At 38.2% G+C, this 144,179-nt stretch overlaps 3 protein-coding genes across 34 annotated transcripts; 2 read left to right on the top strand and 1 right to left on the bottom strand.

Annotated features, from left to right (window-relative positions):
* Nucleotides 1–39,149: 39,149 nt before the first annotated feature.
* On the top strand, nucleotides 39,150–99,383 carry LOC114316749 (uncharacterized). Of its 10 annotated transcripts, XR_014357787.1 has the most exons (7): nucleotides 39,197–40,696; nucleotides 61,975–62,076; nucleotides 75,594–75,658; nucleotides 84,106–84,169; nucleotides 97,363–97,428; nucleotides 98,307–98,421; nucleotides 98,876–99,383. XR_014357787.1 is itself a non-coding variant. In XM_082911254.1 (2 exons), exon 2 carries the CDS (start codon nucleotides 45,725–45,727, stop codon nucleotides 48,239–48,241), a length of 2,517 nt encoding a protein of 838 aa, XP_082767380.1. In that variant the 5' UTR covers nucleotides 39,152–40,696; nucleotides 44,581–45,724; the 3' UTR covers nucleotides 48,242–48,407. The 10 variants fall into 10 exon arrangements, 1 of the variants encoding a protein (XP_082767380.1); XR_014357788.1 differs by lacking the exon at nucleotides 75,594–75,658 and having other exon boundaries at nucleotides 39,198–40,696; nucleotides 61,941–62,076; XR_014357789.1 differs by lacking the exon at nucleotides 61,975–62,076 and having other exon boundaries at nucleotides 39,199–40,696.
* A 1,093-nt stretch (nucleotides 99,384–100,476) lies between these two features.
* LOC145814440 (uncharacterized) lies at nucleotides 100,477–103,031 on the top strand. Its single transcript, XM_082911253.1, has 2 exons — nucleotides 100,477–102,036; nucleotides 102,461–103,031. Exons 1-2 carry the CDS (start codon nucleotides 100,487–100,489, stop codon nucleotides 102,906–102,908), a joined length of 1,998 nt encoding a protein of 665 aa, XP_082767379.1. The 5' UTR covers nucleotides 100,477–100,486; the 3' UTR covers nucleotides 102,909–103,031.
* Nucleotides 103,032–113,584: 10,553 nt separating this feature from the next.
* LOC145814438 (uncharacterized) lies at nucleotides 113,585–118,632 on the bottom strand. Of its 23 annotated transcripts, none has more exons than XR_014357764.1 (5): nucleotides 118,390–118,632; nucleotides 117,448–117,492; nucleotides 115,824–116,000; nucleotides 115,407–115,510; nucleotides 113,585–113,787 (listed from the first exon to the last, which is right to left on the bottom strand). XR_014357764.1 is itself a non-coding variant. In XM_082911251.1 (4 exons), the coding sequence occupies exons 1-3, from the start codon at nucleotides 118,627–118,629 to the stop codon at nucleotides 115,839–115,841; spliced, it is 447 nt and encodes a 148-aa protein (XP_082767377.1). In that variant the 5' UTR covers nucleotides 118,630–118,632; the 3' UTR covers nucleotides 114,845–115,510; nucleotides 115,824–115,838. The 23 variants fall into 23 exon arrangements, 1 of the variants encoding a protein (XP_082767377.1); XR_014357765.1 differs by having other exon boundaries at nucleotides 113,585–113,783; XR_014357763.1 differs by lacking the exon at nucleotides 113,585–113,787 and adding an exon at nucleotides 114,845–115,255.
* Between the last annotated feature and the right edge of the window lie 25,547 nt (nucleotides 118,633–144,179).

Here is a 144,179-nt window from a genome sequence, read left to right as displayed (position 1 = left end):
TCCATTGATTCAAATATTAGAACAAAACATCAGAAACATCAAGTAGTTCAGTCAGTTTTGTTCCTCAGTCGAATCGGTTCTGTTCTATTTTATTTTTCTAGTAGTTTATATATATATATATATATATATATAAATTGGTTAAAACACAAAGAATCCAGAGAAAATTTAGAATTTCTCTGGAGAGAAATTCCAAAGTCCAGAGAAATTTGGTTAAAACACAGAGAATCCAGAATTTCTCTAGAGAGAAATTCTGTGGATTGAATTTTCTCTGGATCAATGTTGAAGGACCTTAGACATTATGAAAATATTTAATGTCCTTTATGCTATAAAATCTTAATACTAGGGACCTTAAAAAAAAATTCCCTATTTTTTTACATGTACAAATTATTTATGTTGTTCAAATCTTAACTTCCAAATAAAAACTAATTGTTTGAATTTCAATTTTAAACAAAATTCAATTGTTCAAGTAAAATTTTTATTCAATATGATATTCAAACAAATAATTTTATTTGAAAGTTAATATTATTTTTGGACAATTGATGTCGAAATAATACAAACGATGATAAGTTGGGTGTGCTCATCAAATGTTAGAATATATGAATTAAAACTGAGTTAATTGTTAGAATTATCTTTTAGGTTGTTACTTGAATGTTCATCAAATGATAGAAAATTTAGAGTTTGTGTTTTTTGTCAAATGACATTTTTGCCCTTACCTTGAGATTTTTTTTTATTTTTTATTTTTTTATTTTTTGATATGTATGTAATGATAGACACCAATGAATATGCAAGAAAGGACTTGGACAAGAAAATGCTGATAAGAGAAAGGAGTATTATCTCCAACATCCTTGGTAGGTGATTTTCACACCAAAATATATATATTAATTAAAATTGAATAATAACTATTATTTCGAAATATAGCGGTTGAGAATAAATATGAAACCATAGAAATTATGAAAATTGACTTTAATTTAAAGATTTCTGGCTTAAGGATGGAAAATAATAAAAGGAAAACTTGAGAATTTAGAATCTATCACTAATCTTATAATTAAGGGTTATTCGTATTTAGATTGTAGAAAATCATTGAAATGGATACTATGATGTGTCTTGGTCAGGGACACGTCACTTAAAAAGATTTGTGTTTTAAAATCAGAAAGTCACAAATCATCTTCGTTTAGAACGGATCGTCACCGCTAAACTAAGGTTGATGTACAACCCGTCTTACTAGGAATGACTCGTCTAATAATTTTATTACGCAAGTATGAAAATCATTTGTATAACATGTATTCATGACCAGTGAATACATAATTTGATAAAACAATATTTGTATAAAAATTTAAGTTATACAACAGTATCCAAATCAATTAAAATTCTACATAACTAAATACAAACTACCTCAATCACTTGATTAGAGTTTCATTTTAACCTTAAGATTAGGAAATTAGTTCACATAATTGTGAAACTATCACTCTACAAAACAAACACTATACACTCTCTCACTAACTTTTCTTCCCAGCTCTCTTGTTGTCCTCTCCCCCCCTCCCCTCCCCAGCTTGTGTCCATGCATCACTCGAGCTCCTTAATTTGTAGATCTGTAAAACAAAAGCAAATAATAAAATAAACAATAATTAGATGAAAGTTGGCAGACCAACTTTCTTTCTCCTTTTTCTTTTCTTTTTATTATTGTGTATATAATGATGATGTTCGATGGATATGATGATAACGGTGGGGGGGGGGAGTCACCAATTTTTTTTTTTTATTATTATTATTTATTTTATTTTATAATATAATATTAAAATATATTATTTATAACAATTTATGTACAAACATTCAAAATATGCATAAATACCCAAAATCATACAAAACTATAAAATAATACAAATGAATAGATTAATAAAGTATATATTAGTGGGTTAAATGTGTAACATTTGAGCACCGATCACACCCCTCAACTTATACTTTGCTAGTCCTCGAGCAAAGCAAAACTAAAAAGGAAATAAAATGAAATCTATCTAAGCCATTTTTGTATGGAACATGATTGCTTTTAGCGGATACAACTAGCCTTTGAACCCCTAGGTTACCCCTAATGGACGAGTTATAGTCTCGTGAGAGTTTACAGTGAATATCCCCACAAAATTCAATTTTTTTTAAATTTTTTTTTTAAGCTCAGATAATCTCTTCAATCCAAATGTTAGAAGTCTCGAAAATTGTAACTTCCCTACATTAGAAAAATAATCAGTCAAAGTACAAAACACTAGCAATCATTAGTAATATTACATTTATTTCTAAACTCGGTGTGTGTATGAGTATTTATTTATTTATTTTTTAGTGACACAGATATATCCTTAACTTCAAAGAAAACACAACCTCAATATTTCCACCAGAAGTATGCTTTGACTCAATTCTCTCCAGTTTACTCTCAATAAATGAAGCACTCTAAAATGATTTTGCTTACTAGTGTTTGTATGTGAAGGAAGACTTATCTTTAACAAGACAAAAAAAATTTACATTTAGCAATGAAAACCACTGTATAGAAAGAAAAGTATCATGATATGAACGCCAAAAACAATGAAATTATCCTAATTTGTCATTTGAAAAATCACGCTAATCCCACGATCAAATAGGACTTTATTTTTGGTTGTAGTGTTCGGTCAAAGGGATTTATTTATAGAATTGGGTAAATATAAAAAACAAATGTCCAAGAAATGAATTCAAACATATGTAACATATATGAAGTACTGCTTCACTAACCCACCCTTTTAACTCCTTTCTTTCATGTGATTTGCAACCAATTTTAAACACTTTCCAATTCTTTTTTTTTTTCAAACATGGAAATAAACACATTTTTTTCCTTACAGTTTTCTAGTTCCATTCACAAGATAGCTTCCTTCCAAAATAATAGATCAAATTCCTTCTTGAGACACCAGAAGAAATGACTAATTGAATAAAAAGTTTTTCTATAGGCTCAATGGGCTTAACAAGTGGTAATTGAAACAAGTTTATTTTTTTTATTTTTTATTTTTGTTTTTTTTTCCAATAATAAGGCTCAAACAAAGAAAGATGGCCTAGAATCATTTATCAAAATATAGGATGATTCATATGTTACAAGGACAAAATAGCATAAAAATATCAATGTTTTTGACCGATTGAAAGAATAATAAGACTTAATATAACGACATAATGAGCTATCAAAGAAAATTAAGAGCCAATATGAAATTACCCTCCAAAAAGAATGATAGGCTCAAAATCTCACATGGGTTATATTCTCTGTATTAGATATCAATATTTTCAAAGGTTGTGATCCCAAATCAGTTAAGTAATATCTGTGTAGTAACGTGCACGTGATAAGAATGAGTATGAAATAAATGAGTATTTATAATGAGAAATAATGTGACAGACTAAGACAAAATTATAATTCTAATATAACAAAATTACAACATAGAATGAGGAGGAAACAATACAATCATTGCTCTAAATATCTATATATATATACATATTTTTTTTTAAAAGAAAATAGAAAAATTTTATACAAATAAGAAAAACAACAAAAAGATTCAGGTCACCAACAAAAAAATTTTATAGCGATCCCGGGTTTACCCTTGTTGTATAGTGATCCGGACATGTGTCCGTGGATGTTGGTGGTTGTTTATTATCTTGTTTACATCCTTTCTTACGTTGTATTTGAGTTATAGGATGTGTTGAGCGGGTTTGTTACAGGTTGGTTGAGTTTAGAAACCAAAACTAGTTGCCCAGATTTTTGGCCTGTGCGCTCGAGCGGAGGTGTTGGCGCTCGAGCGTAGATTACATCCATCCAGTATCTTGTTGTGCAGTGTTGTGAGCTCGAGCGTAGGGTTGGGAGCTCGAGCGTAGGTCTGTTTCTGCAAAAGTGCTGAGCGAGTGCATTCTGCGCTCGAGCGGGAGGTTGGCCGCTCGAGCGTAAGTCTGTGAGTGGCCGCTCGAGCGGGGTGTTTTACGCTCGAGCGTAGACCTGGGTTTAAGTCCCGAAATTGTGACTTTTCAAATCACTTTTTGCTTTCTCTTCTCTCTCTTACTTTTCCAAAATCACCATTGTTGAGCCTCTTACTCTAGATACTACCTTCTCTCTAGGTTTTGATCTAGTAGGAGTGATTTACTCACCTTTGGCCTTCACAAAAGTTGTGTTGATCGTCGAGAGCTTCCTTTTGATCTGAAAATTTTGAGGTTTGGAGCATTTTGGTTTTGGTCTTCATCTCCTTTGGGGCTCCGAATTTGAGGTAGGGATAACCTACTCCTCTCTATGGGTTTTGTCTTTAAATTTTGGTATTTTGAGATGTTGGGCTTGGTTTGGTAATCTTGTAAAGGTTTGGGGCTTTTGTGTAATTTTACAAAGGTCGGGGTTTTATTCATAATAAACCTAGTTGCATGTTTGGCATAGAAAAATGGAATGATTGTTGAATCATTGATGAAAATGGGACCTAAGGGTTGAAATGGTAATTATGGAAAATGGTCTAATTACATTGGTTAATTAATTGGGATAATTAATTGGTGAGAAATGAGGAAATGAAATGTTGATTGAATATCCATTTGTGCATTTATTTTCTGTTTTAGAAATAACTGCTTTGGGCTATCGGTGGAGGATAGTCGAGATTGTTGTAGACAATGCATGATGATTAGGTAAACGGAAACTAATCAATGGAATGTGTCATGGAACTTGACGGATGATTGAATACATTAATTGTATGTATTGTGTGATTGTATATAGAACCAAGGTGTTTATATACGTTATGTGTAGAGGAGGAGATAGGGGATGTACTCCGCGGTTTAGGGGAAGATAGGGGATGTACCTCTAAACCGGATAGGTATTTGGAGGAGATAGGGGATGTACTCCGTAGACAGAGCTCATATGCTTGTCTAGAGAAGTGAAGATAGAGCTCATATGCTTATCTTTGTGAAGTGTGGATACAGCTTGTATGCTTATCTGTGGATATTGTTGATATACATATCTGTTGTAGAGTGTGGATACAGCTTGTATGCTTATCTGTGGATATTGTTGATATACATATCTGAGAGAATGTGGATATAGCTTTTATGCTTATCTGAATGAGAGATATAGTCTTTATACATATCTGTGGAAATGATGATAGAGCTAGCATGCTTATCCGTTGAAAAAGGGAAAATGAAAAGTAATTGGGACTTGTAAGTCGTTGACATAAATATGTAATTTATGTGGTGGTATCAGTGTTGACCAACTATCAATTGCTAATGTTTTAGTCATTGTCCATGGTTGGTTTAGTGTATTTCTACTGGGCTGTGGCTCACCCTATATGGGAATATCATTTTCAGGTACAGGAAGCATGCCACCTCCAAGGACATAGCTGGGAGGCTAGTGGCGGGCATAGTTTTGTCGTTTTACTTTTGATGTATTACATGTAATTTCAAGCCAAGGGCTTAATGTGTAAACGAGTTAGAACTCTTTGTTGTAACCAAGTGATAACTTGGAAAGCTGTAAGCCCGTAGGGCATTTTGTTATGAGGTTATCATGTAATACTTATGTCTTGAAACTCAATGAAATAAAGGAATGTGGTTAGTTTATATGTAAATGCTTGTCTTATCTGATGGGTTTAATGTTATTTTTTTGAGGGCGTTACATTGGTGACCAAGATGTTCAGACATCTAATTGGCAAAACAGTGGAGGTATACATAGATGACATGGTTGTGAAGACCAAGGAACCTGAGGATCATCTGGAAGACTTAAAGGCAGTTTTTGACATCCTTAAAACATATCGGCTCCGACTCAATACATCGAAGTGCGCATTTAGAGTTGGGTCTAGTAAGTTCTTGGGATACTTGGTAACCAGAAGGGGCATTGAGGCAAGCCTGGATAAGATCAAAGCCATCTTAGAACTGAAGAGCCCAACATCGGTAAAACAAGTGCAGATGTTAACTGGAAGGGCTGCAGCCCTGAATAGATTCATAAGCAGAAGCTCTGACAAATGCAAGCCTTTCTTCAGCTTAGTGAAGAAAGCCACAGACTTCTTATGGACCGAAGAGTGTGAAGTCGCCTTGGCCGACTTGAAGAAGTATTTGACCACAGCTCCAGTTCTCTCAAATCCAGTACCTGGAGATGAGCTGTTTCTATACTTGGTAGTTTCAGAACATGCAGTGAGTGCAGTAGTAGTCAGAGAAGAAAATGGAGAGCAATGGGCAGTTTACTACGTGAGTAAAACCCTGGCAGATGCAGAGACCAGATACCTACCCTTGGAGAAGTTAACACTAGCTTTAGTAATGGCTTCTAAGAAGCTGAATCATTACTTTCAAGTCCACAAAATTGTGGTGTTAACTGAACATCCTTTGAGGTCCCTGTTGCAGCAGAGAGATCTGATATGCAGAATAGCTAGATGGGTAGAGGCCTTGGGCCAATATGACCTGGAATTCAGACCCAGGACAGCAATCAAAGGCCAAGTCTTAGCCGACTTTGTGGCTGAATTCACACTAGACGCCGTCATACATCGGGCTCCGTTGAGCCGAGGTATACAACGTCCAAGTGAGCAAGGAAAAACCTAGTGGGGGACAGCAGAACAAAGGAAGAAAGAGAAACTTAGGCCCTGCAGTATTTACATCGGCGACTCCTTCCGGCTGTTTGTTGATGGGAGTTCAAACCGACAAAGAGCGGGGGCAGGAGTAGTGCTAGTATCTCCAGATAGGCAGATACTGGAACAATCCATTCGTTTGGCGTTTAAGGCCTCAAACAATGAAGTAGAGTATGAAGCACTAATCGCAAGATTAAAACTAGCAGTAGCAATGGAAGCTGACGAGGTAATAGTCTTCTGTGACTCCCAGCTCATTGTCAACCAGGCAACAGGTGAATACGCAGCCCGAGATGAAAGGATGTCAGCCTATGTAAAGGAGGTGGGCAGACTGGTAGCCTTATTTCAGAATTGCCGACTATAGCAGGTTAGCCGAGATGATAACAGTTATGCTGATGCTCTGGCCAACCTAGCTAGTGCAATGAAGCCTAGAGAGGCAATGACGATAATGGTTGACTACTTGTCAGGTCCAAGCATAGAACCACTGAACACAGAGCATGAAGCAATGTGTGTGGAGATGGGACTAAGCTGGATGGATGCAATAATAGTATTCCTTAGAGATGAGAAACTGCCAGATGATCATAAAGAGGCGCATAAGATCAGACTGAAGTCGGCAAGGTTCAGTTTGACAGCAAAAGGACATCTCTACAGAAAATCTTTTACTGGACCTCTTCTGAGGTGTGTGCATCCTTCACAGGTCAAAGACTTTTTGTACGAGATACATGAAGGAGTATGTAGAAGCCACGCTGGGGGCAAGTCACTTGCTTATAGGGCCATTACTTAGGGGTACTAGTGGCCCTACAGGGGTACTAGTGGCCCTACATGGAGAAAGACGCTGAAACCTATGTCAAGAAGTGTAAGAAGTGCCAAAGGTTCGCACATTTGATACATTAACCAGCAGTAGACTTGAACCCAGTGTCCAGCCCTTGGCCATTTGCCTAATGGGGCATGGATCTTGTTGGACAATTGCCTCAAGTAACTGGACAAAGGAAGTACCTGCTGGTGGTAACAAATTACTTCACCAAGTGGGTAGAAGCTGAACCCCTTGCAAAAATTCGGGACGTGGATGTAAAGAACTTCATATGGAAGAACATCATCACCAAGTTTGGCATCCCAAGAGCAATAATAGCTGACAATGGTACACAGTTTGACAGTAAGCTAATCAAGAGCTTCTGTGCAAAGTACAAAATCAAGAACTGTTACTCTACTCCAAGCTTTCCTTAGAGTAATGGTCAAGTAGAAGCCTCCAATAAAGTTATCTTGGATGGGATCAAGAAAAGACTGGAATCAGCAAAGGGAAAGTGGGTGGAAGAGCTGCCCAATGTACTTTGGGCATATTGGACTACGCCGAGAAGATCGACTGGGGAGTCCCCATTTGCCATGGCTTATGGCACAGAAGCAGTCATTCCACTAGAGGTCAGCATCCCAGGGATCAGAACCCAGGGAGTAGAAAATGGGACCAATGAGGCATTCCTGGCCCGAGATTTGGATCTGCTAGGAGAAAGAAGGGAGAAAGCAGCAATTTAGCTGGGGACATACCAGCAACAGCTTGCCAGGGCTTATAATAAGAAGGTCAACCCATGAGAGTTTTAAGTTGGTGACCTCGTCCTGAGAAAGGTTGTCGGCAACAAGAAAGACCACATAGAGGGCAAGCTTGGCCCGAATTGGGAGGGACCCTATAGAATCATCTCGGTCTTGGGCAATGGGGCATATCGGCTTGAAGACAGTGAAGACAAAGAGTTTCCAAGACCCTAGAATACTTGCAATCTGAAGTTTTTCTATCATTAGATTTTCTTGTTTTTTAAGTTTTTTGTTATTAGCCGACGTAATAATAAAGTTTCAGCTTGATTTTTTAAAAACTTGTGAAGTATGACTGACTAGATACTTGACGATGTTTCTGATTAAAACATGACGAATAACTTAGACTTATTATATGGCAGAGTTGAATTATATTTGCATATAATAGGATTGAACTAAGTTGGCGATGTTTCTAAGCGAAACATGATGAATAACTTAAACTTATTATATGGCAGAGTTGAATTATATTTGCATATAATAGAGTTGAACTAAGTTGGCGATGTTTCTAAGCGAAACATGACGAATAACTTAGACTTATTATATGGCAGAGTTGAATTATACTTGCATATAATAGAGTTGAACTAAGTTGGCGATGTTTCTAAGCGAAACATGACGAATAACTTAGACTTATTATATGGCAGAGTTGAATTATACTTGCATATAATAGAGTTGAACTAAGTTGGCGATGTTTCTAAGCGAAACATGACGAATAACTTAGACTTATTATATGGCAGAGTTGAATTACACTTGCATATAATAAAGTTGAACTAAGTTAGAGATGTTTCTAAGTGAAACATGACGAATAACTTAGACTTATTATATGGCAGAGTAGAATTATACTTGCATATAATAGAGTTGAACTAAGTTGGATTAACCTGGACTTGTCATATCGGTAGAATCAGATACAGATTGGAGCTAAGTGCATGTCAATCAGATTAACAAAGAGACCAAGGTTGGTAACCTCGGTTAGTCTTTGTTTGAATCTGACCTCGGCGACAAGGTTAAAGCCACATGCTTAATGAGAACCCAAGTGGAACTTAAGTTCACATTAGGGGCCAGAGGGCTGGAGAATGATGCTTGGGAGTTGGAATTTACAAGCTAAAATTGGTTTAACACTTGTTAAAATTTTAAAAAAAATTTACAAGTGGAAGTTAAGCCGAGGTTATGTTAAAGGAAGTTGGTTTAACACTTGTTGAAGTTTTAAGAAAAATTTACAAGTTGAAGTTAAGCCGAGGTTATGTTAAAGGAAGTTGGTTTAACACTTGTTGAAATTCTAAGAAAAGTTTACAAGTTGAAATTAACCCAGGGTTATGTTGAAATAATAGAAGACAGAGGTCTTGATAATAAAGAGTGAAGTGGCAAGTTGTAAATAACATTTGTGAAAATATTATGAATATTTTCAAGTGTTAGGTCAAAGCTGAGATAAACTGTTAGTGGGTATAGCCGAAGTATTCCACACCGAGAAGATTACACAGTTAAGGTGTACGTTGAAAACATGTAAATTATTCTAAGTATAGAATCATACAAGACAGTAAAAGGAAGACAAACATGCAAACACATTGAAAGAAGAAAATTAAAGCTGTATTCAGATAAGGAAAGAAGGCACCTTGGCCTGACATTGAAGAGTAATTGTTCAGACTACAAAAGTGGCACGTCGGCCAAATTAAAGCTTACATTGTTTCAAAAGTAAGAAAAAAGTACAAGGTACAGAAAATAGAGAAAAGTGTCAAAATAAACTGCTCGGCGTCGGCGGCGGGTTGTGTCTCGGCCCTAGAAGACAGTTGGGAAGACTTCTCGGCAGCCTTCTCAGTCGCGAGCTCAACATTGATCTCTTGAAGAGTCTGGTCGATGCTCTTCTCGGCAATAGGCGCGTCAGATGTTGTCTTCTCAAAGGTAGCATCTTTAGAGACCTCATCCTCCTCATCCTGAGACAAGTCCACGACTTGCTCATTCAGAGTAAGGGACTTGGCCCTAGCAACTTCTTTTTTCTTCTCAGCCTCAGCTTCCTCCTCGGACTCAGCCTCGTCCTTGGATTGGCTTAAAGTAGGGGGGAATGACAGGATGAGGTTGCTGGCATTCTTGAGGGGAGAGTCCTCAGGGACAGCCAACTTTTTTAGAGCAGTCATCCAACTAAGGGTGAAACCCTTGTTGCATGCCAGCTTCACTTGTCTCTTGTAATCTTCCTTGACGTTGGCTGCCCCCTCGGCATATACCTTCTCATCAGCCGCCTTGATCTCGGCTGCTTTTGTGGCTAGGGCAACCCGGAGCTCGTCCTGGGCTTCGACAATTTTCACTTGGGCCTTTTTCTTTTCGGCCTCAAGGACCTTGGCAATGGCCTCTGTAGCATCTGCCTTTTCCTCAGCCTCGTCCTGAGCTTTCTTGGCTGCCTCGGCCTGGTCTATCAAAGTTTTCATCTTGGTCTCAGCCTTTTTAATGGCCCTCTGCAAGACAGCAGCCTCCTTGGTCTTGTTAGTCAACTCCTTCTTAATGTTGAACGCTTTCATTGTGAAGGAGTGACCATGCTAGATTGCCCAGAAGAAATGGAAAAAACAAATGTTAGTCAAACTCTCTAAGTATGGAAAAACAAAGAGTGGAAAGTACCAAGTGATGGGGGCTTACCTGCACGGAGTGCTGCAACATGAAAGCAAAATTTTCGTACTCGCTCATCTTGGTGTTGCGGTCAAGATCTTTGGGAAGGAGCAAGGCGGTAGAAAGGGCAATGCCAACTTCAATGTCGTCGGCGCTGTAGCCAACCTGACTGGCTTGTCCTCAATCGTAATTGGAGGAGCCCAAGGGGCATCAAAATTTAGAGAACCGGAGGTTGTTGTCGACTCGGACCTCGATTTCTTTGACCTAGTTGATTCAGAGGGTGCAGCCTCGGTGGGCCTCTTCTTGGCAGCAGAGGAGCTCTTCTCGCCCTCGGCCAATTTTGAGATCGGCAAGGTGTCCTCAGAGTTGATCTGAGTCACCGTTGCCTTAGGTTGGGCTTTCTTCAGCCTTTTAGGCTTTGGCTTTGGTTGAGATTGGGATGGTGATGGTCGTGCGGTGATAGTGGTGGGGATGTTGGCTAGAAGGTCATCTGCTACAGCCTTCTTACGACCCATCTCAGCAGCGGCAACGGTTTAATGTCAGCGTTTGTGTTGGAAAGGCGGGATTAGTTGCGGAGCCGAGGTAGATGGTTGTTCTGCTGGATCGGATGTTGATCCTTGGTCAGGCCTTGACGATTCAACTTGTGGAGTTGTAGCTGATGGAGGGGACTTGCTCTTACTCTTTTTGGGAACGTCGGGCAAAGTCGATCTGTAGGTTGGGATGAAATTCAAAAGCAGAGGAGCCTTGCGCTAATTAACCGGCAGGTCCAGCAGCTTCTTGAAATCCTTACTGGGGTAGAAGTTTTTACGGAAGTCCTTAGGGGGCTGAGGAAGAACTGCAAAGTAAAAGCAAACAGAGGTTAGAGCATAAAGAGATATCAAAGTAAGAAAAAACTAGAAAGCAAATAAAGGTAGCACTTGGCTCTTACTATCTCCCTCTCTGAAAACTGTTCGGCTTGGGGGATAGAGGTGAAGGTCATCATTTGGTTGAAACTCCCAGTTGCCCGAGACGATGAAGTAATCTTCCCCAGCACCCTTGTTGGAGTCAGGGAGGTCGGCAACAAGTTTGTATTCCACAGACCTCGGCTTCAGGTAATAGACATAACCCTTTTCCAACTTTAGGCCACACATAGTGTAACAATATTGGATGTTAGCAAGGGTAACCCTAGCATTCTCTCTTTTGGCTATGGCAATTATACCGTTGATAACTTGGTAAGAGTAAATGACTAGCTGCATTGGGTTCAGTTTATAATAGTGAAGGACCTCACGAAAGAGGATGTCAAGGGGCAGCCTAAGACCACACTCAGCGAAGGCTACTACTGGGAAGGGCATAGAGTCGTCCTTGGGCATAATGGAGTCTTCCTCCCCAGCCAACCTGAGATGAACGTCGGCCGGGATGGAAAACTCTTGCCTGAAATATTCTAACTTGGTTGGGGTGTCTACCCTATACCTCCACATACCCGTGATGTCGGCTTGAGGGGAAGGTGTTGAATTTTAGAAGGAAGTGTTTTGTGAAGGTTTGAGGAACCTCGGCTAAAAACTGCAAGTGTGCTAGGGCAAACTTTTTATGAAAGATCTAAAGGGTTTTAGGTTCGGTTTTCCTAAAGATTAAGGTTCTACAACAAATCCCAAAACCTAAGTCTATGGAAACAAATTAAAGACAAGAATCTGGAAAAGGCACCGAAAACAAAAACAAGAACAATGATTCAGAATAAAAAATAGTGATGAACTATCAAGAACACTATGACAGAGTGTGTACAGGGGTGCGAGGCCAAAAACAGTGGTAAAGTAAGCAAAGTGTGTGAAATCGTGTGTATACCCAGAAACAGATGAAACAGAGCATGTTTTAAGCATACGAAGGGTAAAATTTGAAACGCAGATAGGAACAGGAGCATATGAATATATTCAAACATGGAAACTAAGCAGAGACAATAAAGTGTGAAAACTAAAGGGGGGAAAAAAAAAGTAACTCACTGAAAAAAAAGAAGCCGGTGTGAGGTATGCCGGAGTCAGATGATGGCAGCGATCGGAGAAGGGCAACAAAAGTCACACCGGAGGAGGTGAACGGAGTGGTTGCAGAGCTTGAAACAAATAGAGGATTTGGGAGGAGGAGAGAGAGTTTGCATGAAAATGAAGATGCAAAAGTGAAAAGACGGAGAGAGAGGAGTGATTTTGATCAAAACCACGAAATGGCGGCAAAATAGCAGTTGGTGTGCCTAGGGCGACGTGCTTATCAAACGGCGCATGCAAATGCGATACGACTTAAAGGCGCGTGTCAGGAATGGTCCAATAGGGGAAGGACGCGTGGTAAAAATGGTTGAGTTGTTGTGCGTGACAGCTTATACGCGTGTTAAAACTCTTGGAGTTCTTGATTTAATGAAGCAAAGACCTCGGCTTAAGGGACGATCTCGACTAAATAAATTGAACAGACTTGGTTAACTAGTTCTAAAGACAGATTACAGGTCTTGGTCATATGGAGCAAACAAGTTATGACCTCGGTAACAAATGATAAAGCGAGTTTAGTCGTTGTGCTAAATGGAAGAAATGATATAGGTTCCATCACCTCAGGATACCGAGGTAATAGAACCTAGGAGGCAGTTGTGGAGATATAATTTTTGAATGACAACACGTGGCCGAGGTGGCACCGAAGTGTCAGCCAAGGTGCCACGTGTCCTGGTCATAATGTCGAGGTAATTTCGGATAGTCCGATGTTATCTACGAGAATACCGGAATCTGGGATAAGCGGATAAGGGACAAGAGTCCTAGAATTGGAGAGGACTTCAGTTTAGATAAAGATAAGACTCTCAGAGAGTTTATTCCAATCTAACTAGGAGTCTAGGATTAGCATTGAGACAGAATCCATTGGAGCTAGCTTCTATTGGGATTAGGTCAGTGTTGGCTATAAAAAAGTGGCACCCTCATGGGTCTAAGGTATGCTTTTACATCCTGAATAATGAGTTAAGCACTTTTGCTATCTTTGAGAGATAATTGACTTGATCGTCGAAGTGCCCCCGGGTGGATGAACCACTGCCGGAATCTCTTATTTCTGTGACAGGTCGTTCAGGCTTAATCTATTCTGCTGGTGTTCTCCAGCTGAGTACCAGTTTGGTAGTGTGGTCAGAAATCGACTCACACAGCTTCTTTCCAAAAATAATAGATGAAATTCATTCTTGAGACACTAGAATAAATGACTAATTGAATAAAAAAAATTTATGTATAGGCTCAATGGGCTAACAAGTGGTAATTGAAACAATAATTTTTTTATTATTTATTATTTATTTATTTATTTCTAATAATAAGGCTCAAACAAAGAAAGATGGCTTAAAATCATTTATCAAAATATAGCATGATTCATATATTACAAGGACAAAATAGCATAAAAATATCAATGTTTTTGACCGATTGAAAGAATAATAAGACTTAATATAACGACATAATGAGCTATCAAAGAAAATTAAGAGCCAATATGAAATAACCCTCCAAAAAGAATGATCGGCTCAAAATCTATCATGGGTTACAGTCTCCACATTAGATATCAAGATTTTCAAAGGTTGTGATCCCAAATCAGTCAAGTAATATATGTGGTGTAACTTGCACGTGATAAGACTGAGTATGAAATAAATGAGTATTATAATGAGAAATAATGTGACGGACTAAGACAAAATTATAATTCTAATATAACAAAATTACAACTAAATTAATAACCTCTAGCACATAATGAGGAGGAAACAATACAATCATTGCTCCAAATTTATATATATATATTTTAAAGAAAACAGAAAAAATTTATAGACATGAGAAAAACAGCAAAAAGATATTATTTTTTTATATATAAATAAAAACACACGAGACAAAAAAAAAAATAAAAATAAAACATAAATTGCAAAAGAAACGGTCTTTTAGAGCCAGATGCTAAGGCATATTGTGATAAAGTACCTCAATGAAAATTGTCAATTGTATCCATACCGTAAGACGTCTCACACAAAATTACTTTTGCTTCACTCAACTGTTCTCAGAGTAAGGTTTGTGTAGATTTTTCACCGTATAGGTACTTATATCATTTTACCAGCAAAAAGAATAAAAACAAAGCATAAATGTACAATTCAAAAAAAAATTATACATACCATTTTTTTTTAAACAAGCAACCCTTAATAGTGTCTACGGTAAGCAACAATGCAACAAGTGATTTGATAACAATGACACATTCCTTTATCCCTAATCCAATTTCCCATGATCTCCCTAACCTTGTAGCTTAACAGTAGATCAGAAATGGACGTCTCAAAGCCAAATTCATGGGTTTTACTCTACCCCATTTTAATCCATTCATCAATTTCTTTTCAAATTGGATTTGTTTGGTCACTTGGAATTCTACCTTCCAAACAGTAAGATATTCTCTTTGCTCTCATCTTCTTGGACAGAAAACTTTTTCCATGAAGAGGCCTAGCTTTTGACTCTTGGATTTCCAAGGTCCTTACCTCACTAGCCTTCACTAAAATTAGTGTCTGAACGCCATAAGAAAACGAATGAAAAATACACATTCCAAAAACTAGCAATCGACCATCAATGTGAACCATGATTATTGTCTAACTGTCTCTATCAAGTTCTTTAACGTTTACTTGCCACAAAGACCCATTCCAAAAATACCAAAATACATTTTTTTAAATAAAAACACAACAAAAAATAATAAAAAAAGAAACATAAACCAAACTCTTTCCCCCCAACTTAAATGACATTGTCCTCAATGGCACATACCACAAAGGACCGACAATAACGATGAAAGGGAAAGAAAACACAACAAATAAAATAGATCACACCGAGAAGTTGGAGAAGGATACCCCCAACTTGAAGGAAATGGAACTTGCAAAAGGGTGAGAAAATAAACACAAATATACAATTTTTTAAAATTATTTTATTATAGATATATATATTGATTTGGTTTTTTTTTTATTTTTTATGAATGAGTAAAAGTTATATATATATATATATAATTGTTTTGTCTACATGAAATAAAATAAAAAAAAAAGACAATGAAATAAAAAATTAAAAATTAAAAAATTAAAACACAACAAAATAAAAGTAAAATTGGTCTTTTTACGTCAGATTCCAAGACGATGTAGGAGATTAGATTGGTCGTTCCTTAAGTTACCCGTCTCAGACCAAATTTCTTTGGTCCTACTCAGTGGTTTCCTACTAAGGCAAACCAGTTTCATTTGCCCTGATGAAGGTAGCTCCAAACCCTTTCACAATTTCCCATTTTCTCTTCGGATTGAATTACAAGTGAATCTCCCACATCTATAACAACAACCAAGCCTTTTAGTTCTACGTTTAATAACAAAAAGGTTATTACCATTAAACGGCAACGATTATTTATCCTTCATTTTGTAACGCCCCAATATAAATAACAATAATCCGTCTCATAACATTACTTAGAAATGATCAACAACATAACATTTTCTATTCCATTCATAACTTTGATCAATACAAAGATGACATATGCAATATACATTGAAAAATCCTAAATTCTGAATCTATAGCGTATGACATGGATACATGAATTAAGGTAAAGGTAAAACCAAATAATTATATGCCCTAATGGCTACAACTTTTCAAGTCGATGCTTGAGTACAACAAAAATGAGTTACTCAATACAGGTAAAGCCCGAGGCTTAAACAAAAATAATTACATCAATAAACAAACATGAAGCCCTTAGCTCCAAGTCCTCCCAAACTACGTCCTTAATGGAAGCATATCATTAGCACTTGAAAGTTGTTTTTCACATAGGATGAGCCAAAGCCTAGTAAAGATACTCTAACATAGTATATGAATCTTAGTAAAATTATAAGGTGAATGCACATGCATGCCATTTGTCAAACATTCCTCATTTTCCATAATAATAATAATAAAAAAAACAATGCAATGCCAAATCATAAATCAACTCATGAAAATAATCCTTTTATAGCAGAAATAGGGCAATGGATACAAAATATTAGAAATCTTTAGGTACATGCCTGCCTGTAGGCTATATAAGTACTACCAAAGCCATTTTACCGGTACTAATCGGAAGGATTGGCACTTAACCGTGCGGGTTTCTGGACTTTCACCAAGGACACACATACGAACATCATAACCACAACCACATCCCCTAACCAGATTCACCAAGGAATTTACCAATTTTTCTTAAAATCAATACATATACAATGTTTAATATGAAATGATGCTCAATGCACAATGTATAAGAAATTAGTTTCAATTTAACTTAATCCTCATGCAATGTCTATAACAATCAAGACTATCCTCCACCAATAGCCCAAGACAGATATTTCTATACAACAGATAGTTTCCAATCAAAAGATATAATTTCAACATTTTACGATGGGAGTGATATTACATATCTAACTCCACTATCATCATCAACATAAGCCCTGTTTGGTAGAGCTGTGGGAAAGTGCTTATAGCTTATGCCTAAACAGCTTATAGCTTATAACTTTCAGCTTAAACTGATTTCCAGCTTATTCTTAAAGCATCTCCTGCCCCACTCAAAGAATAAGTTGATTTCTGACTTCCACAAAGCTATAAGCTATAAGCTATAAGTTAAACCAAACACATCAAAATAACTTAAATTAAGCTGAAAGTTGAAATAAGCTGTAAATAATTTCTGCCAAACAGGCACATAAGCATTGTTCTAATCTTACAAAACCCATCACTATTTTCCATTTCCTTTTACAAATTCAAATATTCCAAATTTTAAAATAAAACTCCCTTTACTTACAAATCAATTTTAAGAAAGGATATCCACCATTGTAACATATCTCAACCATAAACACATCACCACAACCATTTTCAAGAACCCATTTGGAAAACCTCTCTTTTGATTTCAAAATCAAACCCTAGGTTTTTCTAAAAATTCCCAAATCACTAGCCCATTTGAAACAGTAATAAACTAAGTTAAAAATCATATTAAAGGTAAAAGGAATCCCTACCTCAAAGTAGAAGACAAGGGAGAGCAAAAGGTAGAACTTGGGAGAGCTGAAAATAATAACTTCACCGATTAGGACGAAGCCCTTGACGTGCTCAATCTTTTACTCTAAAGGGCTAGGGTGAGAAAACCAATGGATTGAGAGTGTTTAGAGCTATAAGGCAAGAACTAGAGAGAGAAAGTGAAGATTTTAGGGCTTTGAAATGTTTAGAAAAAGAGCGAGAGATAAAAAAAAAGTAACTTAAAAAGCCTTCTTTTCGGACTGATATACGCGTAGACCGCTCAAGCGACCAAAACATTGCTCGAGCGATAGACAGAATAAGTGACACCGCTCAAGAGACCAAAAACACCACTCGAGCACACAATGACCCCCTCCCAGAAGTTTAGACCTGCAAAAGATCGCTCAAGCGTAAGAAATAACACTCGGGCGAACATGCAAAGATCTGGGCAAAAATTCATTGAAAAACTAACTTCCCAACCTATTTTAAATGAAACCAAAACTCCCAATGGCCAAACTCAAAGAGTAACAAGATGGAAATGAGATGAACAACAGTTAAGTACATGGGTTCACAAATCCAAAAACAAGAAATGGGTCAGGTCTAAACTGGGACCGTTATAATCTCCCCCACTTAAGGAATTCCGTCCCCAAAATTGAAGACCAACTAACATTCATTGAAAATAGATCAAATCATATATCATCCAGACTTGTAACAAGGATAAACAAAGTCTTTCAACACCAACTATTATAGTACAATTCTCCAAAACATATTCAATGTTAATATATTACAACATAAATAAAATTGTCAACACAAGTCTCAAATATCAACAAATAGGTCCGGATACTTCTCATGGACTTTTACCTCATGCTCCTAAGTCGTCTTCTCAACCCCGTGGTGTCGCTACAACACCTTAACCAATGGAGTAGTCTTGCCTCACAAGACTTGGTCCCAAAGTCTAAAACCCGTATCGGTCTCTCCTCATACGAGGCATCTTCATCTACCTCTAACTTGGTCCAATCCAACACATATGAAGGATCAAGCTCATACTTTCGGAGCAAACAGATATGGAACACATTATGAACCTCGGAAAGTTAGGACGACAAGGCCAAACGATAAGTAACTTCCTCGATCCACTTTAGAATCTTAAAAGGCCCAATAAATCTAGGAGACAACTTCCCGCTCTTCCCAATTCTCATTAAACCCCGTCTTGGTGATATTCTCAAGAATACATGATCTCCTACCTCAAAAGACAAAGGTCTTCTCCTACAATCGGCATAACTCTTCTAATGACTCTAAGCCGAAGCCAACCTATTATGAATAAGCATGACCTTCTCTGTCATTTTTCGGACTAATTCATGACCTAACATAGGTGTGTTACCCACTAGAGATCTACATGGTCAGCTATACAAGGCCTCAAAAGGTGCCATACCAATACTCACTTGAAAGCTGTTATTATAGGCAAACTCCACTAAAAGTAAATGCCTCTCCCATGGCCCCTTAAAATCTAGAACATAACCCAGAAGTATGTCCTCTAAGATCTGAATGGTTCACTCGGACTGCCCGCCAATTTGAGGATGATAGGCGGTACTAAACGTCAATCTAGTACCCAAGGCATTTTCTAGGCTCTGTCACAACTGAGCCGTGAAACGTGGTCTCTATCCGAAAGATAGTCACAAGGACCCCATGAAGTAGAACTATGTTCCTAACATAAAGATTGGAAAGATAATCTATCGAGTCACTTGTGCGCATAGGTACAAAGTGCGCTAATTTGGTTAACTGATCGACTATCACACACACGACATCATTATCCCATCGAGTTCTCGAAAGACTCACAACAAAATCCATCATGACATGCTCCCATTTCCACTCGACTATAGGTAAGGATTGCAACAAACCTGTTGGTTCTCGGTGCTCAACCTTCACTTATTGATAAGGCACCTCGAAACAAACAAGGCTACGTCTCTCTTTATCCCCCTCCACCAAAACTAGCGGTTAAGGTCGTGGTACATCTTTGTGCCTCCTGCGTGTACCGCAAGACGTGAATGGTGGAATTCTCGGAGTACCTCCTCCCTACGGGATTTTGGCACAAAAAGACGGTCTAGATACCTCACACTCAAGTCAGAATACACATTCAAGCCCTTCTTTACCTTTCCACTAGCTATCTTTCCTCTGATAACCTCTATTTCGTGATCGCCCCTCTGTGCTTCTGTAACTTGGCTCACTAGTGTAGGTTGTGCAACTACAGTGAACAAAACGGCTGACTCAACGGACTCACTAAGATGCAACGGACTCACTAAGATGCAAGTCAAACTCACCAATGGCACCTAACATCTCCCATTCCTGGATGGCAATACTAGCTACACTGCTTACGAATTTCCTACTCAAGACGTCGGCTACTATATTGGCCTTCCTGGGATCATAGTGCCAATCAAAATCATAATCCTCCATAAACTTCATCTACTTCTTTTGCCTCAAATTCAAATCTTCTTATGAAAACAGATACTTCAAACTCTTGTGATCAGAAAACACCTCGAATCTCTCACTATATAAATAATGCCTCTAGAATTTTAAGGCAAAAATCACCACTGCTAGCTTTAAGTCATGAGTAGGTTAATTTCTCTTATGTGTTTTCAACTATTGCAAATTGTATGCTACTACTTTCCCCTCTTGCATCAACAGAACAATCCAACTCTTCTCGAGAAGCATCACAATAAACTGAATAACCTAAACTCCTCTCCAGAATAATCAATACTAGAACAGTGGTGAGTCTAACCTTAAGCTCTTGAGACAACTTTCACAAGTCTCATTCCACACAAACTTAACCCCCTTCCTCATCAATCTAGTCAACGGTGAAGCCAATCTAGAGAAGTCTTTCACAAAACTTCGGTAATATCCAGCTTAGCCCAAGAAACTCTGGATCTTAAATGCATTCTTAGGTTGTTCCCAATCTTACATTGCCTCTATCTTAGAAGAGTCTACCATCACCCCTTCCCTGGATACCACATGGCTTAAAAACTTAACTTCTTTTAACCAGAACTCGCACTTCCTGAACTTAGCATATAGATTGTGTGTTTTAAGCAACTCAAGTACGACCCGTAAGTGTTCATCGTGTTCCTCTTCAAAGGATGAGTAGATTTTGATGTTGTTAACAAAGACAACCACGAAATGGTCTAAGAACTCATGGAAGATTCGATTCATCAGATCCATGAACAAAGTCGGTGCATTGGTTAGCCCAAAAGGCATCACTAAGAACTTATAGTGGCCATACCACGTATGAAATGCTGTTTTCTAAATATCCTCCTCCTTCACTCTTAACTGGTGATAATCCGATCTCAAGTCAATCTTAGAAAAACAACAAGACCCCTTCAACTTGTCAAACAAATCATCTATACGAGGTAATGGATACTTATTCTTAACAGTTACCCGGTTCAACTTCCGGTAATCGATGCACAATCGTAAAGTGCCATCCTTCTTCTTAGCAAAGAAAGTCGGTGATTCCCAAGGTGATATACTAGGATGAATGAAGCCCTTATCTAACAACTCTTGGAGTTGGATCTTCAACTCATACAACTCAGCAGGTACAAATCTATACGATGCCATGGAAATCGGTGTCATATCTGGCACTAAGTCGATCTCTCAATGGGGTGGCAAACTACTAATATCTTCAGGAAAGACGTCCAAGTATTCATAAACTACTCTCAGCAACTCAACTCGGGCCACATCACTCTTACTACCCAAGAAAGCTGCAAGAAGACAACTAAGCTCGCCCCTACAATGCGAGTCATAAACTAGTGACAAAACTCTATCAGCTTGGTCCTCTAGAAAATAAAAACAGTCACTACTTAAGGTGCACACCGTAACTTTCTGATGGTAACAATCTATAACAGTACAGTACGAAGATATGCCTAAAATGGCGTCAAAACCCCGTCATGTCTAACAATACAAAGCAAAAGAAAGTTGGCGACCGACAACCTCAATCTCACAACCGCGACATTCCCAGTCCAAGTCAACCTTAACCTCAACTGGTGACTCTACCCTGAGTGGAGATGCTAACTGAGCCACCTTTAACTCCAAAACTGATATGAATGTAGATGAAATAAAGGAATGAGATGCACCAATATCAATCAACACATTGGCAATAGAATTGAACAACAAAAGGTTACCTCTCATAATAGAGGGTGCTGGCAACTGATCTGGTGTGGTAATAGCATACATACGCCCCATAGGTCTCTGTTTCACCTTCTCACCCCTCGGAGCATAAGATTGATAAACTGGTTGAACTGAAGAGGCTCCCTGAGTGGCCCTCGAGGCCTGTGTCGACTGGATGGGCTGATGGCTCTGTGTCTATCTCGAACCAGATGCACCAGATGTGCCACCTGCCTGAGGGCAAAACCTCCTCAAGTGCCCCAACTGCCCACACTAATAACAGGTAGACGGCTGCCCTCTTCCCGAACTCTGGTTTTTTGGATGAGCTGTAGACGGTGCAGACTATTGCCCTCATTCTCTTTGTGAGCAAACTTGAAGACTTGTGGCCCAGCTGACCACACTCAAAGAAAGTGATCCCATCTTGACTACCCCTCCCTAAACTAGAACTCAGTATAGGAAAAGTGGATCTGAACTGTGGAGCTTAGGACTATTGTGGGGTAGAACCCCCCTGCTTCTTATTGTCCTGAGTCTCCCCCTGAACCTTCTGACTCCTCTGCCCGGAGCCTCTCATTATTTCCTCCTCTGCTTAAATCACGGTCTCTAAATGAGCCATTGCCTCCATAGGACGACCATAATCCATAATCATAGACCTAACCACCTTGAAATGGAGCCCAGTCCTCGGTTGCTTTTTGAACTCGACACAACGGCGTTCTTCCGTCGTCACAAGTTCCGATGTAAACATAGAGAGGCTAGTAAAAGTGGCCTCAAACTTTGCTAGAGGTGTTTTCAGCTGCTTGAGCTTCAAGAACTGATCCTTTAACTTCTTCCTAGCAGTGGGAGGCAAGACCTTGTCCTAGAAGGCGTTGACAAAGGCCTCCCAAGTCACCCTAATGTGCCCTCATGCATACTTCCACTATTGACCCACATCTCCCTTCAGCAGGAAGGATGCCAATGTCAACCTCAAATCGTCGTCCTCGATGCCAAGCATCTCAAACATTTTCAACATTTGCCCAAGCCACTCATCTGCCTTCAGTGGCTCCTTCAGGTCCCCCAAAAACTTATCCGAAATAGATCAGAAGAACTCCCTCTTCAGAAAGGATGTCCATGTCTCGACAACATAGGCTTGGACTTGATTCTCAGCCCTGAGAATATCCATAGATTCCCATAAAGCACTAGTCATTTCACGAGCCAAAGCACCCATGGCTTGTTGACCTACTGGCTCAACCACGTTGGCCTGACCAACTCTCTTCTCCTGCGCCGGAATATCATTCGGTAACGGCACCTCCTGCTGCTTAGGGCTACCATGCTTACCACTGCAACGTCCATGTCCTGACATCCTAATAACGGTAACACAATAGATTAGCACATTTACAAGTTTGCCGAAGCTAATTCATTCACGTCCTAATACGGTAGACAACAAATAATTCATTTTACATAAGCACCTAATCACATAAACACAAACGAACTTCCTTTCTAGATAGTAACCGTCCCGCGACATTGCCAGAGTTCCAGTTAGAAATAGTAGTGATCAAGTGGTCTTCAAACAAGACTTCTAGAAACTCATAGACCCAATCAATAGCTAAGAAATTAAATCTCATATTTATTTAGTCACATAAGCATGTCATCACATAGCATACCAAGTCTATTTCTAATATCATCTAGTAAGAGAACCCATTGTGGTAAAAATCACATCCCATTATCCCAAAGTATTCAAACCCGGTAGCTCTGATACCAAGTTGTAGCTCTGATACCAAGTTGTAACGCCCCAATATAAATAACAATAATCCGTCTCATAACATTATTTACAAATGATCAACAAGATAACATTTTCTATTTTATTCATAACTTTGATAAATACAAAAGATGACATATGCACCAATATATATTCATAAATTATAGATTTTGAATCTGTAGCATATGGCATGGATACATGAATTAAACTAAAAATAAAACCAAATAATTATATGCCCTAATGGCTACAACTTTCCAAGTCGATACTTTAGTACAACAAAAATGAGTTTAACTCAATACAAGTAAAGCCCGAGGCTTAAACAAAAATAATTACATCAATAAACAAAAATGAAGCCCTTAGATCCAAGTCCTCCCAAGCTACATCCTTGGTGGAGGCATATCATTAGCACCTGAAAGTTGTTTTCAACATAGAGTGAGCCAAAGCCTAGTAGAGATACTTTAACACAGTATATGAATCTCAGCAAAATTATAATGCATGCTGTAGACACCCCATTTTTGACCGCCCTTGAGACTTGGGCACCACTGATGTTTTGCTTGGCGGAGAAAGGTGTGCAGGGCAAATGTTCAGTTTCTTCGACAAGGAGAGAGGCAAATCCTTCAAAGCACTTTGTTTAGGGGTTTGAAGTTGAAGAAAGGAGGGGAAGAGAGAAGAAACCAAGTTGGAGGAGAAGACGGGCATGAATCCGGGTAGAAGGGAGTCGAGCAGTCCTTGCTGAATCGGGCTTATTAATATGCATACTTGGATTTTAGCTATGAGGCCACCACCGTTGGAAAGCTTACTTTCGGGGCTTCATTTTGCACTCAAGAATCTCCTAGAGCTAAGTCCGGGTGGGGGAGATATGATCAGTTGAAGTCGGGCATCATCCCGGTTGGATCGAATCTGCGCGGCTTCACGAAAAAGGGCATAACTTGTTGCACAGAAGGAATTTTAATGCAAGATTTGCGCCATTGGAAAGCTAACTTCCAGGGCTTCAATTTGGACACCCACCGACCATTTTTTGACCTTGGCAGCACCTATCGGCAATCTATTTATCCGGCCGGCAATTTATTGTGCCGACCGGCACTTTATTGTGCTGACCGGCCATTTTTGCTGGCCGACGGCCTTCCGGAGCATTCTGCAGATTTAGTGTATGCCAGCTGTGCCAACTGGAGGGCACAGACTGGATCCTCTATACACGTGTATGGAGGATATACACCCTTGTTTAGCTTCCTCAAGAAGCTTTACACTTTGTTTTGCCTATAAAGGAAGCTCTCCTCTTCCTTATACTAGGTTAGAAGAAAAAAACCAGCTGAGGCACCATTATACATACAACCCTATATCTATACATTCAACCCTCTCTTCCAAGCTCCAAAGTTCATTATCCTTGGCCATTTACACACCAAGCCATAGCACAATACCTCCAATGCCCATTCCAGTAGCTTGAGGCTGTCTTCCAGAGGTTAAAAGCTCCCAAACTCGGTCCAAAGGTTGCTAAAGATTGGTTCTACAAGGGTGAGTCCCACTTTCCCTCTTTTGTGCATTTTTTTGGCCTATATCTTAGCTCCTTTTGATTACATCTTTGGGCTCCGACCCTAACTGAAGTTAAGCTCATGAGCCATTTTTCATGTTTCATTAAGGGCTCAACACTGTTTGAGCCCCCCCTCTTGCACTTGCTTCATTGTCCTTCTTAAATGCCATAATCTTGCATGTATTTTTTGGCCTGTGTATGATCTGTTTTAGAGCCTGATGTAAACTGAAAATAGGCTTAGTTTGAGCCCCTCTTCAACATTGAAGAAGGGCTCAACACTGTTTGGGACCTCCATGTTATACTTGCCTTTATATTCTCTTTTTGGTCCCATTTTTGCATGCCTTGGCAGCCCCTGATGTTGCTGTTTTTGGACCTTGTTCCGAACAAAAAACAGCCATATTTTGACCTCCTTGTCATGTTTCATTAAGGGTCTTTGGCTGTTTGATGAATTTTTTGTATACTTGCTTCTTTGGCCACCTTTTGGCCCATTTCTTGCATAAGAGCTTAGCCATACCTATATTTGTTTTTGGGGTTTTTACAGTTCTGTAAATGTGCATATTTTTGGCCCCTCTTCAATGTTGTTGAAGGGCCCTAACCTGTTTGGAGTCAGCAGCTGTGAGTTGCTTCATAATCCCATATTTAGGGCCATTTTTGCATACTAGTTTTGCCCTATTTATGTTTGCTGTTTGGCCATGCTTTGAACCGGAAAAATGCTTATTTTGGGGCTGCCTTGCTACTGTCTATTCATTACATGTCCATATTATGCATGCTTTGTATAGCTGTAAGCCATTTCATGTACTTAGTTTTGCATTTCGGGAGAAATTCCATGCATCGGGTGTCATTTCGCCTCGTTTCGGGGCTGTTTTGCCCCTCATTTTGCTATTGATTTTTGCATGTTTGCATATCATATTCCATGTCTTTGCCATGTCTCATTAGAGTGGCATTTTGGTGCCTGAGGGTCGGTCCTCGGTTTGCGTGCACGCGTGCACGCATTTCGAGTTGTCTTGTTTTCATCTGATGGCCACTGATGTGGGTGTGGCTGAGGTCCACTCACATTGCTGTAAGTCCATCTTGCATTGTGTATGCCATGTTTCAAGGCGTTGTGCATGTTATGTTGTTAGCATTGTGTGTGCCACGTAGTTGTATTGCATGTTTGTATGTTTACTTGCATGCTTAGGTCGCATGTGCATTGTTGTGCATTGCCTCGCCTCTTGACCAACCATGATTGAGGTTGGGTCCCTTGTATGTTTTGTGTACATTGCATTTGACATTGAAATGCATACTTGACTCTTCGGCCATCATGCATCGAAATGCGTGTTGGTGGCCCGAGGGTCGAGGGCCATGTTCCCTTGAGTCCATTACATGATAGGGAGTGTGTCCATGCATACATGTGCCTGAAATCCTATGCCATATGCTGTCTATTCTCTGTTGCTGTCAAAACTGTCTTCTGCAGGGAGCTTCTGCCGACCGGCAGAATTTAGTGCCGACCGGCACTTTTTGAAATGCCGGTGACCCAATAAACAGCCGATGGAAGTTGTGAACTGCCGGTGGGAATTTCCCCTAGCCGGTGGTGCTCTGCAGCATGCAAGGAACCTGTCCTAGAGTTTTGGCAATTTTCAGAGAGACAGGGCAGTATAAACAGGGGTGCCAGTGTTATGGTACGGGCTTTCCAAGCGAGACGGATCCGAGCATGCATCACTCACGCATCCCAAGGCAGGGCTGCGGCCACCTTCTTGCTGCATTTATTTTGTTAATTAATTAAGGGTTTGTAATAATTAATTAGCTAGGATAGTCGATTTATCATTCGGATTGTATTATTCTTTTGGTCCCTCCGAGTGAGGGTAAACTTGTAATAAGTGTGGGTGTGTGTGTGCATGTCTTCCAACCCCCACTCCTTTCTCCCTTTTATTTACCTGCTTATGATGGTAGACTAGGGCATATTTAAATTAGCATAACGGTATGATAGCATGCGTGCATCCATACATTTGTCTTACATGCACCGGGCTCGGCACATCATGCTAACTGCACTTGTATTTCAATTCCAAGTTGAGAACTTGTTAGTTGCAGCATTTCACATGCCATCTTTAGGATAGCCGAGCCTGTTTAGATTGCATCTTTGCATGTGTTGCATTAGCCATTTTTAACATGAACTAGGATCATGCATATGATTACTAACTAGTTTCTGTTTTGACTCAGAGTACTGGGTAAGCTTTTATGCTTTAGCATATCGCATGCGTGTGAATGTTGCCATGATAGCATGATTACCATGAGGCTAGCTGCTTATGTGATATAACTGCTTGAATGCCTGTGGATGGAGGTTGAATTACCTAAATTGGAATAATGCATTAAAACCGTGAGTTTTAAGCCCACTAGATAGTGGCAAAACCATCTTTTCTAAAAGCCCACTTGAGGGTGACAAAACCTGCATTTTAGCCTACTTGCGAGTAGCAAACCATTTTCAAAACAAACATGCAATGTTTTGTTCCAATTTAGGCGATTTGGTCTATACTTGTTTGCTGTGCGCATAACATAGTAATTCTAGACTAATAACCGGATTAAGAACACATAACATTTTCAAAATTGGATATCACGGTTAGTAGAGGCCGGTCTTCAGACCGGGCGAGAGGGGGTGCTCATAGCTGACCTTCCCCGATCGTACCCAAGTTCCCGAGCCGAGGCAACTTTGGTGATGACGGACACGTGGCCTTCGGCACCGAGTCAGGGTTTCCTAAATTTCCCCATTAAAAAATATTTAGGTGGCGACTCTATATCTGGCAAAGCAGTCCATGTTTGGCACTTCTTTTCAAAAAAATCTGTTTCTCAAAACGATTTGCCAGATTTGGACTCTTTGGTTCAGATTAAGAACCGTGACACAAATCGAGTCCGAACTGTAGCGGTCCCTCGCGGACTTGTTACACATGCTATTTGTCAAACATTTCTTATTTCTCATCTCAAAATAATGCAATGCCAGATTATAAATCAACTCACGAAAATAATCCTTTTATAGCAGAAAATAGGGTAATAGATACAAAACACTGGAATCTCTAGGTACGTGTCTGCCAATAGGCTATACAAGCATTATCAAGCCATTTTACCGATACTAACCGAAAGGATCGACACCTAACCGTGCGGGCTTCTGGACTTTCACTAAGGACACATAGGCCAACATCATAACCACAACCACAACCACACCTCCTAACCAGATTCATCAAGGTATTCACTAATTTTTCTCAAAATCAATACATTTACAATGTTTAATAAGAAATGATGCGCAATGCACAATGTATAAGAAATTAGTTTCAATTTAACCTAATCCTCATGAAATGTCTATAACAATCAAGAATATCCTCTACTGATAGCTCAAGACAGATATTTCTATACAACAGATAGTTTCCAATCAAAAGATATAATTTCATTATTTTACGATGGGAGTGATATTACATGTCCAACTCCACCATCATCATCAACATAAGCATTGTTCCATTCTTACAAAACCCACCATCATTTTCCATTTCCTTTCATAAATCCAAATATTCCAAATTTTAAAACAAAACCCCATTTACTTACAAAATCAATTTTAAGAAAGGATATCCACCATTTTAACATATCTCAACCGTAAACACGTCCCCACACCCATTTTCAAGAACTCATTTAGAAAACCCCTCTTTTGATTTCAAAATCAAACCTTAGGTTTTCTAAAAAATCCCCAAATGATTAGCCCATTTCAAAGAGCAAATAACTAAGCTAAAAATCATATTAAAGGTCGAAGAAATCCCTATCTGAAAGTAGAAGAGAAAAGAGAGCAAAAGGTAGAACTTGGGCGGAGCCGAAAATAATAACTTCATCGATTAGAACGAAGCCCTCGACATGCTCAATCTTTTACTCCAAAGGGCTAGGGTGCGAAAACCAATGAATTGAGAGTATTTAGAGCTAGAAGGCAAGAACTAGAGAAAGAAAGTGAAAATTTTAGGGTTTTGAAATGTTTAGAGAGAGAGAGAGAGATGAAAAAGTGATTTAAAAAGCCTTCTTTTCAGACTAATATACGCACAGACCGCTCAAGTGACCAAAACATCACTTGAGCGATCGACACAATAAGTGACACCGCTCGAGTATAACGATTCTAGTTTAGACCCGATCTCTTTATTGTTTGGATCCGGATTCGTTATCTTAATGGTTGTTCATGTCCTTGTTCATCTTATTCCTTGTTGAGTTGGATTGTGTGGGTATTGCGATTGTGTTTGAAACATGTTGGGAGTTAGTATTTCAAAACTATTGCTGCCTAGATTTTGTCTTGTTTGCTTGAGCAAACTTTCTTGTGCTCGAGCAAACTTTGAGAACTTCCACTACTTTTGTAGGTCTGCAAAACTGCTGGGAGTATGGCATTCTTCGCTTGAGCAGTGTTTCTTGCACTCGAGCGATCTTGGCTCGAGAAGTCCTCCCTGAGCTTGAGCGGTCTTTGGAAACTCTCAGTACTTTTGCATGGTTGCAAAAGTACTAGAAGGGTGGTGTTGTTCGCTCGAGCGGTCTCACTTTTTGTGTCTGGTCGCTCGAGCGGTTTGTGCGTACATCAGTCCGTAGAAGTCAATTTTTGAATCACTTTTTCATACCTCTCTCTCTAAACATTTTAAAACCCTAAATCTAGACTTTCTCTCTCTAAAAATCATCTTCAATCTCCAAATACTATCAATCTATTAGTTTTTACACCCTAGTCCCCTTGATAAAAAGATAGAACTCACCTAGAGCTTCATTTTAATCGAAACAAAGTTGGTTTTCGATTTCGTTGAGGTTTCTCCACTCTCTCTCTCGTCTTCTAGCTTCAAGGTAGGAATTTCTTCACACTTTAGTATGGTTTTTAACTTGGTTATTTGTGTTTTTTAAAGAAATCTTGATATTGGGTATTTTTGAACAAATCTAGGGTTTTAGTTTGAAATCAAAAGAGGGGTTTTCAAATGGATTCTTGAAAATGGAGGTGGAATTGTAAATGTGGTTGAGTTATGATGAAATAATGGATTTTTATCCTTGGAATTGATTTATAAAGAAAAGGGAAATTTTGGCCTAAAATGTGAATATTTTATTTTGTAAAGAAATGGAAATGATGTTGGGTTTTATGGAATTAGAATTATGATGATGATGGTGGTGGAGTTGGATATGCATCATCACTCCCATTTTGAAATTTTGGAAAGTATATCTTTGTTGGAAATTATCTATCTATTTAGAGAAATCTGTTTTGGGCTATCGGTGGAGGATAACTATGATTGTTGTAGAAATTGCATGAGAATTTGGAGAACTGAAACTAATTTCTCATCAATTTGCATTGAGTATTGTTGCTTACTTAACACATTGAAAATGTATATTGTTTAGAGAAAAGAAAAAAAAAAAGGCGAATACCTTAGTGAATCTGGGTAGGCGGTGTGGTTGTGGTATTATTGTTGGCCTATGTGTCCTTGGTAAAAGTCCAAAAATCCGCGCGGTTAGATGCTGAGCCTTCCGGTTAGTACCAGTAAAAATGGCAATTGGTAGTGTTTGTATAGCCTACTTGCAGACACGTACCTAGAGATTCCTAGTGGTGCATCCACTGCCATGTTTTCTATTATAAAGGACATGATTTCATGAATTGTGATATAAATTTGGCATTGCATGGTTTGGAAAGAGATATAAAATATTTTGGCACGAGTATTGCATATACATTCACCTTATATCTTTGTTAAGATTCATACACTATGTTAGAGCATCTCTACTGGGCTTTGGCTCACCCTGTGTGGTAAACCATTTTCAGGTGTTGATGATATGCCTCTTCCAAGGCCGTAGCTTGGGTGGACTTGGAGCAAGAGCTTCTTTTATTATTGTTGTAATTATTATTTTTGTGCAAGCCTAGGGCTTAAGCTGTATTGAGTTGAAACTCACTTTTGTTATAACCAAGCATTGCCTTGGAAATATTGTAGCCATTAGGGCATTCATATATCTGCTTAACTTTTATTTCATATTATTAACTTGTGACACATGCTATAGATTCAGGGTTAGGACTTATGAATGTATAACTGCATGTGTTACCTTTTGTACAATGGAATCATATGAATGAAAGATAATTATTTCAGCGCGTGTTGTTATTTAATTAATATCGTGGGATGAATTATGGTTATGATTTCGGGGCTTTACATCGAGTGCACAATGACCCCCTCCCAGAAGTTCAGACCTGCAAAAGATCGCTCGGGCGAAGATACCACATTTCCATTAGTTTTGCAGACTACAAAAGACTGCTCGAGCGTAAGAAAGATTGCTCGAGCAAACATGCAAAATCCTAGGCAAAAACTCATTGAAAAACTAATTTCCCAACCTGTTTCAAACGCAACCAAAACTCCCAATAGCCAAACTCAACAAGCAACAAGATGGAAATGAGATGAACAACAGTTAAGTACATGGGTTCACAGATCCAAAAGCAAGAAATGGATCAGGTCTAAACTGGAACCGTTATACATTTCCTACTTGAAGGCCTCTTTAATTTTCATTAAAATGATGAACTTGACATCAAGAGGTACGTCAAGATTTTTCACACACCAAATCGCTTGAACACAAGACCGGTCCATTAGTTGCCTCTAATGCAATGCTAAGTTTAACGTCTTCATCCAGACAAAGAGATAGATCAATTGGTTTGGTAAACAGGGTCTATCAATGCAATGGACTTAATTGTCTCCTTATCGTGAATACCCTCTATGTATGGTTTCAAATGATGACCATTTACTTTGAAAGTCTAACCATCACGGGGGTTTTGAATTTCTATCGCACCACTTGGGAATACATCAATGACTACAAAAGGACCATCCCAAGTAACTGGAGCTTACCAGGAAAGAGACGCAATTTAGAATTGAAAAGTAACACCCTTTGGTTAGGCTCAAAGGTTTTGCAATTGATGTGCTTATCATAGAATGCTTTGGTTTTAGTTTTGTAAAGCCTAGCATTTTCATAAGCATCATTGTATATCTCATCTAGCTCATTAAGTTGGAGTTTCTGAGTTGATCCTACAGTGGCCATATCAAAGTTAAACTGTTTTATAGCCCACAAGTCGACCAATCCTTCATATCCAGCCTTACTGGCTTCTCAAGGGTGTGTTTAATCTCACTATTAGACACTTCTACTTGACCACTAGTTTGGGGATGATAGAGGGTACCTACTTTGTGAGTGATAGAATATTTTCGGACCAAGGCTTCAAAAAATTGAGTACAAAAGTGTTTGCCACCATCACTAATGATTGCCTGTGGAAAGCCAATGTCATGAAGGAATTTGACAACAACTTTGTGATCATTTGTCCTAGTGGCTACTGCCTCTACCCACTTGGAGATCGCTACAAGAATGTACTCATGCCCAAATGAAGGTGGAAATGGACCCATAAAATAAATACCCCAAACATAAAAAATTTTCACAACAAGGATCGAGGTCATTGGCATTATGTCTCGATGGGATATGGAACCCATTTTTTGACAATTCAAACAAGTGTGACAAAAAACATGGGTATCTTTGAAAATGGTGGGCCAATAAAACCCACTTTGTAAAACTTTTGCGGCTGCCTTTCACCCACTAAAGTGACCGCCACATACTCCAGAATGACAAAAGGTAAGAATGCTATGGATTTCACTCTCGGGCACACACCGTCGAATCATTTGATCCGGACAATACTTGAACAACTCAGGATCCTCCCAAAAATAGAATTTAATCTGGGCAAAGAAACGATCTCTATCTTGTTTAGACCAATGGGTAGGAAGTTGATTAATTGCCAAGTAATTCACGATGTGAGCAAACCACGGAAGGTTTACTTGTGACACAGCTAAAAGTTGCTCGTCTAGAAATGAATCGTGCAAAGCTTACTAGGATAGTAAATGACATGAGACTTTTTGTTCACTCTTTGACCTAAGATTACACCAACTACATAGTTAGATGCATCACACATGATTTCGAAGGGTAAGGACTAATTAGGTGACTGTATGATCGAGGCTACAAATAGAGCAGCCTGTAATTTTTTGCGCATCATCAAAGACAAAAGGGGTGTCCTTAGCCACAAGACTACACAAAGGGCTTGAAATCTTGCTGAAATCTTTGATGAATTTGCGGTAAAAACCCGCGTGTCCTAGAAAGGAATGTACTTGATGTACAGAATTAGGTGGGGAAAGGCTAGAAATTAGATTGACTTTTGCTTTGTCAACCTCTATTCCTTGCTTTGACACAATATGACCTAACACGATACCCTCTTGAACCATAAAACTCTAATCTCAGGACAAGGTTGGTTTCTATGCAACGCTTAAGAACCTTAGTTAAATTTTGGAGACACTCCTCAAAAGATGGGCCAAAAACCGTGAAGTCATCCATGAAAACCTCAAGAAGTTTTTCTGCCATGTCAAAAAAAATAGCCATCATGCACCTTTGAAAGGTTGCTGGTGCATTACACAACCCAAATGGCATACGCCGGTAGGCAAATGTACCAAAAGGGCAAGTGAAAGTTGATTTCTCTTGGTCATCAGGAATGACTGGCACTTGATTGTATCCAGAATAGCCATCTAGGAAACAATAAACATTTTGACCCGTTAACCGCTCTAGGATTTGATCAATAAAGGGCAATGGAAAGTGATCCTTTTTAGTCATGGAGTTGAGTTTTCTATAGTTAATACAGACGCGCCACCCAGTAGTGGTACATGTAGGAATTAGCTCACCGCTCTCAGTTTCAACCATTGTAATTCCTGATTTCTTGGGTACAACCTGTGTGGGACTTGCCCACTTGCTATTAGAGATGGGGTAAATGATACCAGCATCTAGCATTTTCACCACTTCCTTTTCAGTACTTCTTTCATGTTGGGATTCAATCTTTGTTGCATCTCACGTGAAGGTTTTGCATTCTCTTCAAGATAAATGCAGTGCATGCAAACAGAGGGATCAATTCCCTTTAAATCAGCCACTAACCACCCTATGGAACTTTTATGCTTTTTGAGCACACTTAAAAGGGAACACTCTTGCTTACTGGACAGGTTAGATGCGATAATCACAGGAACCGTGTTATCAGCCCCCAAGAAAGAGTATTTAAGTGAAGCTGGAAGGGGTTTCAACTCAAGTTTTTGTGGTGACTTAATGAAAGGTAATGCTGGCTCACTAGACAAGGCAGGTAGAGGCTCAAATCGAGGTTCCGTTGGTTGAAAGTTCGGGTGAGAGTCAAGCAAAGCATTGACCTCCTCAATGGATTTGTCAATATCGTAGTTTTCAAACCCGAAATGAATGAGACATGCCTCTAAATGATCTATTGAGATGATAGACGGAAGAACATGTGCAATCAACTGATCAACCACATCAATTGCATAACATTCTTCCTCATTGGATGGATGTTGGGATGAATGAAACACATTCATTTTGACTTGTATGTTTCCAAATGATACTTCTATCACCCCTATTTTATAATTGATGCATGCATTGACTGTGGCTAAGAAAGGTCGCCCTAAGATGACTGGGATTTGCTTCTTATCAGGTATGATAGGTTCCATGGCAAGGACAATGAAATCAACAGGACAGTAGAACCTATCGACCTTAACCAGGACATCCTCAAGTATGCCACAAGGAGTTTTAAGGGAACGATCAGGTAATTGAAGAGTCATTGATATGGGTTTCAACTCACCAAGCCCAAATTCCTCATACACCGAATATGGAAAAAGATTGACACTAGCACCTAAGTCAAGAAATGCCTTATCGATCAAGTGATTACCAATGATACAAGAGATGGTAGGTGCACCTGGATCTTTAAACTTGGGGGTAGTGGTGTTGGTCAGAATGGAACTCACTTGTTCAGTGAGTAGAATCTTTTTGGTCACATGGGTCATGGATTTACGCTTTTGCGTGCACAAGTCCTTGAGGAATTTGGCATAGGAAGGTACTTGTTTAATCGCTTCCAACAGGGAGGAGATTGATTTTTATTTGTTTGAACACGTCCATCATTGCTGCAGTAGATGCCTTTTTCTTATTGAAAAGAGAAAAGGCATCTAAACATTGGGGAAATGGTGGTTTTGGCACATAGGGTGCCGTAAGCTCACACAGTGGTCTTGGGAAAAGACTATTGTTTTTGGTCTCATGACTTTGTTTTGGTGGATTTGGAATTTGACTACTCTGCTCACCCATATTTTTCACGGTCCCACTAGTTCTGTTTGGTATTTCTAGACCACTAAGAGTCATGACCGATTGAATTTGCTCTATGTTCTTGCCATTAGATGATTCCACCAAATACTACCCCTTTGGATTTTTGACTGGCTGACTAGGCAATTGTCATTCCTCTCTCTTACTCAAAGTGTTAGCTATTTGGCCAATTTGGGTCTCGAATTTCGCAATGGACTGACCATGAGAATGGACAAGCTGATTTGTAGCCTGCAAAAGTTGTAACACATTTTCCTCAAAAAGTAAATTTTTTCTAGAAGGATATTGGTATGACTGTTGAGACAAAGGATAGTAAAGAAGTGAATTAGCATAATTTTGAAAATCCTGCCTTGTTGGAGGTGGAATATAGGAATTTCCTTATGATTGTGAACGCCAAGAAAAGTTTGGATGGTTTCTTCATTTCGGGTTCTAGGTGTCGAGAATGGATCATTACCTGGTATAGGGAAACCGTCGACCACATTGACATGCTCCGAATTTGACTTGGGACATTGAGGTGTTGATGGACACTCAGTCTCACAATGCATGGGACTTAAACAAATTGAGCAAGACTCTTGGTAAGGAGGTTGTGTGGGTTGAGAAGAAATGTGTCCTATTACTAACAGTTGATCCATTTTTTTAGACAACATTTCGACTTGATGAGCAATATCAACGCTATGACATACCTCATATAAGCCACTTCGCTTTGTACCATTAGGGTTTGGTTGCTTTTCATGCCAAAAGGAAGACGTATGGTGCACAGAGTTTTCACTCAGATTTTCAAATGACTCCCAAGCCTCTAGGTCACTCCTATTCATAAATATCCCACCACAGGCTGAATCGACCATTTGCTTAAATGATTCGGTCAAACTAGAATAAAAGATGTGATCAACAAGTTGCCATTAGGCAATCTCATGATGGGGACACTAATGTAATAAATCCCAAAACCTTTCTCAAGTCTCATGGAAGTGCTCACTATCAAGTTGAGAAAAATTGTGGATGGCACACCTTAATTGATTGATTTTTTCTATGGGAAAATATTTATCCAAGATTTTTTTGCCTCATTTGGCCCCTTGTCCTTAAATGAAAATGGAAAAAGTTCTTAACCTAAGGGTTTCATCAGTGACATTTTTGGAATTTCACTATAGAACAGGTTTCTGAAAACTCACTAACATGCTTGTAGGGATCCTCATTACTAAGCCCATGGAAGGATGAAAGCATTTAAATGATGGTGGGCCTAATCTCATAATGGGTCGCGCTGATAGTAGGCAATTGAATGCAAGATGTTGACACATCGACAGTAGGTGTGAAGTGCACCTTCAGTTGTCTAGGTTGATCTTCTAATGCTTCAGCCATTACTAAAGTCGATTTAGATTTCTGAAGATTTCTAAGGGTTCGCTCTAGATTAGGGTCGTACACTAATTTTGGATGACAATAACGGCGACCATACATACAACACACTTACTCTTTTTTTAAAAAAAAAAAAAATTTAATGTACAAAAATACACATAAGCTAGCCAAGTAGGCGATAGTCTAAAAATAAAATACAATAAATTAAAGTGCGATGAAATAAAAGGGGGTATAAGACCTCCTTGAAAAAGAAAATAAATGTACAGGAAAAAAAATTAAATAAAATAAATGTTAGTAGTCAGTGGTCTTTATTTGTCCTCCAAGTTTTATGTCCAGTAGAGGTAATTAATCCTCAAGTGTCCAACAAAGGTAAATAGTCCACAAATTATATGTTTAGTATGGGTATCTCCTTTCTGTGTCAAGGTATCAAAATTTTGTTCTTATTTTTGTTCATTTATATATATATATATATATATATATATTTGCAAAAGAAACCAAACTCAAATTTTTATTTATGTATTTATTTTTAAATTCACCTACATAAACAATTAAAAACTATACAAAAAGAAAAGTTAGAAATAAGAAAAACTAATTGAAATTTTTAAATTAAACAATTTACTAGTAATCTTTGGCAATGGCACCAAAATTTGGTAGGTCGTTTGCACACCAAAATATATTAATTAAAACTAAGTAATAACCATTGCTACAAAATATAGCGGTTGAGAACGGATGTCCACAGAGATTATGAAAGTTGACTTTAATTTAAAGATTTCTGGCTGGAGGATGGAAAATAATAAAAGGAAAATCGTAGGGCTTAGAATCCACTACTAATCTTATAATTGGAGGTTGTTCGTATTTAGATTGTAGAAAATCATTGAAATGGGTATTAGATGTGTCTTGGTCGGGACATGTCACTTAAAAAGATTTGTGTTTTAAAATCAGAAAGTCATGAATCATCTTTACTTAGCACGGATGGTCACCGCTAAACTAAGGTTGATGTACGACCCGTCTTACTAGGTATGACTCATCTAACAATTTTATTATACAAGCATGAAAATCATGTGTATAACATGTATTCATGACCAGTGAACACATAATTTGATGAAATAATATTTGCATAAAAATCTAAGTTATACAACAGTATCCAAATCAATTAAAATTGTACAAAACTAAATACAAACTATCACAATCACTTGATTAGAGTTTCATCTTAACCTTAAGATTAGGAAATTAGTTCCACATAATTGTGGAACTATCACTCTACAAAAGAAACACTCTACACTATCTCACTAATTTTCTTTCCAACTCTCTTGCTGCCCTCTACCCCTCCGTGTGTCCATGCCTCACCCGAGCTCCTCAATTTGTAAAACTGCAAAACAAAAGCAAATAATAAAATAAACAATAATTACATGAAAGTTGGCCGACCAACTTTCTTTCTCATTTTTCTTTTCTTTTTATCGTTATGTATATAATAATGATGTTGGATGGATATGTTGATAACTTTTTCTTTTCTTTTATCATTATGTATATAATGATGATGTTTGATATATGATAATAACGGTAGGGTGAATTACCAAAACATTATTATTATTATTTTTTTTTTTATTTTATTTTATTTTATAATATAATATTAAAATATATTATTTATAACAATTTATGTACGAACATTTAAAATATGCATAAATATATAAAAGCACACAAAACTATATAATAATACAAATAAATGGACTAATAAAATATATATTAACAGATTAAATATGTAACATTTAAGTACTGATCAATCTTTACACACATGGTTGTGAAGAAAAATGGGACAAAGTTTAGGAGTACAGTAGTATCTCAAAAGAGAGAATTGGGTGAGAAATCAAGGGACAAACAGGAACCCATTTTTTCATTGGGAGTTTCAAACACAATTCGTGCTCCGTCTGCAGTTACAATGCTTGGATTGGGGTTCATCGATGCCGGGTAATCTCCTAGAAATTATATAGAATCACAAGTGTAAGTGGGTATTAGTTGGGAAAATTCTATAATACATGCCTAGTTATGATTTTTATAGTTTTTAGTTATGACTTGACTATACTATTATAGTTTTTAGTTTTTATGTTAATTATAATTTGATTGTAATCACTTGTTGTTTTATTTTGGAATATTTATCAATAAATCTTATTTCAGAGCATCTCCAATGGCAATTGCTATAATAGCATTGTCATTGCTATAATTTGACAATGAATACTAGTAAATAGTCAAATTATAGCAATGTTGTTCCAATGGTCGCATAGTATTTTGGCAAATCTCAACCTCCAATTTTGTAAGTGTTATTTGACTATAGGTTTTTTAGAAATTTTTTTATTATTTATTTTTTGCCTTTTATGACATTTTAATTTTTTTTTTTTTAAATTATATATTTATATTCTAATCCACTAGATAAATATAAAAAATTTAAAAAAAATTAAAAAATTGAAAAAAAAATATAAATATAATTCATCCCACCATTCAAATACCACTATAAAATAAAATAAAAAATAAAAATTTAATTTCCATTCCAGAACTCATTCATTATTTACCTACCATTCATTATCAATAACCAACCATTACTCTAAATTACAACCCAAAATGTTTTTTTAAGGAAAAAAAAAGCCGTTGTGCTCATCCACTATTCCAAGACACTATAAAAACAGTTGATGTTTTCACAATCCAAATGGCTGAGATCTATCCTTTGGAATTTTCAGCTGCTTTCTCAACTCAACTTCTCTTTTTTCTCAATCTCATCTTCATTTTCGTCAAACCCAGTTCTCTGTCTCTCCATCATCGCTCTCTTCTTCGCCACGTCATTCTGAACCGAACCTAACTGTTTTGGTTTTTCTCCATGTTTTCCTGGTAAAGTGATTGCTCTGATTCATGGTATTGATTGACCTCACCATCTCCTTTGTGGCCTCCAATACCCTTTAAATTACATGGAATCACAAGTTACAGTGCTTGGATTGGGGTTCATCCATGCCGGGTAATTTCCTAGAAAGTGTAAGTGGGTATTAGTTGGGAAAATTCTATAATGCATGCCTACTTATGACTTTTATAGTTTTTAGTTATTTTTTATGTTAGTATTAGTTATAACTTGATTATAATGAATTGTAATTTTAATTACAATTTAATTATAATCACTTGTTGTTTTATTTTGGAATATTTAGATATTTATCAATAAATCTCATTTCAAAGTATTTTCAATGGCAAATACTATAATAGCATTGCTATTGTTATAATTTGGCAATAAATGATAGTAAATTGTCAAATAATAGCAATGTTGTTCTAATGGTCACATATTATTTTGACAAATTTCAACTAACTTTTCCTCTAATTTTGTAAGTGTTGCTTGGCTATAGATTTTTTAATAATTCTTTTATTATTTATTTTTTGTCTTTTATAACATTTAAAAAACAAAAATTAAAAAATATATATATTTACATCCTAACCCACTAGAAAAATATAAAAAATCAAAAAAAAAAAAAAAACAATATAAATATAACTCATCTCACAATTCACATACCACTATAATAAAAAAAAAAACAAAAATTTAATTTCCATTCCAGATCATTCCAAACGCCTCATTCATTCGTTACCTGCCATTCATTTATCAATAACCTATCATCCATTATTCCAAGACACTATAGAAACAGATAATGTTTTCACAATCCAATGGCTGAGATCTATTTTTTGGGATTTTCAGCAGCTTTCTGAAGGCAGCTTCTCTTTTTTCTCTTTCTCATCTTCATTTTCATCAAACCCAGCTCTCTCTCTCTCTCTCTCTCTCTCTCTCTCTCCATCATCCCTCTCTTCTTAGCATGTCATTCTGAACCGAACCCAACTGTTTCGGATTTCCTCCATGTTTTCCTGGTAAAGTGATTGCTCTGATTCATGGTGTTGATTGACCTCACCATCTCCTTTGTGGCCTGCAATACCATCTATCTCGGTGCTCCCATAGTCATTATTCCGATTTTGGGTGGTTTTCGAAGGCCCAACGTGATTATGAAATTTCGAAGGCCCAACGTGGTTTTCTGAATGCGGTCGAGATGATGTTGGTTTCGAGGTATTTATCTTCTAAATTCGTTTCAGAAATTTACATAAATTTGTGAAATATGGGTTGATTTGTTCTTGACTGAAATTTGAGTTGATTTGTTCTAAATTCATTATGAAATTTGTAATTTGTTCTTAACTAAAATTTGTGAAATTTATGAAACTAGTTCTTGAATGATCATTCTGAAATTGCCGATGCATTTGTGTTTAGAAAATGCAGAAATTGGTGAAATTTATTTTCAAAAAAAGAAATAAATAAATTGAAGGAACATAAATAAATAAACGAAATCTGTTTTTCTTTTTAAAAATGGTGAACTTTGTAGATAAAAAAAAAACTTCAAACATTTTGGGAGGTTTTTCAGGGAGAGGATCAACTGATTTGGAGTCAAAAATCTATTAATCTTTGATGATGTGGCATGTTTCGCAAATGTCAAATTTGCTGTCAAATTTGACAACAAAAATGACATTTGTTATATTTGACGAGAGGAATAGTAGACTATTGGGGATCCTTTTTTTTTTCACACTTGTCAAATTATAGCTTTGGCATCTCTTTTGGCGTCTCCATTGGAGATGCTCTCACAAACAAGTACTCTAATTAGTCTTAAGTTTTTTCTATTGATATGTTGAGTCCTATTAGTGGAGAGTTTCGTTTCATGTAGTTCTATTTTTTATTTTGGTAGTGTTTTGATAGACAATTATATCCTTTTATTACTGTGACATGTATAATGTGACACTCCAAAATGGCAGGTATGATGTGATATTCCAAAAAAATTAAAAACTCCTTAGTGTACTTTTTCTAAATGTGACATGTGACACTCTAAAAACACTAGAACTCTTTAGTGTATTTTTACCAAATGTAACATTTGACACTCTAACGTGGTGAGTATGATGTGACGTTCTCAAAAAAATTAAAAATTTATTAGTGTACTTTTCCTAAATGTGACGATGTTGGCGGATATGATGTGATAACTAAAAACTTCTTAGTGTACTTTTTTTTCAAATGTGACGATGTAATGGATATGATGTGACACTTCAAAAAAAATTAAAAACTCTTTAGTGTACTTTTCCTAAATGTGACGATGTGGCAGGTTTGATGTGACAATTGAAAACTCCGTAGTGTATTTTTTTTCAAATATGACGATGTGGCGGGTATGGTGTGATATTTCAAAAAAACTAAAAACTCTTTAGTGTACTTTTTCCAAATATAACATGTGGCATTCCAATGTGACAGATATAATGCAACAATCTAAAAAAACGAGTGTGATACTCCAAAAAAATTAAAAATTCCATAGTGTATTTTTTTCAAATGTAACAACGTAGCAGGTATGGTGTAATACTCCAAAAAAAATTCAAAACTCATTAGTGTACTTTTTCCAAATGTGACACTCCATTGTAGCGGACAAATGAGTTATTACACATCCAAAATGACTAACTGGATTATAAGAAAAAATATGGGATTATATGGATCACAAATTCAAAAAATGAGACTTATTTTATCGATCAATATCTCTTTTATTTTAGTTATGCTATATTTGATTATGACCCTTAGTTATGTTGTGAAGTTGGTTATACTGCAACAAATTGGAGTTTTAAAAACCAAATTTTTGTCCCAAAATATAAAAATTTTGTTGCCAAAAAAAAAAAAAATTAGGAACCAATTGTGTTTTCACGAGAATAGTCGCTAAAAGGCCAATTCAAAAAGTTTAAAAAAAAAAATTTTAGCAATAAAATTTTAATATTGTCGCTGATAGATGCATTTATAGGTGCAATAATTTGGACACAAAAAGATTTATTTTTTTAGATACAATTTTGGTCCCCAAAAAGATTATAATTTATCACTAAATGTCCAATTTTGTGTTTAAAAATGCAATAATGCTATTTTTGCCAAAAAAAATTACGTATCTAAAAAGTGATTTTATCTCGAAATTTTTGTTTTTAAAACCTTAAATTGTTATAGTGTTATAACTTATTGTAATTATTATTTTATTTATGACCGAAAAAGGCATAGTTATGTCATAAGTGATATTTGATCGTGATCCATTATATTATTTTTAATTTTGAGTGTAAAAGTGATTTAATTATAATATTTATGATATAGATGACATAACTTACATATGATATATACTCCAAAAAAACAAAAAAACAAAGTGTATTGTAAAACAACCTAATGTTATTATTTTATTTAGACACATCAAATTAATATATTTTTTTTTTTCTTTCTAAAGTCGAGCATCGATGGGGACTGGAGGCAGCAAGTCAAACCTATTAGGCTCCTCATTATTGATCATTTTAATTTTGTTGTAATTTCATGTAAAATTTTATAAATATTTCTTTTTTTACTCATTTTGAATACGGTGTAACAGATGGTATACTTTGCGACTTGAAATAGAACAATTAAAATATTGAGATTTAAAATGTAACGTAATGTATGCTTTGAGGACCATCAGTGTAATTATCCTTTAAAAAAAATTACAATGTATCTCAATACATTGACATAGTAATCAACAATTATAGCATAGAGAACTACAAATAAATTGTCGAAGAAAGAGAGAGATACCCCAAATGATTACAAGGGTAATATGACCCTCGTGCAGATGGAAAGAGTCGAACTCTTAAACTCTTAGCACAGCTTAAGAGCTCGCCAATGGATTAATTCTGTTAAATGTTAGCAGAAGTACAAATGTTGCCAAATTTTAAGGAAGATGGGTAGCTACTGTGCATAAAGCCCAATAGTCATTGTTGTACGGCTAATTGGACTTACTTCGGGCCTTATTTTGATAACATGAATTATTCAATTTTTAGAGTATATTGAGTAGAATATACTTGAAAAAAATTAAATTAATCGGATATTAGTAGTCATTTCATCTAATTACATTTGTATTCAGTTTTATACACAAAATCACATTAACCATTTATTTTTTAAAATACAAATGTAATTAGAGGAAAAAGTTATCAATATCTGATCAATTTGATTTTTTACAAATATATTTTATTTCATATACTCTAAAAAAAGTAAACAATTCAAATATTGAAATAGGGCCCATAATAAACCACATTGATCCTACAACAGTGACACTGTGCATAAAGCACAACAATCACTCCAAATTCAAATTTAAGCACCATGGCATTGTTAGATTCTGTTTTGTTAGATTCGGATATTGTTAGATTCTGTTTTGTTTTCTTTCCAATCTAGTAAATTGTATACTTTTTTTTTAATTTTTTTAATGCACTTTGTTTGTACAAGCAAGGTTGTTAAAATCGGAATTCTATGTTGGATTGTTGAAGGTGTTTACAGGATCTGATCATAGAATCGAATCGAGAATAGTAAGATCCTACCGAAAAAAGACAAATTAAGTAATAATTTAATTTAAATAAACATTTTTTTAAGAAGTATATACAAAATGAGCCTATATTCTATTAAAAAGAAGTGAAGATATTGTGAAAAATATAATACTCCATATAAAATGTACATATAATATTATACAATAGAAACTTGATTGTAAAAGTTTTGTATTTCCTCAAAAAAGAAGATGAAGAATAAGAATTCTATATCAAAATACTTTACAATCTACAATAATGCATATAAGAAGTGAAGAAAAAATATTTAACAAAATTGGATATGAAAATAGATTAAGAACTCAAAAGAGTGGCTTAACTGAATGATAAGATTTGTCGTTACCATCCCTGATGGAGCAGATTCGAGTCACAAAAATAGTCTCTCCAAAAATTGGAGTAAAATTGCAATCATCTTACCCTCCTTAGACTTTGCTAAAGCTAAATTTATTTTTCAGACTAATTAGTTTTCTTAAATTATTACAATATTTAAATGTTTGTTTCTTAATTTATTTTTCTTAGTCTATTTGATTTAATACTACTTGATTTTTGATGAGGTTATAGGTTTCTGCTTCCCGGGTGGATGGGTCGGACCGGTCCAGGCTCTTCGGACTCTGGCTCAGGGTGATGACTCCGTCAAGTGACCTGCATGCAAGCCCAGAGGGAAACGGGGTAGTCCCCCAGTGAACCCTCCAGCGTGAGAATTAGTAGAGTAGGAGAAAAACTGTGTAGAGAGGGATTGAGAGAGAGAGAGATAGCTTAACCTTATTCTCCTCCTCCTATCCTTGCTTATATTCTTTAGTTATCATTTCTCCTGTCTCTTGTGACGTGCTTTCTTTCGCCGAAAGCCTACGCCGTAGCTTACCTTGTTCAGGGTGATGGAGGCTCTGTTCCGGCGGGGGGGTGCTGTCGTAATAAATGCTGTGATGGGATGCATTAATGGTGATGTGTTGTGATAATAACTCTGCAGATCTTTGTCTGCTGATGTGGCCCATGTCCCACCTGCCATGTGCCCAAATGCCATTGGCCCTCCATGTCTAGATGGCCTCCAGCTGTCTTGGGCTTTGCCAACCGGGTTAAGTCATTGGTCCCAAGTGATGGGTTTGGGGTGGTTTACTGTGGGCCGTATGCCTTGTGGGCCTATCCATGTCAGTAGTCCCCCATTTTCGAGTGCAGCTTTAGACCAATGAAGGGAATAGGAATAAGGAAGGGAAGTGTGAACCGAGTGGAGAGGCCGACTGGAAGACGTGCCGACCGCGAGGGTAGCCGAGCGGGAGGGGTCGGCCGTGAGGCGTGCCGACCGCGAGGGTGGCCAAGCGGGAGAGGTCGGCCGTGAGGCGTGCCGACCGCAAGGGTGGCCGACCGCGAGGGTGGCCGAGCGGGAGGGGTCGGCCGTGAGGCGTGCCGACCGCGAGGGTGGCCGAGCGGGAGGGGTCGACCGTGAGGCGTGCCGACCAGGATGGCGCGGGGCTCAAAAAATGTGATGATGTGAAATGGAAAGGACAGGGTAAGGGGAGGGGACAGTGCATCGTGGCCACACACGTGGCAGTATCGTGGGGGAAATGAAGCGTTGGAGCAGAAATGAAACGATAGGTCACAGGGGGGGTTTTGAAAAGGCGGTTTTGGCGGTTGATTTGAAAGGTTTTGAAACGGGCGAAAATTAATGTGGATCCATGGAATACGGGTAAAACCGTAGGTTTTTGGTATAATGCGTTTCACCTACCTTTGTACAGAAACTCAAAATATCCAAGTGTTAACTGCTTCACGGCGTGCGACATATCTGTGTAGAATTCTCTCAACTTCCTTGCGTCTGCGTCAGAAGTGTTTTGGTGAGCAAGGCCTAGAAATGGCACAAGAAGAAGTAGTTAATGTGAGGGTGGACCCGTTGGGGGATGATGATGGGGAGGAGTTAGCAGTGCAGTACAGGACGGAGGCGTCGGCCGTGATATTGGCTCCAAAGCCACTAAACCAGGTGGAGCCGGAGCAGTGGCACACTAAGGCGGACAAATCTACACTTACGGTGACGGATTTGGAGGCGATTAGGGAGCGGTACCAGATTCCGGCGGAGGTAGATTTGCGGCTGCCAACACCAGGGGAAAGGCCGTCTATGGTGAGGCCAGGGGAGTTTTCCTTGTACGAGGAGGCGCTGAAAAGGGGGCTGAGGCTGCCATTGCCTCAAGTGGTGGTTGACGTGCTAAATCGCTTGGAGGTAGCGCCGGGGCAGTTGATGCCCAATGCGTGGAAGATTCTGATGGCCTGTGCGAGTGCGTGGCCTAAGGCGAATGGAGGGGAGGCCATGACGATCGACGAGTTCTTCTCATGTTACAAAGCGTCGGGGCAGCAAGAAACTTGGGTCACCCTACAGGTGGTGATGGGCAGGGGGTTGGTGGCGGGGTTGCCTACGTCGATCAAGGGGTGGCAGCCACGGTGGTTCTTCGTGTCAGTTAATGGGGGGATGGGGGTGCGCACCATCTGGAAGGTGCCAATTCGGTCGATGGAGTCTAGGCTGGGGGCGGTGGCGGAAGAGAGGGTGAAGAGAGTGAGGGAGTGGAAAGAGAGAGAGAAAGCCAAATGGGACGATCTTGTCCAGCCGTCTGCACTGTTTGAGGCGGGGCTGGGACCGCAGCTGAAAGGTGGAGACCTCGGCCGGGCGGAGTTGGAGGAGAGGAGAAGAGCACAGGAGGTAGAGGATCGAGCCGTTATGGCCAAGGCTGCGAAGTTGATAGAGGCGCAGAGGGACCGACCGCCTGAACCGATCTCGCGGGAGAGGATCCGACCGCGCCCCAGGCCGTTGGGGGAAAAAGACTTAAGCAGCTTTGAGCCGCGGCCGCTGCCTGTAGACCTTGTAAAAGAAAAGGCCAGAGAGGCGGTGGCAGCTCTGAAGAAAAAGAAGGAGAAGAAGAAGAGGGGAGCCCTAGAGGAGGCTGCAGAGGAGTCTGGGGCCAAGAGGGCGAAGGTGGCCCCAACGGATGCGGAGGTCCCTGCGGCAAAGGACGCCCCAGAGGTGGTGGAGATCATCTCAACGGTGGAGGTTATGGAGATGGCTCCACCAGTACAAGTGGAGGCTGGGGTGGGTGAGGCGGCGCCGAGCGGGAGGGAACAGGTCCAGAGGAGGCCTGACCCCCAGGAAGGAGGGGTTCGTGTGGCTACGGCGATTTATCATGCGCGCGCGGTAGCTGGAAGGTTGGAGGGAGAAGAAGGCCCAGCTAGGGCGGGAGCCGACCGCCTGGTGAAGATTATGGATGAGGGAGCTCTGCGCGCGGCATCTGGGTATAGTGAGGCCGACCTGCTGAGGGGGTTATACTCCGCCCAAATGGAGGTAACCACCTTGGCAGGGGCTCTTCTTAGGAAAGCTGGGGCCGCCAAGTTGAAGGCTGAGGAGGCCAGGACCCAGTTGGCCAAATTAAGGAAGGACAGTGCTGACTGGGAGACTGCCTATGCCGATCTGTCAGCAGTCAAGTTGGAACTGGAGGACACACGCCGTAAGGTTGTGTCGCTGGAGTTCCAACTGGCTGGTGAACAGAAAAAGTTGGAAGAGTCTAAGATGGCCTGCGCCATGGCAGTCGAGCGGCACGAAGAGGCTATGACCAGCAATGAAGAGCTGGTCAGGCAAAAGGATGAAGCGGACTCCAGAATTGGAGACCTGTTGAAGGAGCTGGGGGAGGAGCGCGCCAGAGCAGAGGAGGACAAGGGGAGGCTTCTGAGGGAATGGGAGATGGAGAAGGCGAAGGTGGCGGCGGAGCTGGAGAGTCTGAGGAAGGGGATGGAAGAGGAGAGGGCGACGGCGGCTGCTGAAAGGGGGGCCCTGCAAAGGGAGCTGGACGAGGAGAGGGCGAAGGCGGCGTCTGAAAAGGCGGCCTACCCTGATCTATGCGTCACGGCAGTGGAGCAATATAAAGGGTCCCCCGAATTCCAGATGGTGGTGGATGCTGCCGTCGCCAGGAGTCTGGCTGGTCAAGAGCCTGGGGGGGTGGGTCCATCAAGGAAGACTGCTGGAGGTAGGACGGAATCAGAGGTGATTGAAAGCTTCCAGCAGTCCGACTTCTATAAGCACGAAATGGCCGAGTTCTGGGACAGCGGTTGGAAAATGTTCAAGCGTAGAGCTGAGGAGCTATTCCCAAACTTGGACCTGAGTAGTGTGACAATAGGCGAGGATGATGTGGCCCAGACCCCCCTGGACGAAGGCGTTGAAGAAGAGGATCTAGCATCCAGCGAGGAAGAGTAGCCAAGGAGAAGAAGATCTGGGCGTGCTCTGTGGTTTTTTGTTTTTTTTTTGTAAACACATTTGTAAAGGAATAAATGAAGGTATGGAGAATTTAACTGTAATGGAGTGGTCTACAAAGATTATTTAATTGTAATGGATGAATGTATAGCCAGTTGGGTTTTGTGTATTTTGCTTATGCTGCCAGTGTGAATGAAATGTTGTGATTAAAACTGGTCATAAAGATTGGGTCAATAAAAATATCGTGCAACGTGAAAGAAGTGGAAAAATTGACTAAGTGTTGAAAATGTAGCTAAATAGTTGGCAAATTGACTAAGCGCGATTGGAGTCGTATTAAAATTGAAAAGATAATGGAAAAGTTGGAGCAAGAGGCAAGTTGTAAATTGTAACTAAATACTTGGCAAATAACCTGATCAGTAAATGAAATACGTGAGAGTATGTGGAGAATTTAACTAGGTAAAGACGTAATCCTGGAACTGTGAAGAAGCTTCAGAATGTGACTAAGTGTTGAAAATGTGGTTCTGCTGGGCGTTGAAATGCTCAGTCAGGCTGAGGCTTTTGAGGTGCTCAGACTGGCAGAGGCCTTCGAAGTGCTCAGTCTGGCTGAGGCTTTTGAAGTGCTCGGTCTGGCCGAGGCTTTTGAAGTGCTCGGTCTGGCCGAGGCTTTTGAGGTGCTCGGTCTGGCCGAGGCTTTTGAGGTGCTCGGTCTGGCCGAGGCTTTTGAGGTGCTCGGTCTGGCCGAGGCTTTTGAAGTGCTCGGTCTGGCCGAGGCTTTTGAAGTGCTCCGTCTGGCCGAGGCTTTTGAAGTGCTCCGTCTAGCTGAGGCTTTTGAAGTGCTCAGTCTGGCTGAGGCTTTTGAAGTGCTCCGTCTGGCCGAGGCTTTTGAGGTGCTCGGTCTGGCCGAGGCTTTTGAAGTGCTGCAAGTGGAAAAGTTATTGGGGCCACATAGAAACAGTTGAATTACGAAAACCGAGGCCATCAGTCGGCATTTACATTATGTATGGAAAGGGGAATACAACAATGTTGACAATACAAAAATATGAACTTATTGGTAGGTAACGCTTCAAATGTTCTGCATTCCAGGGATGGGGCAGGTCTCGGCCTTCCATGTCTTGAAGTCGGTAAGTGCCTGGTCGTGGTCGGGCTTTCACAACGTAGGGCCCCTCCCATTTGGCTGCCAGTTTGCCCTCGATTGGATTCTTTGTGGCAAGAGTCACTTCTCGCAAGACAAGGTCCCCCACGGAGAACTCTCGTGGTCGAACTCGGCGGTTGTAGTGTGTTCTCATTTTCTGCTGGTACGAAGCCAATCTGATAGCAGTGGTCTCTCTGAGCTCTTCGACGAGGTCCAAGTCTGTTCGGCGGAGTTCGTCGGCTGCGGCCAGATCCGGATGTAAAATCCTGGTAGTGGGCAAACCGACTTCTACCGGAATAACCGCCTCAGCGCCATATGTTAAGCGAAAAGGGGTTTCGCCAGTGGGAGTGCGAGCAGTGGTTCGGTAAGCGCAGAGTACATTTGGCAGTTCCTCAGCCCAAAGGCCTTTAGCAGCTTCGAGCTTGGTTCTGATGATTTTCAGAAGGGAACGGTTGGTGACCTCAACTTGGCCGTTTGCTTGGGGGTGACCGGGGGAGGAGAAGCACGGTTGGATCTGGAGATCTGCACAAAATTTTCTGTACTTCGCGTTATCGAATTGTTTGCCATTGTCAGAGATGATGGCTTGAGGGATGCCAAATCGGCAAATGATCGATTGCCAGATAAACCTGGTGGTGTTCCGCTCGGTGATTGTGGCAAGGGGTTCAGCCTCGACCCATTTGGTGAAGTAATCAATGGCAACGATCGCGAACTTGGTCTGACCTCGACCGGTGGGAAGCGGACCGACCAGGTCAATCCCCCACTTGGCAAACGGATAAGGGCTGTAGAGTGTGATCAACTCTGTAGAAGGAGCATGAGGGATGTTGGCGAAGCGTTGACATTTATCGCATTTGGGCACGAAGTCGGTTGCATCCTGATTGAGAGTTGGCCAAAAGTACCCAGTACGGAGTATCTTCTGGGCAAGGGACCTGCCTCCTGAGTGATTACCGCAAATCCCCTCATGGATCTCCTGCATTACGTAAGTTGCTTGCGCTGGATTGAGGCACCGTAGATATGGCCGGGAGAAGCCGCGTTTGTACAATATATCGTCGATAATGACGTAATTGGACGCGCGGGATCGGATTTTGGAAGCCTGCAGCTGGTCATCTGGGAGTGCGCCTGTGGTCAAGAATAGGAGGATGTCGGACGCCCAAGGGATAGGTTCATTTTGAATACACTGTATGGCTTGTAGATTGGGTGAAACGGCCGGGTGGTGTAGATATTCAACGCGGACATCGTGGCTGAGGGTGGGATGGTCAGCAGAAGCCAATTGAGCCATCTCATCTGCTTTAGAGTTTTCTGCCCGAGGAATATGCCTGATGTGGAAGGTATTGAAGAGGCGAACAAGGGGGAGTGCCAGGTCTCTGTAAGCTCGCATCGTATCGTCCTTGGCGTCAAAGTCCCCCGTCATCTGACCGACGACGAGTTGGGAGTCGCTGAAACTCGGAGGTGGCTGACCCCTATGTCCTTGGCGAGGTGGAGTCCTGCTATTAATGCCTCGTACTCGGCTTCATTGTTGCTTGCTTCGAACAGGAAACGGAGGGCACATTTGAAGTGGCCGCCCTCAGGAGAGGTGAGGATGAGGCCGGCACCGCTTCCTTCTCTTCGGGACGACCCGTCAACATTGAGAGTCCAAGAATGAGGATCTTCTGGCTCTGTTGGAGTTGGTAAGGGCGGGGGTGTGGTGGTCGGGGTCGGCTTAGTGAACTCCATGATGAAATCGGCTATAGCTTGCCCTTTGATTGCTGTCTGAGGGCGGTAAGAGATGTCAAACTGGCTGAGTTCTACAGACCACTGCATCAGTCTACCTGAGAGTTCTGGTTGCTGCATGACCTTCTTTAGGGGCTGGTCGGTGAGGACCACTATGGAGTAGGCTTGGAAGTATGGGCGGAGTCGTCTAGAGGCAATGACCAAGGCCAGGGATAGTTTTTCCAACAAGGGGTAGTTCTGCTCCGCGCCCCTGAGAGCTCGGCTAATGTAATAGACCGGTCGTTGGACTGAGCCATCTTCTCAGAGGAGAGCTGCACTGACTGCGGTTCCTGATACTGCTAGGTAGAGAAAGAGGGGTTCGCCCGTGATTGCTTGGGAGAGAAGGGGGGGTTGGCCATGCATTGTTTTAACTGTTGGAAGGCCTCTTCGGATTCAGCTGTCCATTCAAACGTCTGCCGAAGAACTTTGAAGAAGGACAAGCACTTATTTGTCGCACGGGAGATGAAGCGGTTAAGGGCCGCCACTCGGCCGGTGAGCCTCTGAACTTCTTTGACCGTCCGAGGTGACTGCATCTCAACCAAGGCTTTGATCTTCTCAGGGTTAGCTTCGATGCCGCGCTGGCTGACCATAAAGCCCAAAAATTTGCCAGATCCTACGCCGAAGGCGCACTTCTCTGGGTTGAGCTTCATCTGGTACTTGCGCAAGGTGGCGAAGGTTTCTCGTAAATCAGTAAGGTGATCGGAGGAGTATTTGCTTTTGACTAGCATGTCGTCGACGTAGACTTCCATATTCCGGCCTATTTGGTGATGGAAAACGGTGTTAACCAGCCGCTGATAAGTGGCCCCAGCATTCTTCAATCCGAACGGCATTACACGGTAGTGGTAGGTACCTCGGTCAGTAATAAATGATGTGTGCTCCTGGTCAGATGTGTGCATTAGGATTTGATTGTACCCAGAGAAGGCATCCATAAAGCTGAGCATTTGATGACCGGCGGTGGCGTCGACCAGGAGATCTATGCGAGGAAGGGGGTAGCTGTCTTTGGGACAAGCTCGGTTCAAGTCAAAGTAGTCGACACAGAGCCGCCATTTGCCATTGTGTTTTCGGACGAGGACCACATTGGACAACCACCTAGGATAGTCCACATTTTTGATGAATTGGGCTTCGAGGAGTTTGTTAACTTCGGCAGCTATAAGGGTGTTGCGCTCCGGATGGAAAATGCGTTGCTTCTGGTGGTGGGGTCGAAAATGGGGTTCGATGCTGAGGCGATGGGTTATGAAGGAGAGGTCGATGCCTGGCATGTCAGAATGAGTCCAGGCGAATACATCTCTGTGCTCGGTTAAGAGAGCAGTAAGGTCGGCCTTGGCTTGAGCAGGTAATTGACTGCCGATCTTGGCGGTTCTGATTGGGTTGGTGGGATCGATGTTGACTTCAACAAGTTCCTCTACAGGTTCACCTCTGACCAGCTTGTCCTCGTCTCGGACGTCAAGCCCTTCGATGATCATGGCCTCTTTTAGCTTGACTTCTTTGAGCGAGGCGACATAACACTCCCTGGCCACGGTTTGTTCGCCTTTGACGGTTCCGACGCCGAGATCGGTGGAAAATTTCATGGCCAGATGATATGTGGAAGTGATGGCTTGGAAGGCATTTAGGGCTGTGCGGCCAAGGATAATGTTGTAGGCAGAGGGGCAGTCGACCACAAGGAAGGTGAGCAGCTTAGTGGTCTGCCGCGGGTGCTCGCCGATGGTGATAGGCAGATCGATGGAGCCGATGGAGATCACTCGGTCGCCGGTGAAGCCGACCAGAGGGGTTTGGAGAAGGGACAAGCTCTCTTCCCCAATCTTGAGTTGGCGGAAGCAATTGAGGAAGATGATGTCTGAGGAGCTGCCGTTGTCTATGAGGACTCGTCTGACTTTGTAGTTGGAGAGGATGGCAGAAATGACAAGGGGGTCATCATGTGGGTAACGGACTCCTGCACAGTCGGTATCGGTGAAGGTGATGGGTTCGATCCATTGTTTTGACTGTTTGGGAGGTCGGTCCACCGTCGCCACTGCTTTGTCTGAGCCTTGCCTGATTTTTCTGAGTTCTGCCTTCTGAGCCGAGCGGGATGGCCCCCCGCAAGCAAGGCCCCCCGAAATGACTCTGATTTCTCCGACTGGTGGAGGGGGATTGCCCGGAGGCCGAGGCTGTGGTGGGGGGCGATCGTGGCCTTCGTTTGGTGGGGCTTGATTGCGGGGTGGTGTGCGTCGGCGATTGTTCCTGGGATGGTCAGTTCTTTGTCTCTGTGGGGGACGGGGGTCTGTGAATCGGCTGAGGCGGCCCTGGCGGATGAAGGTCTCGATCTGGTCTTTGAGGTTAATGTACTCGTCGGTGGTATGGCCATGATCTTGGTGGAAGCGGCAGTATTTGGACTGATCTTTCCGGGTGGAAGGGTTTCGGGACGGTAGGGGCCATTTGAGGGGGTAGTCCCGCTGGATTTGATTGAGGACGTGCTCCATGGGGGAGTTGAGAGGGGTGTACTGCTCGAACCGACCGGGCGGTCGGGTCGGAGTCGACCGGTCAGTTCGGGGGGGGGCGGTCATTATAGTGGGGTGTTTGGCTATTATACTGGGCGGTTCTGGGCTCGGAGTCTTTCCTCTTTTCTCTGGGAGTCGGATTTTTAGGAGTCGGCTCTTGCCGAGCGGCCAGGGAATCTTCAGCATTCATGTATCTCTGGGCTTTGGACAGTAGAGCTGCCATGGTGGTTGGAGGGTTTTTGGAGAGGGAGAAAAGGAAATCAGACGACCGCAGGCCGGCCATAAAGGCGGTGAGGATGACCTTGTCGTCATTCTCAGCTACTTGAAGGGCTTCGGTGTTGAAGCGGGTGACAAAGCTGCGGAGCGACTCCCCCTCAGTCTGACGAATGTTAAGGAGCTGGGTGGCTGGGCGCCTCTGACGCTGGGCTCCAATAAAATGGCTCAGGAAGGAGTCACTGAGGTGTTGAAAGGTGGAGACGGAGTCCGCCGGTAGCTGGCTAAACCACAGCCGAGCTGATCCCTTTAGTGTCACTGGAAAAGCTCGGCACATGATCTCGTCAGGGAAGGCATAGAGGACCATGAGGGTGCGGTAGGTTTCCAGATGGTCGACTGGGTCCGTCGTGCCATCGAAGGAGTCAATGGTAGGCATCTTGAACTTGGCAGGCAATGGTTTGTCGCGGATGGAGGCAACAAAAGGCGAGTTGGTGGTGGCTGAGGGCTTGTGCTGAATGTTCTGCATGACCCCTTGTAGTTGGAGTTTCATAGCTCGGATTTCAGCGTCCCAGAGGGGAATGTTGTCGCCATGGTCGGCCAATGGAGGTTGGACACTGCTAGCTTTCCCCTCAGGGGTCAGTGCTGCGACTGGCGGGCGGGGTGGAGGTGGTAGGTTTTCATGTTGGGGAGGAAAGAGCTGCGAGCCTTCTGGGTTAGGCGGAGGGGGTTGTGGAGCAGTATGGCCTGGGGTTGTTCCTTGGTTGGGTGGAATGTTTGGAGGTGGAACGGGGGGGTTTCTTTGGAGTAACGCATTGATCAGGGCCTGGTTTTGTTCGGCCATGCGGTTGATGCTGTTGGTGAGTTCGATGATGTATTGTGGTGGGTTGGTTGGGTGGGAAGGATCTGTTTGGTGATCGGCGGCATTGTGGTGAGAAGCCATGGACCTAGTCGTGACCATACACCTGGACGGGCAAGAGGGGAAGGTGATGGTGAGAAGGGAGGGCTCCGGCGGTAGTGAACACAACTAGCGCACGAATAAACCACTAAGTTCCCACAGACGGCGCCAACTGATGAGGTTATAGGTTTCTGCTTCCCGGGTGGATAGGTCGGACCGGTCCAGGCTCTTCGGACTCTGGCTCAGGGTGATGACTCCGTCAAGTGACCTGCATTCAAGCCCAGAGGGGAACGGGGTAGTTCCCCAGTGAACCCTCCGGCGTGAGAATTAGTAGAGTAGGAGAAAAACTGTGTAGAGAGGGATTGAGAGAGAGAGATAGCTTAACCTTATTCTCCTCCTCCTATCCTTGCTTATATTCTTTAGTTATCATTTCTCCTGTCTCTTGTGACGTGCTTTCTTTCGCCGAAAGCCTGCGCCGTAGCTTACCTTGTTCAGGGTGATGGAGGCTTTGTTCCGGCGGGGGGGGTGCTGTCGTAATAAATGCTGTGATGGGATGCATTAATGGTGATGTGTTGTGATAATAACTCTGCAGATCTTTGTCTGCTGATGTGGCCCGTGTCCCACCTGCCATCTGCCCAAATGCCATTGGCCCTCCATGTCTAGATGGCCTCCAGCTGTCTTGGGCTTTGCCAACCGGGTTAAGTCATTGGTCCCAAGTGATGGGTTTGGGGTGGTTTACTGTGGGCCGTATGCCTTGTGAGCCTATCCATGTCAATTTTTATTATTTATTTTGACTACATAAATTGGTATTTAGACAACAAATATAAAATTTATAATAAAATATGTCTTACAATACAAAATAAGACTCGTAAATAGGATCGTATTCGGATCGGAATTCCATGATCCTATAAGATCACATTATCAAGATCGAAAGATCCTACCTATAAGAAGTTTTTAACATGGTCTAGATCAATTGTACCTAAATGAATCGTAAGCTCGTAAAATTGTAAGATGTGGATCAAAATTTTATATCCATGACTGCAAGCAAGTAGTTTGTTCTATCATTTTTTTAAAAAAAACCAAAGCGTAAGCAAGTAATTTATTCTCTTCCTTTTGGTCCTTTGATATTGATATACTTTGGTTCCACATATTGAAACTAATTGGCCTACAACTAGTCAGTCTGGTCATGACGGTCAAACACCCGACCAACTCATGTCGTAGTAGGCCATTCAAACAATGGCTTTAGTCCCCGTATCGCATAATAAGTGAAAAAAAAAAAAAAAATGGTCATTTTTGAAAGATCCAACAAAAAAAATACTTTCCTTACCCAAAAGACTAAAAGGATCCGTTTGCTTTGGTTTGGTTTTAAAATCAATTTTAAAAAATATGTATTTTAAAAGACTTTTTAAAATTTATTTGGTCGTATATTTTAAAAATTAGATGGTGGCACGCATTGCGTGTGCAATTCAAATAAGTAATAATACAAGAAAATAATAATGAAATTAATGTTATTATATGTACTTAGTTTAAGTGGTATAAGTTCTCCCGTCTTAAGCTCATGATGATCATGGGTTCAAATCTTACTCACCTCTTTGTGTAATTTTTTTAAAATAAAAAACACTGTCACATGGCATGAGGAGAGTTGTGCTTCACTACACCAACTCGGACCTTTACTTAATAATAGTATAGATAGAAAGTTTTGTAATTTGGGATGATTTGTAATTTTTTTTGTAGATGAATAGATGAGTATAAGAGAAAAAATGATTAATTGATATATATGATGGGATAGAGGAGAGAGAGAAAAAAAATAATTAATTGATATGTATGATGTGAGAGAAGGAGAGAGAAGATAGAAAAATTAATAATTTTGAAAAATTATAAAACCAAACAATTTTTGATTTTGAGCGCTCAAAAATTGATTTGAATGTGAAACAAGCCCTAAGAAATTCATTTTTTATCAAGTCCCAGCCAAACAATCTCTGTCCAAAAGTCTTCAATTGTAAAAATTGAGAAAAATATTCTTTATCAAGAGGCCAGGAAAAGAATTTTATTCTTTGAGTAATGATACATAAAAAAAATTAAATGAAAAAAACACTCCTTTTCTAAAGGATCAATAAATAAAAACTTTGTATTCAAAGCTCAACTAAAAAAATCATTATCCAAAAGTGATCCCAATATTAACACTTAGAATTTTAATTACAAGGAGGACAAATTGTGACAGTAATTCTTATATTTTGATTTTTGTGTCATTTTAGTTATTATAATTTCAATTGACTCGATTTTGATTATGAACTTATAATTTTGTTTTAATTTAATTCAATTGATTACAACTCTGAATATTTTTTTATGAAAAATATGCATTATAAGTGGTGTGTGTCATATTTTTTAAAGTAAAATTATAATTTACTAACTTCAGTGAGTTACCTCAACCAATTCAGTAATTATTTTAAGCCAAAAACACTAACGACATTATCAATTGGATCAAATTGACACAATTTAAAATTAAGAGTCAAAATTGTGTCAATTGAAAGTATAAGGACCAAAATGACATAAGGGGCAAAATATAAGGACCATCGATATAATTTGTCCTTACAAGAATTAAACATATAATTTTCATAAAATATTTCATAATATAAAAATTAATAAAAATTATTTAAATATTAAAAAACCTAATTTGCCTTAATCTCATGAATGGTTGGGCACATCAAAACAACATCTCGCAAACCTATCAAAAGAAATGGCAGGCAGCCTTTTGAGTTTGGTCGGAAAACATTTTTTAAAAAATATTTTTTTGGTAGTTTTCGGTAGTTGAAACAATAGAAAACGAAAGTTAATGAAAAATATTTTCTATGATCAATAGAAAATAAGTCTATATGGACAGAAAATATTTTTCACTTTTAAAGTGTAAAAAACGTTTTTCGAACTAAAATCTTACCAATGCCTCCACACTACCACTGTTACCTCACATCCACCACCACATCACCATCACCATGGCCACGGCTACTGCCACCATCACCACCATCAATGACTGACCACCATGCCTCCACCTCCACCTTCGTTTCACCACCACCACTAAATATGGGAAAATGTTTTCTCTTGGAATTTTTTTTTTTGTAAAAAATATTTTCCTTTTAAAAATATTTTCCACCTAAACAAACGGAGCATAAGGTCACAACCTAATCAGTTTCATTTCCCTTAATTTTTAAACTGTAATCCATGTTATTCCATTAATTCCACCAAGCCTTCGTTATTTGTTATTTTGACTTTGTTGAGTTTCATAAAAAAAAATTTAAAATGCTTTTTTTGTGTTATTGATTTTGAATGACATTAATGTCAGAGATTAAAGTGTAATAAATCACATAATTTGAGAACAAAAATGAAACAATTAAAAATTGAGACTAAAATATAGTATAACGTATCCTTTGAAGATCATTAGTGTAGTTAACCCTTTTTTAATTACATTTTAGTCTCAAAACATTGAAGTAGCTTAAATTAACAATTATGATGTAAAGAACTACAAATAAACTCCCAAAGAAAGAAAGAGATACCCAAAACAACTGCGAGGCGAATGGGACCCTCACGCAGGTAAGAGGTATCGAACTCTTGACCTCTTAGTACGGTGCAAAAGTTTTGGTCAATGGGCTAAATTCTATAAAATGTCAAGTGCAAGACAAATGTTGCCAAATTTTAAGAGAAATTATCATTTTGCCTGTAAAATTTTTACACGCTTTTTAATTTGACTCCTAGATTTCGATTAATATAAATTTTACACCCAAACTTTCAAAATTTTGATCAATTTAGCCCCTGCCATCACATTTCGTCTACCATTGGACAGATTGTGCTGACGTGGCATTAAAGTTTATTTGAAATTTTATTTTACCCCCCAAATTATACCTTAAAAATCAATTTGCCACCCAAATATAAAAAAAAATTAATTTTTTCATTATTGAGATAAAAAATTATTTATTAAATATTTAAATTAAATTTTTTATTTTATTTTATATTTGGGGTGCAATGTAACACGCCACTTTTTATTTCATGGATGTCATTGCCAAATCCATTATTATAATACAATTTCAGAGCTAACATACAGAAGTTCTAAACATTAACAAGGATAAATAAATGAAGATTTTCTCTTTCGAATGCGTAATGAATGCAACAAGAGATACAATTAAATAAGTTGCCCATAAGCTCACATCATTACATATAAAAGGAAGGGTTCAACACTTTTACAACAACGACATTCTGCCAATAAATAAAAGGCTTGTGGCCACCAGATAAAGAAGATCCTCTATCTTGATACACTTCTCGATATTCACCTGAAAAAGAATTAGCAACATGGAATGAACATAAAGTTCAGTAGAGATTCCAACATGACCTAAACAATAACAACTTACAGATATGATCTTGAATGTTTCAACTCATACTATATAAATAATGTGACGGTTTGTAACCAAAGTATATTTACATAAGTACTTTTCCCAAAATCATTCAATTCTTTCAACAATACAGATGGTTCACATTTTCTTCTCATTTTCCATTTCAAAAATATCACATAACAACCGTTTTGTTTTTGAAACATGTTCACAAAAATTCGATTTCTTCACATTATTCACAAACTCAATACATAACCTACGTTCGTCTCCAATACGTTCATCACATTTCCGGGCCTTAAGCCCAAGTTAAAGGGATACTTTCAACAATTAATTTGATACGCCCATATGTACACATAAAATATCTAGCACAAACATGAAAACAACAACTACCTACTCAACATATAAGGTAACCTGGCCTTCCTGAACCATAACCATCATAATGCAGGACATACACAGATACACTGAGACAATAATGATTAACAATAGTCTGCTCTACTTGTCTTAAGCATGGTAAGCCAATGATACACCTTTCTATAACGAAATGCCAATTTGCTAGACACTAGTTAAAAGGTAATGGTATCTTTGCTAGGTTTTCCAGACGCTAACTGGAAGGTTCTGGTACCTCTCATTCTAAGCGCAGCCAATTCTCCAGGCGCTAGTTGGAAAGTAATGGTACCTCTTATTCTCAACATAGTATACATTGCCAACCATCACAACATGTTAAGAGCACAAATAACATAAGTGTAATATATACGCATAATCTATTCAACACAGTAGTGTCATCCTCCACCGATGACTATGGACAAAATCTGTAAACACATGTGCTTAATACCCGTAATACAATGATCCAATTTTCATGAGACCTTAACTCCAATAACAACATTAGTAAATAAAATGCTCGTAATCTAACCTCAAGTTCATTTCTAAATTTAGAATGTGTAGTGATTTCATTCTCTTTTCAAAATCCATTTTCTCATTTTCCAAATTACCATACTCTAATCTTTATCCAAGATCCATTCTCTTCATTTTATAAACTACAATCTATAGATATCAAAGCCATAACCCAACTCAATCCATATTAATCCAGCTTAACTCAATCCATACTAAAATCTATAACTCAGCTTAACATGATTATTCCAAAACAATTCTAGTATCATGATTAATTTTCACTTTTAGCTATTAACACATTTGCACAATCCATGTTAAACAAAACACAACCATTATTCACATTTACTCCTTTTTAATTCATTAGGTAAATAATATTAAATGAGGACTCTTTCTCCCTCTCAACATAAACATGTTAAACTACTCCCCAATAAATCAAACAACAATCAATTTAACAATTTCAACCCCAAATATCAAACCCTAGATCTCCTTTCTTGATTTTCAAAGAAATCCACAATGGATATGATTTTTAAGCAATAAAATCTACCACATGTCTATCTATAGACGAGGTATTCAAAAGGAACAAAGAAATCCCTACCTCTTGAAGTGATGAGGAGAAAGTCAAAAAAAATCCATGGCAAACGAAAACACGATCCGCTTAGATTAAAATAAAGCTCTTGTGATCCTCTACGTTTTGATCAATAGAACTAGAGGTAGGAAATCACTCAAAAGAGATGAAAATCAGGGTAGAAGAGCTTGGGAGCTTGGTTATGGAGGACATGAGAGAGAAAAAAGAGAAAATATCTCAAAAAGTGACTTTTTAGTGCACTGACAGACTTAAATACACGAACCATCATGGCCTCAATCTAAACCATCGCTGGCGCGGACTTGCCACCTCAGTAGGTCGCAAGCGCGACCCCCAACACTGTGGACGCAATCATCCAGTCACCTTGGTTGCGAGCGTGACCACCTTGACCGAGGGAGCGACCCTCTTACTCGCTACTTGACATCGCGCCGTAGCGCGGGCAACACACTCACTCCCCTATACAAAGACCTAAACCCCAGTTTTGGTCGCAGCCAGTCGCGGCCCATCATGGGCACGACCTTTAAGCCAGATCATGACGGCCGCGAGCCCCATGGTTGCGGGCGTGACCTGCTCAAGATAGAAAGTCTCCCAAGACACTCTAAGGCCCTAGCCCGCATCAACAAGGCCACAACCACCTGGGACAACCCCATGTCCCAACCTGATAACATAAAATGGGTTAGCCCAGACCCAGGCCAGTATAGGCAAATTGATTTTTAAGGTATAATTTGGGGGTAAAATGAAATTCCAAATGAATTTTGGTGTCACGTCAACACATTCCGTCCAATTGTTGACAAAATGTGGCGACAGTGGCCAAATTGATCAAAATTTAGAAAGTTTGGGTGTAAATTTGATATTAATGGAAATCTGAGGGTCAAATTGAAAAATTCGTGAAAGTTTGAGGGGTAAAATGGTATTTCCTCAAATTTTAAACACCATATGACTGGTTAAATTCGCTTTTGTTTTCTAAACTAGATTTCAAGCTAGTAAATTGTTTTCTTTTTATTTTTCTTCTTTGTCCTTTGATACACTGTCTTTGTATATCTAAATGTAAGGAACAAGTAATTTGTTCTCCCTTTTCTCTAAATCAGATTGCAAGCAAGTAATTTGCTCTCTCCTTATTTTTTTTCCTAAACCAAAATGCAATAATGTAATTTACACGCTTCTTTTTTGTCCCTTGACATACTTTGTGGGTGTTTGGGAAGTTGTTATATTAGTAAGTTATTTTAGTTTTTGATTATTTTAGTAGGCTAAAATTTTTGTGTTTGGGAAGATAATTGGATTTTTTTATAATTGAATGTGATGTTTGTGAGAGAAAAAATGAAATGATTATAGGTTGGATGTGACATTTTGTCTTATTGGCTATTTTAACCTATTTTGTCTTTTTATGAATTTTAGCCTAAAATAGGCTCAAATTTTACTTCCCAAACAGGCACTTTGTTTCTGTATAAATATAAGGATTGGGAGGTAATATGGAGTACCATATCATCATTTATCTTCTTGCTTTCAAGTCATCACAGGCTACTATATAGAGGTATGAAAGAGTTTTTCTTTTCTTCCTTTTAAGAATGGGTAAATTATTTATAAGTCCTATTTGGAAGACTTATACAAGATATGGTCCTATGAAAAAACTTATAACCTAATAGGTCCTATGATTTTCTTGTAGACACATCTACCCCCAATCTTAATTAATTAATAACCTGATTAATGATAATACCATATATGGAAAATCTAATGCTACCATAGATTGTGATTCTATCTATATGGTTAGAAATTTGAATTACAAAATAACCTAATTAATGGCAAAACCATATATGAGAAATCCAATATTACCCTAGATTGCAATCATATCTATATAGTCAGAAATTTGAATTTCAAAATAACATAATTAATGGCAATACCATATATGAGAAATCCAATGTTACCATAGATTATGATCATATCTATATGGTTGGAAATTTAAAATTCAAAAATGTAAATGTAATATTAACATCCCAACCCAATGTGACATTCTCATATACTTCGGAAATTCAAAATAACTTGATTAATGGCAATACCATATATGGGGAATCAAATGTTACCATAGATTGTGATCATATCTATATGGTTGGAAATTTGAAATACAAAATATAAATGTAACATATAACATCCTAAACCCAATGTGACATTCCCAAACCCAACGTGACATTCTCACATGCTTCTTATCTCAAACCCAACGTAAATGTAACATGTAACATCCTAAACCCACCGTGACATTCCCATATGCTTTTCATCCCAAACCCAACGTGACATTCCAATACTCCATCGTTGAATTACGAATAATGTAATCTCCTAAATGTAACATGTAACATTCTAACCCAACCCATGTATTGAACCATCATCACCTCCAACTAGTGTAACTTCAACATCAAGCGATGAGATTCAATCCACATTCAATTACAAACCTAAACCCCTAATAATTTATGTAAACACTGATTACAACAAAGACACGATACATATTCAAACATATATACAACCGAACAAATACATAAATGCCATCTATTACATGATGTATGTGGATTAACGTTACACACTAAATGTAACATGCATCGTAACACAATCATCCAAGTCCCAAAGTACAAAACCATATACCCCCAACCCAACCCTTAAACCTATACACACCACCCCACACATCGAACATATCAAAACGTATCAACCATCACAATATTAAATACACACATTCAATCAGAACATTGCCCAAAGTGTGCCTATCAATGAGTGTAATAGATTGTCAATACTCTATTAAAAATGAACAATCCACACTTCGAAAAAACAAATAAATAAATAAATACCTCTTCCTCTCAACCGATTAGAGTTGAAATCTGTCAAAAGAATCAACGCACAACCCTCAAATTTCATCATATCATCGACCATATCCACATCCATTTAAGCAACATTTTGAAAATCCATTAGGAATCTCGTAATCAAGGCAAAAAAAAAAAAAAACTCGAGCGGTCATTGCCTGTAGACTTGTCTTTCCTAAAATTTTTCCCATACGTGATATAATGAACGAGAATATAAGTTACAATATGAAAACAAATTAGGGGTATAAAAGTACAGTAATAGCATTCATTTACTACTCATAGGACCTTATGAAACACATTCCTATTTAAATAGGATTTCAAACTCCAAAAGAATATTCATAAGACTTCACTTTAAATAAGTCTTCCAAATAGGACTTATAAATTAATTTGTCTTTAAGAATATATATATTTTTTCTTTTTAATTAGTTGGCATTTTCTAGCTTCCATTTTTTAGTTTACATGTGTCACGACCCAAACCCGGCCCTATGGGTTTAGCACCATAACCGGCCAGTAATCCGAGATTACCGAAGGCCTGCTTAACAATAATACAGTAAAATAGAGTACAGGGCCTGGCGGAAGCCAAAACAGTAAATAAACAATGTCCAATGAGCTGTGACAGTCTGTACGCAAAAAGACTTTTCATACATATATACATAAACAGTACAGAATAGTATGCACAATATTTACATTCGTTTCGGTCGGGGACTCAATCCCTATTTACAGTAGAGTACAGTGCAGTACAGTGCTATCAGTCTATACAGTTTACAAAACAGGTACAGAGACAGAAGGGGGAATAAAAGACCCCTAAGCCATAGCATGGCAGGCTCGGAACCTCGCAGTGAGGCATAGTAGTTGGCTTGACAAAACTGGAATTTACCCCGACGCTTCTAGCCGCGTTCTGGTGCCTGTACACCTACATATATATATGAGAAGTGAGCTAAAGCCCAGTGAATAACACAATGCGTAAAGGGGTTAAGAATGAATGTCCTTACAGTAATGAAAACAGTTCATTGTTTCAGTATATCAGTCATTCAGTCATATGTGGTACATTCCTTAGCGTAGCAGTACAGTAAACAGTAGGTCTTAAAAAAGACCGAACAGTAAATGATGGCCATCAGTTAGTAAACAGTAGTGTTCCAACGAGGGAACCGACAGAGATCTCTGTAACAGTAACAGTAAACAGTAGGTGCTAAGGATGCCATAATACAGTTCAGAATATAGGACATACATTCAATCAGTTAACAGTAATCAGTTCGGAAAGCAGTACAGTTCAATTGTTCAGAAGATAATCATTTTTGAACATATCTTTACACAGATGTTACTCACAGAGTTCTGGGCTACAGTAAGCTAGAGCGTCTCCTCGGAAAGCCAACCCTACACAGTTTACAGGATGAACACAGACTAAGCTACACAGTTGGGAAAGATAATAACTTAATCCCTAATGCCTCGGTGTGTTCTACATCTATATCCTCAACAAGATGTCTTAAACTAGGCTTAAGAATGCCTAGAATGGGATGAGGATGCAAAGATGTGATCAGAAAACAGTTTTAGAATTTTCAGAAAAACAGAGTCCCGCTCGAGCTCAGGTTTCCCCGCTCGAGCGGACATGCAACAAAGGTACACGCTCGAGCGTCAAATCCCCCGCTCGAGCGTACTGTAAAAGTACTGGATAGGTGAAATCTCCACTCGACGGACGCTCAACACCCGCTCGAGCGTGATACAGTTGCCTCCGCTCGAGCGTCCAATCCCCCGCTCGAGCGGACTGTAAAACAGTGCAAAGATACTGGATGCTCGGATTCCCCGCTCGAGCGCCACTTTCCCCGCTCGAGCAAGAGCGCAAAATCTGGAAAACCCAGATTGCACCTCCAAGCTCAAAACCAAGTTTAAATGCATCAAAACCGATCCTCTTGGGCTGAATTTCCAGAAAACACTTGTAAACATGTAGAATGACATGATTCAAAACTCAATTTGAGAAATCAAAGCCCAAGGGTGTTTAATTCAAACTCACTTTCAAACCAATTTTCATGAACATGGAGAACATGCAAACATGCATGAATTCAAACCAATTTCAAAGCTTTAAAACATGCTCTAGAGAGCTCATTCTTTTCAAAACAAGATGAAAACATGGTCTACTCTCAAAACATGGACATGCATGCAAAAATCCATGAAGAACAACCTCAAAAATGCAAGAGTATGCCATGCATGCAACAATTAAGCTTCAATTCAACATACATGGACCAATTCAAGGCTCAAATCACTAGAGGCTCAAGAACTAATCATGAACAAGTTCAAATACACAATAAAGAAGGTCAATGATCTACATTAGGTCTTGTAGTCCAAGAAGGGAGCTTAAATATGCAATACTCCTTCAATTTCTTCAAGTTTCCAAGCAATTCAAGATGAATTCACTCTAACTCCCTATTCTCCCTCTCTAGTCAGCTAAACACTCAAGAAAAATGGCTGAACAAATGTTGTGTAATGCAAGACTAAGTCTTAGGCAAGGTTTGGTGTAGTGGCCCACTCACAATGGCAAAATCATAATTAAGTCAATAATGCAATTTATCAATGTTTAATCTACCAAATCAATTTTCAGATAAACATGCTATAAAATCACATAAATTACGATGATCATAAAACACTAATCGATTTCCGGTTCGGCCGCCGATAAGGCCTTCAATTAGCAGTTTAAACACTAAAATACGAATAGATCAAATAAACAGTCAACGGATAGAATTACAATTAAACAGATTTACTCCGTCAAGTCAGTCCTAGTTTCAGTCAGTCAGTTCAGTAATTTATTCAGTTCACTTATCAGTCATAATCAGTTCAGTTTAACGGTAATCAGTGGTTATTCGATAAACAATGGCGAGGGTTATTACAGTCTCCCCTCCTTATAAAGAGTTTAGTCCTCTAAACTCGAGTTACATTCATTTTGGAAGAAAACAAGATTTAGTGGAAACAGTTCAGGATATCTTTTAGCCATGTCATCTTTTGTCACGCCCTCAAAATAAACCCAGAATAACCATAACATTAACATGCATTTATAAAAGAAAACGAATCATTTGAGTTATTCATCAGAGTATTCTTATTGAAAGACATCACACGTAACATCCTGCAACATCAAAATAAATGCCCTAAGGGCTTACATCTTTCCAAGCTAACACTTGGACACAAAAAGGATGAGTACTAACTCATTTACAAGTTAAGCCCTAGGCTTGAATGTTTACATGAAATCTCAAAATAACAAAATAAAACATATAACTAAAGACAAGTCTTCAAAATCCCAAACATCAAATCCTTCCAGGCTAAGTCCGTGGAGGTAGCTTATCACCTGAACCTGAAAATGATGTTCCCATAAAGGGTGAGCCACAGCCCAATAGAAAAATACTAAACCAAATATAAGCATTGAATAAAGCTATAGCATTCAATAGATGGTTAACCAAGATAATCAATTTTATCATTAAACAGTCTCATGACACTAATGTCTAAGACACATTTCACTTTCCATTATTATCAACATGGCTCGGAACCTGGCCAAACTTACAACAGTGAATTATATATCATATTCACATTGCTTCCAATATCAACAAAACAAATGAGACTCATGCTCATATCAAAACACTTCATACTTCCTATTTGATACACATTTTAGTGCTGTATCAATAATCATGTAAAGACACTTCAATAGAATAAGCACACATAAAAATGGTGCTAATGGAGTCCATCCCCTATCTCCTCCCAAACAAAATCCGGTTTAGAGGTCCATCCCCTATCTTCCCCTAAACCGTGGAGTACATCCCCTATCTCCTCCCACACAAAACAATATATGCAAATGCAATGCTCAATCAATACACGTATTTTCTGTATTAATGCAATTGTCAAAATTAATGACTTAACCAATGTGATTAGTTTCAGTTATTCCTAATCCACATGCGATGTCTACAACAATCACGACTATCCTCCACCGATAGCCCAAAACAGTTATTTCTAGACTGGAAATAAATATAACAACAATTCAATAGGCGAGTGGTTTAAATTATCCAACTACACCATTTAATCAATGAATTCCTCAATTTCATGCATTTCCCCAATTTCCCCAATTTCCTTAAATTAATTATACAAATTAATCTATTAATACAACTAGGGTTTTTCCCAAAATTACCAAAGTACTCCCAACATATCAAAATACCAAAACTTAGAACAAAACTTATAGAATGGAGTAGGAAATCCCTACCTTGAAGTGAAGAACACGAATGGATAAGATGAAGATGAAGACCCAAATTCCAAAGTGCTCCAAACCACCAAACGTTCAGATTAAATGGAAGCCCTCGACTCACTCTATCTTTTTAACAAAGGACTTAGGGTAGAAATACACTCTAAGTAGATCAAACCTAAGAGAGAAGGTGTGTAGGGAGAGGGAGAAGACGGTTCTAGGGTTTTAAGATAAAAAAGGAGATGAAAAATGATCCAGAAAGTCGGATCTCGGATTTTTATACCAGTCGCCCCGCTCGAGCGTGGAAACCCCCGCTCGAGCGCCACTCACAGACTCCCGCTCGAGCGGCCAAACTTATGCTCGAGCGGCTAATGCACACTCCCAGAAGTTTTTGCAGACAGGTCCACGCTCGAGCGCCCAACTCCCCGCTCGAGCGTCACTCACGACTTCCCGCTCGAGCGTCCAATCCCCCGCTCGAGCGGCCAACACTACACAGGAAAATACTGGATGGGTGTATTCCCCGCTCGAGCGTACAAACCTCCGCTCGAGCGGATAAGCCAAAACCTGGGCAACTAGACTTGGTTCCTAAGCTCAGCCAACCTGCTCTAAATCTTCTCAACACAACCCAAGACTCAAAATAAGAAAATAATGAATGACAACAACAATTATACAATGACGGAATCTACGGAACCTAAGTCCGGATACAATAATCAAATGGGAAAAGACCGGGGTCGCTATATCTTTCCTTTCCCAAGTGGCATACACGCCACCATGGTTTTGCCAGTCGACTTTCACTAGCGGGATCTCTTTGTTTCTCAACTTTTTGATCGGTCTGTTTACGATCTGTATGAGCCGTTCCTCGTAAGTGTAGTCATCACTAAGCACTACACGAGTCGGCTCTATCACATGGAAAGGATCCCGGAGGTAGTCCCTTAACATAGAAATGTGGAAGAAGTTATGCATATGCTCCATTTCAGGAGGAAGCACAACTTGATACGCCACCGGATTGATTTTCTCAATAATCTCATACGGTCCGACATATCTTGGCGCTAACTTGCCTTTGACTCCGAAACGAGTCTGGCCTTTCATTGGTGTCACTTTCACAAACAGGTGATCACCCACTTCATACTCTCTGTCCCGCCTTCGGACATCTGCATAGCTTTTCTGTCTACTCTGTGCGGTTTTCAACCTCTATTGTATTAGTTTCACTTTCTCAGTCGTTTCATATACAATCTCGGGCCCAAGCAAAGGCCCATCTCCAACTTCTGCCCAGCAAATCGGAGATCTACATTTTCTGCCATATAATGCCTCAAAAGGCGCCATACCAATACTTGAATGATAGCTGTTGTTGTAGGCGAATTCAGCCAATGGCAAATGGCTTTCCCAATTTCCCTGAAAATCAAGGACACACATTCTCAGTAAATCCTCCAGAGTCTGGATGGTCCTTTCTGACTGGCCATCTGTCTGAGGATGGTAAGCACTACTCAGTCTCAATTCAGTACCCAATGCAATCTGTAAGCTTTGCCAAAACCTCGATGTAAACTTCGAATCCCTGTCAGAAACAATGGACACAGGCACTCCATGCAGTCTAACAATTTCATCAATATAGAGTATAGCCAATTTGTCCGCATTATAAATTGTCTTAACAGGTAAAAAGTGAGCAGATTTAGTCAGTCTATCAACAATAACCCAAATTGAGTCCATACCTTTACTGGAGCGAGGCAATCCCACAATAAAATCCATGGTGATATGTTCTCATTTCCACTCCGGTATAGGTAAGGGCTGTAATAAGCCTGCGGGTCGTTGATGTTCGGCTTTAACTTGTTGGCAATGAAGACATTTCGATACAAAATCAGCAATTTCTTTCTTCATTCCCGGCCACCAGAAATTCAGTTTTAGATCTTGGTACATTTTCGTATTCCCTGGATGGATAGAAAATTTTGAATTGTGGCCCTCTTGCAGAACTCTTCTTTTCAGTTCAGTATCATTTGGTACACACAGTCTTTCCTGAAATTTCAGTACATTATTTTCAAATTTGAAACCCGGTCTTAGTTTGGTTTCCCTTTCTTCGATGATTTTCTTCAAGAAGTCATCATGTTGCTGTTTCTCTTTAATTTCTTCGATCAGTACCGGTTGAGCAGAAATAGCAGCTAAGGTTCCACCTTGTTCTCGCAAAACAATTTTAATTCCAGATTTTTCAAGGTCACAAAACAACTCTTTCTGTCTGGTAAGCAAACATGCTAAGTTTCCAATCGATTTCTGGCTCAATGCGTCGGCAACGGTATTGGCTTTTCCCGGATGGTACAATATCTGTAAGTCATAATCTTTAATCAGTTCTAGCCATCTCCGCTGTCTCATGTTCAGTTCTTTCTGTGTGAAGAAATATTTCAAACTCTTGTGGTCAGTGTATACTTCACATGTCGCTCCATACAGATAGTGACGCCAGATTTTCAGCGCAAATACTACTGCAGCAAGTTCCAGATCGTGGGTCGGGTAGTTCTTTTCATGCGGTCTCAGTTGTCGGGAAGCATAAGCAATAACTCTCCCATTCTGCACTAAAACACATCCCAAACCCTTATAAAAAGCATCACTAAATACAGTATAACCATCTATACCTGAAGGTAAGGTAAGAATCGGTGCAGTCACAAGTCGAGTTTTCAACTCCTGGAAAGCAGACTCCCTTTGGTCAGTTCAGTCAAATGATATCCCCTTCTGTGTCAGTTGAGTCAATGGTAAGGCAATTTTGGAGAAATCTTTGACAAATCTTCTGTAATATCCAGCCAAACCCAAGAAGCTTTGGACTTCGATCACATTTGTTGGTCTAGGCCAGTTCACTACAGCTTCAATTTTCTGCGGATCAATGGAAATTCCATCTTTGCTAACAACATGCCCCAAAAACATAACACGATCAAGCCAAAATTCACATTTAGACAGTTTAGCATAAAGTTTCTATTCTCTTAGGGTTTGTAGGGCAAGTCTCAGATGATATTCATGTTCTTCTACACTTTTGGAGTAAATCAGTATATCATCGATGAATACAACAATAAAGTCATCAAGGTACGGTTTAAAGATTCTGTTCATGAGGTCCATAAATGCAGCTGGTGCATTGGTAACTCCGAAAGGCATAACTAAAAATTCGTAATGTCCATACCTCGTTCTAAAAGTAGTTTTGTCTATGTCTTCTGGTTTAACTTTCAGTTGATGATATCCGGATCTGAGATCAATCTTAGAAAACACTTGTACACCCTGTAACTGATCAAATAAGTCATCAACATGAGGCAATGAGTATTTATTTTTCACAGTTACCTTGTTCAGTTCACGGTAGTCAATACACAGTCTCAGTGAGCCGTCTTTCTTCTTTACAAACAAAATAGGTGCGCCCCACGGTGAAGTACTAGGTCTGATGAACTTTTTGTCTAACAGTTCTTTCAGTTCTTTCAGTTCAGTTGGAGCCATTCGTTAAGGAGCTTTAGAAACTGGCTGTGTTCCGGGAATCACATCAACAGTAAATTCGATCTCCCTGTCAATCAAATCCCCTGGCAATTGTCTGGAAAAACATATGAGAATTCTCTGACTATAGGAATACTATTCACATTAGCACTATCATCAGTAGATACAGTCAATACAGAACACAGATATCCTTTACATCCCTTTCTAATCAATTTACCAGCTTTCACAGATGAAATCAGATATGGAGGAGGTACTACTCCAACCCCATTAAACACAAATTCAGGCAAACCAGGTGGACGAAAAACTACTTGTTTTGTTACACAGTCTATGGTGGCATGATATTTCGTTAACCAGTCCATCTCCAGTATAACATCAAAATGGTCAATGTTCAGTGGCAGTAAATCAATAAACAGATGTGCATCTCCAACAATAATTTCACAAGCAGGATGCATATATGCACAGGTCATAGATCCCCCAACGGGTGAAGATACAGCTAACAGATAGTTCATAGGTTCTAAGGGTCTATTCAGTTTTCGCGAAAAAGCATGCGACACATATGAATGCGTAGACCCCGAATCAATCAGTACATAAGCATTTTGAGTACAAATAGAGAGGATACCTGACACAACGGTCTCGGTATTCTGCACATCTCCCGATACTAGGGCGAACACTCGGCCCTGCCTCATGGGCTCTTTCCCGATAGTTTTAGGGTTCGGGTTCGGTTTCGGTAGAGCAGTTGATGCTGCGCCGCTGACTGCAGCTTTGCTATTGCCCTGAGGAGTAGAGGGGCAATCTTTAACCATGTGGCCCACCTTGCCACACCTGTAACAGGCTCCAGATATTTTGTAACAAACTCCTTTGTGCTTCTTGCCACACTCAGAACAGGGTGGTATGGAACCACTCCCCTGACTAGGGCTAGTTGTTGACCCCGTATTCTGTTTCTTGTTCAATGGGTTCTGCTTGCCTTTCTTGAATTTGAAACCCTGCCTTTTACCACGCCATTCAGACGCTGGTGTTTCAGTTTTCAGTGCTTCGATGTTCGACTCAGCCATCAAAGCTCGGTCAAGGACATTCACATAATTCGGTAGCTTCAAAACATTAATTCTGTCCAGTATTGCAACATTAAGGCCGCCTTCAAACTTTCTGGCCTTCTTGTAATCAGTGTCAACCATGTGCGGTGCATAACGGGCAAGTTCAGTAAATTTTGTCTCATATTCTGCCACCGACATGGTGCCTTGTTTCAGTTGTTCAAACTCAGTCACCTTTCTATCCCTAACACACTGAGGGAAGTACTTTTCAAAGAAGGCTCCTTTGAATTGAGCCCAAGTCATTACAGTGTTGTCATCATGGACAAGCATCCACCACCTTCTAGCATCTTCTTGCAAGGTAAAGGTGGCCAACAGTACTTTATGTGCCTCAGAGCATGGAAAAACCTCAAACAATTTTTCGGTCTCGAGAACCCACGCTTCAGCTTTTAACGGTTCAAGGCCTCCTTGAAAGGATGGCGGTTTCATTTTGCTGAACTTTTGGGTCAGAGCAATTATATCCCCATCATTTACATTCACATTCTGTTCCGGTACAGCCGGAGGAGGAGGTGGGGGCTGTTGATTCTGTTGCTGGTCTAATCTTTCAGTTATCAGTTCCATCATCCGTTCCAGTCTAGCCATTCTGGCTTCAGAGGATGAGGATTCAGTTTCATTTGCAGTTTTTGCATTATCCATTTCACTATAAGCAGTTATAATAGTTATCAACATAGGCAGTCATTTGTTTAAACAGATTAACATATTAACATATATTCAATCATGTCATAGGCACACACTTATCATGCTCATGAAATGCCCTAATCACTTTTCTAGGACATCTTATAGCTCACTTGGACACGTGTGTGCGGTATAACTCGTGGTTAAGTATCGCTCTGATACCACTCTGTCATGACCCAAACCTGGCCCTATGGGTTTAGCACCGTAACCGGCCAGTAATCCGAGATTACCGAAGGCCTGCTTAACAATAATACAGTAAAACAGAGTACAGGGCCTGGCGGAAGCCAAAACAGTAAATAAACAATGTCTAATGAGCTGTGACAGTCTGTATGCAAAAAGACTTTTCATACATATATACATAAACAGTACAGAACAGTATGCACAATATTTACATTCGTTTCAGTCGGGGACTCAATCCCTATTTACAATACAGTACAGTACAGTGCAGTACAGTGCTATCAGTCTATACAGTTTACAAAACAGGTATAGAGACAGAAGGGGGAATAAAAGACCCCTAAGCCATAGCATGGCAGGCTCGGAACCTAGCAGTGAGGCATAGTAGTTGGCTTGAAAAAACTGGAATTTACCCCGACGCTTTTAGCCGTGTTCTGGTGCCTGTACACCTACATACATTTATGAGCAGTGAGCTAAAGCCCAGTGAATAACACAATGCGTAAAGGGGTTAAGAATGAATGTCCTTACAGTAATGAAAACAGTTCATTGTTTCAGTATATCAGTCATTCAGTCATATGTGGTACATTCCTTAGCATAGCAGTACAGTAAACAGTAGGTCTTAAAAAAGACCGAACAGTAAATGATGGCCATCAGTCAGTAAACAGTAGTGGTTCCAACGAGGGAACCGACAGAGATCTCTGTAACAGTAACAGTAAACAGTAGGTGCTAAGGATGCCACAATACAGTTCAGAATATAGGACATACATTCAATCAGTTAACAGTAATCAGTTCAGAAAGCAGTACAGTTCAATTGTTCAGAAGATAATCATTTTTGAACATATCTTTACACAGATGTTACTCACAGAGTTCTGGGCTACAGTAAGCTAGAGCGTCTCCTCGGAAAGCCAACCCTACACAGTTTACAGGATGAACACACACTAAGCTACACAGTTGGGAAAGATAATAACTTAATCCCTAATGCCTCGGTGTGTTCTACATCTATATCCTCAACAAGATGTCTTAAACTAGGCCTAAGAATGCCTAGAATGAGATGAAGATGCAAAGATGTGATCAGAAAACAGTTTTAGAATTTTCAAAAAAACAGAGTCCCGCTCGAGCGGACATGCAACAAAGGTACACTCTCGAGTGTCAAATCCCCCGCTCGAGCGTACTGTAAAAGTACTGGATGGGTGAAATCTCCGCTCGACGGACGGTCAACGCCCGCTCGAGCATGATACAGTTGCCTCCGCTCGAGCGTCCAATCCCCCGCTCGAGCGGACTGTAAAACAGTGCAAAGATACTGGATGCTCGGATTCCCCGCTCGAGCGCCACTTTCCCCGCTCGAGCAGGAGCGCAAAATCTGGAAAACCCAGATTGCACCTCCAAGCTCAAAACCAAGTTTAAATGCATCAAAACCGATCCTCTTGGTCTGAATTTCCAGAAAACACTTGTAAACATGTAGAATGACATGATTCATTTGAGAAATCAAAGCCCAAGGGTGTTTAATTCAAACTCACTTTCAAACCAATTTTCATGAACATGGAGAACATGCAAACATGCATGAATTCAAACCAATTTCAAAGCTTTAAAACATGCTCTAGAGAGCTCATTCTTTTCAAAACAAGATGAAAACATGGTTTACTTTCAAAACATGGACATGCATGCAAAAATCCATGACGAACAACCTCAAAAATGCAAGAGTATGCCATGCATGCAACAATTAGGCTTCAATTCAACATACATGGACCAATTCAAGGCTCAAATCACTAGAGGCTCAAGAACTAAGCATGAACAAGTTCAAATACACAATAAAGAAGGTCAATGATCTACCTTAGGTCTTGTAGTCCAAGGAGGGAGCTCAAATATGCAATACTCCTTCAATTTCTTCAAGTTTCCAAGCAATTCAAGATGAATTCACTCTAACTCCCTATTCTCCCTCTCTAGTCGGCCAAACACTCAAGAAAAATGGCTGAACAAATGTTGTGTAATGCAAGACTAAGTCTTAGACAAGGTTTGGTGTAGTGGCCCACTCACAATGGCAAAATAGTAATTAAGTCAACAATGCAATTTATCAATGTTTAATCTACCAAATCAATTTTCAGATAAACATGCTATAAAATCACATAAATTGCGATGATCATAAAACACTAATCGATTTCCGGTTCGGCCACCGATAAGGCCTTCAATTAGCAGTTTAAACACTAAAATACGAACAGATCAAATAAACAGTCAACAGATAGAATTATAATTAAACAGATATACCCAGTTTCAGTCAGTCAGTTCAGTAATTTATTCAGTTCACTTATCAGTCATAATCAGTTCAGTTTAACGGTAATCAGTGGTTATTCGGTAAACAGTGGCGAGGGTTATTACAACATGTTAGCTACAATAAGAATTTAATATCATTACAGGAGTCACCAAGTGAGATTTTAACTTCTATAAAGTTAATCTTGATTTGTTCTACATTATTGTTATCCCTATATTTATAATGCCTGAACAATGTTGTTTATGAGAAATGTTTTTTGAGGTTCAAATATTTTGCAAAATAATGTAGAAACAATTTATATGGTAGCATCAAATGAAACTTCTTACTTGAGGGGGTTACTTACAGATCCCTTGTTGCGGTTCCCAACGTTGCTGAACCTATTTAAGATCTCGTATTTGATTTTCCAACAGGTAAATACTCACATAATTAATGCTGAGAGAGGGTTGTCTCGTGCTAGTCGGCCCCTCCTATCTATTTTACTATTGAATAATCTATCGATTTATAACTATGGGAAACTTTAATATACACATCATTAAAAAGAGTATATCACATGTATTTTTAATTATGCCATTTTTTCGTTAATTATGACATTATTTTAGTTATGACTCATGAGTTTTTTAGTTATGCTTCATATTGTGTTTAGTTATCATATAAATTTTTTAAAGTTATGACTCAGAAAATATGAAATTATGCCATTTTATTTTTAAATTATAAGGTGCATATAATACACACATTTTAAGGGTGTGTACCATAATTATACTATATATTAAGTGAAATGAAAGCGGTATTATATCCCACTGGAATAAAAAAAAAATGTTTTTTTTTACACAAATATAGAGGGGTACAAGAGCATTTCACTTGTATCTCATAATAGAATCACTCGCATCCCACATGTTTTTGTAATTTTTTTTGTCCCGTTGTACTATAATTCCCCCTAAAATAAATTTTCACCTGAAAATGTTCTATGAGCTCCAAAGTATTAATCTAAATTTATTAAATTTTTAAATTTTAAAAAATGCACATGCCATAGAAATATTGGCCATCTAACCATATCTATAATTTTGGAATTCAAAAATCTTAATATAGAAAGTCAAAAAAGAAATTTAGCCATCTCTAATTTGAAATTTAAAAATCTTTAAAAAAAAATTCCAAATATGAAATTAGTCTTATATAATTTTAAATTTTAAAAATATTTATTTCAAAATTTTCTATTTTTATTTTTGAAACTAAACAATTCATGTGGCATCTATAGAATTAAAATAACATTTAGGCATAAAATATTTATAGCACATTTGTTACTCAAAGAGAAATTAAAACAAAAAATACATGTGTTTTTTTTTTTTTTTTTTTATCAGCAAAGAAAAATTTTATTAACAGCATAAAATTAAGAGTACAGGAAGATGAGGCGCACCGAGAGAGATTCGGAAGGTACAAACTACCCCTACTATTGCTACTCGCGCCCAAACAACCAGCCCCTCCGCCTCACACTTTTTTGGACATAGAATAAAAATAGTGGTTAAGAAGAACTTAACATAAAAACAGAGGATAACAGCCTCACTAACAACCCCCACAAAATACAAGTAAAACACTGAGCAGAACACTACTTTTACCCACTAAGCAGAACACTGCCCACTTGATAACAGCCTCACGCTTCTTATATTGCACCCACTGAGCAGCACACTACTTATTCCCAAACCCCCCGAGATCAGAAACACTACTTATACCCATTGCAATCTAATACACCCAAGGACAAATACCCAATCTACAAACACCACTGCACACTGCACACTACTTATCAGTAACACTACTTATCAGAAACACCCACTGCACACTGCAATCTAATACACCTCACACTACAAACACCCAACCGATACACCCATGGAACAACTCTTCTACTCTGATCCAAACTCCACACACCCATTGCACACTGCTATTACAGCTAAACATTTCCATCCTTTAAAAATCTCTCTTTGTCCTTACACTCCAGCTCAAGAATCTTCTCAACCACACCCTCTTCTTGCCCACAGAAATTAATACCCAATTCTTTCCCTAATTTGACAGTGGCCTGCGCTTCCTTGAGGAGATAGCTATGCGAGCTTGATTCACCCTCGGACAACTCCGAGTGTGCAAGTGACACTACTGCTGGCCTGAAGATAACGGACTTGGAGGGAAGCCTACCGATAGCTGCAGATTGGTGACCATAGAGTCGAGCAAACCGAGAAAAACCTTCCATCTGAGCCTTCTTTTTCCCAGCTTTCTTGGCCGACCGATTTGGGCTGAGGAAAGGAGCAGGACAATGAACATTGCCTTGATCATGTAAGCTCATATTGCTTGACCCATTTGAACCAATCGATAAGAGAGGCCCAGGTAATAAAGACTTATCGCATGCCCTGTTACCTTGATGTTCAACTGGCATACGAATAGGTCCTTGAACTAAAAGCTCATTATACGGAGGGCCCAAGGCAACTTCCAGATTAATACCAGGCCCAAACCCACCTGGCGATCCGCTGAGACTTTTGAACAAACCAGCTTCAGAAGCGTGCTCGGCACACCTCAGTGAATGGTCATTTCTCTTTGGACAGGGTGCACACTCCTCCATCATTGCTGCTTTCCCACCTATTCCATTAGGTCTGCTGACCTCCACATCACAACATGTCTCCTCAATAACTGTGCCCACCATCTCTCTACTATTGCATTGAGGAAGCTCCTTCCTTCGAGCCACTTCAATGGAGGAAGGCATCGCATCATCAGACAAGGCAAACTGATTTGCCACTATATCAACATCGTCCTTCCGCTTGCATCCCTCATCTGTGAAGTCATTTTTCTCAGTTCTGCTAAATCCACTTTGGAGCTGCTATTACAATCACCCAGCCCGATTTTTCTCACCCCATTACCCTCCACTAGATTAGCAAAATGGTCTTCACATACAAAAACTGGTGTAATTTACCCTTGCATTCCAGATGAATGGTTTTATTAATGAGCTCCATGCATGTTGTAACCACTTTAATTCTGGAATAGGAAAATGACTTTGGTTGGCTAAGATCACCCTCCAATTGAAGGACTGTCCCCCACAAAGCTCCAATGTTGTTTAGATTGCTCCTATTCCAGAGGTTCAGAGGAATACCATGACATTTCAACCAAACACACCTCTCTTGGTCTATTTGGATTCCTGGCCTCCATTCCAAAATAAACTGACTCCAGTCTTTAAACCAGTCCTTGATTTTCTGGATATTTGATTGGAGCTCCTCCTGGGATTTGAAAGTCAAGATTGCATCCCTGCCGCCCCCCTGTCTGACCACCACTTGATCTAACCCATTGTCCTTCAAAGCAAATCTGATACTGTTGTTAATGGAGAAATCCGAGTTGAGCCTGATAATTATGCTTTCATAAAGCCAACTGTGACCATCTTCATTGGCTTTGACGGTCATGCTTTCTTTTACATCCACCGTGGTCGATTCCCCTTGTAATACCTCTGCAAAAGATATGTGGCCAATATATGGGGTTGTACCTTTACCTCTGTTTGGGTTAAAGGCTTCTCTGTTGGCTTGGGGTCTTCTCATGCTAAGCACACTCCTGTCATGAGTTGCATACTTGACCGCAAGTACCTTATCATCCACCAATATTCCATTAGTTTTCTGGACTGCCATGACTGATGCAACATGACAATCGAATCTCACAAAACCGAATCTTATATTCGTCGGTTTTCTTCTTTTAAAAGGGATGAAGACATCTTTGACTACACCAAACTTATTGAAGAGTTTGAACAAAGACTTTGCATCCAAAGAACTTGGGATGTTGTCCACGAACACAGTATACAGACCTCTCCTTTCTTCATAGCCCCGAGGTCCACCTCCTCGCCTTTGATTCACAACCGGGATCCATCCACCATTTCTTCCTTGCTCCATGGATCCAAAGTATGTGAAATTGATACTTGCATGCCAAACAAAAAATACATGTGCTGTGCATATTTTTTTGTCACATAAGAAAATAAATGTGTTGTGCTTAAAAATACTTATGATTTTAACTATACCTTTTCACAATATCCAAGCCTGCAATATTTTATTTTTAAAATTTTTAAATGCGTGTCATAAAATATACATGATATAAAACTATTGGCCTATCTTCTTCTTTTTTTCGTAATTTAAAAATTTGTAAATGGAAAGTCAAAAATAAAATTCTGACCACATCTATGTTACATCTATTTTGAGATTTAAAAGAAAAGTCTAAATAAAATTTTAATTACATATAATTTAAAAATATTTAAATGGAAAATATGAATGAAATTTTTAGCTACAAAGTATAATTACCAAATGACCTAATTTTATTGAGAAAAACATTAAATGAAAATTGATAGAATTTATATTTATAATTATTAATATTTTCTAAATGGAATGATCACTTATTTTTTCGGGTTTTAAGCTAAAAATATAGTTTATAGACTAGCCTGCTTTAGTCTTATATAGTTTTTCAGATGTGAATATACTTTAATATTGATACAATAGATATTAGACTTATTTTAGGAATAAATACATAATTTCTTAATTAAAGTTTTAAAATGTTAATAAATATACCAAAATAATATATATATATATATATATATATATATATATATATTTCCTATTTTTTTATAAAAATATTTCTAAAAATATTTACCGATTAAAAATTAAATTTCGTCTGAAATGTATATGAGCTCCAAAATATTAATCTAAATTTATAAAAATTTTAAAAATATTAAGAAGTACAAATATCGTAGAAATATAGGTTCATCTAACCATATATATGATTTTTGAAATTTAAAAATCTTAATATATTATCGAAAATCAAAAAAGAAATTTATCAATGTTTTACTCATCAAATCTAACCTAGGTCTGAATCAAAATATATCTAATTTTATTTTTCAAAACTAAACAATATATATGGTGTCTAAAGAATTACAAACTTTTTAGCGGTCAGAATAATTACGATGCATTTATTAGTCAAAAACAGAAATTTTGCATGGCAGATATAAAAATAAATTAAAAAAATGTGTAGTGCATATTTTTACGTGACGTTAAAAAATACATGTGTCATGCTTAAAAATATATATTGTTTAAATTATATCTTTTTCTTTTAGTTAATATCTAACCCTTCTATTTGTTTTAATTTTTAAAAATATGTGAAAAGTGTATTTAGATTATAATTTTTTTTATTTTTTATTTTTTTTTGTTGTTGTTGTCGTCGTCGTCGTCGTCGTCATTTTGTGTTTCTTATTGATAGTCCTTAGGGCTATATTATTAGCAACACCAATAAATAAATAGGTGAGGTGATTCACAAGTTAGACATAAACCAAGACAATTATTTCACAGTAATATTAGAAATATTAATTAATTTATTGATTAACACCCTAAATAGATATAATATTAAATGAAACTGTAACGCTCCCAAAATAATACTGTAAAGATAACTCATATGCAGATTAAATATAAGAAATAACATACTTTCATACATCAAAGTTTACTGTTTAACAAACAGTTAAATGCCATGTAGGCTTACATCTTTCGAAGTTATTGTTTGGTTACACAAATTGAGTCTCACTCATTACATCTTAAGCCTTCGGCTTTACAAATAACAAATATACACACATAAGGCATAAATAAGAAGCCCTTGCCTCCTAAAAGTCGACCCATGCTATTGCCTTGGAGGAAATATTTCACCTGCACCTGAAAATGATATTCTCGTATAGGGTGAGCCAACAACCCAGTAGAAATAATCTAATACGATATATGAGGTTTAGCAAAGGTATAAATACCACGTATATAAACAATACTAATACAGAAGTATTCACAAGGCCTGCATATTCATAAGCTACTAAGATCAATCTTATTCCATTTTCCTTCAATTCATTTCCAATTCATATGCACTACTCAATTCATGAGTTAAATTCTTTATCTTTCAACAACCAATATGAGATTATAACTCAATAGTTTTTCCATTTATGCAAAATACACATAAACACTTTAAACTTTATCATTTTACGGATATTTCATCCGAAGGAATCGGCACCAATTTATACTTTCTCAAATATGCCATTTTACGGATATTTCGTCCGAAGGACTCGGTACCCATTTATATATAAAATTTCGGGTCTTTCACCCAGGACTCTCCAGCCAACTTATTTTAAATGGAATCCATCCTCTTTCTCCTCCCAAACAAATATACATATACAATGTATTTATAAACATAATCATATATGGAGTACATCCCCTATCTCTTCCCAATAAACATACATATTCAATGTATTTATAGCACGGTCATATTCAATGACAACCAATCAATAGATTAGCATTAAATCGCCTAATCCTCATACAATTTCTACAACAATCATGATTATCCTCCACCGATAGCCCAATACATTTATCTCTAGACATATATTAAATCTCAAGATAAGTAATTATTTAAAACTTCCAAAGGTGTGAGATAATACATATCCAATTTCACCACCTATATAAATAACCATCCAATTTAACATATTCAATGTTAATTCTAATTATTTATACAAAATAATCATTTTATCAAATTAGGGCAAAAATCTCCCTTTTTCCAATATTGACCCAAACATCCAAAATCAACTATTTTGGTACACCAAGATCTTATATTCAAACCCCATACTCATTTACCTCATATTCATCAAAAATTTCTATTTTCATTTCACACTCAAATCTTAGATTTGTCCAAATCACAACCAAATCTCATCATCTATACACAATAACAAATAACTAAGTTAAAAGTCATATTAGAATATAGAAAATCTCTACCTCAAGTTTGATGAGGAAACACGCAAAATCCAAATTTTTGATTCTATCGGATTTTGATCTCCACCGATCAAAATGTTACTCTCACCAAACTCTTTACTATGGTCTCTTTACTATGGTCTCAAGCACATGGGTCTAAAACCTGAACAAGTGGAATTGCAGCCAAATGTGCAGCAGCATATAAATCCCACCAAGGATCCTCTAGAGTGAAATTTCCCTAAAGTTTCCTAGAGTGCTATATTGTGTGGTTGAGATTTACTGGCAAGTCACATCAATTTTCTGATGTGACTTGCCAGTAAATCTCAACAACACAATATAGCACTCTAGGAAACTTTAGGAAAAAATCACTCTAGAGGATCCTTGTTCTATAAATCCAGCTTCCCAATTACAATTCCAACACCATGCAGTCCAAGATCACCGATACCCAATATTCTGCTTCTATCTGAAGCAATGGCCACAGCTGCACCCTTGAATTGGGTAAGCAAGTCCTTGTTCTCTGAAGGATCTCCATAGTTCTCAGTTCATGACCATAAGATAATGGCCATCCCAATTGCGAGAAAGCACGCAGCAGCATCAAAAGGTGCTACAGGCCCAAGATTCAAGCTATCAACTAGCAGGTTTCCGAACAACCCAGCGACAATAGCAACTAGACCATTGCCAAGAAATATTGCCTTTGAGAATGTTAGTGACAACCATTGTTGATCAAACCCTCTCTTACAGTGTTCTGCCACAAGCCAAGAACCCACAAGCACTTGGTGTCCAGAAGAGTATTTCAGGACACCAAACTCTTGAGCAGCTTTGAGAGTGAAGCTCATGCACCCATCGAAGACGATACACGTCACCGGCGGCACATCCGATGATGACGATGACGATGACGTGTCATTGAGCTTGGAGAGTAAATTGTGGAAAGGAACAACGCAATTTTTGGAGGTAGATTAGGAGAGAGAAGGGATGTCTTGGGTGGAGTCGGCTTCTGAAGGAGGGAGGCCATCGGGGATGGTTTCGAACTAGAAGTCCGGCAACCCGTGGACCGCGTTGGTACCTCTGGACCTGAGTAAACATTCGTCATTGTATTCGGTGTTGACAAAGGTTATGTGAAAGCCTCTGTAGTGGAGTAGCTTTTGCCAGTTTTAGCATTGGGTTCACATGGCCTTGTGCTGGAAATGGTATACACACTGCATGTGGCATTTTATCTCCACCCATATCTCTCTCTCTCTCACTCAAATGATTTGAGTAAGAAAATATTTTAATAGTCACTTTGCTCATGAGATGATGAATCAGGATCAAATTTGGACATATTCAATCAAACCCCTAATTCCCACTCATTCTCTCTCTTAAAATAATATGCACCACTTGAACACAACTCCAATAGGGTCCATTATTATTATTCTCTCATTCTACTATATTATAATATGACATACCACCCATTCAACACTGCAGTCTGCATCTCTTTTTTTTTTTTTTTTTTGATTCCAAAATGCTCCACCCCCTAAGAGAGATAAGTATTATTTTTTTATAGCCCGCACCAGCACTCACTTCTCTCCTTTTTTTTTTTTTTTTAACACTTTCCCACCGAAAGTGAGCCTGACCCTTTCAAATAATTTTCCATTACATTTTTATTTTATCTTATTTTATTTTATTTGAGTCTTTACAGAAACTATGTTAATTAGTTGAATCCACATCAAGTGTTATCTTTTCAAAATTAGTGTTTGGATGAAAATAAAAAAAAAATTATGACATGTTCTCTTTTTAATCATTATTAATTGTCAATGAAAGACGTTGCACATTATTTTTAAATAGGAAAGAAAAATATGTGTTGCTTTAATTGATTTTAGAAAAAAGATTAAGATTCATAATTTAAGTCTCACACTGAGCTGACACTACTAGAAAAGTGACCTTTTGCTACTATATAATTGCGACCATTTGATTACCCGTCGCAAATAACCAATTCATTCCTTTTTATTTTTTTATTTTTTTTACCCTTTTACTCGTTTTCCTTATATTTGCCCTAGTTCTAGAAAAATTCAAACACTGATCGTTCTCTCTCTCTCTCTCTCGCATCACAGACCTGTATAGCTCTGCTCTCTCGCTCGCTCTTTCACTCACCATTGTCGTCTGAGATATCCGGCGGTATGAATCTCTCTCTCTTCCTCTCTCCCAATTTCTATCTCTCTCTTTGCGCCTATACATACATATTTACATGTATCTGTGAAGTATGACTCAGATTGTGTAGTGTGAAGTTTAAATGTTAGTCGGCAAAGATTGGGTTGATGTTGATATAAATGTGTTTCGGTGAATCTAATTGAGATTTTTGTGAATTGGATTTTGAAAATTGAATCTAATTGCTCAAGGTTGTGGAATTGTTTTAGATGGATTTGAGTTTGTCAATTTCTAATTTTTTTTTTTAATGTGAAATTAGTATTGTTCAATTGTTTTTTGTGTTAATCGAATTGTGCTATTCTGAGATCCGTGTTCATGTAGAATCTGAAATTTGAGTTTTATATGTATATACCTATGAAATATTCAGAAGATTCGAGTTATATTTGATTGATGGAGATGTTGATTTTATGACTCCTCTGTTTTGCTTTAGTGTTCTCTATAGAGGATTGATTTTGGTCCTATGTGGCAGACTCTTTTAAAATTCACATCTGAAATTTTTTTCTGTAATATTTTTTATCACAAATATTTCTGTTTCAGCTCCATGTTTATTATTATTATTTTTTTATCACAATGCATTATTCTGATAATGCATTCTTCCATATTAACTAAGAAGGCTAGTGGAAATGTTAAAAATGTTTGTTAAAGTGTATTATATGACAAAAAAGTGGAGTCCAATTTTGTATGTTAAGGGTTTGTTCATGAAATAGTTTATATGGGTGCTCCAATGGAGATGTTAAAATGTGTTGTCGTCTTAGCCTCGGCTACTTCAACTCTGCACAACCTTTTTATTTGTGGAACATTTCCACAAAGCTTAAAAATGACTAACCAAAATAAAACTTTTTAACTTCTTTGTAAATAAATTCATAATATATTGAATTTATCCTTGTTATGGAGTTTTTTACATAATCTTTCATAACCATATCAGTTCTGGCTTGTTTTCCTCTCATCCAAAGTGTCATAATTCATGAATTGAACATTAGGCACATTTGCTTTGCAGATGATTTCTTTGTTTTTTGTTATCCGAATGATCAGTCCTTTTAAATAGCTTTTAATGCTTTTCTTAAATTCAATAAATTTTCTGGCCTTCCGCCAAAAAAGAGCAAAAGCAAGATTTACATTATTGGTATTGATGATCAATCTAAGATAGTTTTTTGCAATTTAATTCGGGTTCAACTTGGTTCCCTTCCGGTCTAATACTTAGGAGTGCCCCTTATTTCTAGTTAGCTCTCAGCTGATAATTGTAAAGGCCTCATTGATAAAATTAGTTTCTTTCCTACACTGGTAGACTTCACATTATCCAGTCTATTCTCTTCAAGAAGTTTTTTGGTCTATGCACTTTATCCTCCTCAAGTCAGTATGCTTGCATATAGAGCAATTGCTCAGGATTTTTGTGGACAAGGACCAACTATTACCTTCATTCTAATAAATTCGCTTGAGGGACTCTTTGCTTGCCCAAAATAGAAGGAGGTCTTGGCATAAGAAAGCTTCTAGATTGGAACCATGCTTATTTCCTCAGGCATATTTGGGTCATTTACTCTAAACATCATTCAACTGTGAATTCAATTAGGGGTGTAAGCGGTTTGGTTCAAGGGAAAGTTTAGTACCAAACCGAACCTTTCGGTTTTGTTGGTTGAGGAACCAAAGCAGACCACATTCTACGGTTCAGTTTTCTCGGTTTGGTGTAGAGAAGGGAACATGAGATTTTAAAAGGGTTTTATAAAAACTTGTACAATCACACATTGAGAATAAATGAAGTAAAATAGTGAAAGTTGCTCTATAAATGTCTTCCTCCCTAATTTTTATTAGAAAATGTGTATTGTTAGTCAATTATCTTCTAATGCTCAAAATTTTTAAATATAATATTTCAGTCGTTTCAGTTTGTATGAGTGTATAAAATTTTAAAACCACAACAGATCGCACGTTATGAAGAATAGATCACAAACCAAAATTTCAATTGATCTTGAGCAGTCAGTCTAGTTTCATTGGTTTTTCTTACACCCATAAATTCAATGGTGCTATAGATATCTTATTAGAGGCAAATGCTTTTGGGCTTTTACAGTCCTTTCTGACTGCTCCTGGACTTGGAGAAAGGTTCTTAATCTTAGATCCATTGCCAGACCTTTTGCTTTGAGTAATGTTAGCAAAAATAGAAAATTAAACATCAAATGATATAAAAAAAAATTAAAAATAGATAAAAACCTGTAAAATAAAAAGGTAAGTTATTGAAAACCACATATATGTGCAAGTTACAATTAAAAGCAGTAAAGGATATGAATTCACATATAGCAAAGGACAAGAAAGCAACAAATGCAGAACATAACACTTGGTTTTTCATCATGAGAGAAAATGATCATAATGAATATTACTTACACTTAAGTACAGTACTCTCTCTCTTCCTCTCTTCCAGTCCATTATTGAATTTTGAAATATGTTTAAATGATTTTATATGAACCTAATGAGTAGTGAAAATGATTTTTTATTTTATTTTATTATTATTATTATTATTTCTAATGGTAGTTTAGATCCCAATTGACGTGGATAAAATCGAGTGAAAAAGAAATATTTATCCATCCGACTCCATTTGATGAGACTTAAGACTTTGGTTGATTTGGTTTGGTAGTTTAGATCCTAATTATAACAATGAATATGAGAGTTTTAAGTGGAATCGTGTTTGATCAAATAAATTGAGCAATGTCACGCCCTTAAAATAAACCCAAAATAACCATAACATTAACATGCATTTATAAAAGAAAACGAATCATTTGAGTTATTCATCAGAGTATTCTTATTGAAAGACATCACATGTAACATCCTGCAACATCAAAATAAATGCCCTAAGGGCTTACATCTTTCCAAGCTAACACTTGGACACAAAAAGGATGAGTACTAACTCATTTACAAGTTAAGCCCTAGGCTTGAATGTTTACATGAAATCTCAAAAAAATAACAAAATAAAACATATAACTAAAGACAAGTCTTCAAAATCCCAAACATCAAATCCTTCCAGGCTAAGTCCGTGGAGGTAGCTTATCACCTGAACCTGAAAATGATGTTCCCATAAAGGGTGAGCCACAGCCCAATAGAAAAATACTAAACCAAATATAAGCATTGAATAAAGCTATAGCATTCAATAGATGGTTAACCAAGATAATCAATCTTATCATTAAACAGTCTCTTGACACTAATGTCTAAGACACATTTCACTTTCCATTATTATCAACATGGCTCAGAACCTGGCCAAACTTACAACAGTGAATTATATATCATATTCACATTACTTCCAATATCAACCAAACAAATGAGACTCATGCTCATATCAAAACACTTCATACTTCCCATTTGATACACATTTTAGTGCTGTATCAATAATCATGTAAAAACACTTCAATATAATAAGCACACATAAAAATGGTGCTAATGGAGTCCATCCCCTATCTCCTCCCAAACAAAAATCCGGTTTAGAGGTCCATCCCCTATCTTCCCCTAAACCGTGGAGTACATCCCCTATCTCCTCCCACACAAAACAATATATGCAAATGCAATGCTCAATCAATACACGTATTTTCTGTATTAATGCAATAGTCAAAATTAATGACTTAACCAATGTGATTAGTTTCAGTTATTCCTAATCCACATGCGATGTCTACAACAATCACGACTATCCTCCACCGATAGCCCAAAACAGTTATTTCTAGACTGGAAATAAATATAACAACAATTCAATAGGCGAGTGGTTTAAATTATCCAACTACACCATTTAATCAATGAATTCCTCAATTTCATGCATTTCCCCAATTTCCCCAATTTCCTTAAATTAATTATACAAATTAATCTATTAATACAACTAGGGTTTTTCCCAAAATTACCAAAGTACTCCCAACATATCAAAATACCAAAACTTAGAACAAAACTTATAGAATGGAGTAGGAAATCCCTACCTTGAAGTGAAGAACACGAATGGATAAGATGAAGATGAAGACCCAAATTCCAAAGTGCTCCAAACCACCAAACGTTCAGATTAAATGGAAGCCCTCGACTCACTCTATCTTTTTAACAAAGGACTTAGGGTAGAAATACACTCTAAGTAGATCAAACCTAAGAGAGAAGGTGTGTAGGGAGAGGGAGAAGACGGTTCTAGGGTTTTAAAATCAAAAAGAAGATGAAAAATGATCCAGAAAGTCGGATCTCGGGTTTTTATACCAGTCGCCCCGCTCGAGCGTGTAAACCCCCGCTCGAGCGCCACTCACAGACTCCCGCTCGAGCGGCCAAACTCCCGCTCGAGCGGCGAATGCACACTCCCAGAAGTTTTTGCAGACAGGTCCCTGCTCGAGCGCCCAACTCCTCGCTCGAGCGTCACTCACGACTTCTCGCTCGAGCGTCCAAACCCCCCGCTCGAGCGGCCAACACTACGCAGGAGATACTGGATGGGTGTATTCCACGCTCGAGCGTTCAAACCTCCGCTCGAGCGGATAAGCCAAAATCTGGGCAACTAGACTTGGTTCCCAAGCTCAACCAACCTGCTCCAAATCTTCTCAACACAACCCAAGACTCAAAATAAGAAAATAATGAATGACAACAACAATTATACAATGACGGAATCTACGGAACCTAAGTCCGGATACAATAATCAAATGGGAAAAGACCGGGGTCGCTATAACCTCCCCCCCTTAAAAGAATTTCGTCCTCGAAATTAAGCATAAGTTTGTAAATAAAAACAAGTTTTTTTCTCAATTCTCAAAGATATTGTATGACAACAATAAACATCTTGACCCAATACTGGTCACTTCATCTCTTTATCAAAGGGTATCTCACAATATATATAAAACAACATATATTTCAACCTGTATCATCATTATGGATTATTCCTCTTAATGTTAACAATTCCCATATCATATTCAATCGCATGATATAAACAACATATTCAACGATGTACTCAATAGATGCAATGTTACACTAAACTTCTACAATGAAGCAAGTTTCAAGATACACCCATTTATCAAAACATACTCAACGTTTTACATCTTAAGACACAAGTAAAGCTCTTAAGTTTAACAATATTACAAAATCTAAATACTAGATTATAAATCGACAAACATGTCCGAGTATTTTTCGCGGACTTCCAACTCACGTTCCCAAGTGGCTTCCTCCACTCCGTGATGTTTCCACAAAACTTTGACCAAAGGGATGGTTTTGCCTCGCAAAACTTGATCCCGCCTATCCAAGACCCGAACCGGTCTCTCCTCATACGAAACATCCTCATCAACCACTAAATCGGTCCAATCCAACACATGTGATGGATCCGGCTCATACTTCCGAAGCATACTCACATGAAACACGTCATGTACTCCGGACAACTGCGGCGGCAAAGCTAGACGATAGGCAGCCTCGCCAATCCTCTCAAGGATCTCAAAAGGACCAATGAATCGAGGGGATAACTTCCCGCTCTTCCCAAACCTCATCAATCCCCGTCTTGGTGATATCTTCAAAAAGACATGATCACTCACCTCAAACACCAAAGGTCTCCTCCTACGGTCGGCATAAGATTTCTGACGACTCTGGGCTGTAACAAGCCTCTTACGGATAAGCCCAACCTTCTCCGTCGTTTCCCTCACTAACTCCGGACCCAACAGAGGTGCATCACCCACCTCGGCCCAACAAACAGGAGACCTACACGGTCGGCCGTATAAGGCCTCAAACGGTGTCATACCGATACTAGACTGGAAGCTGTTGTTGTAGGCAAACTCTACTAATGGCAAGTGCCTCTCCCATGACCCGCTAAAGTCAAGAACACAACCCCGAAGCATGTCTTCAAGGATCTGAATAGTACGCTCGGACTGCCCATCAGTCTAAGGATGATAAGCTGTGCTAAAGGTCAACTTAGTACCTAAGGCGCTCTGCAAGCTCTGCCATAATCTGGCAGTAAAACGAGGGTCCCTATCGGAGACGATCGTCACTGGAACCCCGTGCAACCTCACTATGTCCCGAATATACAAGTCGGCAAGACGATCTATTGAATCTCTAATGCGCATAGGAATGAAGTGCGCCGACTTAGTCAACCGGTCTACAACCACCCAAATAGCATCACTGCCCCGCTGAGTCCTCGGAAGACCTACAACGAAGTCCATAGTAACATGCTCCCACTTCCACTCGGCAATAGGCAAGGGTTGCAACAAACCCGCTGGCCTCTGATGTTCGGCCTTCACTTGCTGACAAGTAAGGCACTTAGACACGAAAGCTGCCACATCTCTCTTCATACCCCGCCACCAAAACTGGCGACCCAAATCCCGATACATCTTAGTACCTCCCGGATGCACCGCAAGGCGTGAATGATGAAACTCTCGGAGTACCTCCTCTCGATGAGACTCCGGCACAAACAGACGGTCTCGGTATCTCACACTCAGGTCGGGATATACCGTCAAACCTTTCTCAACCTTCCCACCAGAAATCTTCTCACGGAGGGATTCTACCTCAAGGTCGCCCCTCTGAGCCTCTAACACTCGAGTCACAAGTGTAGGTTGCGCAACAACAGAAAACAAGGCCGCAGCCTCAACGGATTCGCCCAGAAGCAAATCAAACTCTCCAAGTGCACCTAACATCTCCCACTCTCGGATGGCTATACTAGCTATGTCACCAACAGGTTTCCTGCTAAGGGCGTCGGCCACCACATTGGCCTTTCCCGGATGATAATGCAATTCAAAGTCATAATCCTCAATAAATTCCATCCACCTCCTCTGCCTCAAGTTCAAGTCTTTCTGTGTGAACAGATATTTCAGACTCTTATGATCCGAGAATACCTCGAACCTCTCACCGTAAAGATAATGTCTCCAAATCTTCAAGGCAAATATCACAGCTGCTAACTCTAAATCATGCGTAGGGTAATTTTTCTCGTGAACTTTTAACTGACGTGAGCCATAGGCAACCACTTTCCCCTCTTGCATCAACACACAACCAAGACCCTCTCGTGAGGCGTCACAATAGACTGCATAACCCAACCCTCTCTCCGGAATAATCAAGACTGGAGCAGTGGTGAGTCTAACTTTCAACTCCTGGAACGACTTTTCACAAGTCTCACTCCAAACAAATTTGACTCCCTTCCGAGTCAATCTAGTCAAAGGCGAAGCTAATCTGGAGAAATCTCTTACAAACCGGCGATAATACCCAGCTAATCCCAGAAAACTGCGGATCTCAAACACACTCTTAGGCTGTACCCAATCTTGCACTGCCTCTGTCTTGGATGTATCAACAGACACCCCTTCCCTAGAAACTACATGGCCTAAGAACTTCACCTCCTCTAGCCAGAACTCACACTTCCCAAACTTAGCATAAAGCTGATGGGCTCTAAGTAAATCAAGCACCACCCTCAAGTGTTCCTCGTGCTCTTCCTCTGAAGGTGAATAGATAAGGATGTCGTCCACGAAGACGACTACAAAACGATCTAGAAATTCCCGGAATATCCGGTTCATCAAATCCATAAATACTGCCGGTGCATTGGTGAGCCCAAATGGCATCACCAAAAACTCATAGTGGCCATACCGCGTACGGAATGCCGTCTTTGGAATATCCTCCTCCCTGACTCTCAACTGATGATAACCTGATCTCAAGTCTATCTTCGAGAAACAACGGGAACCTTTCAACTGATCGAACAGATCATCTATACGGGGCATAGGGTACTTATTCTTAACCGTAGCCCGATTCAATTTCCGGTAATCTATACAAAGTCTCAAAGCACCACCTTTCTTTTTAACAAAGAGGGCCGGTGCTCCCCACGGCGAAACACTAGGACGTATAAAACCCTTGTCTAGTAACTCCTGGAGCTGAATCTTCAACTCAACTAACTCAGCTGGGGCAAAACGATAAGGTGCCATAGAAATCGGCGCCGTGCCGGGCACTAGGTCAATAGAGAACTCAATCTCCCGATGCGGTGGCAAACCAATAAGATCCTCGGGAAAGACGTCCGAGTACTCACAAACCACCCTTGGCAACACAATCTGAGATTCATCATCCTCACTAATCGAAAGGTTAGCAAGTAGACCACTAAGCTCACTCCGTCCTCGCGGAACATACCCCGGTGGCAACACATTACCAACCCGGTCCCCCAGAAAATGAAAATACTCTCCGCTCACGGTACAACAAGTGACCCTCTGGCGGTAGCAATCAATAACTGCCCGGTATGACGATAACCAGTCCATACCCAAAATAACATCAAAACCCCTCATAGGCATAACTACAAAGGAAAACGGGATTCTATGGTAATTAACCTCTATATCACAACTCCTAACACCTTGTTTCAAAATCAATTCACCCCCAAGAGGTGACACTACACAAATAGGAGATGCTAACTGTGCTAACTCCAACTCCAAAACAGATGCAAATGCAGCAGACACAAAGGAATGAGATGCACCCGTATCAATCAAAACATTAGCAACCGAGTTGCAAAACAAGAAAGTACCTCTCACAACAGATGGAGCCGGTACAAGATCCTGCGCGGTAACAGCATACACGCGCCCAGATGACCTCTGATCAACCTGCTCACCCCTAGGAGCATAAGATTGCTGCACCGACTGAGACGATGAAGCCCCCTGATTGGCCCTCGAGGCCTGACCCGACTGCGCTGGCTGTTGACCCTGAATCTGCCTCAAACTAGATGCACCAGGTGTGCCACCCAACTGCGGGCAATACCTCTTCATATGCCCTGGCTGACCACACTGATAACACGAGAGTGGCTGGCCTCTACCCTGACTCTGGCTCTGAGATCGAGCCGAAGATGATGCTGCTCTCTGCACTCCTCCCCTCTGAGGACAAACTGGAGACTTGTGGCCCAGCTAGCCACACTTGAAGCAGGTAATGTCTCCTTGACTGCCTTTCCCCGAACTTGCACTCGGCACAGGAAAAGTCGATCTAGAAAAGCTACTCTGAGATTGTTGGGGATTAAAACCCTTCTGTCTCCTACCTTCACTCTGACCATCCTGACTCCTCTTGGAGCCCTTCTGTCCTTCCTCCTCCTCCTGCATCATGATTTCCATGTGGGCTGCAGCATCAACCAAACGCCCATAATTCCGAATCATAGTTCCCCCAACTCTCAGCTTGAGGCCACGCCTCAACTTCCTCTCAAACTCAATACAACAGCGTTCCTCAGACGCCACCAATTCAGGTGCAAACCTGGACAAACTAGTAAATGCAGCCTCAAACTCGGCCACTGAAGAACTCGACTGCTTAAGCTGGCAGAACTGGTCTCTCAGCTTCTCCCTAACTGCTGGAGATAAGAACTTCTCCTGGAAAGCATTCACAAAAGCCTCCCATGTACCTCCTATACGCCCCTTAGTGAACTTCCACCACTGACCCGCATCCCCCTTCAACTGGAATGATGCCAAGGTCACCTTCAACCCCTCGTCTTCGATGCCAAGCATCTCAAACGTCTTCGTTGTCTGTTCGAGCCATTCATCTGCCTTAAGCGGCTCTTTAGGATCACCCACAAATTCATCTGGATTAGACCGGAAGAACTCCCTCTTCAGAAAGGAAGGTCCTGCATCCGCAACAACAACCTGGGCTTGATTCTCAGCCCTAAGAATGCCTACTGACTCCCTGAATGCCCCTGCTATCTCTCGGGCTAAAGCGCCCATAGCCTGCTGGCCTACTGGCTCGGCCACATTGGCCTGGCCAATTCCCTCATGAACTGCCGGAATCTCCTCTGGCACCGGTACCTCCTGCCTACCCGGCCTACCACGCCTACCGCGTCCTCGTCCTCGTCCTGACATCCTAATAAAGGAAACAAACAAAGACGTTAGCACATTAATAAATGTGCCGAAACTAAACCCTCGCGTCCTAATGCATTGGACAAAATAATTCATTCCACGTAAGCACATAATCACATAAGCACCTACGAATTTCATTCCTGGATAATAATAGTCCCGAAGCGTTACTATAGTTCCGGTTGGAAACAGCATTGATCAAGTGCCTTTCCAAGAAGACTACTAGAAACTCAAGGGTCCAATTAACATCCTAGAAACTACGTTCCATACCCACATAATAACATAAACATGCTATCATATAAGCACATAATAGTACATCTAAGTCTCTATCAAGCGAGACGAACCCATTGTGATACTAATCACTTCCCACGTACCCAAAGTATTCGAACCCGGTACGCTCTGATACCAAGTTGTCACGCCCTTAAAATAAACCCATAATAACCATAACATTAACATGCATTTATAAAAGAAAACGAATCATTTGAGTTATTCATCAGAGTATTCTTATTGAAAGACATCACATGTAACATCCTGCAACATCAAAATAAATGCCCTAAGGGCTTACATCTTTCCAAGCTAACACTTGGACACAAAAAGGATGAGTACTAACTCATTTACAAGTTAAGCCCTAGGCTTGAATGTTTACATGAAATCTCAAAAAAATAACAAAATAAAACATATAACTAAAGACAAGTCTTCAAAATCCCAAACATCAAATCCTTCCAGGCTAAGTCCGTGGAGGTAGCTTATCACCTGAACCTGAAAATGATGTTCCCATAAAGGGTGAGCCACAGCCCAATAGAAAAATACTAAACCAAATATAAGCATTGAATAAAGCTATAGCATTCAATAGATGGTTAACCAAGATAATCAATCTTATCATTAAACAGTCTCTTGACACTAATGTCTAAGACACATTTCACTTTCCATTATTATCAACATGGCTCAGAACCTGGCCAAACTTACAACAGTGAATTATATATCATATTCACATTACTTCCAATATCAACCAAACAAATGAGACTCATGCTCATATCAAAACACTTCATACTTCCCATTTGATACACATTTTAGTGCTGTATTCATAATCATGTAAAAACACTTCAATATAATAAGCACACATAAAAATGGTGCTAATGGAGTCCATCCCCTATCTCCTCCCAAACAAAAATCCGGTTTAGAGGTCCATCCCCTATCTTCCCCTAAACCGTGGAGTACATCCCCTATCTCCTCCCACACAAAACAATATATGCAAATGCAATGCTCAATCAATACACGTATTTTCTGTATTAATGCAATAGTCAAAATTAATGACTTAACCAATGTGATTAGTTTCAGTTATTCCTAATCCACATGCGATGTCTACAACAATCACGACTATCCTCCACCGATAGCCCAAAACAGTTATTTCTAGACTGGAAATAAATATAACAACAATTCAATAGGCGAGTGGTTTAAATTATCCAACTACACCATTTAATCAATGAATTCCTCAATTTCATGCATTTCCCCAATTTCCCCAATTTCCTTAAATTAATTATACAAATTAATCTATTAATACAACTAGGGTTTTTCCCAAAATTACCAAAGTACTCCCAACATATCAAAATACCAAAACTTAGAACAAAACTTATAGAATGGAGTAGGAAATCCCTACCTTGAAGTGAAGAACACGAATGGATAAGATGAAGATGAAGACCCAAATTCCAAAGTGCTCCAAACCACCAAACGTTCAGATTAAATGGAAGCCCTCGACTCACTCTATCTTTTTAACAAAGGACTTAGGGTAGAAATACACTCTAAGTAGATCAAACCTAAGAGAGAAGGTGTGTAGGGAGAGGGAGAAGACGGTTCTAGGGTTTTAAAATCAAAAAGAAGATGAAAAATGATCCAGAAAGTCGGATCTCGGGTTTTTATACCAGTCGCCCCGCTCGAGCGTGTAAACCCCCGCTCGAGCGCCACTCACAGACTCCCGCTCGAGCGGCCAAACTCCCGCTCGAGCGGCGAATGCACACTCCCAGAAGTTTTTGCAGACAGGTCCCTGCTCGAGCGCCCAACTCCTCGCTCGAGCGTCACTCACGACTTCCCGCTCGAGCGTCCAAACCCCCCGCTCGAGCGGCCAACACTACACAGGAGATACTGGATGGGTGTATTCCACGCTCGAGCGTCCAAACCTCCGCTCGAGCGGATAAGCCAAAATCTGGGCAACTAGACTTGGTTCCCAAGCTCAACCAACCTGCTCCAAATCTTCTCAACACAACCCAAGACTCAAAATAAGAAAATAATGAATGACAACAACAATTATACAATGACGGAATCTACGGAACCTAAGTCCGGATACAATAATCAAATGGGAAAAGACCGGGGTCGCTATAAGCAACATATTCTTTTGCTGATGATAATCCTCTCAAATTCTATATTAGGCTTATTAACGGCATCACTGACGAAACTTTCTTTCAACTGGACTGGTTTCATTAGTGTGATGATTTCAAATATTGCATTCACTTGCAGGAATATCTATTCAAAGAAGCAATGGTAATGTCTTTCACAACATGTAATTATTCTTAGTATTCTAAATTGTGGTTTTTATTTTGATGGGATGGAAGAGTATGGAAGAACACAATTAAGGTCCCCTGCTTGACCTTTAATAATGCTTGATTATCTCTTATGTTCCTTTCAACTTTTCTAAATGCAAGAAGTAATGGTGTTGAACACTTGACACGTGTAAGACTTCAAAGAGTACAGGATTTGTGTCCAATGTGCCTAGTTGGACATGCACCCAATATCTCTTGCTTAGTCTATTAGGTAATTTTTATAACACTAAACTTTACTGACTAGTATCTTTTTATATTGTGAGTGACAATGTTAATATCAATTTGGTATAAATATAAAATTGTGGAAAGGATTTGTGTCCAATCTGTCATGTTTAGTTTGCAAGTGTTTTGTGTTGTAATGAAAAACTATTGACAATTCATTGTGCCTGTTATTTTTTTTTTTTTTTGTCTAGAATCATGAATACAACTGTGAGTCTGTGACTATATGTAATTATAACAAGAAGGAATGACATAAAGATTAAAAAGAGATGCAGACGCATAGGGTTAAGGCTTAACTTGTTGGGTTATGTTGTTGTTCTAGAAGAACCTGTAGTATTCAAGATGAGGTGCTTCAAAATAAAGGCATAAAAAAGCATAATAGTGATTCCTCTAATCTTTTTCAGCAGAGATGTTTGTTTGTGAACTTCTAATGGGTTACACAATATCTTTGAAATTTTTGTACTCTTTATTGCTTATGTTCAGTTTGTTCCTTGATATAATTTCAGTATTGAGTGTATTAGTTGATGTTTTAAAGTTATTTGAACTTTTTACTTCATTTCTATACTTCAAATGTGATCTTCATACATTGTCAATGATCCAGTTATGGGATAGCTGCAATTGTCAAGGACCAAGGAAGTTTGTTGTCCTACACCTTCGGTTTGACAAGGTATGGCCTGGTTCTTTTATAAATATTTAGTGATCTGAGTATATAATTTTTTACTATAGGTTCCCTAGTGTAGAGAAAGAGGTACAAATTTTGACTTCATGCTTGATGTGCTTTGGTAATTTTCAACTTTCAAGACAATCGATTTAGGCCCTTCTCTATTGCTATTACTATGTAACTATGTTTTGTATACCTCATACACAGTCTCTGTCTGCCATCCAGTATACGCAGATTGCATGTTACATCTCTGCAAATCGATGGGGTTGCAATTTTTTAGTGCTTAATGTAATGATTATATTTTTGTAAATATTTTTTTAATCCTTCCCCTATTTAAATGGTGTACTATGGCAACTTAAATTATCATTAAAATTTTGAATAATGGAGAGCAACACTGTTACGATTATTAAAAATTGTAAATAAATGTGAGAGTGAACAATGGTCGAAATAAAAGAAAAACAAAACCAATTCAGCAGAACACACAGCCAAGTACACAAACTCCTATGCTAATAGAGGACATACAACACAAATTCACCCCTGCCAACCATCCACAAGTGAGCAAGACAGCAAAGCACAAGATAGCAAATAACACTCAGCATCAGGATACCACTTGAACACCCTCCACCCCTGTACACCAGGTCACCACCTGGCACTCAAACCAACCTCTAGTGTAGATATATTTGTCTTAATTTAGTCTTTTTGCTCGATATCTTAATTTAGTCTTTTTGACCTTTTCCATTTCCACTTACCATGCAAAGAGTGGATATATTTGTTATTGAGCCATTAGTTATCAAATTACAATGTGTTTTTTATTATTTTTTTATTACTTGGAATATAAATATAATATTTTTCATTTGTTTGTTTTTCATTGTTGATTGCAACAGTTGACTGCTCGTAGATGCCAAGAATGTGGACAAACACTTTCTCCAACCTATCAACCCCCGGCTGACAAAGATTGGTCAACTGGAATTTTTGGGTGTACTGAAGATACCGACAGTTGTAAGTGTTCTATCTACTTCAACTTTTCAACTAGTGGCATTCAAGTTTTCACATTAAGTTGTCAAGTCGTGTACATATAGAGGGGGGGGGAGGGGAAGTTCACTCATTTTTCTTTAATTAAAAATCTAATTTCAGCATCCTTTGTCAAATAGAGCTCATGTCTAACTGGGATTGTGCATGTTTAGCATAATTATACAAGATAGACGCAAATAAAAATGATCTACATGGTATAATAGCAATAGTTTCACGGACTGGCATACGAAATTAACGGAACAATTTTTTCTAGAATTTGATGCTTAAAACTCAGTTAATATGAAAAATAAAATGCATTATTTATACATCTAAATTTACACACAATAATTGCTTCTTCTTTGGATAAGGATGTCTGAATGTATTTTGTGTTTTGCATTACTAAGATCCTCGTTTATTTTTGAATCATTTGTTCATCTTATAGGCTTGACTGGACTATTCTGCCCATGTGTGTTATTTGGACGTAACGTTGAAAACTTGAACGCTGATATCTCTCAAAGGGCTGCCTGTGTTGGTCATATCATATGTGTTGAAGGTGGTACGACATTTGCTGCATTGACATCAGTTCTTAATGGCATTGATCCACAGACATTATTTCTCATTTATGAGGGTCTATTCTTTGCTTGGTGGATGTGTGGAAGCTATACCAGCATGGCTCGGCAATCATTGCAAAAAAAGTATCATCTAAAGGTGATCTGAATTGCATTATTAAAGGCTTATTACTTAATTTTTTTTTTTTTTTAAGACTTGAATTTTTTAGTACAGTGTATTTAAGGATGGATAATGGATAATGTCTATTATAAATTTAATTAATTTGTTAATTTTGCTATTTTTCATTAACAAAAAATTGTTTGGCGCTAGTAATTGATTTTTTTTTTTGTTGTAGCAAACCCGTATATGATTTTGTTTTTAAGAAATAATTATTTGTGACAGTAAAACAATGGTCGCTAAAAGTGTTTTTTAATTTTTAATTTTTTTTTTTTTGCGACGGCAAAATAGCTATCGCAAAAAGTAGTTTAGGTGGTCGCAAATAATTTGCGACTGTTGTTTTGCCGTCGCAAAAAGTATTTGCCACCCCCACATTTGCGTCCCCCATTTGCGGTCGCATAGGCCGTCGCAAAAAGTCTTTTGCAACTGTATTTTTATTATTTGCGACGGCTTGTGGCGGTCGCAAAAAGTGTTTTTTTTAGTAGTGTGATAGATTATGTGTCAATTTTGATATGTTACAAATTCAATCATATAAGGTGTCCAATTCTCTTATTATGCCTTTGTGAGTAAATTGAGAGACTTAAGTTATAAGTTTATAACGTTTCTCCTCACTTTAATGGAAAATTCTATGAAAACACACCTCAAAAAAGGAGTATTGGTTTTGACTTTGTTACTACCTATTAGGTATTGGTTAGGACTTTGTTTTGATTTATCATTGTTGTTATTTTTTTTATCTGCAAAAGTTAGTGATTATTGTTTTTTATTTTTTTTAATTTTATTTTAATTGTGATTGTTATTTTGGTTATGATTAGTTATGATGCAAGTGATGTTTGGTTATGACTCATTTTAATGTTGACTACAATTCATTGTGGTATTAATTATAATTTATTAGGATATTTAGTTATGACCCATTTTTATTTCTTTAGTTTTGATTGAAAGTGGTTTGGTTAAGACACTTTGTAGTACTATCGACATCATAAATTATTATAAATTGCATATGGTGCACTATAAAAAAAAAAAAAAGAGTTGTGTTGTAGAAATTTTTGAATATTCATTCTCAATTATAATGCGTTACCACGATGGAAAATGATATACAAGTCCACTTTTTAGACTCAATGATGTATAACTAAGATGATTGATTGATAATAGAGAAGATATAAGAGAGAATACTATTTTAGATATTCTAATTAAGTGTCACATCATTAAATTTAAAGAGTGAGTCTAATTTTTTAGGTTGGATAATAATGTTCAATTCATGTTTATCCGTCTATGTTTACTTATAGTACCTTAATTTTCTCTCCATGTGGATAACGAAGAGAAGCGCGTGATGAATCTGATTCTAGCATCGTGGAAGATACTATGGGATGTGTGGTATGTTCGGATGCTGGTTCTACTTAGTCTCACTTTACAAATCATTCTTTTCATCTTTGGCAAACGCAGAAAGAATATGTCGTCACAATGGATTAAAGTGATTGTCTGGTTGGCCTATATAATGGCCGATTGGGTGGCAACTGTTGCCCTTGGCAAGCTCTCTCATGTCCAAAATAATATTCCTAATCCCAATAATGCATTGCAGGGGCATTATGGGCACCCTTGCTTTTATTGCATAACTGCTTATTCTTTGGAAGATAATCAATTGTGGATAAGGCCTTTTTTGGGCATGGGTGTTCAAGCTACTGTGGCAATTTATGTCATTGTTATGTCATGGAGGCATTTCTGGTTTTCATTTATGTTAATTGCCGCATTCATGGCTGGAATTATTAAGTGTGGTGAGAGAACATGGGCTCTTAAGTTAGCATGCCATGATAAATCAAGAAGCATTGTACCCTTTTATTATGGTCATTATATCATAGATAGTCTTGCTCGCCCTGTCAAACAAGAGGAGAGAGGTGAAAAAGTTTTAAGAATGGCCCACACGCTGGTGATTACATTTAAAGATTATATAGAGAATTATGACATTGGTAGATATGAATTCCAGCAATCGCAAGGAGAAGAAAATTTTCTGAATCCAATGAATCTGGATGATGCTACGTATATTGGGGATATATTAGAGGTTGAAATGGGGTTCTTGTACGATTTGTTATACACAAAAGCACCCATAACATTTATAAAGAGAGAGTGCATTTTTCGCTCTATCAGCTTCATGTGTACGGTGTCTGTGTTGGTAGGACTCTCCCGGCTTATCGCCATGGAAGCGAAGTGGAACACGCAGCACTACTCCACGGTTGATATTGTCATCACAGGGGTATTATTGGTCGGAGCTCTAGCTTTGGAGATTTATGCAGTCATTTTGTTATTATTCTCTGATTGGGCGATGCTTTGGCTAATTATGTGCATCAGAGGTGAATGGGTAATCCGATTGTCGCAGAAATTTCCTTGGTTTTTTGAAAAGAAGTGGTCTAAAAAGATGGGGCAAATCGATCTATTCGAAGAGGAAGACAAGCGTTCAAAATGGAGTAGAATACTTAAGAGCTTGGGGATTCAAGGCAAGTTCTATTGGGGCTCATGTACGACTAGTGTGTGTATCCATCCGACGCTATATCCCATGATTGTTCAATTTATTTATAGGGCCACAGATACGACTAGTGTGTGTATCTCAATTGACCCTGGGAGTCTTGAGCGGTTCTTTGGCTCTACAGCTTTTCATGACCAAATTATTATTATGCACATCATAACAGATATATGCTACCGTTATGATGATACACACACTTCCCAAAATAGTGCTAACTCATCTGGACGTCCTGATGACAAGGAAACATGCAAAACTCTATCAAAGTACATGATGTATCTACTCCTCACCTGCCGTTCGTTGTTTCCTGTTGTTGTATCGGATAGTCAGTTGAAGGATTTCATAAGCTATGTCCGTCGTTGTTTCAGGTATATTACAGTTTTTGTTTCAGGTATATTACGGATGTTATCACTGCAAGAAATTATGATTTGAGACCAAATAAATTAGGGACGATATTACTTTTTAAGGACAAAATATTTTTGTCACAAAAAGTGTTATTATTTTATTTTTAGAGATAAAATTGGACATTTAGCGATGAATTACTAGCCTTTTGAAACCACAAGTTTTGTCTCAAAAAATAAATCTTTGAGAACAAATTATTTTGTCCCTAAAAATGCATTTATTAGCAATATTTTTTCAAATTTTGTTCCTAAAAACTCATTTTCTTACTTTTCGAGATGACTTTTTGCAACTATATTCACGACAATTGAAATTAGTTCTTAAATATTTTTTAAAACAAAATTTATACTTTTAGAGATAAAAAAAATTAATTTCTAAAACTCTTATATGTAGTGTAATGAAAACACAAGAAGGTGAAGAAGGACGCAATCCCTCGGATATGATAAAAAATTTCATTAAGGGTCCAAGATCTGTTCGTTTTGAAGAAGGTAAAATTGAACAAGGAGCCAAATTGCGTTTCGTAGAGGCGATGGATTTTTTCTATAAAGATGTGATTATTAAACTCGTTGTCGACGAAGGTAATAAGGAGGTGAAATGGGAAAAATTGAAAATCTTGTGGTTGGCCATGTTATGCTACGCTGCAATTAGTTGTCCAAAAAATTACCATCTTCAAAAGCTTAGAGAAGGAGGCGAGCTCCTCAATTTGGTTTGGTTCCTTATACCGCAGTTTCGTATATTTTGTGGTGTCAACACCTTTACTCTAAACGGCTTTTTCAATAAGTATTTTCAATCAATGCCGGATGTCAGAAGGGCGAGACCGCTACACAACGAAGGCTCTTAAAAAAAAAAAAGAGTTTATTTGCATTGGTAATATTTTATTTTGTATATTTTTGGTTGTTTTAAAAAATTAAAAGATTCCATTAAATGAAAAAAAAAAAAAAAAAAAAAAAAAAAAAAAATCAATACAATAGTAATATTATATTATTGGTATGGTTCTGTTTGTTTGAAAGATGCTTTTCCTAGATTATTTAGTCTGTCTAGGGAGAAGGAAGGAGCTCTGAGTTTGTTTGTTAAGCTGAAGGAGGTTTCAGGGGAGTGGAATGTATTTCCAAGGAGTTTTTTTGTATGGGAAAGAGATGAAATGTTGAGGTTTGTCTCTGTTCTTCAATCTGGCCCTGCAGTTTGCTTGGGGAAAGTGGATTACCCACGGTGGTCAGCTAATTCCTCAGGTGTCTTTTCTGTATCATCTTTGTACAATTCTGCCACTGTGGGGTTGTGTTCTGGATCTAGACCTAGTAAGTTGCTCTGGAATAATGGTTTGCCTCCTAAAGTGCAATTCTTTGGGTGGCTTGCGTGGAAACATAGGATTAAAGTTTCAGTTTTCTTACGTGGGATTGGGGTTTTTGCTGGGGGTGCTTCTTCATTGTGTTGCTTCTGTAAAACTGAGGAGGAATCAGTTCTTCATGTGCTGTTGCACTGCTCTTTTGTGTGGGAGGTATGGTCATCTGTATTAGCATGGTGGGGGCTCAAGTGGGTCATTCCAGGTTCTGTTGCCAATCTGCTGAGTTGGTGGGAGGGTGGGACATTTTTGAAGCATGAAAAGAAGATTTGGAGGTCTGTTCCTCTGGTGGCACTGTGGTCTATATGGAAGCTTCGGAATGAATGTACATTTAATGGTGCTATTGCAGATGTTGGGGACCTTTCTGAGTTAATTAAAGCTAGAGTGGCTATTTGGCTGGTTTCATCATCAAAGGGGTGGAATTACTCGGTTAGTGATTTTATATATAATCTTAATCAGGTTCGAGCTTGTATAGGGGGGGTTGAGTTATCTGCTGGTATCTGGGGGCTGCCCTGTTCAGTGTGCACTGGGTTGGTTAGATCTGTGGGTTTTTACAGAACAGGAGCTCTGCTTTGCTTCAGCGTTTGGTTCCTATTGCTGTGTCGCTGCAGAGATGCTGGGGTGATGCTCAGAGATATGGGGTTGCTGCTGGTGTGTTGGCTGCAAACAGAGGTTGCCGTTGCTGTATGGAGCTCCTAATGGTGCTGGGAAGGATGATGCTGGTATTTTGTGACTCAGATGAAGATGGAGGTGCTGCTGTGGGTGCTACTGTTAGGATATACCTCCTTATTGGAGTGTGGGACCCAATTGATTTATTAAAAGAGTTTCAATTTGACTTGGTTTAGGTATAATATATTTTTATATATTATATTTAAGGAGACCCAATCTAATTTGGTAATAATTAGGGTTTGATTACAAAACCCTAGATTCATAATATATATATATATATATATATATATATATATATATTGATATTAGTTTTGTTCTGCTGTAGAGACAGAGGAGTGCTATCTATATTGATTTGTTTTTTTGGTGACTTTGCTGGGTAAATTCCATTGTTCCATTGTTGACCGTTGGTCAATGCTTTGGGCTAATCAATCAATTTGGTGGCATTTGTGTTCAAGCTTCGGAAAAAATACTCTGTTCGTGATTGGTTCGAATTCGGCTGGTTTGACAGATTTGATTTCGGTCTATTATTTTGGGTCTTCTTCAACTTTGGTTCTGAAGATTTTGATTCTTCTATTTGGTGAGGTCTTTCCTCTTTGTTTATTTGTGATTATTTGGAATTCACCTAAGGGTGGTTTTGTGAGACCATTAGTGTCTCGTTTGTAATCGTTTGGAACTTATTTGGTTGATAGTGGAATTGGATTTCGATCCCGTGGACGTACCTCACATTGAGGGAACCACGTAAAAATTCTTGTGTTGTTTTCGATTTAATTTTTCCGCATTAATTTTTATTCCCATTGATTGATTTACTTGTGGGGAATCATATCGATTTTCCCTAACATCTGGTATCAGAGCTTACGGTTTATTTGGATCTATTTATTTGTGTAAATCAATGGAGGGGAATGTGGGTCGTATGTCTAACTTCAATGGAAGCAATTGGGTAACTTGGAAAACTAAAATGGAAGACCTATTATTTTGTAAAGATTTATATGGACCCATTGAGGGTGATTCTGGCAAACCCGAGGGTATGAAAGATGATGAATGGAATAGGCTTAATCGAAAAGCCGTTGGTGTTATCCGCCAATGGATTGATGACAGTGTGTTTCATCATGTCGCTACTGAAACTTCAGCACATGATTTATGGAAAAAATTAGAGGGTCTTTATGATAGGAAATCAGCCACAAATAAAGCTTTTCTGTTTCGTAAGTTGGTTAATTTAAAATATAAAGAAGGCAGCCCTATTCCGGAACATCTGAATGAAATAAAGAGTATTGTTAACCAACTTGCTTCTATGAAAATTGTTTTTGATGATGAGTTGCAGGCTTTGATGCTACTTAGTTCTTTACCCGAAAGTTGGGAGACTTTGGTTGTGACCGTCAGTAATTCGGCGCCCGATGGAGTTGTCACAATGGGCCAAGTCACTAGTAGCCTGTTGAATGAAGAAACTAGAAGAAAATCAGCGGGTTCCTCTCATTCAGAAGCATTTGTTGTGAGAGGCCGAAGCAAATCAAGGGGGAGGAGTAAGACTCCTCATGGTCGTGATCAAAGCCGTGACAAATCAAAAGATGGTTCTTTTTCAAAGAAAGACATTGAGTGCTATTATTGCCATGAGAAAGGACACATGAAGCGAGAATGCCGAAAGCTCAAGAATAAGGAGAAAAGGCGTGATAAAAGTGTGGATAAGAAGCAAGAAGACACAACAGCAGTTACTACCAATGGTGATCTCATGGTCGTTTGTGAAGATAATTGTATCAATTTTGTGGGCCAAGAGAGCAATTGGGTGATTGATTCTGGTGCTTCTTTTCATGTGACTTCTCGAGTTGATTTCTTCACTACCTACACTGCAGGAGATTATGGTTCTGTTCGAATGGGTAATGAAGGTTTGTCCAAGATTATTGGCATGGGTGATGTTTGCTTGGAAACAAATCTAGGCTGCAAGTTGTTGCTTAAAGATGTGAGACATGTTCCCGACATTCGCCTCAATTTGATCTCTACCGGGAAGCTAGATGATGAAGGCTACAATAACAAATTTGGTGATGGAATATGGAAGCTCACAAAGGGTTCCTTGGTGGTAGCTAAGTGTAAGAAGACTTATACACTTTATTCGATGCAAGGAAAAATTTGTAAAGGTGTTGTCAATGCACTTCAAGATGATACTTCTACCGAATTGTGGCACAAGCGGCTTGGCCACATGAGTGAAAAGGGGCTGCAAGTTTTGTTCAAGAAAGAGCTTCTACCCGGTTTGAAAGGTACACATCTTAAAACTTGTGTTCATTGTTTGGCGGGTAAACAACATAGAGTTTCTTTTCATAAAAATGTTGCTTCTAGAAAAGAAAATATTTTGGAGTTGATTCATTCGGATATTTGTGGTCCTTTAAAAGTCAGAACACATGGTGGTGCACTTTATTTTGTTACTTTCATTGATGATTATTCAAGGAAAGTTTGGGCTTTTTTACTAAAAACTAAAGATCAAGTTCTAGAAGTATTTAAGCATTTTCAGGCTATGGTTGAAAGAGAAACAGGGCAGAAATTGAAGTGCATCCGATCAGACAATGGTGGTGAATACATTGGGCCATTTGATGAGTATTGTCGCAGCCAAGGTATTCGGCACCAAAAGACAGTTAAGAAGACTCCTCAACAAAATGGAGTTGCCGAGAGGATGAACCGCACCATTGTGGAAAGAACAAGGTGTTTGCTTTCACAAGCTAAATTGCCAAGATCCTTTTGGGGTGAGGCATTGAAGACAGCGGTTGACGTGATCAATTTGTCTCCTTCCTATCCTTTGAATGGTGATGTTCCAGAAAGAGTTTGGACCGGTAAAGATGTGTCTTATAAGCACTTGAAAGTGTTTGGTTGCCGAGCTTTTGTTCACATTCCAAAAGATGAGAGGTCCAAGCTTGATAGCAAGTCAAGACAATGTATTTTTCTTGGCTATGGGCGTGATGAATTTGGTTATAGATTGTGGGATCCGGTCAACAAGAAAGTCATTCGAAGCCGTGATGTTGTGTTTCTTGAAGACCAAACAATTGAAGACTTTGGCAAAGGTGATCAACCGGAGCCAAAAACTAGTGATCTCATTGACATGGATCCATCTCCTTCATCTTCAGTTGATGATGAAAACGGGGGAGATGTGCAGCCACCTATTGAAGATGTAGAGGATGATGCTAATTCTAATGAAGTTGAGCCAGAAATTGAGGAAGAACATCCAACTCAAGTACCGTCACCACAACTTGAGTTGAGAAAATCTACAAGGGACCGACAACCTTCAAGAAAGTATCCTCCCAATGAATTTGTGTTGATTTCTGATCAAGGGGAGCCTGAGAGCTACCAAGAAGCAATTGAGCATGCAAAGAAAGGTGATTGGAAAAAGGCCATGGAAGAGGAGATGAATTCCTTAGTTGAAAATCACACTTATGATTTAGTGAAGTTGCCTAAGGGGAGGAAAATTCTGAAAAATAAGTGGGTCTTCAAATTGAAGAATGATGGCAAGAATCTGAGGTACAAGGCACGTCTTGTTGTGAAAGGCTTTGGACAAAAGAAATGTATTGATTTTGATGAAATTTTCTCACCGGTTGTAAAGATGTCTTCTATTCGGGTTGTACTTGGCATGGCTGCAAGTATGAACCTTGAAGTTGAGCAACTTGATGTGAAGACCGCATTTCTTCATGGTGATCTTGAAGAAGAAATTTACATGGAGCAACCGAAAGGCTTTGTGGAAAAAGGGAAAGAGAAATTTGTTTGTAAATTGAAGAAAAGTTTGTATGGCCTCAAGCAAGCCCCGCGGCAATGGTACAAAAAATTTGACTCTTTCATGATGAATAATGGTTTTTCTAAAACCACTTCGGACCATTGTGTGTTTGTGAAAAATTTTCCAGATGGTAAATTTATTATTCTTTTGCTTTATGTTGATGACATGCTAATTGTGGGTCAAGATTCTACCATGATAAACAGGTTGAAATTGGAGTTGAGCAAGTCTTTTGCTATGAAAGATTTGGGACCGGCAAAGCAAATTCTTGGTATGAAAATTGTTCGTGATCGCAAAGAGGGGCTGATTTGGTTGTCTCAAGAAAGCTACATTGAGAAAGTTCTTGAGAGGTTCAATATGGATAAAGCGAAGCCGGTTGGTTGTCCACTTGCGGGTCACTTCAAGCTTAGTTCGAATCAATGTCCTATAGGTGAGAAAGACAAAGAAGAGATGTTGAAAGTTCCTTATGCTTCAGCAGTTGGTTCTTTGATGTACACCATGGTTTGTACAAGGCCGGATATTGCTCACGCAGTTGGTGTGGTGAGTCGGTTTCTCTCTAATCCGGGTAAAGAACATTGGGCAGCGGTAAAATGGATTCTAAGGTATCTTCGAGGGACTTCGAAGGTGTGTTTGTGTTTTGGGGATGGTAAACCGATGCTTGATGGGTTCACAGATTCTGACATGGCTGGTGATGTTGATTCTAGGAAATCTACTTCGGGGTATTTGATGACTTTTGCAGGGGGAGCTGTGGCATGGCAATCTAAATTACAGAAATGTGTTGCTCTCTCAACTACCGAAGCTGAATTTATTGCTATTACGGAAGCTTGCAAAGAAGAGTTATGGCTGAAGAATTTTTTGCAAGAGTTGGGTTTGAAGCAAGAAAAGTATGTGCTTTATTGTGATAGTCAAAGTGCTATTCACTTGAGTAAAAATTCTACTTTTCATTCGAGATCGAAACACATTGATGTGAGATACCATTGGATTCGTGATGTGTTAGATTCGAAATTGTTACAACTCGAAAAGGTTCACACAGATGATAATATTTCAGATATGTTGACAAAGACTTTGTCGAGGGACAAACATTTGAAGTGTCGAACTTTGGCGGGTATGGTTGATTTCTCCACCTAAGTCGGTAGGGGGAGAATTGTTAGGATATACCTCCTTATTGGAGTGTGGGACCCAATTGATTTATTAAAAGAGTTTCAATTTGACTTGGTTTAGGTATAATATATTTTTATATATTATATTTAAGGAGACCCAATCTAATTTGGTAATAATTAGGGTTTGATTACAAAACCCTAGATTCATAATATATATATATATATATATATATATATATATATATATTGATATTAGTTTTGTTTTGCTGTAGAGACAGAGGAGTGCTATCTATATTGATTTGTTTTTTTGGTGACTTTGCTGGGTAAATTCCATTGTTCCATTGTTGACCGTTGGTCAATGCTTTGGGCTAATCAATCAATTTGGTGGCATTTGTGTTCAAGCTTCGAAAAAAATACTCTGTTCGTGATTGGTTCGAATTCGGCTGGTTTGACAGATTTGATTTCGGTCTATTATTTTGGGTCTTCTTCAACTTTGGTTCTGAAGATTTTGATTCTTCTATTTGGTGAGGTCTTTCCTCTTTGTTTATTTGTGATTATTTGGAATTCACCTAAGGGTGGTTTTGTGAGACCATTAGTGTCTCGTTTGTAATCGTTTGGAACTTATTTGGTTGATAGTGGAATCGGATTTCGATCCCGTGGACGTACCTCACATTGAGGGAACCACGTAAAAATTCTTGTGTTGTTTTCGATTTAATTTTTCCGCATTAATTTTTATTCCCATTGATTGATTTACTTGTGGGGAATCATATCGATTTTCCCTAACAGCTACATCCAGGTTTTATCTTCTGGTGTAGGTCCTGAGCTGCTGATGAAGATGGAGTTGCTGCTGTGGTTTTTCTTTGTTTGCTGATCGAGCTGTTGTGGTCTGGGGGTGTTGGTTTTTTTGTTCTGTTTTGTTGTTTGTCTCAGATGCTAGTTTGGTTGTTTTGTGATTGGGTGCTGCTATTCTGTAGCTTTTTGTTTTCTGTTTTTTGGGTTTGGCTTCTCGCCACCCCTTTGGCTTGAGCTGGCATATGATTGAGTGCTTCTCTTGGTGCCAACTTAGTTGGGATGAAAGGTTTCACTATGATACTTTTTACTCGCCTCTGCTTTATTGTTGTCATCCATATGTATATGTGTTTGATGCTATCAATAAAGTTATTTGTTGATAAAAATAAATAAATAAATAAATAATATTCTATCATCTACCTTTTCATGTATATATGGCAACATAGTTATATTTTGAGTAGGTTTACCCTCTATATGTAAGTTTGTTTGTTTGTTTGTTTGTTTTTTCTTTTCTTTTTTTCACTCGGAAACGCCAAAAGGCTCACAAAACATCAGCAAACAAGAGAGTAGAGAGCTCACAAGGGGGATTGGCAACCCAATCTAAAGGAAGCGAGCCCTTTTATGTTCATGGAAGCAGCCCAATGAGCTACATGGTTTGATTCTCTAGGAGACTAGCAGAAAGTAATGTTGTTATGCATTCGAGCACGGATTATGTAATAGATGATGGCTTGACAGTCCCAAGGAGGATCCAACTCAAATACACTCAGCTCGATAACAATCCTGTTATCGCTCTCCACATGGACTTGAATAAGATTGAAGATATCATTGTGACACTAAATTTTTCTCTGTTTAGTGAACAATTTTCAAAATTTTCTTTTGAGTTTTTTTGTATTTGAGGTTACTCGTCTTTGGTGAATTTTTTTAACATTTTAAGCATATTTTTTTTCTTTTTTTTTTAGATTCTCTTAATCTAGATACATTTAAAAAGTAAAATATTTGTGATTTTTTTTATATAAAAAAATAAAAAATTCTGTTCATTTTTCACAAAAAAAAATTATTTTTAGGTGCATCTAAAAAAATTACTAATATATATATATATATATATATATATATAATTCACTAAGGACCAAAAAAAAAAATCTACTTTTAAAAATTTAGAACCAAACACAATAAATGTTATTTAGTTTAAAAGTTGTTTTTTGTTTTTAAAATTTGTAAAACTTAAATTTATAAAGTGATCCCATTCATCAAATTTGCTGAAGTCGCCACTCTTATGTAATCCCTTGCCTTAGTAATTTGTAGAGGTAGTAAATGGGCGGCTAAAACAATTTAGGTAATAAAATAATTCAACCCAACCCGTCCATTTACTGGTTGGGTTTAAATGAGTTGGGTTAAATTGAGTGCGAATTAGACAAATCAACTTTGACTAACCCATTTACTTTAATGAACTTATTTTGTAATACATTCAAATTTTAAAAATAATAAAAAATGGTGCCAAACAAAAAATTTCATAAATAGTTTTTAGAAAATTACATACACATGTATATAGTCCTATCTTAAAAAATAATAATAATAATAATAAAATAAAATAAAATAAAATTGAACCTAAACACATATATAACAATATATATACATATATATTGTGTTTCCATCTGTATAGACTAGTGGGTGGTACACGCGTTTGCGTGTATAATTCAAATAAGTAAGAATAAAAATAAATAATAAAGAAATTAATATTCTAATATGTATATGTTGCTCAAATGATGCAAGACTTCTAATGAAACCGAAGGTCTTGAATTCAAACCCCTTTCAACACTTTATGTAATTTTTGTTTTTAGGATAAAAAAATATGACACATGGCACGAGAAGAAGGCTTGGATACCAAATCTAACCTTCACTTAATAATAGTATAGATAGATAGATAGATAGATAGATAGATAGATGTGTATATCTTCTATTTATACTATTATTAAAAGTGAACAATTCACTTGATTTTATGAACCTCTTCTCTCCTTTTGCCAAGTGACATTCTTTTCTATACTTCTATTTATCCTATTATTAAAAGTGAACAACTCACTTGATTTTATGAACCTTCTCTCCTTTTGCCAAGTGACATTCTTTTCTTGTGCTAAATTTCTCTATTCGAAAGGAGAAAAAAAATCATAGCTACACAAGGGGGCATAAGACCTCAACCAATGACCTAATAAAGAACACTTTTCACCACTTAAACAACATAGAAAATATATTTTAAATTTAAAATTAAAATGTATATTTTAAACATACCCATCAAGTGAGTTCACATTCCTTGTGTATATAGATGCATGCAAATAGAGCTAGCAGTAGTTGAAAAAAACAATTTAAAAATCGAAGTTAGAGGGAGAGATAAATGTTGCCAAACACATTATATCCAAATAATCAGAAGCAAACCAGATAAAAAAAATTTTAAAAAAAATTTAAAAAACAAGGTAAAGAGAGATGCAGTGGATTATAAATAATTTGTTTTGTTTGGCTGCTGTTTCATACCATTTAAAAAACTTGTACTCATTCATTATTCATACTATTCAATACAGAATTTCTCTTATCCCTCTCTAATATCATAATAGGGTCTAAGCCCATAAAATTATAGGCAGATTAGTGGGTTCAGGTCAATCTTCCCAACTCTAGAAAATTTGTAAAGGGGATTCGAATTTGTTTAACTTTCGTTTCCATATAAAACTTGATATATTTGATTTTTCTTATTTTTACATGTTTTGCAAATATTTTTAAAATCCTAAAAATTTATAAATGGATAATTATTGCCGTTTTTCTACCCATCTTTCGACATTTTCCTTCCTCTCCCATAAGTGCAATTTGTCATGTGTATTTTCATTCTTTATGCTCACCAACTTGTGAGTCGACAAAAAATAATAGAAAATTCCAATGAATGTTTTGTGATAAAATATTTCTTGCCAAACTCAACTCATTAATCTATAAAGTTCACTCGCAGAAAACAGTTTACAATTAAGGTGTCCTTTGGCAAAATTTATAGTTTATAGTTTATTGTTTTTTTTTTTTACAAGAAACAATAAATATGTTTATGTTTATTTTCAGTAAAAACGAAAATGAAAACAAAAATATGTTTGCTATATAAGTATTTTAAAATTATATTTTGAAAACAAGTGAAAATGGAAGTTACGTGAGGTGATTGTCGACGGTTAGAGATGGTGGCTAGAGGTGGTTGTTGGTAACGAGAGGTAATGGCTAGAGGTGGTTATTGGCCACAAGAAATGATTAGAGATGATGACCTGTCAACCGCCTAAAGTTGTAATTGAAAGTGATTTTCAATAAAAGTGGTGGTCAAAGATCGTTACCGCCAACAAGAAGTAGTTTGTGGCAATGGAAGGTAATTAGTGGTTGAGGGATTTGGTGGCCGCACTACTACCAAATCATAAATAGATTATGGATTTCAAGTATGATGTATGTTATTTAATCACCGATTTTTTATTTTGTCAAAGTGTGATATTTGAGAGTGTGGTTATTAAGGATCATTTTTTTCACATTTTTTTACTGTCATTAAAAGATAATTCCATCACGTGTATTGACCGTGATAATAAACAATTAGATCACAAATTTTCAGTGTTATTTATGATCAATAAAACCTAAGATTAAACTTACATAATCCATAATTAATAATGAGATAATATCACAGCTATATATATTTCTCAATTTCTCATCACGGTTAGTGTGATAAAAAAAAAAAAAGATTCAATCACAAAATGTGACTATCAATTATAGAGTATAGATTGTGATTAAAATCTAAACAGCACTAATATCTAAAATATAATCAATATTATTTGTACAAAAATTTGCTTCGAATCACAATATTGACCACATATGAATAGCTAATAACCTCATATATTTCATAAACGAAACTCGAATTTTGCAAAAATATATACAACGAAAATTAAGGAATAAAAGGTTTTTTTTACTGTGATTACACAATAAAAATCTCAATAAAAAAATAAAAAAACTTAAGGAAAACTCAAAGTTCTTGAATATTCGGTCTTTGACCATATTTTCCATCTCTCCAAGTAATTTCTGACTTCAATAATGAAAACACAAATTAATTCAGAAGTCGCCAAAAGCATAGAAATAAACTTATTAATTTGTTCAAAATTAAAGAAAACAAAAATTAGAAGAAAAAAATCTAAAAAGTTTATAGAATTTATCAGAGTTCGAACTAATCAACTAGACTTTAAATTAAATACAGGGGTAACATCATCCAGATACATCAACTGGATAGGTAAGGAAAAATCTAAAAAGTTTATAGAATTTATCAGAGTTCGAATTCATCAAGTAGACTTGAAATTAAATGCAGGGGTAACATCATCAAGATACATCAACTGGATAGGTGAGGAAAAATATAAAAAGTTTATAGAATTTATCAGAGTTCGAATTAATCAACTAGACTTGAAATTAAATGCAGGGGTAACATCATCCAGATACATCAACTGGATAGGTGAGGAAAAATATAAAATTCTTGATAAGTGGTCTAAGAACAAAGAAGAACAGATTAAAATGGAGAGAGAGCTGAGCAATACACTACACAAAAGAGGGATACTTTAGTGTTTTGTTGACATGTCAAGCATTTTCCAGTAAAAGAATATCACAGAATCACATTACTCTTAACACGATTTAGAGTCTCTCTAGAGAACAGCCCGTTGAGTTGGGGCCAATGCAATAATTCAAACTCCATAATGTGAAAAATGAAGAAAGGGTAATTCATATAAAAAATGAATTAGGGTTCGGGTTAGGGATGAAAGAGCACTAACGTAGTGCTTGGCCAATCCCAAAATAATACAAAAGCCTCAACTTCAATATACTAAAATTTCATTGCTTCAGCTGGCAATAATAGATGATTTTGTCCCTAGTTAGTGCTTAAGTTGATAAAACTTAACCATTTCCATTAAATAAATAATAAATAGAACAAAAACTAAGGTTATTAAAAATCAATACCAATTGAAGTAACAGAGCAGCTAAAAATAAAAACCTTATGCTTGACAATGGGAAAGGGTCATGAACTTTAGAAGATGAAAAGATAGTTCATTAATCTCAGAACATGGTGCTATATATGAAGGAATGAATCATAGAGGAAGGAATAAATCACAGTGAGTATGAGATTTCAATTAAGAAGTTAATTGTAACTTTGACAGAAGGCCCAGCTATGTTTGCCATTTTCAGAGTGTTGTATTACAATTATTGCCTCCTCTATGAAAAGAAAAAGAAAAAAAAAAAAAGAAGAAAGAACAAATATACTCTGATTAGTGTAAACTATCTCTAAAACATTATGATTAAGCAAGAAGCTGAACAGAGGCACTACATTTAAATCAAAAATGAAAAGGAATCAACATGAAGACAGAGCACATGAGATCACCATATACATAGGAAAATTTATATGTGTATATATATACACACAGTAAAGTCACAAACATTTAGTAGTAGGCAAGCACTTTGTAAAGGTCTTCTAATAAACTATATTTGCATTCAAAAAGCCACCTAGAATTGGAGACCTAAAAGAAGTGACAACAAAGCAAAATGGATCAAAGGTCAACAAGATTTGAGTCAACTTGCTTGGCTAATAATGCAAAGATATATTATAATTATAGGCAGCTTCCATGCATGCTGCTAATTGTTGGTTAGTGTGTTTAAGCCATGAGATACCTGGTTTATTAGGTATGCTAGTGAATACTGTTGGCGAACTGATGCTTGTAAAAACAAGACTTCAACTCAAGCTATTCAATTTCCTTCTTGGCATTTTGTTTCTCCTGTAGAACAAAGAATGGTGTCATTAATGAGCACTTGAACAAGTTCATGGATGACAACAAAGCAAATGACCATAAGAACTTCGCTTGTTTACAGCCCTGTAACATGAGCACTAGGCAAGCAAACAAATGAAGCATTCACAATCTAAGGAAATATTCATCAACAGCATCAAGTTTCAAAGCTTGAATAAGAATTGGCTAGAACATCTAAAGAATGAGAAGCAGATAAAACTATCATGCTGAGTATCTAAAGTCAGCTACAAAAGAAGTGGCAATTCCTATCATTGGTAGAGAGATACAGACTGGAATAGCATACCTAGATCTTCCAGAGCTACTGCTTCAGCTGATTATTCAGCTCTCCCTGCTGAGCCACACATGCTCTCAAGTCATAGAAACACCAAAGATTAAGTGCACGTCTGCGTATCCAACCCAAATTACCATGTAACAGATAGCAGCGCACGACCCAACAAGCTACAGTAGTTAGCTGCAAAAACTAGAACACATGACAAACACAAATTACTGAAATCAAAAAGGAAGAAAAAAAATGAGAACCACAAATAAATTTTAGCTAAAGATTCTATAAGTTCAGAGCATCCCCATGAACTATGAAGGGTCATATCGCTGCCCAAAATTAAAAAGGCAATGACACTAACCCACATGCATATAAATATAGACACTTAGATTATACACTCGCATAATGAGATTAAATTATTAGAAAGTTAAAGCACCTAGAACTAATGTAGCATGAATGCTCAACTTTCAGAAAATTAAAAGCTCAAGTCACATACGACACATTTGAAATATATGTAAATACTCAATTTATGGTGTACATCAGCCTACCTTGATACATGTTTATTCACTTACAAGAACTTTACCTTCTTATATGAATTAAACATTTCAGAAAATAAAAAACTCAAACAAAATACCGTACATTGAAATATCTGTGAACACTCTAGTCAAACAAATCATAAACCTACCGAATTTAGCATTGTCATGAGTTATGGTGTACATCAGCCTACCTTGATACATGTTTATTCACTTACAAGAACTTTACCTTCTTATATGAATTAAACATTTCAGAAAATAAAAAACTCAAACAAAATACCGTACATTGAAATATCTGTGAACACTCTAGTCAAACAAATCATAAACCTACCAAATTTAGCATTGTCATGAGTTATGGTGTACATCAGCCTACCTTGATACATGTTTATTCACTTGTAAGAGCTTTACCTTCTTATAAGAACTAAATATATGCACATGTCTCTTGACCTTATTTCTGCCACTAGCACCTGGTTCAGGAGAATAATACCTAAATGGGAGCACAAGCCAAAGCACCTGGTTCAGGAGAATTTTGCTTGCCTAGTGCTCATGTTGTTGATGAAATTTGGTAATGCTTCACTCAATGTGAAGGAAAAAGTGTTTTTCCCTCGATTTGATAAGCATTTTATGAAAAGGTTGGAGATGGATTTTGAGCAATTTTTCATCAAATTTAAATTTGATAGGCAAAAAAAAAAAAAGGTTTAAGGATTGAAAAAGAACTTTTTTAATTGCAGCAGAGCAGACTGCTAATTTTTTAACCTATAATTGTCAGCCAAAAAGGTTAATTCAAATATGATTCTTCATGTAAGAAAGGGAACGTGGAATTTGACTAAACTTTGGAAGAAAAGTAGTCTTACCTAATTAACTGTGGATAACAGATGCAAATACAATGAAAAACTTAAGAGCCATGACAAAGTGACGTTTGCATTTATAAGGTAAAATGTCTATCTTACAGCAGCCTTGGCCCCATCCATCGATCTCAAAACTCCAGGTCTGGGCTCCACTTGCCCATTAACAACACAAATCCATTTTCTTGGAAATCATTCATCCAGAATAATCACCCACATAGATGAACTAACAAGTAATCATAAATGAAGAACAAATAAATTCCTACTTACAGTTCCAGATTTGAGAACTTCCTTGTATCTTTCAGTCTTCCAATCCTACAGATAACTAACCCTAAAACAGTCCATAAATATAGCCAATTAATTGATGATACAGATTAAAAAAATCTCTTCAATTTGGAGGAATTTACAAGAGATTAGCATAAATATAGCCAATTCATCTCTGTTAAAGACCATGATCTCTTCCCCCCTCTTCCCCCAATTCTTCTCTTCAATAGGAGAGCTTTAAGAATATTTACGACAAAATTGCTATTGGTAACTTTGAGAAACCCTCTCTTTGCTCACAAAAGAAAGAAACCCTCACTCAACCAATCAGCCTGGCCTGTTTGGTTACGGAAATGTCTAGATAAAGCTGAATCACCCGAAATAGAAACAAAGGAAATTTTGCTAACAAATGCAAATCCAACTAATTGACTTACTTAAATTAATTAATTAATTTTTTTTAATTTCCTAGAAACCAAAAAACCAAAATCAAAATCCAAACTCAACTACTATCAACTAAAACCATGCAATCAAACAATGATAACATCAAAATTAAAAACACAACTACAATCAGAATTTTATAAATAAAAAAAAAAAAAAAAAAAAAAAAAAAAAAAAAATCAATATTTAAGAAATGCAAGAATCAAATATTCATGAGTTCTAGTGAGTCCCACTTAGGGGATAATGGTAATCTGTTAGGTGAAAAAAAAGGGTGTTAAAAAGATTTATTGAAGAGCTGGTGTTAATAATAAGTTTAAGAATATAAAAACTAATTCATCGAATCAGATATAGAATTTGTATAGATGGACAAAATTTTACAGAAGTATAGTTGTGAAGGTCCTCGGGAGCGCCGGACATAGAGCCGGCGATGGAGGCTCCGGCGGAGAGAACGTTGGAATAAACAATCATGTGCTTTCTTCATAATCAAAGACTTATTCAAGTTTCACCGCTCACCGGGAAGTTACCGGTAATGATAACTGCTTCGCCGCCGCCTCCTCCGTCCGCCGCCGCCACCGCAGCCGACCGTTGCCGGAAACTGGCGATCAGATACTCCGCGGCCGCAGATTTGGAGGAAACCAAAGAAGCGGTGTGGCAGTGGAGGTAGATTTGGTGTTGTCGTGGTCGAGAGAGAGAGAGATAGTCGTGTCTGTTTGGACTCCAATCACAAGATTGGAAAGATATATACGAGCACATTTATTTAGGAATTGTGATAAAAAGTAGGGTTTGGTTATGGTGTTCAACTTACACCTTACACTTTATACCTTACACTTACACCTTACATTTATACCTTTTGTAAAAAATTAAACCTTATACTTACACCTTTTTTGAGGTTGCACACCATGTGCAACCCACTTACACCTTACACCTTACACTTACACCTTACACTTACACCTTATACTTATACTTACACCTTACACTTATACTTTTTGTGTAAGTGGCACATGATGTGCACTTGCACACTTAAGAAAACTCCTAAAAGGTATAATCACGCATGTTTGAAATTTGAGATTAAAAATAAATATTATTTTACTTAATTAAATTAAACGAATATTTATATACAAGTCCTGTCTTAACAATTAATGATAGTTTAAGTTTTACTCACAAAATTTTATACTTTAAGTCCTATGTTAATTTTATAAAACCAATTTACTCTTACAAATTGAAAACCCCAAACATTTTGGCTCTGTTTGTTTGTATTCTCAAATCAATTTTCTATGTGTGTTTTGGAACATGATGTTTGGTTATGTTTTCAAATCAATTTTCTACACTCTCTGCAGAGAACTCTGTGCACACAGGCGTGTTTTCTGTCCAAAGGAAGACCACCCGGTAGACCACCCGGATGTCCACCCGGATGTCCGGCTGATTTCCAGATTAAATTTTTTTTTTTTTTTTGCAATTGATTTACATAATCGGGACAAATATTTTCTGAAAATTTTTAATTTTTTTATGTGCTTTAAAATAATTTTGAGTTGTATGTTTAGTTATGAGTTGTAAATTTTTGTATCACATATCAAATGTCACATCAATAATTCCCCACTCAAATCAAACCTCTTTTCCAAAACTATTTTCAAAACTCTTTACCAAACAAATTTTCTACACTCAAATCATAATTCCACAACACACAAACTCAAAATACAACTCATATTCTCAAATCACATTTACAAAACTCTACCAAACGCTACCTTTGTTCCCCACTGTTGGCTACATATTTTGTAAAAGCCAGTTACAGGTCGACACGTGGCATAGTAAGGGTAATAAAGGAAGGTTATTTAAGCCTTTAATCCTGATCGTACACGTGGCAATAAATATTGGTCCTCACATGATCCGAGTAACACTAGATCAAATAACGGGATACAAGATGACGTGTCTTCAACGGTTACTCATATTCAAATCCAAGTACAAGAGGGAAGCTCAACTGCCAGTAATGGCGTAATAGAGCTACTTGTAAGGGAGCATGACCAGCGATCATGGAGGAGCAGTTCGACAGTTCGAAGTGCAGTTCGAAGGTCATCACTGACGAGTATAAATAGCAGGGCAGCCCCCAGAAAAATGGACAGACTCAGATCATACAAATCAGTCATTTACTTCATATATTTTCTTTTCCAGTCTTTTACATTTCCCATCTTTAAATACCTGTTCTTTAAATACCTGCACTTTAAATACTCGCACTGCACTTCAATTCATAGGAGTAGCTTCAAGTAGATTCAAGTAGATTGCTGTTGTAAACCTCTCCGAGGCTGAGTTCGGACCATTTTAAGTGTTCATTTTTATGAAATACTTCAATTGTTCTTCATATTACTGTTATTTCTCTTAATTTCTCCTAATTCAAGCCACCAGTAAAAGTCCTCTTCATTGAGACTGAAAAGAACTAAAACACAATCGTCTGATAATTGGTTAGCAATCATAATTTCTGTAAGGACTGATTGATCCTTACTGGCACGCTCACATTTACAAAACTACCCTTCGAAAAGCCAAAAAGCCAACATATATTTTTGGCACGCCCAGTGGGACTTAATTAAAAATGGCTAGAAGAAGACGACAAGGAGAAAATGAACGCTTCGAAGAAGGCGTGGAAGGAGAGGTAGAAATACCAAATCCAGAGGATAATGTGGTAACACATCCTGTGGAAACTCCTATATTGTCAGAACCTATGGTCGAACAGACCAGTACTTCTGGACAAGAACCATATGTTCATATTATTGGACAAAACCAAGGAATTGGACCGTCCACTATGCCATTTATTCAACCAACAAATCCATGGGATGGTTTAGTGAATGCCATGGGACAACAATTAATGAACACAATGGAAAGGTGGGCAACATCCTTTTTAGTTCGAATGAATAACCACCAACCAACAAACACAAGACAAACGGAGGAAGTTGTAAATGTCCCCCAACAAAGATTGGCTAGAGAAAAACAGCCTATGCAAGTTAATGGACATACTAATGGTCAAACTAGTACCCAAAACTTTGAAAGACCATCACCTCAGTCTTGGTATGAACCCATTTCAAGGCCTATAGCAGGCCAAAATGCCTCAGTACTTAATAATGAAGCCACACAAGTTGGTGGATCTGGCCAAGTACAAGAAACTAGCGTAAGAATGGTTACAAATCCCATGTTCGAAGCCATACCTGGCACAAGGGGGTACACTAATCCCTTATTCGAATTTACACCCGGGGGGTTGGAGGGTTTTCCTACAAATGGTAGAGACACAACACCTGTTCCAGCACCTTTTGCAGGTCCTTTCGCAGGTCATGCTCAAAGGGGTTACCCATACCCTCAACAGCAACCTGCACCGCAAGGACAACCAGCCCCAAATTTACCACCTTATGGACCAAGAGGACCACAAGCACAAGTTTGTCCACCAAATCCTGTGTTTGCTCCTCCAGTAGTGGTTCAGCAGGCACAAAATATGGTCCCTAGAGACCAGATTGTTGATATTGTTAGGGAGATATGTGGACCAATGGCTCGGGGGGTCCAGACTCCTATATACAGAAAACCATACCCAGAATGGGTAGATAGGGTACATGAATACCCAAGGGGATTCAGGATACCAGATTTTACCCTTTTTTATGGGACTGGAAATCAATCAATGATAGAACATATTGCCAGGTTTGCTGCTCAATGCGGTGAATTTACTAACCATGACTATATGAAACTGAGACTATTTCCGAATTCCCTAACAGGGGGAGCATTTGTATGGTACATCAACCTTACACCTGGCTCCATTCAAAATTGGCAACAAATGGAAGAGGCATTTCATGCCCAATTCTTCCAATCAGAGCCGGAAGTATCTATGGCAGATTTGGCTAGATTGAGTCAAAGGCCTGAAGAAAAGGCTACTCAGTTTATTGCCAGATTTAAAAGGGCTCGAAATAAATGTAGAGTCATCCTGCCAGAGCCAGAATTCGTCAGATTGGCTCAAAATGGTTTAGAATTCAGGCTTCGAAAGAAGTTTGATTCAACTGAATTCAGAGATTTGGTCGAACTGACCTATAAGGTGTCTCGATATGAAACATTATTAGAAGAGGAACAAGATCGAAATAATGCATCATATAAGACATATTATAGAGATCCTAATTATGAAATAGATGCAGCAGAGATTGTAGGCAAAGAACCTGTAATCTGTGAAGCATTAATTCGTAAGGATACAACTATAGACCAGCAGTTTAAAAAGAAAGACTTTCACAGAAAATACTCTTTCGATTTAACAAAAGCAGATGACATCTTTGATCATTTGCTCGCGGCTAATTTCCTTAAGTTGCCTAAAGGAGTAAAACTACCATCTCCAGATGAACTGAAAGGAAAAGTATACTGTAAATGGCATAATTCTTGGTCTCACTCGACTAAAAACTGCATTGTTTTTCGAGACAGGATCCAAGAACAGATTCGGAAAGGAAGTTTGAAGTTCTCAGCTAAAACAGAAAAAGCCATGGGAATTGACAGTGATCCCTTTCCAGAAGTTAGAAAGGCAGCAGCCAATGTCATTACATCAGATTTCCAGAACTTGTCCTTGACAGAATTGGAGGAAGTCAATGTGCAGATGCATGTTGCTAATCAAACCAACGTCAAGAAGAATACTAGAAGACCACCAGTTATTGAACAGGGTTCCTCACACCAGATGGAACGTTCTGATGAAGAATCACTGGATGATGATTCTTTAGAAGCAGCGGTGATGCAGAGAATGTGCCCCAGGTGCAGACTCAGTTACAAGTGGTTGAAGGGGCTTCCAACTGATGGGAAGCAATACTACAGGGATGTTCAAAGACGTCCTAAATCAACCAATGCTTACAACAAAAGGCCGTATCCGGCTAGTGATAGGCAGAGACCACCAGTGGTTGAGCCTGTGGTAAACAGAATGCATGACAAAGGCAAGAAGCTCTTGCATGAATACAGGCCACATAACTATTATAGAATGGAGAGTAGCCATTCTGAAAGAAAGCTGGAGAGAGGTTCAGTTCATGGAATCAAAGCCAGAGATTGGCCCCCTAGACCAGTTTCACGCAGGACAGAAAATGGTCACCCTTATCGAAGGTTTGAATCAGATTCAAAATATGAGGACAAAACCAAGCACTTACCTTCACGGCCAGTTTCAAAGATGGCTTCGAAGGTGGAAAAGGGCAGTTCAGCGTCTGAATCAGCAAGTTCTTGGGTACCTGGAGTCCCAGACTGGTTTGTAATGCAAAACAAACCTAGGGAGGTGCTTGCTTATGGAGATACTGTAAACCAAGGCAGGATGATCAAGCCTCCTATGGTGGCTCCGAACAACTGGGTGCTGCTTAAACACCCAAAGACGAGGGAACCAGACATGGTCCCAGTCATCTCAAGATCATAGAAGAGAAAAATTCAGCGCAGGTACACCCAGTACCAAAAGGATCTGAAGGAAGGTGGAGAAAATTCTTCATCAGTCAAAACGGAAGGAAGGAAGAACCCAAAGTCAGACCATGTTCCAAAGCCAGTTCCACAGAGCAAAGTGGTCTGCAGCCGAGAACAGTTGGCCAAGGTTCATTCTGAACTGAAAACCAGGGAAAAGGCTAGTTTGGTAGGGTTGGAGAAGGCTCTGATGGAGACAGACAGCGAGACTGAAGAAGAGAGTAGCGTAAGCCAGAAGAAAGAGGTCGTGGAGGAAGAGATGTTCGAAGCCTTCATGGCTGAGCAAACGTTTCTGACTGAAGAACCAGTTGAGAAAGATCCTTCGAAGGGATCAGTTAGCGATGAAATACCAGAATGCATCATGCAGGATGTTTCTGAGGGAGTCGACCAAAGTGACCAAGAGGGGAAACAAGTACAGCCAGCCATCCAGTTTGGCTCGTTTCCCCCAGTATCAGTGAACATGGTACACATACTACCACAAGAATTTCAAGCTGGAGATGAGAATCAAGAGGGGCAGGAAGCTGACCCAGTTCAGATCTCTAGTGAAGACTCACAAGCAAGTATGGTGCAAGATAACTTCGAAATGGTCATCCCAATGGAAGATGGATATGAGAGCGAGGAGGTGGTAAGCATCAACCTATCGTACCCATTTGAGTACCCTTCGGATTCGATGACGCAGCACGTCAAGCCTTTGTACATCAAGGCTTTCTTTGATGGAATACAGCTGAACCGAGTCCTGATAGACAATGGAGCAGCAGTAAACTTACTCCCTAAATCTTCTTTGAAGAAACTAGGGAAAAAGAATCCCAGGTTGATACCAACCAGCACAACCATTGCTGGTTTTGCTGGAGATAAGCAAATGGCTCAGGGGATTCTACCCATTAATTTAAGTGTGGGAACCAGGGATTGTATGACAGCATTCTTCGTAATTGACAGTAATGCTAAATACAATGCTTTGCTTGGAAGGGACTGGATCCACACTAACAAGTGTGTGCCTTCTTCTTTACATCAGAAAATCATGATGGCCTTAGGCAATGGAGAGACAGAGGAGATCGATGCAGATCCTCAACCCTTCATAGCCTGTGCAGACTTTGCGGAGGCTAAATTGTATATTGAGGGAGTGACACCTCTCAGTATACTGATGAAAGATGACAGTTCAGCCGAAGTGACGGCTGATGAGGAGGTGACACACCTGAAGCACTTAGTCCAAAAAAGTGCTGGTGAAGAGGTTGTCCTTAGAGATGACAATGATGCCTGGTTATAGGCAAAGAGAGGAACCACAGAAAGCCAGATCCTTGGCTTTGATTAAATTTTCAGTATTGGATATAAAAGCAATAGTCCAGAAAGTTTAGGAGCAAGAGAGAGAGGCCATGATAATTGGCTGCAAACAGCAGCAGCAACAGGCTAGAGTCTTGACTCTTGGTAAGTACTGTGCCTTGGACATTGAAACAAAAGTCCAGGAGATACAGGAAGAGGAAGCCTTGTGGACAGATTTTGTCTACGAGGAGGAGGACAGAGATATTGAATTGAAGGACTTAGGAGCAGAACCAAGCTTGAAGATCACTTCAAAGGCAGCAGAAACTAGAGGGAGTTCTCATGCACAAGACCCTTTAGAAGAAGTAAATCTAGGGGAAGGTTCTGTACAACAGCCCACTTATGTAAGTACTTGTTTGAATGCTCTGGACAGAAACCAGCTTTTGGTTGTTCTGAAGAAATATAAAGATTGCTTTGCATGGTCTTATAATGAACTACCAGGATTGGATAGGTCATTAGTGGAACATAGGCTCCCCATGAAGCCTAATTTCAAACCTTACAAGCAGAAACCAAGGAGGATGAGTCCAGAAGTAATTCAGAAGGTCAAGGAAGAGATCCTTAGACTCCTCAAGGCAGGTTTTATTAGAACAGCCAGGTATGTCGAGTGGCTATCTAATATTGTGCCTGTAGTCAAGAAGAATGGCAAAATGAGGGTATGTATCGATTTCAGAAATTTAAATCTGGCAACTCCCAAAGATGAGTACCCCATGCCTATAGTGGATTTGCTGGTGGACAGTTCAGCAGGTCACCAAGTCTTGTCAATGATGGATGGGCATTCCGGCTATAACCAAATCTGCATTGCAGAAGAAGATATCCACAAGACAGCATTCAGATGTCCTGGGAATATTGGCACCTTTGAATAGGTTAAAATGCCATTTGGTCTAAAGAATGCTGGAGCTACATATCAAAGAGCCATGAACACCATCTTTCATGATCTTATTGGAGGATATTTGGAATGTTATATTGATGACATTGTGGTTAAATCCCAATCCATGGAAGAGCACCTGTTTCACTTAGAAGCAGCTTTTGAAAGGATGAGGAAGTTCAAGTTAAAGCTCAATCCTCTTAAATGTGCTTTTGGTGTATCATCTGAAAATTTCTTGGGCTATGTTTTTCACAAGAAAGGAATACAGATTGATCAGAATAAAGCCAAAGCAATCATCGAAGCCAAACCCCCATCAAGTAAGAAAGAATTACAAAGGTTCCTTGGGCAGGTTAACTTTCTTCGAATGTTCATTTCTAACACTGCAGGGAAAACTAAAATATTTTCTTCCTTGTTAAGGCTGAAAGATGAAGAGGAATTTGTGTGGACAGCAGAGCATCAAATTGCTTTCGAAGGTATCAAGGCCTACTTGGCTAACCCTCCAGTGCTGATGCCACCAAAGGGGAACAAGCCCTTGAAATTGTACATAGCTGCAGCAGAGGATTCATTGGGAGCTTTCTTAGCCCAAGACAATGAAGAAGGCAAGGAGCAAGCTATTTATTACCTTAGTAGGTTTTTAAATTCTTGTGAATGTAAATATTCAGCTGTTGAAAAGCTGTGTCTTGCTTTGTATTTTGCTGCAATAAAATTAAGATATTATCTTTTGCCTACAACTGTCTTGGTAATTGCAACCACAGATTTGGTTAAATATATGTTATCTAGACCAATGTTGAGGGGAAGAATTGGCAAATGGATACTTGCCTTATCAGAATTTCATCTAGAATATGTCCCTCAAAGGGCAGTAAAAGGGCAAGTTTTAGCCAATTTTTTGGCAGACCATCCATCTCAAACAGAGAGCCAAGAAGTAATGGAACTTGGTATGGCCAGTGTTGAGCCATGGCAAATGTGGTTCGATGGGTCGAAAGCCAATGGCTTAATTGGAATTGGTATTGTAATCAAGTCTCCACAGGGGACAGAAACTACCCATGGTTTTAGAGTGGATGAAGTTACCTGTTCCAATAACCAGGCTGAATATGAAGCCTTAATTGTGGGACTAGAAATTCTTATTGGATTACAAGTACATGCAATTGACATATTTGGAGATTCTCAATTGGTGGTTAACCAAGTGAAAGGAATTTTCAAGTGTCAAAGCATAAGTATCCTGCCGTATTATGTTGTTGCATTACATTTGCTTTCTCAGTTTCAAATAGCAAATGTAACCCATGTTCCAAGATTCTTGAACAATAGAGCCAATGATGTGGCTCAGAAAGCTTCGAACTTCAAGAGAAGGGATAATGCACAAAGGGACATAAGCCAAACAACATATCAGAGATTAATACAACCTTTGAATAAAAGGAATGTGATCTTGGAAGTCAATCATAATGACTTACAAGAACAAGATTGGAGGCATCCAATAATGCAGTACTTGGCTGGTCCATCTTCGAAGGCCAGTAGAAAAGTCAAATTGCAGTCTATGCAATATATGGTATATGGTAATGCTCTCTACAAAAAGGGGGGAGATGGCTTATTATTAGAATGTCTAGGCCCGAAAGAAGCGCTAACAGCCATGGCTGAGGTCCATGAAGGTATCTGTGGTGCTCACCAACCTGGTGTAAAAATGAGGTGGTTGCTTCGAAGGCATTCCTATTATTGGCCAACTATCCTTAAAGACTGCATAGAATATACAAAGGGGTGTCAGGCATGTCAAAAGCATGGCACAATAAGACACGTGCCCATAACTGACCTACATGCAGTAGTGAAGCCTTGGCCATTCAGAGGGTGGGCCATGGATATGATGGGAAAAATACACCCACCTTCTTCGAAACATCATTGTTTCATTCTAGTGGCTACTGACTACTTCACTAAATGGGTCGAAGCTAAGCCATATAAGGCTGTAGACCAAACAGAGGTTATTAGTTTTATTAAAGATTTGATCCATAGATTTGGCATCCCACAAACCATAACAGTTGATAACGGAACTGTGTTTGATGGGAAGATGGTGAAGGCTTTTGTGGCAGAATTTGGAATTAGTCTTGTTAATTCCACACCCTATTATGCACAAGCTAATGGTCAAGCTGAGTCATCCAATAAGTCCTTGAAAAAAGGAATACAAAAGGTTGTGGATGATAATCCTAGGGATTGGCATAACCTATTATTGGATGTTCTGTGGGCATATAGAACCTCACCGAGGTCAAGCACAGGGGTCACTCCCTATGCCTTGGTGTATGGACATGATGCAGTCTTACCAGTAGAGATTAATGTCAAATCTTTGAGAGTAAGATGTCAAGATCAATTGAATCCTGAACAATACCATCAAAGTATGTGCTTAGAATTAGAAGGCATAGATGAAGACAGAATTTTGGCATTAAATAGCATTCTTTTCCAAAAAAAGAAAGCAGCCAAGAATTATAATAAGAAAGTCAAACACATTGGCTTTGATGAAGGTGATTTGGTATGGAAGACAATACTCCCAATTGGGATTAAAAGCCATAAGTTTGGCAAATGGTCACCTAACTGGGAAGGACCATATCAAATTCATAGGGTTCTGCCTTTTGGAGCATACCATTTAAGAAATTTGAATGGTTATGTACATCCCAAAAAAATTAATGGCAGATATTTAAAACCTTATTTTCCAACTATTTGGGAAACACAAGGGATAGAGTGAACACCATATGCAAAAACACAAGCTTGTTCAAATGATATTCAAAATAGTGTGCTTTCATAAAGAATCAAGTACATTATGCCACAAATTGGCCCAAAAATCATTACAATGCTTTAATTGTTTTTGTACAATAGATTTCCTATTGCTAAGGGAAGGAAATAATTGAATAGCTGCAGCCATGTTTTCTTTTCGATCAGCCAGTCCTTGATTGGTGATGTGCAGTTTCTTATCAGTTCGAACCAAGGCTTGGTTTACTGCGGCTAACTCCTCTTCGAGCTGAGCTTTCTTCTCCAGAAGTTGGACTCGAAAGTGGGAGGCAGAAGAGTGTTGTTCTTTCAGAGTTGATACTTCAGTATGCACTTGAGAAACAAAACTCTGGTCCTTAGCCAGCTTATCATCCGCAGCCTTAGCAGCATGGCAAATGTTGAGATAAAAATCAATAGTAGCTGCAGCCTGAGATAGATGACTTGAAACACTCATGGCAGACTGCTCAACAATGTTACAGCATTGAAGGAACCCATTCCTGATGATAGGCCTTTGTAGAGCCTCGAAGGGGATCCTTGAAAAGGAAGTCAACAGTTGCAAGCATGTGTCCAAATCTACTGAAGGTACAAAAGGCTTGTTGCTGGAGGAAGGAGAACTCTCGAAGATTTCCAAAAAGGAGTCCGCCAAGGCTAATGGCTCAGCTTCAGCAGTAGAGGTGGGAGAGGTAGAAGGTATGTCAAAGAGACTAGCTAGTCTTCCTTCAAAAATGTCTACCTCATCCCTTGACATGAAGGGCATAGAGAGTGTTGTGGTGGAAGACGCAAAGGGCTGCATAGGGATAGGAGAAACAGATGGAGCATCTTTGGCAGCCTCTATGGTCTTGGCCACCAGCAAATCAAGTGAGGAAGGGCTGGAAGTAGGCATTGGTGATGAGCCATGAGTTGAAGAATTATCAGCACCCTCTGAAGGAGAATCAACTGCCATGCGAGATGAAGTAGCAGTAGGAGGAAGAGCGAGGATCGAAGAAACAAACTGAGGCAGATCAAGAGTCAAGAAAGGGAGGTATGGCTCTAGGCCAAGGAAAAGAGATGCAGGGATACTTGGACTCGGAAAAGATGTATTGAATATAGGCTTAGGAAGTGGGAGCGTGATTTGAATGGTTTTCACGCGTTGCATCTGATCAACTTCAACTGAAATTGGGGAAGGTTCCGTTGGGAAGATGAATGCAGTGGTCGTTGCTGTAAAAAGAAGAAAATGTGAGGTAATGTCAAGTCTTAGTCTTGAAGATTCGACAAGAAAAGAATAAAGGCATGAAGAAACTTACTTGTTCCAAGGAATTGTTGCTGCTGCCTCTCCTCAGCTCTTTCAAGGACAACTATGGCTTTGGGATATTCTTGTTCTACAGCCTCATGGATGGGGTCTTCAAACGAGCTGGTAGCTAAAGCAGTAACCTTCCTCCTCTTTTCTATTACTTGAGCAATTGTCTCGGAATCAGAATCTTCGGTAAAATCGGAAGGAGAAACGGTAATTTTTCTTCTCCTTTTCCTTTGAGTTGGTATCATTCGCTCCTCCATTGTCCTCTCGACCTTTTTAGGTTGGGGTCCAGACTCTTCAAAAATGAGCTCCTCCTCTACCTTCCTAGCGGCTATCCCCTCTTAAGCCAATTGAGGTTCTCTTTTGCTTCTTTTCAAGGGAGACTCCTGTTCTTGATCGTTTTCTTCTTCCTCTATCTCTGGAAGCTCAGTTTTTTCCCTTTCTAGCTCAAGGAGTCTCTTCTTCTTTTGTTGTTGACCACCTTCATAAAAGAAGGATTAGAGATAAGATAGCAAGCATTATGTGGAGAGGTTAGAGAAAAGGAAAAAGGGGTACATACTTCGGGTGACTCTGGGAGGAATTGAAGCAGCAGAAGTAAACTGAGTTGTAGCAGGTACTGTAATTGGAATAGTGGAAGAAATGACAGTCTCAGCTTCTTTGGGCTTGGGCACATCCAGCACCTCCAATAGGTTTTGAGAGGAGATGGCCAAATAAACCTCCATGTTGCTCACCAACCAATTTTGATATCTCTTCAATTCAGTACCATGAGGGGAGAAAGGGGTGAACTCAAAACTGGCCAAATCATCCATAAACTTGAAGGTTGCCTCTTCTAATCTTGATTTTCGAACCTTCAAATCCCTCTTAGTAAGACTCAGATTGGTGTTGCTGCAAAGAGGTATTGGAACTCCTTGTGTGAGGCCAAATTGTCTAGCAAATTGAGCAGGACAATAAGGCTCAGCTATGCATTTATAGGCTCTGGGGTTGGTGGTCCCAATAAACAGTTCCCTAGGGATCAGTAGGGAAGCCCACATATCTTTATGAATAGGCAAAGCACAGAGCCTGTCACTGAGGAAATGATTCAACCAGGTTGGACCTATGCTAGCTTCGAAGGGACGGAAACGATGATCAGGAAGAGCAGCTGGTAGTTGATGAAAGAAGGAGAAATAAAAGGCAAAAGTAGCTGGATAAAGTGAAGCATTGGCTAGTTTTATGCCATGAGTGAGAGAGTGTAGCCCAGAAAATTTAAGGCATTTGGATTGTAGTTCAGTAAAATAGGCAAAGAGCCAAAGCTAAAGAATCCAAAATGGTCCCCCTTGATTGGCATCTAGGGGTTTCTCACAAAAGAGGGAACAAACTCTATATACATGACCCAGAATGTATGGGGCTAAGGCTACTCTTTTCTGCAAAACCAAGGCTTTGGCAAGAGGAGCAAATTCAGGCATGATTCTTTGGGAGGAGGTGCAGAAAAGAAATTTGCAAAGCCAATATAATAAAAAGGAAAAGAATTCCCTATCAGTTACTGGACCCATTCTTTTGTTCTCGGCTCTAACAAAATCACTGTAAGATAAATTAAGAGAGGGGAGGGAGAAAGGGACTACTAAGTCAGGAAAATCTGGTGTGATGGGGGTACCAATGGGGGATACTCCTAATAGATGGCAAATATCAAGAACAGTGGGAGCCATCATCCCACACCTAAACTGAAAGAAATTGAAAATAGGGTTCCAAAAACATAAAGCAGCGGGGATTAGAAAAGGGTCCTCTGAGATAGTTACCCTAGATAGTCGAAGAGCATCAAGAAGGCAGAGTTCTTGAAGGTCCAATGTCCTAGCAGGGACAACCCGGTCGTACCATTCTTGCCACTCTGGTCTCATCGTGGGCCAGCATCGGTGAGGACGATTGATTTTCCAACCTTTCCAGTCGAGACCACCCTCATACAGAAGACATTGATTCTCCAAGCGAGGATATAGGGTGGGAAGCTCGGAAGGGATCTCCTTGAAAATGGGTCCAAGCACGTACTCTCGCTGCACATGGCGACGAGGGATAAAGATACGCCCATCGATAGCACTTTTCTCATCACCCTTGTATTTCTCACATTCAGCATCAATAAGCCGTTTCAAAGCCACAGATGAGCTTACGCGCTCTATGGTCGGAACTTTTGATGAGGAAGAAGCCATTGATAGTGAGTTTTCAAGGGAGTAGAGAGAAATGGAAATCTAGAGGGGGTTTGAATGCGTAAGCAATTCCGGGGCACAGAGTGAAAAGGTTTTAAATAACTTTTGTGTGCGGGAATATATCTCGTAAGTCGTTAAGTACTAAAACGTGCGAAAGCAAGGAATCTTTTTCGACATCGATAATTTCTGGAGGGAAAAGCACATTGATGCCAGCTTTGAAGCCAAATTTTGGCGCTAAAATTTCAAACAACAACGGCTTCGAAATGCAGAAGCCGACTTCAAAGCATACTGCATGCTTAAAAATGCTTGTATTGGTCTACTTCAAAAATCCAAAGACCTGTTCGAAGGTTATCAGTCAAAGTGACAACATTCGAAGCAAGCCCTAGGACTCTTTAAGGAAAAGGGGCACTGTTCGAAACATCCAAGACCAATTATTGGTTTCTACATGAGCAAGAAGGAATTGCCATAGTTTGCCCTTCGAAGCCAAAAGAGATCAGTTTAAAATTGATTGGCTATATCAACCACGACCATATATTGGTTACGGTTAGTGTTGAAAAAGTAAAGTCATTGAAATCGAAGTACTAAAATAATATCTGCCAGAATTGTCAATTTTACTCCATGAATTGGAAAAAGACATGATTGGTTCTTTTAGTACTTCATTAAACAGTTGATTCGAAAGATGAGATTGTTCAATTCGAAGTTATGAGTTAAGCTTTTAGAGATGAAAGGAAACAGAGTCAAACAGTGTTAAAATACAGAAAGACTTTGTTTATATTAAAGCCAAGATGATTACATTAAGTAACTCTATCTGGGTACAAATTCAAGCTCATAAAAATAAGGAATAGAGTAAATAACAAGGTCATGAAATTTTGTCCAGCAATGGTCAATAAATTTCTGTTCTTTCTTTATTATTTCTTCTATTTCTTCTAAAGTTGATTGCATAAGCTGATGAGCTCTCACTTCGTAATAGAGTTCTTCAGCCTTTGCTTCGAAGGCCTCTTCCCTCGATTTTTGTTCCAATTCATCTATAACCAAATCATCCCAGTACGCAGAATCTTTATTCCTGAAGTCATCGAACTCTTCGATAAAATTCTCTGCTTCATATTGGGTATGAATTCGGAGAGATAAAAGTTCATCCAGATTTTGGATGGTGATCTTAGAATTCTGATGCCAGTAGAGAAGCACTGGGAGTTGGTCCAAAAACAAATGGAGCTCTGCTTGAGCAAGAGGGTTGAGGACATGACCCCTAGTGAGGATATCACAAGCCCACTGAAAGTTCTTAAAAGGAATATCATCCTCAAGAACATTGAAGGGCAGGTGGGAGAAAGCCGCAAGCAAAAGTTGAGCTTGCTTTCGCTCGGCTGGAGAAGGGGGTGACGGAGGTTGGTAAGGTGGAAAGACTTTTTCCATTGGAAGGGCAAGTCTTAGTTTCTCTGTCCAGGAAAGGATGAGAGAAGGAGAAGGAGAAGATGGTTCTGCTTCAGAAGACAAAGGGGAAGGAACAGGTGTTTCTATCTCAGAAGATGCAGATGCAGAAGAAGGTGTGGATGCTTCTATTATGGGAGATGGCACGGGAGCAGGAGGAACAAAGGCATTAATGTAGTCAAGCCAATCAGAAGAACAAATCTTCGCCTTTTTGGCTAAAAATGAAGGGGTGTACCCTTGTGCTTCTTCTGGACGCTGGGCAAGGTGCATTATCTTCGTAGGCATGGAAGAAGTATACCAAGCCACAAGCAGATTCTCCTCCAAGCTACGTCGAAGGTCAATGGGCACGTAAGGGTAGACTACTGAGCTTCGAGCGTAAGAGGGAAACTCCAAGGGATCAGTAAACTCAACAAAATGGTGATTGATTCGCTCCCTTAAATCATAAGTCTCAGGAGTTGACCAACTTGTCCAGCCAGAAGCCCCAGAGGATGAAGAGGTCACAGTTTCATCCCATGCAGAGGTCTGTGAAGAAGAGTTTCCTAGCTCCATATTTGCAACTTGTCGAAGCAAAGGCTCGAAGGTAGTTCGGTCAGAATACAAAGGGAGCCTAGGGGAAGAACTCTTTGTATCTGTAAGTTTGTAAACCAAGGGATTAAAGGTAATGTGTTCATAGTTCAAAAGTTTATAATCTGCAAAAGCCTCCATTACCTGAATATAGAAGGGCGGGTAAAGGTGGCTAATGAATGCGTGGAGGTTCTTTCGAGGGGGAACAACATCACTCAAAAGCTCTTCATATGCTTGATCAATAGAAAGGGAAGTTGATGCAGCCATAGCCTGTTCGAATACTAAGGTATTGGGATGTTCGACGAATTAATGCAGATGATCTCCAAATTGATGACGGTTGTGTTTCCAGAATATGGACTCCATACACGTTCTAGAAGCGCGAGAAAACTGCAATCCACTAATATCACCAAGTATTGGGTATATTAGTGCGGGGGTAATGTTGGCTACATATTTTGTAAAAGCCAGTTACAGGTCGACACGTGGCATAGTAAGGGTAATAAAGGAAGGTTATTTAAGCCTTTAATCCTGATCGTACACGTGGCAATAAATATTGGTCCTCACATGATCCGAGTAACACTAGATCAAATAACGGGATACAAGATGACGTGTCTTCAACAGTTACTCATATTCAAATCCAAGTACAAGAGGGAAGCTCAACTGCCAGTAATGGCGTAATGGAGCTACTTGTAAGGGAGCATGACCAGCGATCATGGAGGAGCAGTTCGACAGTTCGAAGTGCAGTTCGAAGGTCATCACTGACGAGTATAAATAGCAGGGCAGCCCCCAGAAAAATGGACAGACTCAGATCATACAAATCAGTCATTTACTTCATATATTTTCTTTTCCAGTCTTTTACATTTCCCATCTTTAAATACCTGTTCTTTAAATACCTGCACTTTAAATACTCGCACTGCACTTCAATTCATAGGAGTAGCTTCAAGTAGATTCAAGTAGATTGCTGTTGTAAACCTCTCCGAGGCTGAGTTCGGACCATTTTAAGTGTTCATTTTTATGAAATACTTCAATTGTTCTTCATATTACTGTTATTTCTCTTAATTTCTCCTAATTCAAGCCACCAGTAAAAGTCCTCTTCATTGAGGCTGAAAAGAACTAAAACACAATCGTCTGATAATTGGTTGGCAATCATAATTTCTGTAAGGACTGATTGATCCTTACTGGCACGCTCACATTTACAAAACTACCCTTCGAAAAGCCAAAAAGCCAACACCCACACTCTCTCTGCCTCTCTCTCTCTTACCACTTCATTCATTTCCCTCTCTCTATCTATAATTCTTTTAACTCTTTCACTTCATATATGAATCACTATAACAGATCCATAAAAGCAAAGCACTCATGGCAACAATCTCACTTCTACTTGTCAACTCTCCTCTCTTAGCCTCTTCACTCCCCTCCCTTGGTCTCCAAACAACAGTATTTTCTTCACAGACCCAATTCTCAGCTCGATCCCAATCCAAACCCAAAATTAGACCCATTCGCCTATCAATCATCAGATCTCAGGTCGATGATTTTCGGAGGAAGGAAGACATAGTCATCATTGCCCATCGCTTCTCGTTATCGTAGTTGTCCACTGCTCGTTGTCGCCGTCGCCGCCTCTCACCGTTGTAACCCAATCATGTCTATCTAGAACCAGATCTAGAGATTTTCAGATTTGGAAAATGCAGAAAAATGAGGATGAAGGTGAGGTTAAGAGAGAGAGAGAGAGCGTAGATTGATGATATTCTCAATTTTAACCTTGAAAAAATTGAGAAATTTTTCATAACTGATAATATTCTCAATTAGTACTAGAAAAAACTAAGAAATTTCTTAGTTTTGGTAATTATAAATTAAAATCATTCTTAATTTTAAAATTAAAAACATTCACAATTCCAAAACTGAGAACATCTCAATTCTTACATTCACAATTCCAAAACTGAGAACATCTCAGTTTTTACCTACAAACCAGATCTCCAGATTTTAAATCCAACATTCTTAATTTTGATATTTGATTTTGTTACGTTGCTTCTGAGTTTATTAAGTCATCATCATTCAACTTGCAAATTGACGTGATCTATTAAAAAGGACAGGAACATCAATTGCAATTCAAAATGAGACTTAAGCATTCAAAAACTTTTACACAGGACTTAAGCTACCACACATGCTGTCATTAGGACTTTTAAGTAATTAATCCTAAATTAAAATGGTAATTAAAATATCATTTTAATTTTTTAAATTACACTTTTAATAAAAGTGAGTTTTTTAATTTCTCTTGTGTAATCTTTAATTATTATTGTATTAGTGTCGAAGGTGGTTGACAGATGATTTCATTGTTGTGAATGTAGCCAAAGGTGATGAGAATGAATGGCAATGAGACAAGTTTGGAGTGAATTTGTCATCCTTCACCTCTACCCCATATCATATCAGGGGCGGGGATAGGTTAGTTTTGTAGTTTAAATAATAATAATAATAATAATTAAAGGTAATATAGTATATTATAGATAATAATTTATAATTAATAAGTTAAAATATGTAATATGATAAATAAGTAAAAATGAACATTAAGTATAATATTTTAATATTTTAATTTTATTATATTAAAAACAATTGAGACGAGGATCGGAATGAAAGAGTAATGGGTGGTAGTCAGAAAGAATGGGAGAGAAAAGAAAAAATGCCAAAAAAAAAAATTAAATAGAAAACAAAAGCAACTTTTTTGTGTTTACAAAATTTAACTGTTTACAACTTTTTGAAAACAAAAACCAAATGAATTTTGTTAATAGTTTTCAAAAATTATGTAATAAACAACAACAACAAAAAAAAGCAAATATAAGAGGCACTTGCAAGCCGGGCCTATTGATTGGAATTATTTACCTACAAGTCCTGACTAATAAATTTATCACTATATATTTATTCATAAAACAAGAAAAATTAATAAATTTATCACTAAATAAAAAATCAATAGGTCTTAATGGTATTTAATCTCCTTAATGAGACTAATTCATAATTACCTCTAAATATAAACATTACCAAACAAGCCTTAAAGGTCTGGTTTCTCTTGAAATCAAGATTTGCAAGGGTGCCTGTTTAGGCTTGTAGGCCCATCATAGGTCATATTTTGATATCTCATCTCAATCATTCATTTTGTATACCCATTCGTCTATATCATCAAAATAAATAAATAAATAATCAAATAATCTCAACTTATTCAATTAATCATATTTGTGTTTGAAAAAATGAATGACAAGAATGTGTAGTATTACATTAGTTTAAGCGAAAACGTTATTGTTGGTGCATAACATATGCATTTTATCACAAAATGTGTAATTTTATCATAAAATTTTATAATATTAACTACAAAATGTATACTCTCGCCACAAAAATGTCCACAATTTTGTAGTTAAATGTTGTAAAAGTTTGTAGTTTAATTATGACATTTTTTATTATGTCAATTTATAATGAAATTATGTATTTTATAATTGATATTATAAATTTTATAATAAAATTACATATTTTGAAGTAATATGCACCCCTAGGAGAACCCTAGTTTAATTGAGGCAATTACCCCCACCCAACTTTAGGGGAAAAAAATTCCAAAAAAAAAAAAAAAAGGTAAAATAGGAGAGAGAATGTCTCTGAATGAGTGAACGCAAATTGTATTAAACATATAAAACAATTGTTTTTTTCTTTTTTTCTTTTTTAATTATAAAACATAACAGTAATAGAGAAAATTTATTGTTTGCTCACATCCCAAAAACATTCCTAGACAACTACATAACACAAGCATAGGGTTTAGTTTCTACATGACTTAATGAGTGTCATATTATTATTTTAATTAGACTAATACTATATGCATTAATTAGTGTATTAACTAATGTACTAATTAATGATGTGATATAATTTAAGATATTTTTAATTTTTTTTTTTTTTGAATAACAACAAATTTTATTAAAACGGGAAAGAGAAAGAGGACAAGGAGTCCTCATACAAAGAAAGAAAAAGATGAGATTTTGGTATTTATAATTTGTATAATAAGTGGGGTCAATAATAATGTCATAACTAGTGTTGACACAATAGTTAGTACACTAATTAGTGCATATAGCACCACTCTTTTAATTAACCTAATTGATATTAAATTATGTTTATAGTAGATTACGTGTTTGGGTTGGTTTGGAGAGTGGGTTGATTTTTTATCTTTTTGAGCTATTTTAGCCTGGACTAAAAAACTTGGCTTCGGAAGGATTTTTTGACTTTTTAAACTTTTTTTATGACAGAATAGTGTAATGATTATGGGTTGCATGTGATGTTTTGTTTGTTGTAACTAAAATAGTTTATTTTGTCTTTTGTGACTATTTTAATGCTTAAATTTTGAGTTTTGTTGATGTATTGAATTTTGTTTAGTGGTTATGTTATAAGTTCGTTTTCTGGAAAAAAAAAATAATAATAAATAAATAAAATAAAATAAAATCAATGAAAGAAATTTGTGTATAATATTTTTTCTGAATGAACAAAAGTGGTCAGCTTGGTTTGATTTTCAAAATTAATTTAGAAAGATAACTTTCTGAAAAAGTTGCGAAATTTGAAAATCTATTTAGCTCTATATTTTGAATTTATTTTTTATTTTTGAAAATCCAGTCTAAAATCTTAAAAATTTTTGCCCAAAATAACACTTTTGAAGCCAATAATGAAGTGCCATCCTTGGTTTAAAAAGAGTTTTGAAAAATATATGTTGTGAAAACCAAATAAGTTTCAGGTTTTAAATTTTGAAAAGGTGATTCAAAAACTCAACTGAAGGGGCCCAAACTTTTTTATTAACTTTTGTATGTGGATTGACTTTTTGACTATTTTAGTCTAAGATTAAAAAGTTTCGTTTGAGATTTTTTTTTTTTTTAACTTTTATAAGAGAAAAAATAAAATGATTATAATTTAGATGTGATATTTTATTTTATTGAACTAAAAAAACTTATTTTATTTATTTATTTTTTTGACTAAAATAATCCAAACCCAACTCAAACTTTATGACAAACATAATGAAGACGTTTGTCGGTTAACTACCAAAATAAATGTATATTTAACCTAATAGCTTATTGTAGTGACTGAACTAACAAAGAGAAGAGGGGCTGCAGCATGCCACCGTCGTAATGATTTTTTTCTCCAGATAACACATTTTATGTTACAGTAATGGTTCAGAGTATTAATTTTAATATTTTAATAGAGCATTATTGACATGATAAGGAGAAAAAAAAAAAAAAAAAGATCAAAACATCACATGGTGGAGCTTACTAATGAGCTGACTTTAGAGTTCAAGAATTAGAACTCCAAAATATTTTTCTTTAAGTTATAAAAAAAAAAAAGAAAAAAAAAAAGTCACTATTCTCATCCTACTTTATTCCAAAAAAAACTCTCTTCGTTGTCTTTATTATACATTAAAAAAAAAAAAAAATCATTTGAAGTAAAGTAAAGTGACAATAGTAACTATATAATAAGGACCCCAAAAAACATTTACATTTGGAACAAAATGGAGTGTAAATAACAACTCCCCAAAAATAAATTCTTAATATACTTTGATATTTTTATGATGGTGTTCATCCACTTTCTAAATTAACAAATTTTAACGCTTAAAATTATACTCAACTTTTCATTATTATTATTTTTTATCTAAATTAACAAGTTTCCTCCAAGGGGAGATCTCACTAGTCTAACAACTAATCACTAATTTTTACCAATCAAAATAAAAATAAACATACACAAATACACAATGTCAACAAAGGATACCACATTCTTATTTATCATATGTAATATTAATTTAAGAGTGAATTATACTAATAGTCTCTATAGTTTGAGACTCGTGTCATTTTGGTCTCTGACTTTTCAATTATGACAAATTTGACCCTGAATTTTGAATCTTATTCTAAATAAGGACAATTGAAGATAGTATTGCTCAATTTTAAGGATGAAGTCGTCAATTTAATAAAATATAAACTAATTTGACAAAAATAAATGTCCATGTTTGATTTTTTAAAAATAATTTCCACCCACCAAAGATAAAATTATGTGAAATTGATAAATTTTTTAAACATTTATTTATTTATTTTCACCAAATTAATTTTTATTATGTGTTTGGATGATGATCATGTAATTGATGGTTATTAAGCTTTTAATGTATAATCCATATATTTAATATATGAAATTTTTTAATTTTAAATTTTTTGATTTAATGGATTAGTTTAATAATGATATCAAAATTGTCGCGATATTTGACTTTTGATAAAATAGAAACTAATTTAATGAAAATAAAAACAAACTAATGTAATGAAAATAAAAACAACCACCCATTACATGATTATCATCTAAACACATAATAAAAATTAATTTTGTAAAAAAAAATGTTTAAAAGATTTATCAATTTTACATAATTTTATTTTTAGTAGATAGAAACAACTTTTTAAAATTCAAAAATATTTTTTTGACATTTTTGTCAAATTAGTTTATATTTTATCAAATTTTACCTTTGAAATTGAGTAATGGTATTTTTAATTGTCCTTATTTTGAACAAGAGTCAAAATTTCGAATCAAATATATCACAATTAAAAAATCAAGAATTAAAATGATATAAGACTCAAACTATAGAGACCGTTAATGTAATCCGCCTTTAATCTAATTATTAATAATACATTAGACTTGTATACATGATATCACATTACAAATATACATTAGTTATGAAACTTATTGCCAATATCGTGTTGACAAAATTTGAAACTTGATATAATATAAAAATGTGGTAAATCTAACATTATTATTGATAAAACAATCTTGATTTTCTCTTAAAGGAAGAGTTATTAAAATACCGTACATTGCAATATATGTAACAGTCCAGTTATAGAGCCCGAATAATTCATGCTCGAATGTGGCTCAAAACCCAAAACGACGTCGTTTTGGGTTTTAATTTTTTTTTTTTTTCGCAGGAAGAAGAAGAAAGAAGAAGAACAAGAGAAGAAGAAGAAAAAGAGCAGAACCAGAAGAAGAAGAAGAAGAAGAAGAAGAAGAAAAGAGAAGAGGAAGAAAAGAAGAAGAAGAAAAAGAAGAAAAGAGAAGAGGAACAAACCCAGCAAAACCCAGCAAAATCAAAACCCAAAACAAAAACAAACCCAGCAAAACCACAGAGAGAGAGAGAGAGAGATCAAACCAAAATCCAAAATCCAAAATCAAACCCAAATCCAGATGATCAATCCATTGATTTCAGACGATTACCCTCTCTTTTTTTTCTCTCTTTGAAGATGAACACACAGAAGGGAAAGAATCTGCAGATTTTTTTTGTTCTTGATGTGAAAGAATCTGTAGATTTTTTTTTTGTTCTTGACGTTGATCAACAACATGAACATCTTCATCAACATCCATTTTGATGATGAACAAGATCTGTAGACCCAACGAGTTCAGAAAAATCTGCAGAAAAACGCGGAAAAAAAAAAAAACATCAAAACGAATGTTGATGAAAAAAATTTGCAGAAAAAAAAATCTGAACATCAACATCATACATTCATCAACAACAAAAAAAAAATTAAAATTAAAATTGTCGAATCCAGATCCACAAATCCAGATCTACAAATCTGTTCATCAACAAATCATCAATCCAGATCCACTAGAAAAGAAAGAAAGAAAAAAAAAAAAAAGTAGAGAGAGTAGAGGCGGTCTGCTTCCATGTATTCCTCCTCCTCCTTCATCACTGTCTTCTCTCTTCCTCTTCTTTTCTTCCTCTTCTCTTTTCCCTCTTTTCTCTCTGTCTCTGCATTCGAATGCAAGAAAAAGAAAAAAAAGAAAAAAAAATGAAACCCAAAACGACTTCGTTTTGGGTTTCGAGCCAATTTGAGCCAACAGTATTTCGGGCCCTTAAACATTTTTGTATATGTAAACACTCTAGTCAAACAAATCATGAACCTACCGAATTTAGCATTGTCATTAGTTATGGTGTACATCAGCCTACCTTGATACATGTTTATTCACTCGTTGTAAGAGCTTTACCTTCTTATAAGAACTAAATATAAGCACATGTCTTTGGACCTTGTTTCTGCCACTAGCACGGTTCCGGAGAACTTCGCTTGCCTAGTGCTTATATTGTTTGTAAATCTAAGGTAAACGTAGCAGATGAAAAATTATGGTCATACCTTTTTCTGCAGAGTCTGAATTGAAGAATCTTGTGGGTAGTACACGTGCTTCCTGAATCTGATCAATCAACCCAGCAATGGAGTGATATTACAAAATGAATATCACCCACACAAGTCACAGTGCAAAATGACTCTTGATCATTGTATTTTGGGAGAGATTCAGTATATGGGAAAAACATACGACATACGTTGTTTTTCTCTTAATCAACCATATCTCATATCATATTAGATATATAGGATAATATCTCATCTATCCATATCAGTTGATATTGTAGATATGGATATTCTAAGTGGTTATCCAAGTAAGTTTTGAATTCAAATTCAAACTTACATGGATAAGGTTCAAAAAGGTTCAAAGGGTCATGCCACATGAGCGCCAAATTTCTAACATCTCCCACTCGGACATGAGTTGGCATGACACTGCCACATCTCTATCTCAATCTCCCAAAAAAATGAACAATCTCATACTAGCCACTGCACCGTGCGACTACTGAGAACACCTGCATGTGGGAGCTCTATACTAGAAACTCAAAATGAGCCAGCATAGAGACATCAACCCAAAAAGAACAGAAATAGTGTCTCATATACCCCAGACCCATCTAATTACACCGGTCAAAAAAAATCTCTAATCCCTCAAAAAGAGCATGTTTGACCCTCTCAATTCTTGCAATATATTCACACTCAATCCGCCTCTCATACAGAGCGATGTGAGTTGCCGGCAGTGAATATACAACAATGGTGTAATACTAGATGATCTTCCATTTGCCGTCATGCCATTTAGTTTAGGATTGACCGCTTTCCCAGTGATGTCCCTTAAGGCCGAATCATACGCGACCGTAGGCAACATACCAAAGTAGCAGAACATCAACCCCTTACCTTATAACATAGTCAAAAGTCACAAAAGGGTACATAAATGAAAGTCATATCAATAATGACATGTAAGACTCACACGGTGAGGAAACAGGGATCCATTCTCTCACTCATTACTCCGTCGCCAAGCACATATAGTATGAATACATGCTACGGTGGAGTAACTCTTCCATAAAGAGTGACGTCATACTCGATACACCGTACAGATATTAGTCTGGTCGCTTTCTAGTACCTAACCCGAATTCTCTATTTGCTCGCCTTCCAGGCGCCAAATGAGATCTCGCATCTGGCTAATCATAACAGGCACAACATGGAAAGTGGGTACTAACATCCATGTTTGGTCCTTAACACGACCTCATCTTGGTTGTAACCAAGGCGACATGCATAGTGGGTTATTTAAGCCTCTCTTGGCTCTAAATAAAAATAAACCACTAGTCTCATCCTTGCTCGCTCCCAAGTGCCAAGGACGATTGCTCGTGTGAGTGAGCCAATCTTGCCTGTTGATATCATCATCTGTTAATCATTATGACATAAACCATAATAGTGTCAACATCCCATCATCTCAAAATAAGTAATCGATTTTAAAAAAAAAATTGACCACAGCTTGCGCAATTCTAGATTCCAAACATAAGCCTTATCAGCACCTCTTGCGATAAGTATATACAATGGAATCCACCATGTGCGCCTCACATGAAGTGATTTAAGATCACTACCTCTTGCGCAATAACCTCTCTAAAGATATTTTGGTGACCAATTTGCGTTCATTCTTAATGTGCCCAACTAGTGCAGATGCACCCAACTAGCGCATTGAATCTTACAAGGAGCAAATTAATATACTACTTGTAAAGCATTTTATCCACAGTCTAATGAGCAAGGTCAATGTCTAAACAACTCAGTTGACCATTTACCAAAGATAACACTTATCATGCCAAATACGCCCACATAGCGTACTTTAGGCTCCCACAACAAAGAAAAGATCAAGGAATATATGTCATCTGTTTCTCCCAAAAACAATCCGAGGATTCACTCAATAGCTAAGGCTCTGGCTTTTACCGATAGGCAAGTCAATGGGTTTGCAATTTTGCATCTAAAATCATTCTAGGATATTCCTTATGTAAGTCATCGAAGACAAAACATGAATTCTCCCAAAACATTCCCTAAGGATCGTACATCCGAGCATATAAATTACATCACCCATGTCCATCATATCTAAAACAGAGGACTGCCCACCCTAGGTGGCGACAACCTTATAAATTCTTGGCTCATAGTGACTAAGTAAGGAAAAACTTCTTTTGGACCATTGATCATGCCTCAGTGGTCTTCATCAATCATCGTTAGCCTATCATGGCTTGGCGAAATCTAAGAACCACTATTTGGATAACTGTTTTAGGTTGTAAAAGATTTATTGGAACTAGCAACCTTTTTGCGCTCCTAACGTTTTACCATAAAAGCAGAAGATAAATCTCTATAGATCTACTTATTCAATT

The sequence above is a fragment of the Camellia sinensis genome, unplaced genomic scaffold (assembly GCF_055761805.1).
Source record: "Camellia sinensis isolate YWXY unplaced genomic scaffold, ASM5576180v1 Unanchor10, whole genome shotgun sequence".
Classification (NCBI taxonomy): Eukaryota; Viridiplantae; Streptophyta; class Magnoliopsida; order Ericales; family Theaceae; genus Camellia; species Camellia sinensis.
This window is presented reverse-complemented; position numbering and strand designations above follow the sequence as displayed.

Coding starts and splice junctions, on each gene's coding strand:
- LOC145814440 (XM_082911253.1), top strand. CDS start 100,487: ATGAATCTGATTCTAGCATCGTGGAAGATACTATGGGATGTGTGGTAT. Junction 102,037..102,460: donor TATGTCCGTCGTTGTTTCAG/GTATATTACAGT, acceptor TCTTATATGTAG/TGTAATGAAAACACAAGAAG.
- LOC145814438 (XM_082911251.1), bottom strand. CDS start 118,629: ATGTGCTCGTATATATCTTTCCAATCTTGTGATTGGAGTCCAAACAGA. Junction 117,493..118,389: donor TCATTACCGGTAACTTCCCG/GTGAGCGGTGAA, acceptor AGTTATCTGTAG/GATTGGAAGACTGAAAGATA. Junction 116,001..117,447: donor AAGTTCTCAAATCTGGAACT/GTAAGTAGGAAT, acceptor CATGTGTTCTAG/TTTTTGCAGCTAACTACTGT.
- LOC114316749 (XM_082911254.1), top strand. CDS start 45,725: ATGCGTTTCACCTACCTTTGTACAGAAACTCAAAATATCCAAGTGTTA.